The sequence below is a fragment of the Marmota monax genome, unplaced genomic scaffold (assembly GCF_021218885.2).
Source record: "Marmota monax isolate L192 unplaced genomic scaffold, Marmota_monax_Labrador192_F-V1.1 WCK01_AAM20220418_F8-fsc00238, whole genome shotgun sequence".
Lineage (NCBI taxonomy): Eukaryota > Metazoa > Chordata > Mammalia > Rodentia > Sciuridae > Marmota > Marmota monax.
Window position 1 is genome coordinate 1,075,366 of NW_026693175.1, and position 106,493 is coordinate 1,181,858.

The window sequence follows — 106,493 nt, forward strand, 5'->3', positions numbered from 1 at the left end:
TGCTCGACTAAGAACGGCACTGGTGGAAGTCAGACCACTGGAGATGGACCCCTGCCTTCCCCTCACCTCACGTCCTCCACCACCCTGAGGGTCTGTTTGCTTTGAGCCAAGGGCTGGAGGCCAGGGGGCTTGGTGCTCTGATCCTAGCTGGCCCTGTCCCCGGCACAGGGGACAGTGGTCCCAGGTGCACCTCTAGGAGAGAAGGTGGTATCTGACGGCAAGGTTTGCCAGGGCCTGGGCGGAGGGAAGAACCACCCAGTCACAGCCCTGCCCCCGACACAGGCTCCCTCCTCTGACATGCCCACTTAGACTGTGTCAGTCAGCCTGCCCCCGAGGTGACCAAACTTCAGAGAATCAACTGGAGGGAGGAAGATCTACTTTGGCCCACGGTTTCAAGGTCTCAGTCCCTGGTCAGTTGGCTCCATGGTCAGCTGGCTCCATGGCTCCTGGGCCATGTGAGGCAGAACCTTACGGTGTAGGACCAGGTGGCAGGGGCCACCCACCTCCTGGCAGCCAAGAGGCAGAGAGAGAACCAAGCCCAGGGACAGAACATGCCCTCCAGAGTCACCTGGAGACCCGCCTCTTCTGACTCATGGCTTGAGTTCTCTCCCACCTCCGATAGTGCCACCTTCTGGGGCCACGGCTTCAGCTTCGGGGGACATCGCAGATCCAAACCACGATGGATGGGGCTCCCCAGGAGACTGCAGCACCAGGGCCTGTCCCTGTGCACATGATTTCCCTGAGAGGGACACCAGAGGTGGGTGAGAGGAGGAGGGAGACTGGACAGGAGGCAGGAGAAAGGAGCCATAGAGGCACCCGTGGTGGCACCCGAGGCTCGGCAGGGACATCTCAGGGAGAGGCCAGGGGGGCGCCTCTGAGTTGTTCCCGAGGATGGGAGAGGGGCATTCACTGGCAGTGTCCCAGACTCGTGGCCCCAGGCAGAGGTCACAGCGCCCGCTGGAGAAGGTCCCTGTGTGCAGGGAGGGGTGCCAACTGCATCTGCTCCAGCGTCCCCTCAGCTAGGAGTGGTCACCCTGCTCTGACAAGCCAGAGCAGGCAGCCAACCCCAGTGGACGGGAGGTGGCGTGGTCCCACAGGGCATGTGCAGGCTCTGGCGTCACCATGGCAGGTCTCATGAGGCTCCTGCTGGGTCACCTGGGCAACTGCTGACTTCTCGGTGCTCTCCTCGTAGCCCAGAGAGACAAGTCCTGCTGGCTGGGCCTTGGACTCTCCCCTAACCCTCAGCTCACCCAGCGTCTCCTGCCCGCCCCTGCCCTGCAGGCCCCACCAGCGTGAGACCAGCTGCAAGAATTCCAGCTCCTGTCCACGCGGAAGTCTGGGCGGATGGTCCTGAGCTGGCCCTGGGAGGCAGGATGGGGCGGGGGCACCTGGGCACAGTGCCAGGCTCACCCCATCGGTGCCCAAGGTAGACATCCACTGTGAGCAGAAGAGGGGGTTCTGTCCAGTACCCCTGTGGCCATCTGTGTAGGACTTCTGTCCTGGCTTTTGTTGGTGCATGGTGGGGCCTAGGTGGGTGCAGGCTTGAGGATGTGTGCCCCCGAACGCCTTCTGGGTGTGACAGCAAAGGAGCTGGGAGAGGACGGCAGTAGAGGCCCCTTCCTGCTCGGATCTCCCTATGGCCTGCCCTGCTGGCCTCTACAGTCGGCAGAGGACCCCACCACTGCCCCTTACACACACAGCCCGAGAGGCCCTATCCCGCCCCTTGCTGCCTCGACTCCCTTTCCTGCCCCCACCTTCCCGGGGCCCCTGTTCCTGGCCACGTCTTCGCCATGCCCGCCCTGTGCCAAGCTGTGCCTGTCTTGATCTCACACGCCTGAGGGACAGCCCCAGTGGCACTGGGTCAAGACCCAGAGGGTCCACACCAGCTTCATGATGCAGGCTCAGCGTGGAATGGAAACGTGGCTCCCGTTCAGAAAGGCCGAGGGAGGCCCGTGTAGAGGAAGCTCTGGAGCTTCTCCGACCTGCTGTCCTGGACATGCTGCCCTCCATGACTCCACCAGATCCCCAGCCGCCTGGTCCCTCAGTGGGTCTTCCTGCGAGATGGCTGTGCCCTTCCTGTGGGCTGGTCCAGTCCCACCGTGCTGGACGTCCGATCCCCACGGGGACTGCAGCCCCTCGCTGGATCTGCAGGTACCTGGACCAGGAGGGCGAGAGCGCCTCCCGCCCATGGCCACCAAGACTGTCCTCAGCCTCCAGAGCCACAGCCCATAGCTACTCTCCGAGCGCCCGCCGCCTTCTCCTGCTTGGCCATCTCTGAGGACCACATTTTCCATTCACTTAATATTTTTTCTTTGGAGCAACCATGTTTCCCTTCAACAGAGTTTCTCTGAGAGCCTGAACGCACTGTGCAATAGAGACCGACGGTGGCCACGCTTCTCAGGTGGGCCCTGAAGTACACTGGCCTACAAAATGTTCAAAATGCCCTTCCACCCGCAGCTAGACGCTCCAGTGCACCAGCCCTGCTGTGAGCTGTCCCAGGGGAAACATGGTGGCACAGAAGAGGGTGTTGTCCACCACGGCCATCCCCAGGGCAGGACCGCCTCACGGAGGGTGAGGGGCCCTAAAGTGGAGGTCACTTCTGGAAGCGTCTCGGGGCTGCGTCTTTGTGTCTGTGGGTCTGATGGGACGGTGCGGCGGGTGCCCCCTTGCCCTGGCCAGCTGCAGGGACTGGCCTTGGGCAGCAAAGCCAGAAGCCAGAGTGGAGCGCAGGAGCCCAGGGCAGGCCGTGGTGAAGGCCGCGCAGGCCCTGGGGACTCCTGGGAGTCCTCTCCTGTGGTCTGCTGACTTAGCGTGGATCTGCTTTAGAGAAAAACGCTAAAGAAATGAGTCCCAAGCAGTGTGCAGATGGGCCCAGGACAACCTGCCCACACTGCCCGCCCTGGCCCTCCCTGGGCCTGCCAGGCACAGCAGGCTCCCAGCCACACAGCGGCCCAGCCTGGGCTCCCACTGGACAGAGCCATGTCCTCCAGCTGGGCACAGGGGACGCCGAAGCATGGGGACTAGAAACCAGCAGCCAAAGGCCTTGGAGGTCCAGGCCTGATGTTCACCCTCGAGGGTCATCACCCCTGAGAGAGTGTCTTCAGCTTCACCTTCTGGTCACCTGCCACTTCACCAAGGCAGTGGACCACTTGCTTTTCAGGACAGAGGCTGGGACATCACCCACGGCAACTCTAAGCAGGTCAAGAGTCCACAAAGCGGAGAAAGCGAGGACATATCCGCAATGGCCGTTGGCCATGTGCAGCCTAAGTGCACCCCATGGCCCTTCCTGCATCTGTGTGATGGGGGACCATCCCTGCAGGCCACCGAGCCTGCGGGAGTGCCTCCAGTCTCCTCACCGCTCTCGAGGGCTGCGTTCCCAAGTTCCGTGTGTGTTTTAAATAGGCTGGACTTTCAGCACCCAGCCCACAGGCCTGGGGACAATGCCCAGCTCATCAGAGGCCCAATGGCCACCGCTCCTGCATGTTCTCAGCATGGTGGGCACATGTGGGGTGTGTGTGTGTGTATGTGTGGTGTGTGTAATATGTGTGTGTGTGGTGTGGGTGTTGTGTGTGTGTGATGTGTGTGGTATATGTGATGTGTGTATGGTGTGGGTGTTGTGTGTTGTGTGTGTGTTGTGTGGTGTATGATGTGTGTGTTGTATGTTGTGTGTTGTGTGTGTTGTATGTTGTGTGTGTGTTGTGTTTGGTGTGTACGTGGTGTGTGTATGTGGTGTGTGTGTGGTGTGTGTTCCTGGCCTCCCTGCCTCCACTTCATGGGCGTCACGCAGTGGAGGACTGGGGACACCCTCTTCTCTGAGCTGCCTACCCTTGCTGCCCCCTTTCCCGCTGGGGCTGCAGAGGCCTGGCCGGCCACCGTGGGGCCAAAGGTGGACTTGCTGGCCCCTGGCTATTCTCCTCACAGCAAGTCTAACCTCCAGAGAAAAGTAACTGACTCAAAATCTGAAGAGAAACTGGGGGATGGACACAGATCCAGGTCTGGCTGAGTGCCCCACGGTGGACACCAGGTCAACTTCCTGAACTGACCCGGCCTGCTGGACCCTCCCTACACCAGCATGACCTGCCCAGGGAGGGCCGAGAAGGAAGGAGAAGAAAGGCCCTCGTGTCCTTGTGTTGCTATAGCAAAGCCACAGGAGCCATCTTCAGATCCGCTGGGACTTTAAAAACGCACCCCCACGGCAGCTGGCTGTCCCCATCTGAACTCGGCCATGCACATCTGACAGCCCTGCCCGTGTCCTGAAGGGGCACAGCCCTCCCATGAGCCCCCACAGCTGGGGTGACAACCATGTCCCAGCCTGGATGTCACCCGAGTTAGACACTGGACAGCAGCCAGCGCGGGGTAAGGGGCGGGCCTGCAGGTCCCATGCAGATGCCATGCCCGTGCCGGGGCCTGGAGCACCTGTGTCGGTGCCCATGGGTGCCAGAAGCAGTCTCCTCAAGGGTGCCAGGGCCGTCGCGGTGGCTTCTGTCGGGCGTGTTGGGGTGGGTCTTTCAAATCACGTGGGGACTGCCCTGGGCTGGCGTGGAGAGTGAGGCTGCGGAACCCCCTTGAACACACACCTCAGGACTCCAGCCAACCCGCTGAGGAGAGAGGGCGCCCACCCGACTTGAATAGGAAAATCTGCTGTGAAATCAAAAATGAGGAGACTGAGGAGCAGCCCGGAACCCTTCAAGAAGGCCCAGACTTACTCAGTCCCCAGACTTGACAGGTGTTTGATCTTGGGCTGGAAGTTCCGGAAGGAAAACCACAGATCACCATCGAATTCGGCAGACAGGTGGCACCGGCTGTCCAGAGGCTGAGGCTCTGCTCTGTGGGGTTCCGCTGTCACCAGTGCCCGCCGTGGTGTCTACCCACTTCCTTGGCTCAGAGAGTCTCGCCTCTAGTGTGCCCAGGGCAGTGGGACTTCACCCACCTGCTCTTGGAGTGGCTTCAGGGAGAGGCCTGGAGGTGGGCAGTACCCTTGTCCTGCTGAAGGGGAGCATGAAGCTGAGGAGCTGCGCAAGATGGGGGTCAGCCTGGCCAGCAGCAGGTGTCGTGAAGGTGTTTTCAATTACAAAGATCTAAGCCTTCCAAGTTGGGAATGGTTGTGCTGCCCGGCTCTGTGAAGGAAGGACTTGGGAAAACCAAGGTTGGATAGGAGCTGGCGGGGAGTCTGCCTTCCTGGGGTTTGGTGGAGGCCTGACGACACCCAGATGCCGAGAACAGAGAGAGGCAATTTACAACACTGGGCACAGCCTCTGGACGACGTGGGAGACTCTGAACACACCCGGAAACGCTCAGAGAGCTTGAATCTAGAGACTATTAACAAACCGAGGCCTGTGGAGGGAGCCCTGAGCCAGCAGCTCTAAAACGGCTCTTAAGAACCATGTTCAGGGGTGGGCACCGTGTCAGCGACTCAGGAGGCTGAGACAGGAGGATCTCAAGTTCAAAGCCAGCCTCAGCAACTCAGTGAGGACCTAAGCACCTTAGAGAGACAGGACAACAACAAAACAAAACAACAACATTCAAAGAAGAAAATGAATAATATTAAGCCGTTCTTGATTGGGCCGATAGCTTCTTTTAGGTAATTTTTTTTTTCTTTTAGCTTACCACATTTTTATAAATTTGGACCAAACTATGAGTCTCCAAAAGATGAGCAGAATAGGGGTGATGTGGGTGAACTCGTTCCAGTGTGGAAATCTTCCATGTGTAATAAAAAGTTGAAGCCAGGTGTAGTGGGGCACGCCTGTAATCCCAGTGGCTCAGGAGGCTGAGGCTGGAGGATTACAAGTTCAAAGCCAGCCTCAGCAACTTAGTGAGGCCCTGACTGAAAAAAAAATAAACAAAGACAAGTTGAAAGAATGAGAAGGACACATTGCATGGGTCCCCTGGGAATGTTGGAAGTTGTAGAGAGGGACAGAGTGGCTAACTCCACCCACCCACAAATTCTATGGGTTCTGGAGAAAAATATGCAGGGGCCCAAGCCACAGGGGCCTTTGGACATCCCATCCTGTGAGGTCAGCCCAGCCCAAGGGACCCGTGCACAGGCAGGATGCCCTGCTGTGGACTGGAGGCCAGGGTCACTCTAGGTTGAGAGGAAGCTCTTCATCTAAAACGGCCCCTGCATGGGGGAGGTTCTGGAACCCGGAGGCTCAGATGCGGAAATGAGAGCTGGCCCAGAGGAAAGCCCCAGCTCCGGGGTGTCTGCAGGCCCCTGGCCTCCGGCCTCTGGAGGAACTGGTTCCACTGCCACCAGAGCCTAGATCCCCCCACATGCAAACGACTTCGGGAGAAATCGCACTTCTCCTTTCTCTAATTAAAGGCCACATGTAAAAAGTAGGCGTCTTCGGAGTCCAGCTCAGGGGCCGTGCACGCATCCCCTGGGCTGGCACATGAGGTCCCCGTCCCTAGAAGGCCACTGCTGCCCCTCTGGCAGACACTCTGGTGCCTGGCCTCCTTGCTGAACGGTGCCCGTGAGGTCCCCCTGCTGCTAGGGACAAAGCCCTCTCTGGAGTTGGTAGTGAGGGACTCACTGTGCCAGGCATATCTGGGGCTGCCTGTCCATGGCCCTGTCCTGTAGGCAGGCCATCACCACCCACCTTCCTCTCTCTCAGCACAGCTCTGGAAATGGACGGAGGAAAACCCACAGTGTGAGTGCAGCGTGCCCCTGGGCACAGGGCTCCTGGTTCTCACTGTGTGGGTGCGGCCTGCCCCTGGGTGCAGGGCCCTTGGTTCTCACTGTGGGGATGTGGCGTGCCCCTGGGCATGGGGCTCCTGGCCTCCCTGCCTCCCACTCCTGGGTCTCTGCCCAGGAGCCTCCACCCCTCCAGGTGACCCTCACTGCTGGAGGGCAGGGCATGCCCCAAAAAGGGAGGCCATGGGGGGGGGGTTGCTGGGGATGAGGGCTCTCAGTCGGGGTGCACTTCAGTTCAACCCAGGCCTCTGCCCACAGGGCCCCGCTCCAGGCCAGGGCTCCCCACAGCCCAGGTCGGTGCCCAGTGCTCTGTTGTGTACCCACAACTGCACTTGCCATCCACTGCCCTGAGTCAAGGGTGAAAACAGTGGGGGGCAGCCTGGCCTCGGGGCTCAGTAGCCGGGCCTGGACCATAATTGGCCACTCCTGCAGTGAGTCCTCAGAGGGGGGTGATTTGTGGTTTAGGTTTGGGAGAAATGCATGAAAGAGTGGGTGTCATCCCTCCCCAGCAAGCACCCCTGAAGCTGGCCAGCCCGGACCTCCTAGTCCCACTTGGAGGGGAGGAGGGTGGCCGGTGGCTCCCCGGCCCCTGCATGCCATCCCATAGCCCGGTGCCAGGGGCCTTTGCAGGCCACAGGGGCAGGTCCTTCCCACCCCACTGTCCCCAGCCCAGGGAGAGGCAGGACTCACTGACTGTGGCCATGGACAGCTTCTGGCCGCTGTGGAAACCTCCGGTGTTGAGAGCCACAGCCAAAGGGGCCCCAGCAAACTTCCAGCTGCCAGCAAACTTCCAGCTGCTGGCTGATGATTGGCTCACAGCGGCCCCAGCAACATCTAGCTGATTGGCTCCTCGGCCCCAGCAACATCTAGCTGATTGGCTCCTCTGCGGTGATGCTCATTGGGCTGTTTCCCTGCCCTCTCAGACCACGGAGCTGCTCATTGGGGGACTTTTTTGGCTCCGCCCACGTGACCCAGCCAATCGGCCTCAAGAGCAGGAGGATTGTGGGAGGTGGAGAGAAGCTTGTGTGGGAGAGAGAGGCTTGTGGAAAGCCGGTGGTGGCAGTTGAGGCTCTGAGGGTTTTTCCTGAGAGGCTGTTTTGTTTGGCGTGTGTGGTTCTAAAAATAAAGTTAGTTTCTTTTGACAAGTGGCTCCTGATTGTGCCCAGCCAGACTGCGGCACTCCGGGAGGGAGCCCAGTCCTCCCACAATGAGCCCACTGTCCCCTGAGAGGGCCCCTCCCCGGGAGCCCCCTTAAGCACCTTCCTGAAGCTCCTCTCACTGGCCCAGGCTGAGGAGGCCAGGGTCTTGTCCACCAGAGGCAGGATCGCCCACCCAGACCCTGCCCACCTTGGCCCCTTCCCCCTCCTCGGGAAGCCAAAGTCAGCCCAGGAATGGGGCCAGGCCCTGGGAGGGGAGGGGCAGTATGCTGCTGTCCCCTGCGAGGCTGGAAAGCAGAGGCCCTGAGCAGGCCCTCCCCGCAGGAGGCCAGGCCCTGGGGACTGCTTGACCAAGGCTGAGCTGCGGAAGTGCCCAGTCCTCCTTCCACCCTGCCTACAGGGAAGCGGCTGAAGGGAGGTGCTGGCCAGGAGCCTGGGAGCAGCCCTCACTGGCAGGACTCCCCCCAGGGCCCTTCTCCCTGCTCCTGCTACCAGGAGCCTGGAGCCCAGTGGATCCCAAGGGCAGCCACAGCCAGGGTGGGAACCCTTAGCTCAACCCAAAGCAGGTATCATCAGCGAAAGGGAGGGCACAGCCCCCTCTCCCACCTGCAGCCAGCCCTGTCCCCAGATGCCACCTTCACAGATAGCCGCAGGGCCAGCAGGGCGCCTGCCTTGGAGCAAATGGGCCCTAAGCTCTGTGGCTCTGGGACACAGGGGCCCTGTGGGTGGACAGTCCAGCTGGGCATGGGACCAGAGCTGGGAGACCACAAGCCCCAGCTGGTGACCTGGACAAGCCGTGTCACCTCGGGACCTCACTGTGCCCCCTGTAGAGTGATGCCTATCTCCTCGCCTCACTGGGTGGTGGGGGATCGACTCTGAGCCTCTACATTAAAGGGTCTGGTGCCCCTGAGGCCCGCCGGTGGGTCCTGCTGAGGACGTCTGTGAAGTGGGTCAGTGCCCTGGCCACCCAGTGTGGAGCTGGTGGGGAGAAGGAGACAGCCAATGGGCAGAGGTGTGGCAGCCCTCCCCGACAAGGGCCCCTGACATTCCTGCGGGGCTTAGCCGGGTGGCCGGCTAGTTCCGGGAATGTCCAAGAAAAACAAGCTGGTTATTCCGAGGGAAGCTGCGGCCCAGCCCAGCGGCCATGGCTGCTTGAGATCAGACACGGCGTTTCTGAGATGTCTTCATCTTCCTGCCACTGAGGCTGGTGGGGACGGTACCTCGCCTCACCTTCCTGCTCTGAGGAGGGGAGGCCAACAGGGGCGGCCTGGAGCTGCGGTGCTGGGAGCTCGTGCCCCTGGGCTCCTGGTCCCTGCAGGGCTGGAGCAGTGGCTGTGGGGCAGTGCTGAGGCTACCCCATCCTTGGCCTTGGGCTTGACAACCCTGGATGGGGTTGCAGGTCCAAGGTGACCCCTCTTGTCCACTCTCCTCTGTGTGTGTGTCCCGCTGGGCAAGTGCCAAAGGGATGCTCCAGTGCCCACAGCTGGCCAGCTCCCTGCTGGGTGTCCTGGCTGGGAGTGGGGCTCCCCTCTGGTTCTGGAAGTTGCTTTGGCCAGCTCAGCCTGTGTGTGGAGTCCAGCCCAAGTGGGCGCAGCTCCCCATCAAGCCACCTGGTCCCGCTGGGTCCTCCGCTGGCTGGGGGAAGTGGCGCGACCTCTCAGGGCGGTCCCATGGATTCTGGGAACTCAGTGGGCTCCAGGCTCTGATCCCCCTGTTTCAAGTGATGTGCACCCAAGAAGGGGACTTCCTCCAGCTGTGGAAAAAGGCCACACACACACACGGGCCTCTTAGAAAACTGGAACCAGGAACCAGAGGGCCTGCAGCTCCCGCCTTTGCGGGGTCCCCTCCCCGTAGACCCTCCCCACCTGGAGCCAGACAGCGTGCAGCGGACTTGGAGCTGGAAGGCAGAGCTCAGGAGGGCCCTGCTGCTGTGTTTTAAGGACAAGGTCGGCAGGCTCCTGCTGCAGAGCCACCATGCTCTTTTCCACCTGGCCTGTCCCCAGGACCGGCTGTGGGGCTGTATCCATGGAGATCCTGCCCCCCCAGGGCTCTGGCTGACTTGGGCCACTGCGGGTGCCAGCAGGACTGGGAGGGCAGGGGCAGCAGCCAGGCCCCTTGCGCTGGCCCTCCCCGTGGAGGTAGCGGGGGTCTGGCCTTCTCGGTGGAGGTGGTGAGGTCTGGCCCTCCTGGTGGAGGTGGTGGGGGCCCAGCCCTCCGGGTGGAGGTGGCCCTCTTGGCGGAGGTGGTGAGGTCCGGCCCTCCTGGTGGAGGTGGCGGGGTTCAGGTGGTGGGGGTCTGGCCCTCGGGGAGCAGCACCCCTGCTCTGGCTGCCATTCTTGTTAGTTCCTGTTGGTCTCGCCGTGCTGCGGGTCACCCTGTCCTCCTAAGCCCTCCAGGAACTGGAGGGTGACTTTCTTGGCGGGTGGGGAGGGAGGATATCACTGGCGTTGAACTCGGGGTGCTCCGCTACTGAACTACACCCCAGTCCTTTGTATTTTTCATTTTGAGACAGGGCCTCACTAAGTTGCCCAGGCTGGCCTTGAACTTGCGATCCTCCTGCCTCAGCCTCCCAGGGATGAGATCTCAGGCCCAAGTCACTGCCTGGTGAGGGGTGACTGGTGCTGTTCCTCCGGCTCGCGCTGCAATAAGACCCCGGGAGGCGCCTTTGTCTCCCTGCCCTTCCCGCCCTGTGGAGGTGAGGGTTGGAAGCTCTGGGCTGGAGAGGAGCACTAGGAACTGAGCAGACTCCAGAACTCATCTGGAAGAGAAAGCCGTGGCCCTGCCCTGGAACAGCCTCTTCTCTAAGGACCTGACCCCTGAGGCAACGGCCTGCCTGTGTGAGTGTTCCAGACCCGGGCCTCTCTACTTCCCAGGGGAGAGGCTGCCAGACTCCTGTGTTCAGTCTGACCTTTGCGGGCTGGTTCCAGGACTCCCGAGCTCCCTGCCCTATCCCGTTGGCTCCTGCACCTCTCACTTGGCTGCATATGACTCTGGCCCAGGAGCCTGGCTCTGGTCTCTGGCCAGTCTGTTCCTGGGACCTCTGTCAGTTTGTCTTGGTGCCAGCCTGCCCGCCCACGCCAGTCCTGATCAAAGTATCCCAAGGCTTCCGGTCTGTCAAGGCCTCTGTCAGTCCCCGGCTCAGGACCCTCCTGCAGGAACTTCCCCCCTGGCAGCCCGGCCACCCTCCACTGCCCTGGCCTCACTCTCTCCACCTGCCACTCAGTGCCTGTCAGAACCTTACCCCCGGGGAGGAGACCCCTCCTGTTGAGCCCCCGCCACCCTGAGGAGCAGGCTTTTGGGGTGGAGGAGCCACCACAGCAGTCTGTGTTCCCCGGGGGCCCTCTGTGAGCACCCCCTTGTGAGCACCCCTCTGTGAGCTCCTCTCTGTGAGCACCCTTCTGTGAGCACCCCACTGTGAGCATCACCCTGTGAGAACCCCTCTGTGAGCACCCCACTGTGAGCTCCCCCCTGTGAGCACCCCTCTGTGAGCTCCCCTCTGTGAGTACCCCTCTGTGAGCACTCCTCTGTAAGCTCCCCACTGTGAGCACCCCTCTGTGAGCACCCCACTGTGAGCACCCCTCTGTGAGCAGCCCACTGCAATTTTGCCAAGTCTGTCCCCGAGGAGCTGCTGGCTCCTGCTGGTGTCAGACTGGGCCGCACCCTCACCAGGACCTTGTCACCTGGACTTGCTCCCTGGTCTCATCAAACCACTGTGCGGTCACCTCCCTCTTTACAGGCAAATCTGGGCCCCTCTTGTCTCAAGTGGCAGCTGGGATTGGAGGTCAGGTCAAAGTCTGCGGGATTCCTGGTGTCACCAGGTGATGCCTATGTGGCTCAGCTGCCATCTCAGGCGGCGAGCCCTGGCACTACCTGCATTTGCACACATGGGAAGCGCCAGTGCTCTGCTATTCTGAGGTGATTTCAACCATCGGATGGCTTCAGCCATCTGTGGTCACACACACACGCACACGCACATGCTGAGCTCTGAGTATTCACAATGCCTCCATCTGAGCTGCAACAGTCCCACATAACAAAGGCCCATCCCTGGACACTGCAGTGATAGATGTCATGCAATCAGGTTCTGGTGACCCATGAGACACACCTGAAGAGACCTGCACGTTTCTTTCTATCCCTGGGAAAACCCTAGAATGGTTGGTTGGTTGGTTACCCTGAGTACTTAGAAGAAAGTAGAAGGGTCATCGGAAACCAGAGTGCATTCACTCAGGGCTGGAGACAGCTGGGGGTGGAGGGCTCGCCGTGTGCACCCGTGCGGGGTCCCTGGTTCTGTCCCCAGCACTGACAAGAGTTCCCTAAGAATTCAGCTGCCCAAGGCCTTTCATTTTCCTTTCTTGGAGTCTGGGACTAGCTTTACTGAGGACATCGGTCCACGCCTGGGGACATCTCAAGTCTCCTGGAGGGCGGAGGCTTCATGGAGCCGGTATGCACCCAAGGGCCCGACGCGTTAGCAGTCTTGGCCAATGCGCTGGGTGGGAGGAGGCGCGGGGCTGAGGGAGCCAAGGCATCCCTCGTGCCCCCTCCTCCACACACATGGCCTCGGCCCCTCTGAGCCAACAATGGCCTTTGGAGACAAAGAGGCACTAAACAAAACCAGGAGCTTCCAGTGACCAGGGGTGGGCTGCTAGAGCCTGGCCCCAGAGCTGGGACCCAGGCTGGGGTCAGAGGTAGGAGGCAGCCAGCTTCGGGCCCAGGAAGGCTGGTGGGCAGAGGACAGAAGGTGAGCATGATGGCTGGGGCAGAGCAGCAGGAGACATAGACCAGGTCACGCAGAGCGTCACAGGCTGCTGTGGTTCACAGGGTGAACCCACAAGATTGGCCCCGTGTGAAGCCACTGGGATGGGGTGGGAACTTTGGGGAGGCCCTGGGGTCACTTGGGAACCGTGGATCCCAGCCCTCCTCGCACTCTTGGCCTCCTGGCATGAGGTGGCTGCTTTTGCTCCCCCTCGCCCTGGCAGCACATGGGCTATCTCCCCACAGGCCCAAAGTCATGGGCCGACTGATACCGAAGAGGACCTCGGAAACTGTGAGCTGAGACAAACCTTTTCCTTTGATAAGCAGATTCTCTCAGGTGTTGTGTTACAGGCACAGAAAGCTTGCTCACACAGAGGCCTGCATGGCAGGCAGTGTTCCTCCCCGTGGAGCCCCTCCCCTCGAGTGTAAGTGGACCTGTGAGAATGATGGGCTGTCACCCTGTTCTTAGGTTACATTCATGTCAAGGTAGAGGATTTTGCAGATGTAATTATGACCTAAGTTGACTCTAAGTTGATCAGGAGGGAGTCATGGTGGGCACGGTCACTAGGCCCAGATAGGTGAGCTCTTTAAGGAAGGGTCTATATGCCAGTCACAGAAGGGAAACCCCTGAGATTCCACTGAGGTGAGGTCCTGCAGAGACTGAGGTCACAGAGACAGAGAGCAAAAGGCTGGGTGCCCAGGGCTGGGGGAGGGGCACGGGAACTGGTATTCAGTGCTGCAGGGGTCCTTTCTCAGGATGGGGGGTCTGGAGGTCGATGGTGGTGACGGTCACACACCAGCCTGTGCTTGCTTAATGTTGCTGTACCCCTGAAAATGGCTGAGATGGTTGATTGTAAAACCAGGTGGACTTCCTCACAGTAAAGGCAGTCTAGAGGCAGAGACGGCAGTGGCAGGCGCTCTCTTCCTAGCCAACTGCCGCACTGGGAGAGGACCCCATGCCAGGAACATCAGGCGCCTGCAGGGGCCGAGGGTTGGTCCTGCACCTCAGGGACCTGCCAGAGGGGACCACAGCCCCAAGCGACTCCGCCAGCAGTCTGCAGGGCTCTGGAGCAGGCATGTTTGCTGCGGCTGCTCAGTCCGTCCTGATCTGTCACAGTAGGACATGGACACACCACAGGGCAGCTGAAGGGCCCCGGGGGAACCACGAGCAGCTTTCAGGCTCTGTGACAGCTGGCATCCCCCCACCCCTCAGCCTCCTGGGGTGGCAGGTGGCCTTGAAAGCTGTGACAGTGACTGTGGCACCACAACTCTCACAGCACCTGAGGCTCTTCTGGGTGTGACCGTGTCCTACTGCCATGTGACCAATCACCACAGACTGAGCAGCGGCAGACACAGATGAGTGTGGCCGGGAGGGTGGGGGGCAAAGCCCAGAGCAGGGGGCTGAACCTTTCTTCGAAGCGCATGAAGGGGGTCGATGACGTGCCCAGGCGCTAGGCAGGAGTAGCTGCGACAGGAGGTCCCACGAGAGCCCTGGAATCCTCAGGAGAAGTCCCTGTGCTGTGGGAAGTGCATTCAGCTGCAGGTGACAGGAACCCAGAGGAAGCTGTTGACCTGTTCCAGGCATCAGAGGCCTGGAGGGGGTGTTCCAAGTTCGCCCTGTCTTCTCAAGTTACGGAAGAGGAGCGTGCTGGCTCTCAGTGAGGGACATGGTAAAAGCCACAAGTGAGGCCAACATCCTGACTTTAAGATCTGATGCAGAATCCAAGTGGGCCCCAACAGGCTGACCATGCAGGAACGGAAGGATGTGTAAGAACGCGTTTTCCCAGATGTGGGGAGCAGTGACAGTGAATGGGAGACCAAGTGTCTGAGATTGGGGTTCTTGATGACTTCATGGCTGTGGCATGCGTGGTGCCTGGGAAAGTTTCTGTGCACAGATGCAAGTTGCTATGGTAAAGCCCTCCACGAGGGGGCTCTGTGCTGGAGTCTTGTCGGCCTCGACCTTGCTCTCAGGCCCACAGCTCCTGGGAAGGAGGGAAATCCCTGTTAGACCACCACAGCGTCTCCCCAGCTCTGCTGCTCTTGGACTCTCGAGAGCTGCACAAAGCTCCTAACACTGCACATTGCAACTGCAGAACGTAACTGGGGAAACAGTCGCATCCTGTTGCTGACTCTAACTTTCATGAAAGAATAATGCTTGCATAGTCTTCAATCTGATTTAGAGACATATATATATATAAAGATTGCTGGTGTGATTCCGGAGACCTGCTTCTCCACCAAAGCAGCACTCCACCAATCCCAGATGTTGTCTTCACAACCTGTCTCTATTTCTCTAACCTCCCATTGCCCCTCGCAGGAACCTGCTAGTTTGGCCATGCTAGTCGTGGCACCCGGAGGCTACCTGTGGGCCACTGGCCAGGGCTGGAGGGTCAGAGCAAAGATGCGGGGGCTGCTGGGATCATTGAGGGCCCATTATGGCCAGCCATGCTGTAGCCTGGTTGAGACTAGGCTTCTGTTGGCAAGAGAGGCAGCGTGGGCAGGAGGTCTGTATGGAGTGGGGTGATGCTTCCACGAGCTGCCTTGCTGTAGGTCCCTGGGGGGGGCCACTCAGCCCTGGTCCCCCTCCTGGAGCCCCCTGTTGACGATACATGACGGGCAGGAAGAGATGTGAAAAACCTCGTTGTTTATAATGCAGGAGACAGAAGAGACACCTGGGACCCTCAGAGGCCTGGCCACTTCCCAGACACCTCCCAGGGGGTGTCCCTGAGCACAGCACCTGGGCAGTGCCGAGGAAGGCTCGCCTACCTAGTCTGCACCTCCGCTCCTGGGCAGCTCTCTCCTGGCTGGCCAGGGGCTTTCAGGAAGACACAGGGAGTGCAGAGGCCAGCACCCTCCAGGTGATCTCCTGTGGGGAGTGATGGGATGTACTGAAGAAGTCCTTTGAGTCTGGTACAGCCACACCCAGGTCCTGAGACCCTGAATAACACCTAGTTGCCAAGCCTTGTGACATTCTCTCAAATCTCAAATGACACTTCTTCCCTGATTGTGGTTTTGGCCATAGCCTCAGGCTCCTCATTCCTCAAGGTGATAGTCACTGATTTCCCCTGGGAGCTGCCAGCCCCCACACCTCACCTGCAGCTCCCAGAGGCACTCCTGGGCCTGCCGGGATGCATGCAGGGCAGCCGCTGACCAGGACAGCAAAGGAGCAGGCCCAGGGAGACTGGAGCTGCCCGGGCCTGTGGCCTGGTCTTGGACCCGCACTCCATGGCACACTTGTGACTATGTTCTTGAGTGGCTGCTGCTGGGGAGGGACGACCTTGGCTGGGTCCCAAAGACAGGGTGAGTGGCAGCTGTCCAGCAGGTGTGGCAAGCTTCCAGTGAGGTATGTGACCCAGCTCAGCAGGAGGCAGAGCAGGCAGGGGTGGTGACATGGCTCCTGCCTTCTGGTCATCTTCCACTTTCCCAATGTCCTGTGGCACGCCTGAATACATCGTCACAAGGGCAGTCTTCTGTTAGTCCCTCAATGGGTAGTTTGCTATTTTGGCCTATCTCAGAAAATGAGATCACCTCAGAAAAATGCTTTAGCTGCCGTAATTCCAGTCTAAGGGTGACCACTGCTGGGGTGTTGGACAGGACCTTCCTTGTTTTGTTATTATTATTTTTGAGTCAGAGTCTTGCTAGGTTGCCTGAGCTCCTCCTGCCTCTGCCTCCCAAGCAGCGATACCACCGGCATGGCCCTCCATGCCAGCCCAGGGCCGGCCTCCCTCCTAAAGGCTGTACCACAGTGTGGTTCCGGGCCGAACTCTTCACGTGCATCATCTCACTCATTTCATGGTTTGAGAGAAACGTTTGTAATACAGATTAACAGAGATGGCTTTATCTACCAAAATAACAGGTCCTTAAAATTGACAGTAAGAGCAACAGGAACACTTTGGCGGAGAAATGGGCAGAGGATGTAAACAGGCAGTTCTCAGCAGTACAAATCAGAACCACCGACAGCATGAAGAGGCGCTGGGCTCCTTCACAGGACCGCAAGCAGCACCCAGGAGCGCTGATTAATAACTGAGTTGGCTGGGGTGCACACAGTCCAACGGGCACAAGAGACTACTTGTCCATGTGCACAGGGCAGGGGTCTCCTCTACACCTCTGTCACCGGGGCTGGATGACTGCTGTGTACACTGCCTGGGCACCGTAGGCTCAGCGGCATCCGCCGCAACTCACCAGAGGCCCACGGCACCTCCCTCCAGCTGTGATGGTCGAAATGTCAGCAGTCACTGCCAACATCCTCTGGAGCCAGGACAGCCCCAATTGAGAGCCACTTGGAATTAGGCCAACATTGGGCTGCATACAGCCTCACGAAGACTGTTTAATTGCCATTTCACATCAGGGAACAGAGGTGCAGAGGCCAGGTCACTTTCAGTGGGTCACACGGGAAGTCTAGCACCTGTGGCTCAGCCCACTGACCTGTTACAGCACAGCCTCACAGCTCCACTGTCTTGAGGGTGGGCTGGGCACACGGATGCAGAGGGGACAATGTGCTCATCTACCCTACACCTGGTCGTATGGAGTGCCTGTCACCCGACGCCTGCTGTACACCTCAACATCTGGCCCGACACCACAAGGCCCCTTTCCTCTTGGCTGTTTGGAACCCTGAGCCCCAAGCTGCAGGAGGGCAGGGTCTCATATCTGCCCAGGGAACACCAAGGTGGATGGATGTGGGCTGGGGCAACGTCTGGTGCAGAGGAATGCCTGCAATCTCTGGGTGGGAACAAATGGTGAACTGCCAATGAACACACAACCAGCTGTTCCTACACTTGCCCGAGGACAGTCACCTCAGCAGCCTGTCCTCCAGGCCTTGCCTTGGGGCACTGTGGGTCCTAGTAGGTCTGGCTCCCTCACAACCAGAGCCTGAGGACAAAGGTGCTGCCTAGAGACTGGGCCTGATTCCCACTGGTGAAGGTTCCGTTCCCAAGGTGCAAACTTCTCACGCTGCTGCTGTGGCTAGGTGTCCCCCTGGGTCCCTGGAGACTTCTAAGCCCAACTCCTGACCCAGGGCTGGGAGGCAGCCACTGGCTCCTTGCTGCCAGAGCTCTGCACCTGTCCATCCTGCCAGGGGCCCCTGACAGGCCTCCCGGGAGTCCCTTAGCAGGGCACCCACAGGGTACCTGTGTAGAGCTTTGCCAACCCCTGCCCAGTGCCCACAGTCCATGCTGTGTAGGTAGGGACCATCACTTAGGAGAGACTACCACACTGAAAGGTGATGAGGCTGCCATTTCCAGTTAGGCCTCAAGTCCAGGGCTAATCAATTGCACATAGGACCACCCTGGGACTGTGGGTTCCTAGGCCCAGCCAGGCCGATGACATCAGGACTTCTGGGTGTGGGCCTGGAACAGTCTTAAAGGCCCCTCCAATCTAAGTGGGCCTGGACACCAAGGGAGGGGGGTGGGTGGCCTGGGAACCTTGGCAGCTTTGGCCCTGCCTATTCTGGTGGCAGGCTAGAGGCAGCCGTGGGGGGTCAGCAGCTCTGCTGCCTAAGCTACTACCCCAGGGCCAGGACACTCTCTAACCAGCCCTCAAGGAGAGGCCTCTCCTACCTCAAGAGGACTTTATAGACTCCAACAGACAAGGCTCTGCTCAACTCTAAGCTCAAAAACTGAAGTCTGAGGCTTCCTACGTGGGTTCCTAAGCTCAGGTGGTCTGTGGGTGAAGGTCCACGGAAGGTCCCGACCCTTCATTGAAACAGCCCGGATCAGCCACAGAGGAGAAACCTCCTCACACCCACTAGAATGGCTACTGAAAACAGGCCCAACAAGACAGGGCCAGAGTACGAGTCCCACGCACGCTGGAGGGAAGAGTGGAGTGGCTGCTGTGGGAAGGTCTCATACCAGCATCTACTTCTGGGTGCATAGGATAGGGAGAAGAGTCCCTAAAGATACCAACCACCATGTCCACGGCAGGCTGCTCAATAGCCTGCTCTGGTCCAGCACCTGCAGAACTGTGGGCAGATCACCCTTGGCAGAGAGTGCCCGCCTGGGGGGTCCTGTCCCGCAACACAGAATGGACCCAGGAGAAGGAACGTTTCCAATTTGGGACGGGGACTGGGAAGGTGCCTCATGCATTCCTGTTAAGTCTCACATGACTGAGGATGGAAGGTCATGGGCACAGCTGCAGGGCTGCTGAGACTATTTTGTCACTGTCACCGAGAACCCAGAAAGGAGAGAGTAAGTGAAAATGAACTACTCTGAGAGAAAGTAGGTATAAACATGGCCATGCTCGAGGCAGGGCCAGAGGGTGCCAGGAACTGTGGCTGGCTGGCCCCATTCGTGGACGCCCTACAGTCTCCTGTTTCGGTTAGAACGACTCTGCAGCCTGATCCTCTTCCTTGGTCTTGGCGAAGCACCCCCAGGCCCAGGATGGCCCCTGCTGCTGACCAGCATCACCCACAGGCCACGATGGTCCTTGCCTCTGACCAGTACCACCTCCAGGGCCAGGAAGATCCCTGCCTCTGACCAGCACCACCCACAGGCCAGGATGGCCCCTGCTGCCGACCAGCACCACCCGCAGGGCAAGTGCACCCCAGGACGGCCCCATCTGCAGGGCGAGTGCACCCCAAGACGGCCCCTCATGCTGCCCGGCATCACTCACAGAACAAGCGCTGGATACAGGTGGTTCCCTAGGAACCAGGACCTCAGCAGAGTGGGGTGTGCTGAACCTCAGCCTGCTCCTGCACCTCATGCCCAGGGCCTGGGTGGGCTGACACCTGGCAACACTAGCTGTAAGATCACCTGGAGGTCTCCACCTAGCAGGCTGTCCCTCTTCAGGACAGGCCCCCACAGGGACCCCACTCCTGTGCCCAAGCCTTGCTGAGTCTGGAAAATCCCACCATGAGGTCCTGGTTTCCACTAGTTTTGCCTGTGTGGGCAGAGGCGGCACGGCTGGGTCCCACCACAGGTCGATGCCCCCTCTCCCTGGCAAGGCCTACCTTGAACCCCTGACCACAGCCTAACATACTTCCACACCTAGGCTGGCCTAGGTCCTCCCACACGCTGTCTGGCACTGGTCTGCAAGGGGCACTGTAGGGGCAGGCGGGAGAGGCAGTGGGCTAGATCTCCCAACACATTCCCAAACCAAAGCAGGAGGAAGGCCCTGAGGCCCAACTGCCAAGAAATTCCAACTTCAGACTTCTCAATTTCAAACGCAGAAACCATAAACAGGGGAAAAAATTCTAGAAACAATGTTTTTCCTTCCTCCCGACAGCTAGTCTGCGATGTTTATTATCAAGCCCGAGCTGGAACAACACCAGACAAAAGCAGAAACTGCCTCTGGTGCCACCAAGCGCCTGCACTGGTCCTCTCAGTGGCTCTGGTCTGAGAAGGGTGCCTGCTGTGGTGCTGGGGGCACAGCTGGCAGAGCCCAGCCCCAGTGGGGAACTTGGGCTTGGCGGGAGTGAGCTGCTGGGCCCTGGAGAGGTGCTCCCAGCAGTGGGGCCAGTCTGGTCTGGGCACAGCAGCAGGGCCAGGGTCCCACCCCAGGCACAAGGTGCCACGCTGCTCTCAGCCTGGAGTCCTGGGGCAGCAGTGTCCATGTTCCTGCTCCTCAGGAGACCCCAGAAATCTTGCCTGCAGTGACTGACCACTCGCAGCAAGGTCATCTTTCCTATTCTGGAAAACCCTTTCCAGGGAGTAACTGGGCTTGTCTGGGATTCTGCTGCCAGGTCTCCCGCAAGAAGAGGGAAGCCCTGGCCCCATGGGGACACAGGAGACATCAGGAACCTCGTTAGAAACCCCGAGATGGGTAGACAAGGATGAGTGCTGCTGGTGCCCAGCCCATGGCAAACTGCTTTCTCTGCCCTGGAGCTGGAGCTTCTGGTGCTCTAGGGTGAGGGCCAAGCCATGCCCATGAAGCCTCCTGGTGGGCAGCTGTGCAGCAGTGACCATTGCTACCTCAGGGGCTGCTTGAGCTCAAACAGGCCTGTTCCACCCTTGACGACCTTCCCGACCACGAGGCAGGCTGAAGGGGACCTCAGCTCGTCATGGGACCCTGCAAGAGACACGAAACCCATTTCAGAGGGCCAAGGGAAAGTTGGGGGTGAGATGAGGGCACTGGGGACTCCACGTGAGGTGGCGTGACTGGGCCCAGGACCTGAGTCCCTGAGGCTGAGGTCACGTGTGTGGGTCTGCTCCAGGGGGAGCTTCAGGAAGGCCGTCCCATCTGCTGCCACCCTCTACCCTGAGCCCGCCCTCGCATGCAAGGTGCAGTGGAAAGGTCCCCATGCGAGGGCCAGGAGGCAGGCCTGGCACCAGCCCTGCACTGACCCATCATGGTGGCCTGCTTCAGAAACTGGAAACTGGTCTCAAATGTCATCTGCTGGAGAGGGGAGGAGTTCGACTGGATGCCAAAGCGATTCAGGGGCTTGTAGACCCCCTCGAAGCACATGTAATCAGCAACCAGGGAGAGATGGCGAGGATCGACGGCAATGCCTGCGGTCAAGCAGAGACGGAGGACGCTGGCCAGACTGCCTCCAGGTCGGCACTGGGGCCTGGCCAACACTGGGCTCTCCTCAGCTCCCTGTCCCCTCCTGCCTCCCACTCCCCCGCAGCAGCGCAGGATGCGAGAACCAACCACAGTTCTCCCTGGGAAGGGAGCCCGGCGACAGGATAGGCCAAGCCCTGCAGGGAGCTCCCTGAAGAGATGGCAGACCAGACGCAGCCAGGGCCTCGGGTACCCACACCAGGTCTCCGCCGGGGTGGGGGCTGGCTGCCAGCGCTCTGAGGGGCTGCACCCTGATGGTCTCCCTAGGCGCTCGTACCATACACGGCAAATACGTCCTTGATCTCCTTCTCAATCACCCGCAGGGCGGCCTCGATGCCATACGCGCTGGCCATGGCGTGGATGTCGTTGGAGTAGAGGCGGCGCAGGTCCAGCACCTGAGGATAGAAGGAAGGAGTAGCACCCTGACCCCCAACCTCGGAGCTGGCGGCCGGGTGCAGCATGGCAGGAGTCAGGAGAGGCAGGCTGGCCATGCTCCAACTGCTCGCTGTCACGACCAGAGTGCGGAGGTTCAGGGCGGAGGGACCTCCTTCACTACTCCTCTAACACACCCTAGAGGAGGAGAGCCCCCTCAGCAGACGACTGGCACAGGCCTCCTCAGGGTGCACGGCAGACAGGTTGGCCACGGGGCTCTGCAAGGCCTTGCCAAGGCCTGTGGCTCCAAGCCTCCTGCAGGCACCCAGGCTGGAGGGGGCATGGCCTCAGCAGAAGCCACCGTCCACAGGAGCCAGGAAGGACAGGCACCTGCCTGGTCCTTGTTCAACACACCCTGCGAGGGAGCCGCGTGGAACCCCGAGGCTGGCTGGGGGAGTGCGGGCTCTTCCTGCTCAACCTAAGGCTCCTCAGACTTCGGAGAAACCCTGGTGCCCATGAGCAGGCTGGGGGTACCCAGGTGAGCAGGGCAGCAAAGTTTCTGACAAGTACTTTCAAAAGGTTGTAATTTCAAGAAATAAAATTGCACTCAGACAGGTCTGGGAAACTCGGTCTACTCAGCAGGCCGAGGAGGGGTGTGCCCAGGAACCCCAGAGGGGGGGAGGGCTCACACGGGGTCCGGCAGGGGCATAGTACCTCAGCATACTTGAACAGCTCTGGGAGGTTGATTCCCTCCGTGCTCAGCATGAGCTCCTTCCCGTTCCTACTGGAGGTCGTTTCACTCAGGAGGCACCGGGTGATGCCCCTGGTGGAGTAGACCACGGTGCTGCGGGCCAGGGACGCAAGCAGCGAGCCCATGTCAAAGTTGGCCTTCACCAGAGGCAGCTTCATGGTCACCTACAGCAAGAGCAGAGCTAGGTGGACGCTCGCAGCCCCAGGCGTGGCCAGGCAGGGGGATGGTGCCTGGCCACAGGGCGCTGAGCCCTCCCACCACGTTCCAGGCGGGACGCCAGAGGCGGACAAGACTTAGGGGCACTCAGCTGCACCCTGCTGCCTCTCAGTGGAACCTCTCAGCTGGACCCAAGGGAGGATAGGGACATCTGCAGAGGGGTGGTGGCCAGGGTCCCTGGGGGGAGCTGATGGGTCCTGCTGCTGGGGGGAAGCAAGCCTCAGTGTCTGGGGGACTGAGCAAGGCCCCATGTGTAGAAGACACTGTCCCTGAGCCACCAGAGGAACGTGTGTGGGCCGTGCTTTTGGGTAGAGGTCTGTGTCACTGCCAGGTTCTGGAAGGGCCCTGGGACGAGGCCTAGAGGCCACAGGCTCTCAGGACTGTGTGCAGGGGGAGCCCAACTGTGGGCTGGGCCCAGCTGGGCGCCACTGACCTGGCACCACAGGCTCTCCGCGGTGTCATACTGGTAGTCCTCTATGAAAGAGTGGGCCTCCCGCACAGCCTGCACTCGACGCTCCACAGCCTCGGTTCCCTGGGGCCCTGGGCAGAGGGGAGGGCTCGGGGGCATGTCCTCATTGGGGCCCGAGCCTGTGGTCTCATCTGGCTCACGGGCCTGGGGGCCACCTTCACCGTCGGCGTCCCCTTCCTCCTGTGCGTCCTCCTCCTCCTCTTCCTTCTCTTCCTCCTCCTCGCTCTCATAATCCACCTGGCGGAGATGACAGTGCACGGCTGCCACCAGGGCCCACCAGCCCTGCAGAGCTCATGCCCCCTGCTGCCCACACTCCCAGCTCCCTTGCCCTTCCCCAGGCCACACTCAGTCCTCTAGCCTGCCCTGTCCTGGCAGGGACTGTGACAGGGACTGGCTGGGGAAGGGGTGCGCCACACCTGCACCGTAAAACGGAGATAGCCTGACGTCTGCCCAAGCTTCTCTAGTTCTGGGGGTTTCCAGCACAACACAGGGTGAGGCCTGGGAGCTGGGAAGAGCCCTGGAGTGTTGGGAACAGGGCCTCATCATGCTCGCCTTAGCCAGAGCCTCACCTCCTCCTCCTGCTTCTGCTTGCGCTTGGCATCGGAGGCGTCAGCATCCCCCTCCTCGGCGTCAGCGTTCACGATGTCCCCTTCCTCCTCCTCCTCCCCTTCCTGCTCACCCTGCGGTTTGGGGCAAGGAGAGCAGTGATTGGCTCCAGTGCCCAGCACTCTGTGGATCCACAGCCTCCAGCCTCCGCCTACAGCTCCTCTGGGCACCTGCTGCCCTGGGGGCCAGCCTCCTCCCTCATCTTCACCTCCTCACGCACCAATTCAAAGACGTGCACTTCCCCCTTCTCATGGTCCTGGGGATTGAGCCTGGGGTGCTCGACCACTGAGCTGCACCCCAGCTCTTCTGCTCAGACAGGGTCTCGCTGAGCAGCCCAGGCTGGCTCCAAGTCAAAGGCAGAGCAAAAAGAGGCCAGAAGAAGGACTTCAAAGGCTCAGTGCAGGCCAACACTTAACGCCCACCCTCAGACTCCTTGAGAGCAGAGATGCGTGTCCCCAGGCCCCAACCTAGGGCTGGCTGGGACCATCACATCCGGGAATAAACGTGGCTTGCTGGTGCTCAGAGACCAGCAAAAGAATGCCAAGGACCAGCCTACCTGGGGAAGTGCCCGCAGAGCACTGAGCAGGGACGGCCCTTCCCAGAGAGGACTGCGAGCCCACCAGCGCCCAGCCCTGGGTCTGGCTGCGTGGCCCCACTCACCCGCCTCGTCTCCGACTCCCCTGCGCCTTCCAGGTCCTGCTGTGTGGCTCTCCGAGTGTTCACGCTTCTGAAGCTGGAGTCCTTACTGTGCTTCTTTCTGACGGACTCCATCAGGAGCCTGAAGAACCTGCGGTGAGAAGGCAGCCACACGCCTCCATCAGCACCAGCATGCCTGCCCTCCCCTGACTGCCAGGCAGGAGGTGAGTGATGCCCACAGGAACAGCACCCAGCAGAGCCAGCCTCTCCTGTCTGCTCACTCTGCCCTCATCTGAGTGGCACTCAGCATGTCAGGAAGCACCAGCCCCACGGCGATGGGCCTGCTCTGCAGAAGGTGCTGCTAGACCCAGTGTCACGGCTCTGAGGTGACACTCCGCAGGCTTTCACTTACTCCCTGCACACCTTTGCCAGGGGAGCCCCGGTGGCTTTCATCTAACCAGGATGCCAGAACTGGCCGTAGGTCAGGAACCCAGTGGCACCAGAACCTTCCCTGCCTCTCCCCGAGCAGCATCTCCAGAACCCGCTCCGACAAGAGGAGCTGCTCCTGACTGCGAGAAGGAAGGCCTGGGACAAGTGACAACCTGTTCTGTGGCAACCAACGATGTCTATAGGCTGGAAGCAAGTCAGTATGACCAAAGTCAACGGTCACCCAGAGGCTGGGGCCTTGCCTCCAGTCACCACTTAGAGGGTCCCTCAGGGCCTTGCCTATACTGTCCCCACAGGAGCTTTTCATCAGACCACTGAAGCACACCCAACTGGGGGACAAAGCCTGCACATCCAGCCAGGGGTCCACTTGAGCCCACCCTGAGTTGGCCCAGGGCAAGGCAGGGGTGGCAAGACGGGTTCCTGGCCTGCAAGGAGCTTCAGAGGCTGCTCTGCAGAGCAGCAGTCACTGCGCCATCTCTCAGGTGTCCCTGAACTGTCTCGACTGTGGTGGCCTCAGCTCTGAAGCCACCTCCCCAGAAGGCTGCTGGCCTCAGCCCCAGGTGTCCTGGGGCCTTGGCTCGCAGCCCACCTGCTGGAGGCACCACTCCTCAAGGCGAGGTGGGACTGCCAATGTAACTCCTAAGCAGCCTCCCTGGCCCCAGCCCAAGCTTAGCCTCCCTGACCTCCATCCCCGTCTCCAGCGACCAGGACTGGTTGAGGGAAGTGGACGGGCCACCGGGCAGCATGTGGAAGGCATGCTACAGGACGTTTTCCCGGTGTGCATAGGCTCTGCCTCTGTGACTGCCCAGAGCAAGGGAAGCGATGGCCCGTGGTGACAGCTTCCAAGGTCAGCTGTCAGTGAGCAACTGAAGGGAGCCTCCCACCCCACACGACTGACGACACACTGGGAACATGACCCTCGGCAGTGTCCACAGGGGCCTGGCTACGGCCAGCACTGCTGCTCGGAGAGTCAGACTTAGCAAAGACACCAGCTGGGACCAGAGGCCAGCGCCGACAGCTCTCTGCTTCACCCCTGGCCTGCCTTCCAGACAGTTCTCAGAGTCCCCAAGCAACAGGCACCCGCAGAAAGGGCCACTGCTCAGGCATCTCCCTCCAGGGATGCATCCCTGTCTTGGTCTTAGAGCTGGGAGGGGAGGGAGGAGGGGAGGGGAGAAGCCAAAGGAAAGGGGGAGAGGGAACAGGGAGGAAGTGGAGCGAGGAGGGCAGCCCCAGGGAGGCTGGATCTTCTGAGTGCACTCGTGGCCCCTGGGGTGTCCTGAAGGCTCTCTGAGGCGGTCATACGGCTGCATCCCTGCAAACCGCAGGCCAGACACAGCCTACTCCTTCTCTATCTTTGCCCGGGCGTTCAGAGCCCCTCTGCTGGAGTCACCAGGACTACTGCCCCTCAGAGTGCCCGCATTGGCCAGGTCCATCACAGCTTTTCAAGTGCACAAGCAAAACCCAACTTGGAGCTCAAAAAAATCCTTCACTTCTGAACAAAGCAGGGCCGTCACTTACAGGAAGAAATAAACACAAAAAACAAAGCGTGATTTACTCCACTTCCAAGAGGCACCACCAGCAGAAGGAGCTTAGTCTGTCCTGGGGAGGCCAAGGCCTCAGGAGAAGAGGGCCGGCCCGCCCACTCACCTTCGTGGACTATGCTACAAAGTCCCACTTCTCAGAAGAGGACTTCCAGGACAGAACAGAACTCGGCCATACCTGCTCCTCTGCCGATGGGCAAACTGGCAGGCTGGAGCCTGCATGAGGACTGCCTGGTGGAGTAAGCCTCCTGCCCGGGGAGGACGCTGCTGCAGGGGATGCCCAGCCAGGGACCATCCACAGGGCTGAGCGTACACCCAAGATGGTTATCCCCACAGCCCCTGCCCTGAATGCCACAGGGCCAGTGTACAGGGCCACCTCGTCTTTAGGGCACAGGGAGGTGGGGGCCAAGAGACAGAGAAGAGCGTGGGTGGAGGGCAGGGAGCGTGCTCCTTTGCTTGCCACTGTCTTGCACGTGAGAGCAGCTCTGGGAGCACCCAGGAGAGGTTGGGGCTAGAGGCAGTGGCCAGGGGCCAAGTCCTGCCAAGACAGGGGATCTGTGTAGGCCTAGCAGCCTTTGTAAAATGGGAATTAGTTGGTGGTATTTCTAAAAGCAAAAGCATGTGATCATATCACCAAGGAAAATTTAAAAAGGAGGAAGCCTTTTTTGTTTCAAAAATCAGAAAATCTGGCCACGTCTGGCCTGTACCTGCAAGGGATAGCCACTCACTAAGACAGCCTGCATGGGCCTCCCGCCTGTCCTGACACCAGCACCCTTGCATATGGCCTGTGCCCTTCTCTCCTTCATCTGATACAAATATGTACACGTGCCATTTAGTTTTGCAGTCCGAGAGATCCAGCCTACACCTTTCCAATGTCCAAGGAAGTTCATTCCCGTGACCATCAGTGGCCAGAGGCTCTCTGTGATACTGGTGGCAACCCTGGTTACAGAGGTGGGCTCCTGGGCAGCAAGGCACTGCTGGGTGCTCACCAGGCCTCGCTGCTGCGTGCACCCACAGCCCACCCAACACCAACACCACGCTGGCTCCTCCTCTCTGCCGGGCACAGTTCTACAGTGAGACGAACTGCTCCCGCCCCTTGGCACAGGACAGGACCTGGGTTCAGGGATTATAAGGGCCAACAAGGTCTTTGGGTCATCCCCACAAGCCAGACTGGACAAGGGTTCCAGATTAAGTGGCAGGGCCCGCTCTTTTCCTAAACACTTTCTTGCAGGGCTCAATGGACAAATGCACCCCACCCCTGGAGCTCTGGAACAGGATTGCTCTTGGGCCAAGGTCAGTTACAAGCATGGCCTGAGCCCTGAGCCCTGACCTTGTTTCCATGAAGTGCAGGATGTCCTCGGGCCTTAGGCACTTCTCCTGCTTGTAGTACTCGTGTGGCAGGAACTGGAACCGCAGCTGGTACACCCGGAATTTGTTCTGTTTTTCTCCCATACAGAAGGACTCCTGGACGTCAACTTTCTGCAACACCTAGAACCAGATGGACAGATGGACCTGACTTGTCCCAGCCCCAGTGACCACACTGCAAACAGGAAACCCAGTAGGTTCTGGGGGGGACAGCAGCTGGGCCACAGGCCAAAATTCTAAGGAAACTCCAGTGAGCTCTGCTAGCATGGATCCTTGGGGGTGGCGGGAGCGGATTCCAGCAGCTTCCAGAGGACGGCAGGGCCTCAAGGCCCGGGTTCCTGCAGGGCTGGTGAGCCGTTCTTGTGGGGACATGGGGTGCCCTAGAACTAATGGTTATCTCCAGAGCCTCCTGATTCACCCTGCTCAGCACCTGGTAGAGACAACATCTCTCCCACTGCTGGGACTACAGCCGAGGGCTGAGCAGCTGGGATGGTCTTTGATGCAGAGGGGACAATTCAGGATGGTGTCTCTACCCTGAGTGCAGCTGGACTGAGTCGGTTACCTCCTCTAAGCACACCCTGGTGAGCTGCTTCTTCAGGCTCCTCACTCTCCTTAGGGCTTTCTTGGTGTTGAACACGGGCACACTCATCATGGGTGTCTTGATGTTGGCGCTGGCCACCATGAGAATCTCCCTCAACCTGTCACAGAACAAGGGCCCAATTGCTCATGACAGGTAACCAGATTCCTTGTTTGCATGAAACTTTTTCTAGAAACATCAGTGGTGTGCTGGGATGGGAGTGGCCTTGCAATCTCATTGAGCAATATGCTGAACCAGACCCCAGCTCCTGCCTGCTGTGACGGTGAGGGACTGTCGAATCCCTCAAGGGTAGGGCTGAACCTAACTCTCCCAGGGTGACTGGGACGCAGGGCACTTAGCCAGCCTTCAGGCCCGTCTGGCATGTCCATCAGGCCTTGTTCACTCCACAGGCTGGAAGCCATCAACGAGAGTGTAGGATGGCGGACTGACTCATGCTTTCCCCTTGCCTGGTGGCTGTCTTACCACAGTGTGCACGCATGCACCTGGCAGGTCAGGGTCAGGGTCTATATGGGCGGTGTTCCTGGAGCTGGGCAGCAAAATGGCCCTGTGCAATTCCACAAGAAGGCCCAGAAACCTGAAACAGGACTGGCAGAGAAGCAGCGGCGATCCTCGAAGGCTGAGGTATCCGTCTGGCCACAGAAACCAGACCAGCTCCCCCAATTCCAGTGCTGACCTCCACTTTGACAAGACCCTGTCTGTCACATGCTCGCTCACTCTCACGAAGTAGCCTCTTCCGTAGAGGGCCAGCCCTACACCCTTGTGCCCGCACCTTGGGATACCCAGGGTGACGTTCATCTCGCCTCTGCCTGCAAAGTGGAAGGTGTTCAGGGTCATCTGCGTGGACGGCTCCCCGATGCTCTGGGCGGCCAGCAGGCCCACAGCCTCACCCGGGTCGCAGAGCGAGCGCTGCCATTTGAGATGCAGCAGGGTCCTCAACCTGGAGGTGGACAGGGCAGGCATGCAGTGGCCACAGTGCCAGAAGCCTCTTTCTAGGCTTCCTAGGTGAAAGATCCCATTAACCTCTGGGTCCTGGCTAGTGACCTTGCAATGTCCTAAAATTACACGATGACGTCTCCAGCTGGGGATGCAGCACCCGACATTCATGAGAACGTCACACATCCACCCAGACCAGTGACTGCAGGTCCCCTCGGCTCTGAGGACTTGTGGCTCATCCCTCATTCCTGTTTCCCACTGGCACAGTCTGGAGAGGGCCGAAGCCTCCTGGTCCAGACAGGAGAGATCAGGCAGGTTCACAAGGCACCAGGGGCAGGAGGAGCTCCATTACTCAAGTGGCTGCAGACCACACGAGGGTAGCCATGCTGTGCTTCTGCTGACCACGCCCAGGCAGGACGGGGCTCGACAGAGGCGGTATGAGCTGCTGCGGGTGAATGGGGGTGTGCGGTGGGCAGCAATAAAGCTGCACCTCCTGGTAAGTCCTTCCAGGCCCTTTCTGAGCTGCAGGGACAGCCCGGCTGGTGGCTGAGGTAACCATGTCACAGTCCATATGGAGAATCTGGTCCCCCCAAATCCTCCACTGCTCCCCACCTCCTGGCCAGTGTGAGCCCACTCCTGACCCCACCAGCCTGGGCATGTGCTTCACCAGGGAAGATGGCCTCAAGGTCCTCAGGAAGCTGGTGGGAACAACCAGGACCAACGTCTATTAGGCACTCCTGGGCCCTTCTGATGCAGTGACCCATCATGCTGGCTCACTCAGCCCATAGGCTGTCTCCCTTTCTGCAGAATTCCTGAGCTGAGGCCTCCCCTTAACCCCTTCATAGGCCGGAGATCCGCAGCTCAAAGGATCACTGCGGTCATGGGATCCACGTCCTCATGGAAAGCTGAGGACAGTATCCCTGGGCAGTGAGTGACTCACCCAGGGCCACAGAGTGCCCAGGAGCAGAACAGACTGACCCTGACTCTTAGCCATGTCTACCCTGCCAAACGGAGCATCATTTCTGCATACCTCTGTCCCAGCGGTGCCCCTTTCAGGTACTGGTCCAGATGAGAGGAGTGCTCTCTGCCCTGCTCTGGCCAGCCTCAGGGCATGCTTGATGCCCTTGCGGTCTCGCCTCCCTCCCTCCTGCTAGAGGCAACCTTGGAGGCGGCCCTCTTCCTAGGCTGGGTGGGGAAGGGCCTGAGAGGCAGAGCTCCTCCCATAGGCACCAGACAACAAAGCAAGGTCGTCACCTGTCCAGAGAAAGCTCCGATTTCTTGTAACTCTTTTCTGCTTCAAGTGCCCATTCTTGACTGTAGTCATCAATCTTTTTTTCAAAATGTTCTGACACAGACGCCAAGTAGATATCTGGGCGCCAGACAGACAGACTGGGGTCAGGACAAGGGGCCGCCTTCCTCTGGTACTTCTGCCGGCTCTTCTCATCTAATTCGTACCACATCTGCAACACCTGCAGGAGGGCAGGAAGGGTCTCAGCAGCGGGAGGGCTCTCTTGGGGTTCCAGTGGCATGGGGGCTCAAAGGCCCTGGTTCCAGGAGAGGGGAGGGCGAGAGGAGGATGAGCCTGCCTGTGTGAGGTCAGAAGCACCCTGACACTTAACACAAGACAGCCCTCTGTGCAGGGCCCGCTGCGTGACCATGACCAGAGACTCTTTGTCCTGGCTGCAGGCACAGGCAGACCGCCTCCAGCGTTTACTGCCCAACTGTGACTCCTCTATGAAGTCAGAAGGGCAGTGAGGGGCCCAGGAGAGGCCGAGACGGGCCTGCCCTGGTCCTCCCACACGGGTGTCCCCAAGGCAGAGAGCTGGCTTCTGGCTCCCAGCTGTGCTCTACCACAGGAGGATGCAGCAGCATAGGGAGAGAGCAGGGAGAGGCCCTGGGCACCACTGCTATCCCTCCCAGGGTCCCACCAGGGCCCGCCTCCAACATCTGCACCAGCCCAGGGGAACCCTGAGCCCCAAGACACCCTGTCAGAGACCCAACTTACTACCCAGTGCGTGCCACTTGGTCTTGGCCTTGTCACCTCACGGCCTCTCGGGAGCAGCCCCCACCCTCAGCCCTGATGGTGCCCAGAGCCTGGAAATGCTAGGCGCTGGGGACACAGCACCCTAGCGTCACCTGCTGGGCCTCTGGGCTGCGACCATTCCTGTTCTCGCCTTTCAGGTTCAGCGCCCTCACAGTGTCCTGGACCTTCTGGGAATAACTTAGGAAGGCTCCCCTTCTCAGCGGCCCGCTGGAACGCCTGCTGTGCCATTTTTTGATAGCTCTGAAGTGGCGGAGGGCCTTTTTGGGATCTGCTCTGGATAAGACTTCATGGAGGTGCTTGGATCTCATTATCACCTGATGACGAAGACAAAGGACACAGGTACCGTGAGGGATGAGGGGTGGCGGAGGGCCTGAGCACAGCCTCCTGGGGCCCCAGGGAGCCTTCAAAGTGCCCCCATGAAGACGAAACACCACTGCCAATCAGGGCCTCAGCGTGGCAGAGTCAGGAGCCGCGGGCATGCAGGAGGGACTGGCATGCTCAGGGCCCTCCAGGAACAGGGGGAGCCTCTGGGAAGAAAATGTGGTGACAGGGATGGCCCCAGAGAGGCAGGACTCTGCACCCAAGCACTCTCTCAACCCTGCTATCAGCCCAGCACTCTCAGAGGGCTTGGCTATTTCCACTCCCAGTCTGCACTATGGGATGCTGAGTCAAAGGCAATGGTCACTACTGGGCCACGTGGAAATGAGTGCTGGGGCCTGGGTTCAAAGGCTGCCTCTGCTGTAAGACCGGCAGGCTACTGTCTACCTTCCCAAGCCGTGGTGAGGCCGCCCCTGGACAGTGTCCACCGAGCACTGTAGCTCAGGACCTGGTATGCAGCACCTGCCTCCACCCCGCGGCTGTCGCACCTTCTCACGTGATCCAGGTCACAGGGTTCTGAGATCCTGCTTTACAGCCCTCCCACTGGACTCCAGAGGCCACACGGCCATGGCGGCACCCAGGGTGCTCAGGCCCTCAGACCCCGAGTGCAGCCAGGGCAGGCCCGCGCAGTGGGCCTGGCACTACCTCGTAGTTGCTGGCCAAGAAGGGGAACTGCTTGGGCTGCAGGAACTGCGTCTTGGGGATGTCCAGACCGTCCTCCCCATACAGGAACTGCACCACGCTGCCGTCGCTGTCCCGGACCGTCAGATCGTACTGGACCACCAGCCCCTCCAAGTGTTTGATGATGCACCTGTCAGGAGGCCACCTGAGGGCCAGCTCTGCAAGGGCTTGCCACACAGCCCTGCTGCTAGCATCCACCCTGCACCCCAACAGCCAGCCTGCCCGCACCCTCTCTGCTAGCAGTGCCCCCGCAGATGCCTGTGCCTGGCCTCCACGGCTCCTGCCCTTCTCTTCCAGCAGGGCCTGGTGCCTCCTGCCTGCACATGGAGCCAGGTAGGACCAGACTTGCCTGACCACTCATGTCCTGGTTTTCCTAGGTTTTTCTGAGTGGCTGGGGATGGAGGTAGAACTGCTGCTTAGGAAGGAGTGGCCGTGCGGCCAAGCCATGGAGTGTGGCCACCGAGCCTGGGTGCACCGAGCACTCCCCACTGGGCACTGCTGACTGCACGCAGATTCCTCCCTAAAGGCCACTTCAACTCTACTCTCCCCTGTAGCCTCTGGAGCCGGGGGAAAGTAGAAGGAAGGGCAGAGCTGGAGCCTGCAGGAACAGCCCCACCCTCCTGGCCAATGGGGGCTCTCTCAGGACCCAGCCTGAGCACTCTCCACTCCCAGCCCAGGTCCCAGCAGGGGGTTCTCTAGGCACAGAAGGTCCCCAAGGGAGGGTCCCTGGAAGGCAGGGCTCTGCCACCTGTCCTGCTGGCTCTTTGGAGTCAGGACTCCTCTGGACTTGATCTTCGACTCCTACATGCCCACCGTGGTGGGACGAGGACTGCCTATCCCCTTTCCAGGCAGGGGAAGACACCAAAGGGACACCTAGGCCCAAAGGGACACCAACTGCAGGCTCAGAGGCAGGCATAGCTCATTCCCATTCAAGACCCTTGCCGGCACCCATGTCCTCAGGGATGGCAGACCAGTAGGTGGGAAGGACACCTGCTGGTTTGTCTGGCCACCCTGGAGAAAAAAGTTGTCATGATCCCAAGAATCGTCCTCGAAGGTGGGAGCAAGGCCCTGGGATGCAGGCCCTGCCATAGGCACACGGTTCTCACCTCTGCAGATAGCCGGAACGGCTGGTCTTGACTGCTGTGTCCACCAGGCCCTCACGCCCCGCCATGCAGTGGAAGAAGAATTCCTGCGGGAGAATGGGACAAGAACACCACAGGTACTGAACGTGCGCTTGGGGACCCACGGCCTTTCCTGACGGGTGTCTCTCTCCTTCCCCAGTCTCCAGGGCTCTTGGCACTGGACAGCTCCAGTGGCCTCTGCCTCTTCCCACCCAGGGCAGGATCAAAAGCATCAGCTCCCATCCTCAGGACAGGACCCCACATCCCACTTGGCATTGTCTGCCCCACGCCCACTCTACCTTCCACCCCAACAGGCAAACAGAGTGGTGTGGCATGCTCCAAGCTTCTGGAAGCAGCCCACAGTCAGAGCTCATCACCGCTGTCCTCAGCCCACCCCGCAGGAGCTGGGGAAGGCAGTGGCTTCCTGACCCCCCTCCTACTCTGTCACATACAGCAATGCTGGCCGCCACCCACTAGGAGGACTCTGCAAGCGCTCGGGGTTGCAGCCTACGAGAGCCTCCAACATCCCTCACCAGAGACCACAATGGCCAGGAGAGCCTGGGGGCCGTAGCCTTGGATGACTGGCACTGGATGGCGGTCTGCCCTGGTGGCCTGACACACGGGGATTGAAAGGCACTAACACCCAAAGCTGCTCCACTGAGGTGGGGAGCAGAGGGAGCTTCCCTTCCAGAGGAGGACTGGGCATGTTCCCTGGACAGCACCTCCCACCGTGAAAGAACCCAGGGAGGGATGGGGGCTTTGTGCAACGGACCTGCATGTGGTTCCCTGTGGCAGCCCAGGCTCCTGGGAAGACAGAGGCCCCCTCCTCCAGCTCTTATGGCAGCCGAGAGGATTGGAGAGGCTGTGTGGCCATCCTGGGCACCTCCTTGTTATGGGCATGCCTCTACTGGGCTAAGTTCTGCCCCCCCCGAGGGTCGTGTCCTCTGGGCCCTCAGGTCTGGTGGGCAGGCAGCAAGTAGCCTGACATTGTCCTTGGCCACTCTCATGTAAAGCCATGGTTGGGGCCCGGGTCACTTGGCACTGAGTCTAGGAATAAGGAGATGGCACACGGGAAACCCACACATACGGAGGGCTGAATGCCGGTGAGGAACCTCCCAGTGACGAAGCCGCCAGCCCTGGGGGTGAACCTGTAGGGCTCGAAGCAGGGCAGCGACTTGCCAGACGCCATCAATGGGGGCCTCCGCCCCTCTAGCTCGATCTGTCCCAGCAGGCATGAGATCTGGGGAAGGAAACCAGGCAGACTCAGGACGAGGCGGGACACCCGGGAAGCTGCCGCCTCAAAACACGGCAGCTGAGTCCCCTTCTCCTGACTGAGGTAGACATCTGGGCTCACAGAAGGAGTAAGGCTGGGAAGGAAGCCGCCACCAGAATCACCACTGCATGTGGAGGGTCTGGGGTGCTGGTGGGAAGTGCAGGAAACAGCAGTGCACTATGACCCTCACCCTAGGTCCAGGGAACCTCAGGCGATGGAGGTGCTGGCTGAGGGCACGCGCCATGAGGGCACAGTGCTGGGGCTTCCCCACCGACTGGGCCTTCTGGAGGGCCCTTGGCCACTTCACCCTCCTGCTGCTCGCCACTCACCCAGGGACAGGGTGCTGCAGGACCCACTCAAGTTCGGGTTTTTGAAGGGGACTCAGCTTATGATCTGTCAGGAGTGGTGTGTTTGTGTGTGACGAGTCACTGCTCTGCACCTCACTCCTTCAGTCTCACCACGTTCTATGTGGAATGTGGAGCCGCCCACTGCCAGCAGCCCGCCCTCTGTGCCCACCTGCATCGTGTTCACGGTTGACCCTTTGGCCCCCGACTGCACCATCATCTGCAGGTTGTTCTCTGGGAACTGCCTGTGCAGACCAAGAGGCATACACGCCTGTGGAGGGAAGCGGGCGTGTCAGGGTTCCTCCACCTCCTGCCCCAGCCCCGGGGTCAGGTGGGCCCTGGAGCAGAGGCCATCTGCTGGAACACATGCCAGGCACAGGCCATGCCCTGCACAGGGCAGGGGAAGCCTCAGTGGGCTTCCACCCCCATGCTGCCCCCACCTCGGCCCTTGGCCGCCTCACATCCCCAGACAGGAGTGGCGGGCTCCATTCACTCGTCAAAGAGAAGCAGGAGGAGGTGCCATCAGTTGGTGGCTCTAAAAAGGTACTAGTTGGGCATAAAATCGAGGCGATGCCCTGCTAGGCCGACCCGGTCCTCACCACCAGGTAGACCACCAGTGTCACACTGTGTCCACATGAGCACCCAGTGGGGAGCCTGACTATGGCTCCAAGGCCAGCAGATGCTGGCAGATCCACAGGAGGGGACATGGGAAGATGCCAAGGGCACCTGAAACCCAGCCCAACATGGAGGGGCAGAGCCTGGGTGGGAAAAACAGGAAGGACAGGAGGTGGGGACAACAAGCCACCCAAGGCCACTTCTGACGATAAGTCCTCCAGCCCAGCCTTCTCAGTCAGGGAGCTGCGCCTCCTGGCCCTGGCCCTGCTGAAGGCGCCCAGAACACCACCTCTCATGTGCAGGGCCCCACAGACAAGGCTGGCGTGAGCTGGGGTAGGCCTCGTCTCTTCCTTGCTGCAGGGCCAGGGAGCCGGGCTACAGCCCGACTGCCAGGGGCCTGGTATGGCTTCCTGTGCACGAGCTCCTGCTCCTCATGTCCACTTCCAGGCCAGGCCCCAAGCAGACTGCCCCATATGCGCCTGTGGGCACATGTGAGCACTGAGCAGTAGGACCTGGAGCAGGCTTCTCTCTGGCGCTGCCGCACCCTGCACGTCCACCTGCCGTGGCCCACAGGAGAGCCCCCCTTAAGATCCCTTTGATGTCGTCACTCCATAAGAAATACTGCACAAGTCGGTCCCTCTCAACACCAGTCCAAGGCCTTCCCGGGCCTGCCAGGGAGGCAGGACATGGTCCTGGGCTCTTCAAACAATGGATTCGCCATCCCACCTCAAATCCTAACCAGTCACCTCTTAAACAGCCATCTGCCCCAAAGAATCCTGAGTGACAACCAAATGGAATTAAAAAAAAAAAAAAATAGCATTCAAACAAGTGGGGACAGTCCATGCACCTCCAGGCTGACCTTGTTAATCTCATTGCTGTAGCGGTTCACCTCCTCCTTGAACTTCAGATCGATCATGTTAAAATCCCTCTGGTCCTTGCCCAGATGGGCATCCTCCCACTTCCCTCGGACCTCATCACATGATGCGGCTTCTGGCAGGTTTAGTGCAGCCCGGACAGCCTAAAGGAAGTGAAGACGTGGCGGGGATGCAGTCAGATGAGGAGGTGTGGGTTTCATTCTGCAGGACTCTGGCCCATGGGCAGGCCATGGCCTCCCAGCCCACTTACCTGGGGCCCACAGTGGGTGGATTCCTCAATGATCCTACGTCTCTTCACATCTGCCTTTGGCCTAACCAAAATGTCTTCCACACCTGTGACATGAAACAGACATGCTCAGGGTGGACGAGCCCAGCCTCTCCCAGCCCGTGAACTGGGGGATGTTCTGGGCCAAGGCCAGACACAGGAGCGCTGGGCACATGGCATCTCAGATCGCCACTATCTCCGACCTTATCATCTTTTTCTCACGAGTGACAAAACAGGCTGAGACCTGAGTCCCCAACTTGTGCTTATAAACACCCACTCTTGTGCTATCACCCAGTAAGTCCCTGTTAGAAGGACATGAGGGGGTTTGGGATAGGAAGCTAGATTTAGGGGCAGAGGAAGGGTTGGGAATATCTCCATAAGGGCTCCCAGCAGCCTCATGTCCCAGGCCACCTGTATGGTGATTGTGGTGTGCAGGTACAGAGTGTCTAGCCTGAACCAGGCTCCCCCATCCCTGCCACAGCAGCCTTAGGAGGCCAAAGCTGGTGATTTCACTCAGGTCTACCCTAGGGCCCATGGGCTATACAGCTGCTCATACCGGTAGAGCTTGCTGCTCACTTTACCACATTTTGCCTCCACCTGTAAGTGCAGCAGGACCCCAGAGTCCCCCGGCCAACATCCGAACAGGAAGGCAAACACTGACCACTCAGAACTGGGCTCAGATGTCTGCAAAGTCTGATGTGATGGCCTGAGACCTGAGGACCTGAGACACATGGGCCAGAGACACAGGGGCCTGAGACCTGAGGACTTAAAGCACGGAGCCTGGAGACACAAAGCCTGAGACACGAGGGTGTGCAGAGAACCCGAGTGGGTGGGGAGGGACACATACTTCAAGAAGCCGTGACCAGGAGTGGGCCTGCTATGGGTTCTCCAGGCCACCCTGCCCAGGCGACAGCTGGCCCACCCACCCAGAGCCCTGTCCCCAATAGGTCTCTAGCATGTGTGGTCACCGCATAGCTGAGTTCTACGCCAAGCCAAACAGGGCTGCTGGCCTGGCCCTTGGCTGCAGCTTCCACCCGGAGAGCTCTTAATTCTCTGGCCAGCAGACAGTCCCACTTGTGCCAGGCCACTGGATGAAACGGGTTCCAAGGCTTCGCGCTGTACCTTCCTGGAGACCCTGGGGCCTCCAGTGTAGTTTCCAATGAGAAGAGGGTGACCAGCCCATCACAGGAACCAGGACGGGGACGGTGCCTCTCAGCTCAGGCAGACCAGCAATTTGCAATCCTCATTCTGATAGATCAACTGGACGTATGGGCCCAGACACCTGTCCCAGGGTCCTCATTACCACAATGGCCTGAAAACTCACACCAGCCTAAATGTATGGTAACAGGGATGGCATAATCACCCCACAGGACAGCCCAGCCTCTGAGTTCTGTGGCCTCCACCAGCTGCAACCACAAATATCTGAGAAAAAAATAATTACACCTATAGGAATAGCCACAGAGGCTTCCAAAGCAGCCTAACAGCTGTTCAGACGGCACTTATGCAGCAGGAGGTATCTGAACTCTAAGACGGTTTCAAGTCTAGGGGAGGATGCACATAGGTTATATGGAAACACCACACCACTGCACATGAGGAGCATCTGTGGATTTTGCTATGGGGGGCAGCAGCTTGGAACCAATATCCCTCAAATACTGAAAAACAAGTAAACATCCACACTAAAGGAATGACTTGTAGTCACTAGTCATGAGGGTGTGGATTGATAATAGTTGACCCCAAAGGTCATTTTAAAATATATTTGGAGTGGTGGTAGAGAGGGACTAGATTACAGGACAGTACGTAGTAAAGGGTTTCATTTCCTCTGAATATATCTGCACTGGAAAAAAGTCTAGGAAGATACACTTCAAGTTGATACTAATGTGTTTCCTTGCAAATGGAAGCGGGGTGTTGTGTTCCCACCTATGGACATTACACGTTTAAGCCGTTCCACGTGAAACACGTGACTGAAGAGTGAACTGGTGCTGCGCCGCCCCACTACAGGCCCAGGGCTCGGCCCCTGCAGCAGCCTGTGGAGCACATCTGCACTGAGCAAGCCTAGGAAGCAGAGCGCCTCCCTCTGCCACAGCGAAACCCATCACGGCATCCCCCGGCCCACTCAGATTCCACTCCAGAGACAGGATGGCAGTGCAGAGAAACAGCACACCTATTTCCTGTGTCAGAGCCAACTCCCTACGACAGTGCCTCTTGCTTCCAGGACACACTGGGCTCAGGGTCAGCAGACCCACCTACCTCAGTGGAGTTCCCAGGCACAGGCAACCACTAACAGGAAAGCCCTCAGCGCAGGGAGGGCCGAGGGAGTCCAGGAGGGTGTGAGGGCAGGAAAGGCCCAGGGGAGCGAGCTGCAGGGAGGGCCAGGGCAGAAGTGGCTGACCCGTCGTGGCTATGGGTGGGGGGCCAGGCTCACCCAGGGTGAAGCCTCGGTAGAGCTGCAGGTAGGCGGTGAAGAGCCGGGCCAGGCAGGTGAGGACCCTGCCGCTGGTCTCGCCCCCGTAGACCTCGTGGCAGCAGTGCACCAGGCCATAGGCGGAGCTCCCATAGTGCGCCTTGTCCAGCACTCCGCAGAGCAGCTCCCCGTCGCGGATTAGCACCTGTGGGAAGCACCAGGTTGCAGGGACATCTCCACGTGCCCTTCTGACAGCACTAGCCTCCCTCCAGCTGGGTGCCTCTTGGTGATCTGCCTCGAGTCCCTCAGGGAACAGGAGGCAAACACACCAGCAGTTGCTGAAGTTTTCTCAAGGGATCACACACACACACTTTCCAATGTGCTCAGTGTCCCTGCTCTCCCACCCTGTACTGAGGTCAAGCGCGTGGAAATGAGAACCAGAGCTGCTACGTGGCTGCTGGGAGCGGGGCTTAGGTATCCCTCCCTAGCACCTCCCTGGAACCCTTCGGGCAAGAACAAAATCCTTGGAGCATCCTCTCAACCCGAATCTGCACTCTCATGGAGCAGGGCTAAAGGGTTAGAAGCTAATTAAGAGAAAAAGAGTCCTAGCACCATGAAGCCCACCGGTGACACGCAGTGGCTGTGGGCATGTTCCACCGGCCTGCTCTCTTGAACCAGCATGGGGCACCCAGGTTTCACTGCCCTGGGAGGCCTGTTGACCCTGTCATGAGGCTTGCAGCTGGGGTGTTGGGACCTCAGAGCATTCAACTTTCTTAAGTGGTCTTGAGGGAAACCTGGGCTCTGTGTCTCCAAGCTTGGCTGGCTCACACTGCAGGCTAGATGGTAGAGACACTCTGGATCCTGCCCAAAGCAATGGTGGACAGCACCCTGGGCACAGCCCTCGGCTCCTGAGGAAGGCGGCAGTCCCATGAGCGTGCCTCCACTTCTGTCTCAGCCTTGGGGGGGCCATCTCCAACCTGCACCGAGGGCACCCTACCTGGGACTCGCACATGAAGTCAGGGTTAAAGCCAGGAACAGGCCGAGGAGTCTCCTTCACCCAGGCCTTCCCGCTGATTTTTGCCTTTCCGGACAAGTTCAGTGGGACGTAGTCCTCGGGGATTATGTTTATGAGCAGTGTTGACACGACCTGGAGGAAAAGGGGAAGGCTGAGGGTAGAAGAGGAGCTGGGCCCTGTAGGCCTGCAACCACAAAGTGCTGCTCTCAGGCAGGCGAGAGGCAGCTCCCCTCCAGGGCACAGGTCACCCCGGACTCGCCCAACAACACATGAGAGGAGATGAAACACCAAGCAGCCCCTGCACTTGAACCAGACTCCCGAGCAGGCCAAAGGAAGAAAGGGGAGAGCAAAGAGTGCGTGAGGGTAGAAGGAGGGCCCAGCAGGAGTGACACTGCCAATACAGTAGGTCACTAAACTCCAAAGAGGAACGAGAGGAAGAAATGAACAAAGAATATTCAGACAACCAGGAGAAAGTCAGCAATATATCAGGAACAAGTCAGCAATATATCAGGAACAAGGATATACCTTTCAGTAATAAATGAATGTAAGGGGTCTCAATTCTCCAATTTAAAAAGTTATATCACCTGAATGGATTAAAAAAATTCGGGGTTGGGGTTGTGGCTCAGCCATAGAGTTCTTGCTTAGCATGTACAAGGCCCTGGGTCAATTCTCAGAACCACATAAAAATAAATAAATAAAATAAAGGTAGTGTGTCTAATTACAACTAAAAAATAAATATTAAAAAAATTCAAGACTCAAGACATATATATATATAGATTGAAAAAGAAAGAATAGAAAATGATATTCCAAGCAAACAGAATCTGAAAACAAGCAGGTATACTTATACTTATATCTCATAAAAGAGACTTTAAGACAAAATCGGAAGAGACAAACAGTTGCTATACATTGTTCAGGTGAACAATTAATCCAGAAGATACAATTATAGTTTGTATGAACTGAATGTTGGACACCCAGTTTTATAAACAAACACAAAGAGACCTAATAGATAGAGACAGGCCCCAACACTGCAATTGCAGTGACTTCAACACCCCACTCTCACCAGGCAAAACCAAGAGAACAACAGAATAAGCAGAGTTAAATTACACTCTAGATCAAGTGGATTTAACAGACATCGACAGACTACCTCATCTGACAGCTGCAGAATTCACATGATCTCCGTCGGCACATGGGGCTCCGTCCAGAATAGACCACATATTAGTTCACAAAGCAAGTCTTACCGAATTCAAAGAAACTGAAAGCATACGCCACATCTCCTCTGATAACAATGGAATAAAATGAGAAATCAACAGCAAGAAAAATTCAGAAATCATACAAACACGTGGAGACTGATCAACATACTTTTGAACGAACAGAGGATCACTGAAGAAGTCAAAGGGGAAATTTAAAAATCCCTTGGATCAAATGAAAATGAAAGTACAACATACCAAAACCTATGGGATAGCGCAAAAAGCAAAACTAAGAAGAAGTTTAAAGTAATAAAAGCCTACATTAAAGAAAGAAAAAAAAAAAACAGAGAGATAGATCTCAAATAACCTAATGATGCTGCATCTTCAAGGTCTCTGAAAAACAAGAATGAACCAACCCCAAATCAGTAGAAGAACAGAAATAATGACAATCAGAACAGAAATAGTGAAACAGAAGCTAAAAACAAAACAAAAAACCAACAACAATAACAAAAGCATAAATGAAACAAAGAGTTGGTTCTCTGGAAAGACGAAACTGACAAGCCTTTAGCTAAAGTAACCAAAACAAAGATTCAAGTAAGTAAATTAGAGATGTCAAAGGAGACACTCTACCACAGAAATTCAAGATATATTGAAAAATAAGTGCCAATAAATTGGAAAAATCTAGAAGAAATGAACAAATTTCTGTACATGTAGGACCTATGAAATTGAACCAAGAGAGTATTAAAAACGCTCAGGAAGGCTGTGGCCCAGTGGTGAGCGCTTGCCTGGCACGTGTGGGGCACTGGGTTCAAGCCTCAGCACCACATAAATAAACAATCAAAATAAAGATATTATGTCTATCTACAACTAAAATCTATCTCTAAAAACCAACCAAACAAACAAACCTAAGTAGACCAACCAATAACAAATAATGAGATTGAATCAAAATAAAAAGTCTCTCAACAAAGAAAAGCCCAGGACCAGACCAGACAGCTTCTCTGCTGAATTTTAGCAAGTGTTTTTTTTTTTTTTTGAGGAAATAAAAACAGAAAGGGAATGAACCAGGGACTGGGATTGTGGTTCAGTGGCAGCCTAGCATGTGTGAGATACTGGGTGCAATCCTCAGCACCACATAAAAATAAAATAAAGGTATTGTGTCCACCTACAACTAAAAAATAAATATAAAAAAGAAAAAAGGGAAGGAACCAAGCTCACTCCATGATTACTCTGCTATTGAAACCAGACATGGACATGAAAAATGAAAACTATACACAAATATCCCTGATGAACACAGACTCAAAAATCCTCAATAAAATACATGCAAATTGGATTCAAGTGCACATTCAAAAGATCACATACCATGATGAAGTTGGTTTCATTCCAGGGATGCAAGGATTTTTAGGACTCAACATACGGAAATCAATAAATGTAACAGAGAACATTAAAAAAAAAAAAAAATCAAGGACAAAAATCACATGTTTATCAAAAAAAAAAGATGCAAAGAAATCACCTGGTAAAATTCAACATCCTCCATGACAAAGTTAGTAAGCAAGGTCACAGCTCCACGTGAGAAAGGCCATGGAGGACAAGTGCACAGACAGCACAGTGAAGGGGAAGCAGCCTTTCCCCCAAGCTCAGGAGCAAGGCCAGGCTCCACTCTGACCTGTCTTACTCGGCCAGAGCAATGAGTCAAGGCAGGGAAATAAAAGGTATTAAACAGGAAAAGAAGGAGTCAAGGTTCCCCTCTCTGCAGATAGGACTCTACACGTAGAGAACCCTAAAAACTCCACCACTACTAAAACTGGTAAGTTCAATAGAGTAGCAGGATATAAAATCAACATACAAAATCCAGTAGCTTATCTCTATGCCATTAATGAATTCACTGAGAAAGGAATCAAGAAAAGTAATCCCATTTGCAAAAGACACATACACAACTAGCAATAAACCTAAGGATGTGAAAGATCTTTAAAATCAAACTACAAAACACTGAAGAAAGAAACTGGACACCAAAAGGTGGAAAAGATTGGGAGAATCACTACTATATAGCTATACTATCCAAAACTACCTGGATTCAAAGCAATCCCCAAATTACCAATAATCCTAATAATACACATGGAAGCCCAAAAGATTCTAGATAGCCAATGCAATCCTGAGCAAAAAGAGCAAAGCTGGAGGCATCAAAATCCCTGATTTCAAGACATACCACAAAGCCACAGTTAACACAGCATGCTCTTGGCATAGAAACAGACACACAAACCAATCGAACAGAATAGAGGACCCATAAAGACATCCATGCATTTTCAGCCAACTGATTCCTCACAAAGATGCCAAGTATACACTTGGGAGAAACAACTATCTCATCAACAAATGGTGTTGGGCAAACTGGTTATCCACACTCTCTCTCTCACCCTGTACAGAAGGCAACCTGAATGGATCAAAGACCTTAATGCAGACCTGGAACTCTGAAAACTACTAGGGGAACACGGGGACACTCCAAGACAGCAGCACAGGCCACGCTGCCTGGGTAGGGCTCCAACAGCACAGGAAATAAAGCAAGAATTGACAAATGGGATCACAGCCAACTGTAAAGCTTCTGCACACAAAAGAAACGATCAAAAAAAAAGAGACAGCCTGCAGCACAGGAGGTGGCTGCCAATTATCTGATAAGGGTTCCCATCTAGAATATGCAAAAAAAAAAAAAAAAACCCCAAAATATTAAACCACACACACAACCAGCAATAAAACACAAGTAATCCAACCAAAAAATGACCTCAATACATACTTCTCAAAAGGAATAATACAAATGGCAAATAAATATGTGAAAATGTACTCCATATCTTCAGTCATCAGGGAAAAGCAAACCAAAACTACAATGAGATTCCATTTTACTCTAGTTACGTGGCTATTAACCAACCAATCAAAAATAACAAATGCAGGCGAGGATGCGGCGAGAAAGGAAACCCTTCTTACTAGATTTCACATCCAGCTAGAGCCATGAAGGTAGCGTAGCACAGTGAATGCAGCCGAGACCTGCGGAGCTGCAGGAGTCCGGCACTGACCCACACCACTGTCTGGTGCGTGACCAGGAGACACTGAGGAGCACTGCAGGACGTTTCAACAACAGCTGTCAAACGAACACGGGAGGGAGTGACCCCCCCACCCTGCCTCACTCCAGAGCCAGGCATGACAGGTGGACCCATGAGGCTATGGGCAACAGTGCAGGGGCAGGCAAACCGTCCCGCCACAGAGTGTAAGGTCCAGGGACTACGGAATGTTACAGAACCCACCATTAGAACTAGGGGAAAGGTAACCATTAAGTAGGCGCTTCCAATTCACGCATCTAGCAACGGACTGACACCAAAATACATGTTTTACAGCTCTTCCCTGGGCCTGGGAGACAGCTCAGTGGTAGGGTGCATGCTTAGCAAGGAGGAGGACCTTGGTGCAATCTCTAGCACCAAAGAACCCCACACAGACAGACCACAAGCCTTTTACCTACAATAAGACAATGACAGAATAGGGAACAGGCAGAAGACTCTAACAGGCCCTTCACAAAAGATGATATCCAAATGGCCACTAAGCACATGGAGAAACGAGAAGATGTCACTATGTCCCCATCCAGACGGCTAATCCAGTAGGCCCCAACCCCCAAGCCCCACCCAGCAGTAAAGCAGAGTTCTGCTGAGGATGGGGCAGCCAGAAGCTTCGTGCCCTGCTGGTGAGTCTCTCTCTGAAGCACTTTGGAAAAGTGAGATGGCCTCTGACCCGGCAGCTGTGTTCCCTGGTGTCTGCTTCTGAATGACACTTACCAACAAGACATGTGCTGGGGTTTCCGAGTAGCCCTGTGTGAAAGGCCAGCTGAAGACGGCCAGATGTCCACCCACCCAAGGAAGATGGACAAATGCAGGTGACACATGCACATGTGGGACACTACAAAGCAAGGACGACAGCCCACTGTGTGTGACCACACGAGTGGCATGGGTGGCTCAGAGGGAGGGCCAGCCATGCAACTCCACTCGCATCAGGTTCCAGACGCGGCCCCAGCTGCGCAGGGGCTAGAAGAAGGCTGGGGCTGGCCTGGGTGCTGGACACTTCCTCACGCAGTCAGGGGGAGGCTCACTCTGTGCCCTTCACGCAGCTGCCTGCTGGGAGCTGCGGAGACCCGCAGATGCTCTTTCTTCCTTCCTTCCTTTTTTGGCACTGGGAACTGAACCCAGTGCTCTGCCACCGAGCCACACCTACAGTCCTGTCCATTTGTTTGAGGCAGATTGCCCAGGCTGTCTTAAATCTGGGACCTTCCTGCTTCAGCTTCCCCAACAACTGATTACAGGGCTGCAGGCCACCACACCCACAAATGGGGCTGCAGAATAAACTCAGCTCTCCCTTCCTGACTTCAAGCCGGCCTTCTCTGCAGAACCCTTGGCCCCTGAAGGAATCCTCACCACGAAAGCGCTCCTGCCTTTCTCACCCACCTGCAAATAAACAGCCTGACATCCTCCCGGTGGTGGTGGTGGGGGGGCACTGAAACGGGGAAGCAAGCATGAGTCTGTATTCTAATTTTGTTTGTTTCAAGTAACCATCACAACCCAGAAATATTTAAAAAGAGAAAGAAGCTGTCCCTGACCCCCCAAGGCAGCCTGCTGGGCTCTTCTTCCCACAACGCTTTCCCTGTGTGCCCGTGCAGGCTGCAGCGGGTGCCAAGAGCCCTGCGGCACCACCCACAGCACTCAGAATTGCCTTCCTAGCAGCTGGCACCACAGCAGGGGGTGTGCGTACCGGGCAGCTCTGATGCTGGGCAAGCTGGCTTTCTGCTTCTCCCAAGCAGCCTGCCCACAGCCCGATGCTGTCTCAGGCTAGACTCCCAGTCACAGGGAAGGAATCATCTGTGGGTTTGGCTATATATTCCCTGTCCGCTGTTTGGTTCTATTTTGAACACACTACTTAATTTTTAAACAAAATACTATTAAATTCAAGACAATAATTACATACAAATCCACTGACTTCCAAGCTAATGCGATGGCTTATAAAATAAAGACAAATAAATAGGAATAATAGAGGGACAAACACAAATGGCAAACTAAGCCAGGAGTTGCAAACCATGGCCTCCAGGCCAGATGTGACCTACTGCACTACCTACTTCTGCAAATGAAGCTAAGCTGGGCCATGACCATGTCCTTCCATTTCCACACTGTCCTGGGCTGCTTTCCTGTTACAGTGGCAGACCTGAGTAGCTGCAGCCCAGAAAATGGACAGCAAAGCCAAAAATAAGTACTTCCTGGTCCTTACGGAAAACACTAATCCCCGAGAATGCTGATTTGTACAAAAATTTCAAACTGTAAAATTCCCCATCCAATCTGCTAACTCAATCTCTATGACTGGTCAGGATAGAGCATGTGACCTGATTTAGCCTCCCTCAGAACTAGCAGCAGCATGAATATGCACCGGTTTTCAAAACACTGGACACCGGGTGAGGAAGCACACAGTCAACAGGGACACAGCAAACTCAAACCACCTACCAGACAGACCATTTTCAACCCCTAACACAAGTCTCAATAAATTTAAAAGAATTAAAATCATCACAGGTATGGTCTCTGGCCACAAAGCAATCAAACTGGAACTCAGTATTGAGATACTGGGAAAATCCTTAAATATCTGAAAACAAAATATGGTACTTAAAAATAATTCACGGTCAAAAAAATCAAAAGTATTCTGAAGTAGACAAAGGTTTTAATATACCATGAGTTGTGAAATGCCTCTTAAGCAGAATATAAGTAGGAAACTTACTCACAAAATGTCTATATTTTAAAAGAAGATCTTAAAATCATTGACTTCAGTTTCAATCTGAAATAACTAGAAAAAGAGTAGAAACCCAAAGCCAAAATGAAAGTTAATAAAGATCAGAGAGAAATCAGTGAACCAGAAAACAGAGGCCAGAGATGTCAGTGGAACTAAAAACCGGTTCTTCTAAAGCAATAAAACTGATAAACCCTAGACAGACACATCAGGAACCGAGAAAGACACACCACCAATGTCAGAGTGAGAGAGATGGAAAAGGATGACAAAGAAACACCACGGACAACCTCATGCTGTGAGTTCAACAACTCAGACGGAGTCGCACAAATCCTTGAAAGCTCACTCAAGAAGAAACAGAAGCCCAAATAGCCACATATCTGTCCTGGTCCAGTCTGTGCTGCTGCAACACACCACAGGCAGGGGATTCATAAGGAACAGGAATGGATTTCCTTCCAGTTCTGGAGGCTGGGAAGAAGGCACATGCAGCCCAAACTCATCCTTTATAAAAACTGACTCCCATTGTTGGGTAGAAGGTGGGACAAGGGGAGGAGGCTCCCAGCTCCACCCAGAACCCTCCCAACAATCCACCTGAAGCCCTTTCCTGGGGTTAAAGTGAGGAAGTCAGATGACCAGAAGGGGACTTGACCTCTAGTCTTGGGCTTCCACAACACCCAAGGGACTGTCCAAGGGTTAACTTATTGCTAGTTAATGTATTATTAGCATTGCAGTTGGCTATCCTTCTGTGCCATTTTCTACAGGAAAAAGGAACTTATGCAGGGGTAGTAGAAATTACATAAAATTCAGCTGTCAATCAAGCTGCAAATCAACCCCAAGTGCACCAAGGGAAGCAGGTGGGGGGCACTAGTACAACCCAATAAAAGCAAACTCCACTGTGCAGGTGGGTCCTTGAGCCACTTCACAGCTCCACCCACTCTGCTCTTGCAGTGTTACCTTTACCTCTGGTAAACCTCTGCCCTGCCTGCCAGTTTCTGGCACCTTGCACGATTCTTTGCTCTGGATGCCAAGAAGCTGGACCTGAGCCCCTGGAGACCCCGTGGCCCCACGGCTGTTCCGTGGTGCTGCAGACAAAGCCAGGGCCTCTCTCACACAGGCCAGGCAGGCACCCACCACTGACGGACCCCAGGTCCCGCTTCCTGATCAGGAGTCCAATTCCCTGTACATGAACTTTTGCAGAAGTGTTCAAAACAGCAATTTATTAAAGAAACAGGAATTCAATAAAACATCCTTCCCACACCTAAGTCAAACAAACTTCTTTTCTTTTTAAAGTTAAAACCATCATACAAAGAAGCTCTAGGGCCAGATGCTGACGCCAGTGATTTTCAACAAGCATTTAAGGAAGAAATGACATCAATTTTACACAAATTCTTACAGAAAACGGAAGAGGGAACACATCCCAACTTATTCTCTGATACCCAACTCCAGATACCAAAACAGCACACTTAATAACAGACACTATTCTATGACGCCTAATACCGTGACTCCACAACCAGACAAAGATATGACGACTGTTGTCCAATAGCCTCAGGAACAGAGATGCAAACTCCATGCTGAACAAAACAGCAGCAAACTGAATCTAACAGAATCTCAAACAAGGACCAACAGAAGTGTATCCAGGATGAACCTCACCCACTGAGATCCCCCGGAAAGCAGGAAGGGCGGGAGAGACCACCCTCCTGACCCCTGGCTACAGAGGAGGAGCCAAGGCCCACAGTGAGGAGCAGGAGCTGCCGGGCGGGCAGCTGAAGGCGGAGGCCAGCCGAGAGTGGAAAACACACCTGTCTCACTCTAGTGTCACACACAATGACTCGGTCACCTCCAGAGAAGTATGGTGTGGCGCTCTGGAGTTGGGAAGTCCGGGATGAGTGTCTTTGGTCTCCCAAGTGTGAGATCACCACCTCCCTCCCGCAGACCACCAGCTGCAGGTTGGCCATGAGAGGTGAATCTGGTGAGGCATCTACTGAATTCAGCAAAGCTCTTGTCACGTCCAGCAAATGTCACCACTGCTGCCACCAACGTGGCTGTGACCAGCATGTTTGGGTTACAGTAGGTCAGAAACAGAGGACAGAAACCACTCAGATCTAGGGATCCCAAACGAACAGACAGACTGATTAAGGGTTTTGGTTTGTTGTGTTTTGCGGCCCTGAGGAAGGAACCCAGGGCCTCCTTCATGCTAGGCAAGCACTCTACGCTGAGCCACACCCCAGCCTCAGGCGTCTTCCCTGCCTCTGTTCTGGGAAGGTCACCTTTCTCACCCACACCGACTCTTTCCACTTACCTGCTTCCCGGTCCACAGTGGAAAGGGCTTCAGGATGGCAGGAGGAAGAAGCTTCACGCGCCCCGCTTTGTCTGTGAGTCCTCGGTACAGCAACTCCACGTACTGTTCCCGGGTGAAAAAGCAACCTCGAGTGGTCATGTTTGCACCTGAAACCATGTGATCCTGGATCAGCCCTGCCAATGGCTGTCCATCCTGTGAACCAAAACACGAGAAGATCAAGATGGACTCCAAGCCAACTCTAGTTCTTAATCACAGGCTCAGAAGCCACCTTCTAGATAGAAAGAGCCCACCCGTAGCTCCCATAACACCCTGCTCATGCCTGTACCAGGCTTCCCTAGCCGTGACCACTGATGATTCCTGCTCTGGCCAGTCGGCCACTGTCCTGTGTGAAAACCACTTAGAACTTGTTCAGCTCCCCAGGCCTTCAATGCCTAATACCATCTGGTTCTAGTTACTCCAGCACATTTTTGACATTTATGCATAAATCTGGTCTGGCTGTTGGTAGCTGCAAATTTGTTTTTTTACTTTGGTTTTGTTTTAGTATTTTCACACACTTCTGGCCTGGTTCTCCTACCTATCAATCATCCATTCAACAAGTATTTGCTGAGAGCCTACTGTACACATGGAGGCCCACGGGCCCACTCCATGGACCAAGCAAAACACAAGGAACAGCCAGGCGGGAAGCACACACTGACCAACACGTGTCCCATGGGCATGGGATGCAATCCCAGGACAGGCCATAATGTGGGTGGGTGGAAGGGTGGGTGGAAGGGGGCGCTGCCAGGAGGCTAGGGCCCAGGCAGGTCCTGGGTAGGGCACCAGAGGGCCTTCCAAAGTGCCGCATATGGCTCAGGGTGGGCCCTGCAGACCACAATCTAACAGAGGCCCAAACAGGGACCTCATCAAGCCCAAAGTCTGGTGGCACAACACTTGAGTGTTTGAGACCGCAGGCCCTGGGTTGCACCTGTCAGGCTCGCGTGCATGACAACAGAAGGCACACTCAAGCCAAAAAGTCACCATGCTCATCAGGAAGAGGCAGCTTTCAGACTTTCCCATGATTAAGGGAACTTAAGGAAACCTGAGCTTGGCTCTGAAGACCTCTCATCTGATTATTATTAAGTCATAGCCAATATTATGGCCAAGTTCCTAACGAAGGCGGAACTGCACCTACAGAGAAGCAACAGGAATCTGACTGCACATACCAACTGTCAAGGGATCTAAATAGGACAGGGATGGGTTCTAGAGAACCCAAAAGCCATGATTCCAGATGAGCTGAGAAGGAGCCGTGGGCGCAAGGGTGTAAGGCAAGATCAGGGCACACGGCCCTTCCAAAAAGGCTCCAAGTTCCTTCACTCCCGCACCAAAGACAGTCTTGTTGGGCTTGGGGGAAAATCCAGACCAACATTATGCATTTGACTTATCCACAGTCCTCGGGGGAAGACACAGACTTTGTTTTTCCTTGTAAAGAACATAATCAGGAGTTACACGTGAGAACATAACTATGGTGCCTTCTCTCAGTGCAGACTCACACATGACTGGAAAATTACTAAAAGGGTCTTCAATACAATAATCACAAGTTCTCAGGAGGAATGCAGATTAAAACTATTGCTAAAGATGTACATGTAATCCCATTTGGGATTAGCTGGTGTGTTAGTCAAGCCTGTAATCCCAGCAGTTTGTGAGGCTGAGGTAGAAAGATCACAAGTTCAAGACTGAACAACTGAGAGAGACCCTGTCTCAAAATAAAATTAAAGCTGGATGCAGGGGTGTACACATATAATCCCAGCAACTTGGGAGGCTTAAGCAGGAGGATTTCAAACCAAGGCCAGCCTCAGGAACTTGGTGAGGCCCTGTATCAAAATAAAAAGGGCTGAGGATGCAGCTCAGTGTGAGAGTTTGCCTTACACATGTGAACCCTGGCTTCCTGCCCAGCAGAGGGAAAAAACACCTGATTCAAAACCCAGAAAATTCTCAGCTATCTTGTTCCAAGACATCACAGCAAAATGACATTAAAATTAATGTCTCTGGTCAGAATGCTTAGATAACAGAATACTTTGTGTCTTGAATTTGCTAAGGAAAAGTCAGGAAGCTTTGTTTAAAAGCTTTCCACAGAATTGGGTGTGGTGGAGCATGCCTACAATCCCAGCATCTTGGGAGGCTGAGATAGGAGAATCAAAGCCAGCCTCAACAAACAGGAGAATCAAAGCCAGCCTCAGCAAATTATCGAGATCTTAATCAACTCAGTTGAGAACCTGTCTCAAAATAAAACATAAGAAGGGCCGGGGATGTGGCTCAGTAGTTAAGTGCTCCTGTGTTTAATCCCTGGTACTAAAACCAAACAAAATCCCCACATCTCCAGAGTGTTGACCCTCAAAAAGCACAACGAACAGAAGGGGGCAGTTTAATCTCAGAGAAATGACGGCATTTGCTGGTAAGTGGGTGAAAATGCCCGACACCAAGCTGTGTGACACAGGCCAGCCTGAGAAAGTCAAGAGCAACGTTCCCCTGTCTGTGGAAGGCAGAGCAACACCAGGGAAAGAGGTGGCAGGAGAAGATGGGGTATCAAAAGACATGGGGCGATCAGGAGAGCAGCAGAAGCAGAATGAGAGGGAGGAAGGGCAAGGGGCAGAAACTGGGAACTAAACAACAGCAGCTAATTCCATACAGGTGTGAAGGTACCAGAAGGAATTCCAGCTCTGGGTCTACGCAGAAAATGCCAATCCAGCTGGGAGCCGTGGCACACGCCTGTAGTCTCAGTGGCTTAGGAGGCTTAGGGAGGAACATTGAGAGTTCAAAGCCAGCCTCAGCAAAAGGGAGGTGCTGAGCAACTCAGTGAAACCTTGTCTCTAAATACAATAAAAAATAGGGCTGGGGGTGTGGCTCAGTGGTTGAGGGCCTGAGTTCAATCCCCAGTTATGACCCCCCCCCCCACCCGCAAAAAAATGAAAAAGAAAATGCCAATCAAACATAAATAAGGGAGTGAAAAAAAGATTAACACAGGAGAGGACAGAGAATGGGGAGGGAAAGGGGAGGGAAAGGGAAGGGGGGGTGGGGGTTGAAATCAAATTCCTTGCATGTATTATTTTGTCACAATGAACCCAAATACCGTGTATAATTATAATGCTCTTAAAAATAAATAAACGAAGTTTAGTTGTTTTCTTGGGAAAGAAACGGCTGACATCCCTTTTGCCTCACTTTTTAGTAAGTTGACACTATGAAACTCTACCTGATACACACAGCCAACAATAAAGTACCCTTTCATCTGGTTCTATGATCAGTTAAGGAAGAGAACTTCAAAACGGTAAAAGGGAAATTAAGACAACACCAACAAAATGACCAAAATACCTGGCACACGTGAGCCCTGAGTTTGATCCTGATATCACAAGAAGAAAAAGACCAGTTTAATCAAACTGACACTTGTCATCTCAGGACCCTGTCACCAAAGACATGTTGCATTTTCATAACCTTGAGCAAAAATAAGGGTTCCACTTCTTGGTATTTATGCTAACGACTGGATTTTATGGTCAAGCGTCAAAAAGCTTGTTTTCCGACAAAAGTGAAGAGAACTCTCAGGCCTAGGATGTGAGCTCACCCACCTGGGCTCCCGGGGCGCACAGACGACGGGCCCTGTGCTTGGCAGGAGACGGGGCGCGGGAGCCTCCTGCTACTCTGCACCCACTCACTTACATCAGGTGCAGAGCCCCACCTCACTGGCTCGGGACTGCAGAATGCCTCCAGTCCCCACACAGCCAATGGCCACAGGTTGCTCCCCAGCATCTGTTGCTTCCTGGGAGAGTCCCCGGGGGTGAAGTGGCCGTTTTGGAGGGGTCTGCTCCGTGCTCCCACCCACCCCTGCCACGACAGGGGCTAAGCTCATGTGCAGTGGCACACAGGAGCTGGATGGAGCCCTGGCCTCCACACGGGCTGGCGGGCTTCTCTCTTGGCGCTCCACCAAGGCCGTGGAGAGGTTTGGCAGGATAATGTCAGCGACGGGCCACCTTTGAGCTGCTACCACTGCTGCAGCTGCTCAACTGCGATCACTGATGGGAAAGGACCACAGGGCATTTCCTGTCAGCGCGTCTCTTTCTCCAGCTGCCCAGTGACCGAGTTGGCCTTCAGCACCGTCCTGCCTTCCCCTTTGGCTCCCACGAGAGCAGGACTCCTGGACACCTGGGAGGGACCACTCCAAGGGGGCATTTGCGGGTAGCCCAGGACCCCTGGGTCGAAGCCTGCCCATGGAGACCTGGGGGCACCCCATCAGGCCCCGCCCAGCGGAACAGCACCTGTGCTTCGAATCCCACGGCCAGTCCTGCCAATCTCCCCACAACCCAAGTCAATGACGCACAACTGGGAATTGTTGCGCCTGGCAGGGCCTCGGACCTCTGCGCAGGTGGAGCATCCTACCTGTTCTGTAACCCCGCCCAGCTCCAGTTCCTCCCTAAGCACTCCCGACCCTGGAGCAGGTCGGCCAGTGGCCCAGGCGAGGCTGCCTCCTTCCCCGTCTGTAGGGACAGCTGTGACCCCATGGACTGCCCCTGATGTGAAGCAAGAGATTCAAGGAGAGGATGCCCTCAAGTGCTGCAAGGGTCAAGTCGCCTTCTAAAACCCGGGCGAGTCACAACCCAGAGGACCAGAGTTGGCGATGGTCACCGCACTCAGATGCCAATGCTTGCCAGGGGCCAGTGAGCCATGGAATCCAAACCCAAGTCAGCACCAGACAAGCCCTGCTGTGCAGCTGCTGAGCTGGCTTCCCAGGACGGCCAGACGACGTCAGAAAGCCCAGCTGCTCTCCTACTGAGGCCCTTCCCTACCTGTAGGCCACTGCAGGGCTGAACACCCACCCGGAGGGACCCAGCCCTCTGTCCCGTGGGCCCTGCCCTGGAGTGGCCCAAGGGGCCCAGTGCAGAGTGCCCCATCCTGCTGGCAGTGCCTGTGGAGGCCGTGGGGCCTGGCCTACCTTGGGAACGAGGTACTGCTGGTCAGTGCAGGCCAGCACGCGGGCCTCGGCCCGGCCCAGCTCGCTCTGGGGGAAGTGGGCGTTCATCTCGTCGCCATCGAAGTCAGCGTTGTAGGCCTTGCAGTTGGCGTAGTGCAGCCGCAGGACCTTCTCCCCCGGCAGGACACGGGCGTGGTGGGCCTGGATGGAGGGCCTGTGCAGGGTGGGCTGTCTGTTCAGCAGGAGGATGTCCCCATTCTTCACATGCCGGCACACCTGGGGTAAGGCAGACAGCAGGTTGGCCAGGGGAAGTCAGTGTCCCTGCCCCTCAGGGGTCACCTGACCTCGGCTGAGTGGGCTCTACCTGCCATAGGCTCCAGCCAACTAAATACAAAGCCCTAGAAATCTGAGAAACGCTCTGGCTCCTGGCCCTGGCCCTGCAGAGCCCACGTTGGCTCTGTGCTCACAGGCCCCAGGAGCAGGTGAGGCCACAGTCTGTCTGATAACTGCCACTTCTTCAGGGACATGCAGCCTTTCCAGGGTCCTGCATTCCCGAGACCTCATCTTGAGAGTCATGGACATGAGTCCTGAAGGCCGAGGGCCTGTGTGGAGGCAAGGAACCCCCAGGTCTGAATGGGCCTGCGGTCCTTTCACCCCTCAGTCACATAATGTGTGATTCTACTGTGGTTCCTTCCACGTTTTAGAAGCAATGAGCCGACTTCACACGGCACGGCCAGGGCAGGAAGACAGGAGTCCGACTCCCAGGCGCACGCCCCCTGCACACGTTTTCTGCATTTGAAAAATCAGTAAGATGCCAGGCGTGGTAGCTCCGGCAGTCCCAGCCAGCTGGGAGGCAAGATAGGAGGGCCACTTGAACTCACGAGTTTAAGACCCCTCTGGGCAACGCAGTGAGGCCCTGCCTCCAAACAAATAAAACAAAAGGTATAAACTGTCTCAGTTGTGTGGGGACACTGTTTGAAAATAACGATCAGACCATTTGAACCGCATTTCCTCGGAGCCTTGCTGAGCAGAAACAGCGCCAGACTGAGCTGCAGACTCCATGCACATGGCAGCGCTCACAGCAGCAAGACTCAGAGTGCTGGGAGCCTGAGGAGGGGCAGGACATCATAGGGTGCATGCGCGCAGAGGCTCCTTCGACACACCAGCCTATAAATGGCGACAGGGACGTATGGCAGCCAGATCAAAGACCCAGGTGGACATGAGCAGCAGGACAGAACAATCCACACCTGCCTCCTGGCACACCTGGGCACACAGGAAGGACGAGGGCACAGGTCAGCACCTGACCCGACGCCTCAGGACGCCTCCTCTCATGTGCACGGGTGCCATTTCCATGCAATTTTTAAAAGACCTTCAGTTACTTTTGAAGAAAGCAAGAAACAGTGTACAAGCAGTGTTCTCATCATGGAGTGAAAACCAAAGGCAGACTGGAGAGAGCAAGAACCGCGTGTGATTTACCCTTGAAGACAACTTCCCAAGTCCACCAGTAGCTGGTCCCTCTGACAGCACCCAAGGCCTGCAGAGCCTTCTACCATCTCACGTTCACGACCAGGCTTCCCAAATAACACCCCACAACGACACCCAAAACAACTGCATAAAGCTGAACTCTAAAGCATTTAGAATTCATTTTTTTCTACTAGGAACTAAACCCAGTGGTGCTTTACCACTGAGCCACATCCCCAGCCCTTTTTATTTATTTTGAGACAGGGTCTCACTAAGTTGCTGAGGCTGGCCTTGAACTTGCAATCCTCCTGCCTCGGCCTCCTGAGTCACTAGGATTACAGGTGTGCACCACAGTGCCAAGGTCCACCTCAAGCATTTTGAAGGGCCCTCCTTAGCAGCCCATAGGAACTGGGTGATGGGCACTTGGTGATAACTACCCCTACCCTGAATCTCCTCCAGGTCACAGCAGACAACAGGCTAGGGGAAACAACAGATAGCTCAAGCCTAGTGTCCTCTCACGTTGCCCACGTTGATGAGGCTGCACTGGAGAGGCCAGAAGGTGCTTCGCCAGCCTCCTGCTTCCTGGCCTGCTGGCCTCAGGCTCCGGAAACGGAGAGAGCAAACCTTCACACACCAAGTCTGTCTTGTTACGGCTCCCAGAGGAATTTGAGCCTTCCCTTCCCCACAATTCCACAGAGATCTCAACCCAGGGTTCCCGTGGGCATGTGCCCAGGGCACTGGCTGCGTCAGATAGCCCAAAGTCATCTTCCTTCAGCCTCTCTAGGGAGCAGCTCCCAGACTTGTGGCTTAGGCCCAAAAGCCCAGGCAAAAGCCTAGGACCTGAGTCCAGCCAACTCCCTGCATCTGGGAAGGCCTGCGGGCCAGTCTGACAGACAGCAGCCAACCCAAACAGACACCGCAGAGGACAGGCACTCCCTTGCCAAGACAAACCCAAGGCCTTTCCTTTCTCTCATCTGTAAACAAATATTGTAGTGAAAATCAGCATGCCCTAGTGTCCAGGTCAGTCTCCAGGCAGGCCTAGGGCCAAGGCTGACCTCTGCAGTGCTGGGCAGGGAGTGAGCTAAGGCCATGCTGTCCATTCCCTCCTGCTTCGTGAGGCCCAGGAGAAAGGTCAGTTTCCTACCTCACAAAGGAATGGAGCCCAGCCTCTCTCCTTCTTACCTATCTGCTGTTCACTCTCACCAGACCTCAGTCTGTCCTGCCCAGACGCCTCCTGTCCTCAGCCCTGCCCTAATCTTTAGGTAACACAATAACCAAAGTCTTGAAGTGACCACCCAGAAGACTGGTGTTTAACTCCATGAAGCAGCAGCACCGGGGCATCATGGAGACGGCGGAATACGGAGCAGGCTGTCCTGAGTGCACAGGTCTTGATGGAACAGCCACTTCTTTTTTTCCCCAGTACTAGGAATTGAACCCAGGGGTGCTTGGCCTCTGAGCCACATCCCCAGCCCTTTTCATTTTGAGACAAGGTTTCACTGAGTTGTCCAGGTTGGCTTGAACTTGTGATCCTCCTGCCTCAGCCTCCTGAGCCCTGGGATTACAGGCATGTGCCCCCATGCCCAGCTCTGTTTTTCTTTTATAAAGTCCCTTCCTATCTTTGCCTCTGAGTCTGATAATCAGATCCAATGTGGTCCTCACACCTCAGAGCCTCCTACACCTCAAGCTGGATCTATATGCCACAAGGTGGTGTCCTAAGTGCCTCCTACACGCAAGGTGCTGGGGAGGGGGCGCAGAACACACCCTTCCCTGGAACTCCTGGGATGCAGCAACTCCAGGGAAAGGAGCTGGTGCGCAGGTGGTGAGGACAGAGCAGTGGAGAGATGAGGAGGGATGTGGGAGCGGCCAGCTGGCACCTGGTTTCATACATACACTTCTACCAGCAGAGACACCATTCACCTGCAGCCTATGTGGCCAATGAAGCTGGGAATCGTACTCTGATTAAGGGGGAAAAGGGGCTTTGCTGAGACCTGCACGTTCCACCAGAAGGCCAGGCACTCAGGAGGCAGAACAAGCCTACGAACCTGAACACAAATCTCACCTGACGCATCAAGAGAGAGCTGAGAGGTGACCTGGTATCTGTGTGCCGGGGAGAGTGTCACTCCACCTGAGCATAGCCATGAGACAGGAGAGCAGGAGGCTTAGCAGAGGCCTGCAGGCCAGCAGCCTTGGGGACAAGGCCAAGAGTATGTTACTACCTGTTCCTTCAGAGTCTCTACAAGGCCACTAGAAACTGGAGCACTTGAACCCACTGCCAAAAAGGAACCAACCAGTCAGCCACACCTAGTGCAGGCAGGCCCTAGGTTAACCCAAATCGAATCCACCTCGTCTAGCAACCTCTGCCTCTGTGGCCTGGCGAGGGCAAGTGGCCTCCCCTCCCAGCAGAAGGGTGCCTACCAGGCAGGCAGCCCTGAGGCCCCCAGCAGAACTGCTGTCACTCACACACTCTCCCCAGTGGGACACGACTGTGATAGCACCATGAGTGGGTATCACCACTGCCCCAAACTGAGGCACCACCTAAGACTCGTTGCCAGGAGTCTCCTTGGCGTAGAGCACTTCTTAAGGTGCAGCATGGAGACCTCTCTGGAAACCCCATAGAGCAAGGTGCCTGAGCCCTACCGCAAGCTCCTCACACAGCACAAGGAGTGCCCATTTCTCAGATACTCTGGGGATGCTGCCCCTGCTGATGTGACGCCACCCTCTGAGCAGCCCTAGGCGAAGGCAGCATGGGGGAGCCAGATAGGAGCTGTCTGGGCCCCTGACCAAACTTTCCCACTACTCACAATTTTCGTCCCCTGGGGCTTAGGTGCCCCTGTGGCTGGTGTCAGGAGCTGTTTGGCCACGGCTTCACGCTGGGTTATGTCCACGGCGCTCAGGGCTGTGCGACTGCCATCCTCATTGATGACCATGGAGGCTCCCGGGTGCACATTGGGACCATTGATGACTGCCTGTCTCAGTTCCTGGACATTCCAGGGGGTCACTGGCTGAGGGTAGGTCAGTTTTGTGGCAAACACCTAGAAACAAGGAGTAGGTACAGAAATTCAGGTCACAGGGTCTGCCCAAAATCTGCTTCCACAGTCTGTATGACATGCCCACTATATGGGGAGCAGTCTGCGTCGTCCAGAGAATCCTTTAGCCACCGAAGCAATATCCTGTCTGCACCTGCTCTCCTATGGGAATGCACTGGCCTCCTCCTCCAGCAGTCTAAGGAGCATGACAGAACGCTACAATTTACCCAGTAAAACATTTTTAGCACATCATTAAATTTTATCCTTCCGTCTTGTGCCAATGAGTTCAAAGCACCCACAGCAGGGTTTAAAGCAAGAGTCGCTTACAGGAGATGGGTGGCAGACACCTGCCTGGAATCCCACACACCCCTCCTGCCCGTAGACACCACAGGCTAAAAGCACAGACATGGCATCGGGAGCCCTGCCTTCAGCAGTTCCACCAGCCGCTGCAAGCAGGGAGGCGCTCGAGATGAGGCGGCTTTGCAACTCTGACTCATGAGAAGATGCGGGTGCCCCAGCGACACGAGGCTGTGAGACGCCCCAGGGAAGAAGGCGCTCCCTAGCCAAGTGAGGCCCCAGCTGCTGGACATAGTGCACGAATCCCTCCAGGACAGCAGAGGCAGCTCCTCCAGACTTTGCCAAGGTGCTCTGCTCCCTGCACTCTCCACCCTGACAGTGCTGACACAGCTGTGTGGCTACCACCTGCCTCCACCCTGGGAAACAGCTTTGAGAAGGAATGTGCCGTCTCCCCGTCTCCCTGCCCGAGCTCTGCCTCCGGCTCTGGACACCTACCAGCAGTGCTATGCAGGAGGGCTGTGCTGGGGGGGCCCACCTGCTCTTTCTAGCTACCCTTAGGAACGTTCCCAGGCCTCCGTGGCCCTGAGACGTGGAGCAGGTTGAAGGCACCCAGCGGGTAACCTCAGAGCCACTCCTCGGGGTACGAGCCATTATTACCACATGAACTCAGATGTAGAAGAGAGAAGCCCACCAAGAACCCTGTGGAGGAAGTGAGACCACACTGGAGGTCTCCCTAATGCCGGGGAGGCTCCAGGCACCGTGAGGTCAAAGCCAGCAGGGCAGCTTCCACTTCTGGCCACAGAGGGCGACCAATAGGCCTGAAGCCTCTCCTCCCTGGGCTGGGAGGCGTGGCTTTGTAGACTTTCCTTGCCCTGGCCCAGCCTCTGGATCAAGGACAGTGGCAGTGGGCGTAGGACTAAACCATCCCTGCCTCCTGACACATCACATCCTTGCCCAGGAAGCTTGTGTGTGTCCCAGAGACAGCTCAGCTGTGCTCATTACCAGCACCTCGAGAGGTTGGTGGGGGGGTGTGTGTGCGAGGAAACGTGACTGCCCAGAAGGAAGCAAACCACCTCCACCTGACTGACCTCAAGGTCCATCAAGGGGAAGTCGATCAAAGGGCTGCTGCTAATGAGCACACGCTCGGACTAGGGGGGAAGTGAGAAGAGGAAGCCTGCTCACCCAGGGGACACTAATGGGTGGGGGACAAGGCACTGACAGCAGGGGCAGCTGAGGGCAGGCAGCGCACAGGTCTACTCTGGGTTCTCTCCAGTCCCCGGCCAGGAAACAAGGGCATGTAAGCTGACGGGAAGGAAATCCCCTTTGCCCCCTTCCTCTCCTGTCACGCCCTCATTAAATGGGAGACTAGACAGAGACAGGGGAGCAGGGGCCTGTGATGTGGCAGGCGTGGGTCCCCTCGTGTGCAGGTGTCTGGAGGCCATCAGGCAGCCTCGAGTCCCCCCAAAGCACTTTTCCCACATGTGAAGAGATGGGCACCACCCCAGCTGAGCCACTGTGGCTTCCTGCACCGCCAGCAGCCCTCCTCGGCACCACTGCCTACAGCCCGCAGTTCCTAAAACACGCACCATGGGAATCCCGATCTCGTTGGTGTTGATGTACATGTCTGGGCAGATGACAGAGCGGGCCGCGTAGTCTACCCGTTTGCCCATCATGTGCTTTCGGAACAGGCCTTCTTTCTTCTCCAAGATCTGTATGGAGCGAAAGCCCACCGGAAACATCGTTTAAAAATTTCACTGTTTATTGCTTCCTTGTTTCAACATTATTCACCTCGTCAGCCAGTAATGGGAATCCAACCCATGCTCACCTGTCTGATGCCAGGGTACTTTTCCATCATGAGTTTGTCCATCTCACTGTCAAACACAATGTTGACGTGGCTCTGAAGGCGAATCCAAATGTTGTACAGCTTGTCTGTGAGAGTCTGGCCTGGAAGTGTACTTAAAAAGGACCGGTCCATAGCCACCAAAGAGTCTTTTTCCTGGGAAAAATAAGGCCAAGAAAACAGGGATGGTGGGGGAAAACCCAGGTTGGCTTCTTTTACTTTTCTTTCCTCTCCCAGTCCTGACAAACACGCCCTAAGCTGCCTCTGAACGGAGGGACGGGTGGGAGTGCTGAGGAGCCTGTCTTCCCAGTGTGCACCATGGGCTGCAGGCTCGTCACGCGCCCACCAGCTTCTCTGTGGGTAAGATGAGCTCAGTGTGGACACAGGCTTCCTTCTCAGGGCAGATGCTGAGCACCAAAAGCTGGTGCCCAAGGAAGGGGAACCCAACTTTTTCCCACATCCACACTTCTCTGGAAGCTGTTATCTTGCCACATAACTAAGTTGCATATGGAATTTCAGTTTTAATTATGGTTTCAGAAAAACTTAACCCGATGTACTTATAAAAAACGAAGGCAGAACAATTCCTGAAGAGGAATAATGTTTGCCTCAGTGTTCTACGCCATTATGATTAGGTCCCTAAATGGGCTAAGTTGCTGGCTAATTCCTAGGCCTCTGAGTGTTCAAGCAATGAGCACTTGAATATTTCCGGCTTTTTTTTTTTGGTACTGGGGATTGAATCCAGAGGTGCTTAATCACTGAGCCACATCCCCAGCCCCTTTTAAAATATTTTGTTACAGACGGGGTCTTACTGAGTTGTCGAGGCTGGCTTTGAACTCGTGACCCTCCTGCCTCAGCCTCTCAAGCAGCTGGGATTACAGGTATGGCCCCTGTGCCTGGCCAGAAAATTTGGATATTTCTGCCCTGGTTCTGTCTTTTCGTCTTTTCCCTCTACCAGCACAGGGGAGATAAATACACAGAGGCCACAAACTGCCCTATAGCACCACCTACTGCTGGTGGCTGGCTACCATCTGTTCCTCTCTGGCTGCACATGACCCAGGAGACAATCACCTGAGTCCTCCAGTATGGGTCACATGAGAGAAGAAATCTATGGGGGGGAGACTCCTATGGGAACCAGCAGTGAAGTGGGCTTGTCCCCAGAGGAGTCTTCAGTTACAGGGAAGGCAGTTATCTCTGCAGGCAGCATTCTGTCCCCTGCACAGGACGAGGTGGTCCCCCACCAGCCTGACCCACTGCTTAGGACATTCACTGGCTCAGGGCCCCAAGGTTACCGGTGAAGTGAGCAGGGCCTGTCCCACCATCAAGGCAATGGAACAAGGGAGCCAAAGGGAAGAAACAAGAACATGCCCACCAATCAGAGGGAAACTGACCTCGGAACTGGGAAGGATGCTGTTTCTGCAGAGACCAAGCCTTTTCTTCCCAAAAACGGTGTGCTCCAATTTTCAAGAGACACCAAGATGAAATTTCAGCCCTGGTCACTGGATCTCATTATCCTACAGTCTTCCCTCTCAAACTGGACTAGCCTGTAGCTGGCAGGTCTCTCTTACAGAGGGATGTGTTAAAATATTACAATGGCTGATCCAAGAAAGCTCCAAGAAGAATGCCTGGGCAACCCAGAGCACAAGGTCTAGGGAACAGTGGTATCACCCCATGACAGACCTGGTTGGCAGGCACCTGAGGGCCCTGTTATCCAAGGCTGGAGATGGCCATATCTATCTGCACCCAGAGAGCACCCTTGGGCTGGGAAGTCCTTGAGTGATCTCAGCAAGCTGAGTGTCCAATCCATCAACATACCCACTGAAGACTCAGTGCTGAGTGGGCTCAGGATCGGCAGCTGTGACAGTCCTACCCTGTAAAACTGCCATTTTAAACACTGGCTTCCGGATCCAGTGAGCCCAAAGCAGAGTTCCAGTAGTGTGACCCAGGAGGGAAGGGGACGTTTCTCCTGGAGCTGCCAGCACCTGGTGGCTCGGAACAGCTGAGGTGTGAATCCACCACAAACAGAATTAAAGGGACTTAACTAAAGGGTACCTGGTATGGCAGCCATGGGCAGAACGCAGACCACAGCCCGACCTTTCCAGGCTCGTGCATGTCCCCAAACCCACAGCCCCACCGAGGGTCCTGTCAGTGTCCTCCACAGCGTGTGGTCCTGACCTCATCTGTGCTGAGCGCTGCCACCCCACAGGGCAGCTGCTGTTCTTGTGCCATCAGTGCCAGAAGTTTCCGGATCAGAACGACATCCTTCATGACAGCCTGCAAGTTCACCGTCTGGCCATTGGTAAACATCTGGTCCCCCAGGCGATTGACAGGGCGATACCTGCGGGGACCACAGGGCGAGGAATGCCCAGTGTTAGAAGGGCCTGTCCTGCGGCCCCCACCCTGCCTGCTGTGGGCAGCACACACACCACACTCAACAGGGGCCACCCTCCCGCCCGGGCCTGCAGTCAGAGGCAAGGAGCCCACCACACAGCCTACAGAGGAGACTGCTGTGCGATGGTTAGCACATGACCCTCCCAGGGCCTCCCCAAGTCCGTATTCATGCCTCAGCCAAGCTTATCAGGTGACATAAGGAAACTGAAGGGCATTACCTGGAGGGAGGCACCACCACGAAATCTAAAAAGAACATACTCGGATTGAATCTGGATTCCATGCCAACATCGACCAGTCCCGAGAAAAGGTAATTCAGAAAGAATCCTGTGTTTGAAACAGAGAAACCAAGCAAACCACGTCAGTCTGTATGTGAGGACAGCCACGAAGCCACTGATGAGAGGAAAACTTGAATAGAGGACATCCACCCTCCCATGGTACCCTTTCTCCCAAAACCAAACCGGAGACAGCAAGACAGCAAATGCTGCTTCCCAGAGGCCGAGGGGGCAGGCCTGGGAAGCCTTCCCATTCACATGCCCTCCCCAAACCTGAAACTCCTATATGGTTAAGGATCTATTCCCCGGCATTTACAAAACATCCCACACAAAGGCCAGTCAAGAGGCTCTTCTGTGATCAGAGATGTATGAAGTTTCTAGTGATATAAAAAGTGCTCAGAGAAAATGAATCCAACGTGCCAGGGCTTGTCACAGGAACGTCAGTCCCTGGAGATTTTCCTGATGCCCTTTAGTGGGGCCATCATTCTGACACTGCTGCTGCTGTGTCAGGAGCGCCAGAGCCTGAACATGCTGCATACGCCCCGTTACAGACTCAGAGAGGAATGGGGTGTTCCTTGTTATAGGGAACTAAAATGTATAGACACCCTAATTTAAAAAAAAAAGTTCATTCTTAATTCTGAAAAGGAATCCCCAATCTTTTAAAAGGACTTTTACGAATGGGCACTTAGCATAAGGTGGAACACTCTGGACCTTCCAACACTTGTCAGTCTGCATTAAGTGAGGCCACTGCAGCTCTCACCTAATGACCAGGCTCAGTTACAATCAGGGCCGAGTTCTTAGTGCTGGGCCCCTGCTTCAAATTCAATGTACTCTGAAGCTTGTCCCAAACCCACAGGTCTACTTCAGGAGACAGCGATGACAAGGGCAGCCTTAAGAAAAACAGGACTAATAAGGCAGGTTAACAAGCGTGGAGATGACAGGGGCTGCCCGGCAAAGCACCTTCATTCTTCCAAATGGAGAAAAGATGTTCCCGGGCACTGCTGGGCGTCAAGTACCCTCGTTTTCCCATCTGAGCTTCCTCAATTCCTGCAGCAGAAGAGGGGAAATCAGAGCACTGTGAGTCAATACCAAGTCCTCCTTCAGTAATTGGATTTATCCATGTTTTTGGTAACCAGGGATTGAACTCGGGGGTGCTTATCCACTGAGCCTTATCCCCAGCCTTTATTTTGCTTTTTGAGACATGGCCTCACCCAGTTGCTTAGAGTCTTTCTAAGTTGCTGAGGCTGGCTTTGAACTTGGATTCTCCTGCTTCAGCTTCCCAACTACTGAGATTACAGGTATTCACCATCATGCCTGGCTGATTTTTTATCAATTCTTTGTCTTTATTCTGCAAAGCCTGCAACTTGTCAATCTTTAGGACAGGATATTCTCAGCCCTGGACTTCCCCCTTACTCTAATCTAAAGTAATGAGAACAATGTAGCTATCTTATAAAACCTGAAAAATTGAGCAAAAGAAAACAATATCTACTCTCCTATCAAATTCACAACCATTATTTTTTGGGCGGAGTGGGTGTTGCTGGGAATGGAACCCAGGGCCTGTGTACACTAGGTAAGCGCTCTACCGCTGAGCTACACCCCAGCCCTATCACTTTTATATGCTCTTTTCCAGCCCTCTGGTTTATATAAGAGCTCGATTAGCTGACTGACAAGGATAACTAAGCAGTGTCATTTTCTAGTGTCAAAACTATCAAACTTTTCTGAGATATATTCACTGAAATTGAGATTGCTCCACCTGATTGATCTTTGTGGAATAATCAGGGCAGGAACCATGCCTTGCCTGTGCTCCTAAGCCCTGACACAGCGTCTGGCTCACAGCAGATGTTAAAGAGCCACTGGTTTAAGCACGTTGCACCCGGAAGGTACCTATACTGGACACTCTACTCTTAGTCAGGTGCAATGGCCGCGCCTGCAATGCCAGTGATTCATTCTAGAAGCTGAGGCAGGAGGATCACAAGTTTAAGACCAGCGAGGGCAACTTAGCAAGATCCTGTCTCAAAATAAAATAAAATAGAAAAAGAACCAGGAATAAAGTGCCCTGGGTTCAATTCACCAGTACTACAACAAAAAGTGTGGGGGGAACACCCCATCCTCTTGCCTTTTTCTATACTTTAAGATCTTAGTTTCAGCAGCAGCTTGGGAGGCTGAGACAGGAGGATTGTGAGTTCAAAGCCAGCCTCAGCAACAGTGAGGTGCTAAGCTACTCAGTGAGACCCTGTCTTTAAATAAAATACAAAACAGGACCGGGGATGCAGGTCAGTGGTTGAGTGCCCCCCCCCCCCCCCCCCCGCGAGTTCAATCCCCAGTACCAAAATAAATAAATAAATAAATTTTAGTTTCATTCTATCTCTATTTCTCTCATTACTTTCTTTATAATCTGCAGAGGGTGTGTCATCAAAAGCTTTCAGAGAAATCTGTGGTTTGGACAACGATAAATGTATCATAATTTATTTAACTAGTCTCTATTAATGGGCCATTAAGTCGCGTCCTACTTTCCACTATTTAAACGTTGCTGTGGGTATTTTAATTTCTTAGGATAAAGTCATATAGAACTCCTGGGTCAAGGAGTTTGCACACTTGTTTTGACACCCATGAAACAAAACATTTCAATAGTGAACGCAAGTGAAGGAAGCACAGGCACAGGAAGAGGAGCAGCTCTGACCTCGGGAAAGCCACAGCCTTGGAAAGCTGAGCGTGCAGTGGGAAAATGGAGCCCATTCCTTTCAGAACAGCTCTGTGCTCCTTCTGGAAGTGAGCATCTGACTCTGCCCCCTGGACAGGCCAGAGGGCTCAGGAAGCCTGGTGGAATCTCCCCAGCTCCGCCCAGTCGTGTCTCCACTGCTGTGCAGGCCACCCTGAGGCAGACTGATGTGTCCAGCCACAAGAGGTCACCTCCTCACAAGGGCTCCTCACAAAGCACTCCCACCACTTGCGACAGTGCCGTCTGCCCAGCTGGACCTCAGAGAGCCTCCTGAGGGCTTCCTTTGCCTGCAACAGATGCTAAATGGGAAATGTCTGGAGGTCAGATAATCTGGGAAAGCCCAGGTCTCAGTGGGTGGGGCTTCTTGGGTGCCAGAGTCCTTATTAAGTGCTACTACGCTCGAGGATTTGGGGGCGCAGAGTGCTTCAAGCGCGGAGGGCACTCCATACGGCTCAGCGGTCTGGTGGGAACAGGCCTCACTTAGTGGCTTCCTGTGGTCTACAGAACACGTCCAGGCCATGGAAAGATACCAAACTGCTCCCTGAGCCACTGTCACCTGCAGCCTCCTCCAAGAGCAGAGGCCACATGGCCTAGTGTCCTTCTTAGAGCTGTGTCCCCCTTGGACCCCACAGTCCTGGGCATGATGCTGAGTGTCCAACAAGCAAATCTCTGTTAAATACAGCAATCTAACCCCAGAGCTGAGAGACTACTGCTTCATATTCCCAGGGCAGGGACCTCTGGCCGCACCACCCCTGCTCAGGGTGGCAGTGAAAGAAGACTTCAGAAGTCTCGTACAGCTGAAAGCACTGGAGACTAGTGCTAGAAATCGGCCCCCAAAACAGCCATCTTCCAGAATTCTGATCATCTCTGTTCTCGACCTATTAGCACTTTCTAAAGCATCCTAAGGGCCACAGCAGCAAATCCTACTGGTTTTAAGAAAAAGCTGTCTTATGGGCTATTTACGAGTAAGCGAAGGAAAACCCACTCTTGTGCTGCTGTTACCCACTAATCTAAGTTGGCTTTCTAAATGCAATGTGGTATCTGGACTGGTCCTTGAACACAAAAATGCCAATACTGAAAAAACTGTAGAACTTCAAATAAAGCCTGTAATTCATTCAACAGTATTGTGCCAGTATCAAGCTCTTAGTTCTGACAAATGCACACGGTGACCTGAAACATTAGGGCAAAGTGAATAAAGAGTACATAGGGACTCTATTTACCATGTTTTCTACTCCTCTGTAAGTCTCAAATGATTTTAAGTAAAAAGGCTATTACAAAATAACAGGCAGGTTTGTTATTTACTGCCTGCCTTGCCAGAATCTTCACTGTGAAAGACAAAACTCACATGTCCAGGAGAAGAACCATGTCCCTTCCCGCTCCACATACAGCCCTGGGAAAGGCACAGAGCATTTGCTGTGGACCTCTCTGTTCATGTGACTCCCTCCATCTGGGCCAGAGGTTTGTCATGGTCACTCCACGGAGCTGGAATCAAAGCTCCAAGAAGCAGCCATCACTGAGTCGCTCGCAGCACACAGCAGAGCCGAGCCAACTGCAGTCACAGATGTGCTTTCCTGCCCTGGCATGTTAGTCTTGACTAGAAACAGACACCCACAGCACATACACTGAGTGACAGGCACTAGTCTCAGTACTCCCAGGAATACTTTATGTAACCCTCACCATTTTAGAATAAATTAAGAAAAATATGAAGCCTACCACTACAGAAACAGAAGAGTGAACACCCTCGGTCAGTCCTAGTTAGTTCTCAACTACCCAAGGGCAGAACAGAGCTAGGAGACTGCCCACAGGGTCCTGGTGAGCAGCCACAGCAGCCTCTTTGGAGAACTTCAAATAAAGCCTGTAATTCACTCGATAGTATTGAACCAAACTGCGCTTTTTGTTAAATGCTTATAGTTGTTAAAATTATTTGCCCACATTTTACTCCAAAATAAACCTACATTTGTTTTATACTAAAATGTTTCAACATATTTGCAAGGTATATTCTGATATTTCTTATTCAAAAATCTTTCAGAAAAATAAGCACCGAGGCCAGAGGCACTGTGGGGCACTGACCCACTGGGTTTCTTGGGTGAGAGGCCTGGATGCCATTCCTCTGCTAGCCCTACAAACACATGGCAGAGGAGCATGTAGCAACAGGACCAGGTACTCCCAAGGTGTGGAACACACGATGGCCACACAGGAGCAAAATTGTCAAGGAGCCCCCTCCAGACCCCAGCAGCTTACCCAGGGGCTCGGCATCCGTCTGGCCAGACTTCCTGTGCACCACAGCTGGATATGTGATTGTCAGCTTGCTGTTGTGCTCCTTTCGAACAACTGACCGCCCAGTCCTGTGGGTAAGGACACAGTGGTGAAGGAAACACTGCCCCACAAGACACTCAGGAGTGCGGCGAGAGACCAGCCAGCACCTTTTATCCTAGGGAAGGGAAGGCAGGTGCCCAACACTCACTTGCAGTGGGGACATCGCTTAGCAGACATGTGTGCCTTCCAGAAGTAAGCAATGAGTTTGCTTCTGCTCTCACACACATTTTTCACCTGTCACAAAAAACCAGAGGACTTGGAGTGCCATTTTCATCTCATGGTTTCCACCATTTTTAACCACAGGAAATCACCCTTACTTTCTTAGATGAAAATCTCCCAAAGCTGCTGGGGGGCAGGGGTAGCTCCATGGTAAAGCATTTGTCTAGCATGAGCTAGGCCCTGGGTTCAATCCCCAGTACCACAAAAAGTACTCAACAAATGCCAGTTACTCTAATTTTTAAACCAAAGCTTTCTGGATGCAGCTGCTGTTTGTGCTGCTGCCACCTCAGGGGGCCTTGGGCTCTGAGGAAGGCACATCCACATGGTTCTGTGCCCAGTGCAAACAGGCCCGAGGAGCTTTGCAACCTACACATGGGCCCTACCCCAGACCAGTTAAATCAGAACCTCTGGTGGGAGGACTGTGCACAAGATGAACCAGGTCTCAAGATCAGTACTGCAGTCAACTGTCTACCCTATTCGTTCATTCAGTGACTAAATGGATGCTTACACAGTGCTGTGGAGAGGTGGCCAGGGCAGCAGTGGTTTAGAGAGGCACTGGAGGAGGGAGAGAAGGAAACAGCTATTTCCTAACTAGGACTGACTGAGGGTGTTCACTCTTCTGTTCATATTCTCAGAGTGGGTGCTGGTGGACACTATATCTGAATGACCTATGTCATCCCCTATCTTTGGTCCTGCAGCAGGCAGTAAAGATGGGAAAATGGGCATCTAGGGGCAGTTACATAACTTGCAAGGTCACAGGCCTCCAAAGAGTTAGAGCTGGAATTTAAATCCAGACCTACTTTGGATAGCCAATATTTGCAAATGAAAGTACAGAGGGAACCATGGTAATAACACCAAGAACCCGGTGTCACAGGAAGAGACACAGTGACAACTCACGTGTGCACCCTGAGTCCCCAGGAGGTTGTTCTGCAGAACCTTGGTTGTGTACTGTTCTAACTCTTCCTGAATTTCAAAGGCAGAAGGATCAGCATTTTCTTCCAGAAACTGAAAACAAAAAGAAAAACTGTATTATCAGAGCAAAGAAAGCATATGTCTGACGTGCAGCTCTGCCAGGGCGAAGAGCGAGCCTGGAGGAAGAGCAGCACATGATGCCACACTGCACCTCAGAGCAGGGAGGCGCTGTGACATCCCAAACACCTGCTTCCAGCACCGATGTGTTGGCTCCACAGAGCAAATCAGCATAAACCACGACTGCAAAGGACCAAGACAGATACGATGGCTTTGTAATCTTAACCCTCTGGGGTCCTGACAGGACAAACTGAAGGGAAAACAGAAATCTGGCAAGGTTACAGAGAACATGGGCGTGGCTGAGCACTCTGCCTCCAAGGAAGATATGGACATAGATGTCCACAAGGCTCCCTGGTGCTGTGATATGACAGCACTTTGCACATTTTCCAATTAGCAAATTCTGACACCCTCAAAAAGTGCAAGAGACAGCGATCAAAGCCTAGAGCCAATGCCAGGACAGAAATCTACAGGACATCGGCTGCGACACACAGTAAGAGAGGACCCAAGGGCCACCCCCTTAGGATCCCCAGCCCTCACACAATCACTCAGGTAGTCCAGGGAGCCTTAAGCTCTGAGCCTGAACTAGAACAGTACAGGTTGGCAGTGCAGCCAAACACACAGCAGAAGCAACCAGACGCCTCTCTGGAGGAAAGCAGCAGCATCCCAGGCCTCGAACTCTTTCCTGACAGATCTCTAAATACATCCAAAGTCAAAAATCACTGCAGAAGGACAGGGAAGAAGAGGGGGTTTCTGGATGTGGGCAATATCTTCATTTTGTAAACAATCACATTTTTATGTGCATATTTTTAAAAAGAATTTCAAAGACAGTAGATACCTCAAGTAATTTAGTGCATATAAATTTAAAACTTTAGATGAGATGAACAAATCCCTAGAAAAATGCTACTTACTTAGAGTAGTTTTAAGTAGAGTAAAGGTTTAAGAACCACCCCCCCTTGGACAAATTTGACCCTGGGTTACCTTTTTAGCTCTGTTCCCCTGGAAATGTGGCTAAATGTAGAAATGTAACTTGTGTTACTAGGCAATACTGCTGAGGGCAAAAATGACTCCAACTGGTTGGGACTGCATCTGGACTAGAAAGATGATGACCTAGAACAACATCCTCTAGCCTCCCTGACTAGCATGTCCTGGGGGGGAGGGGGGGGGTCCCCGGCAGCTCAGCCCACAGAACTCTAAAGACACTGCTTCCTCTTGGGGCATGGAGTTTCTAGTTCAGGTGGCTCCCAGAGCCACAGCTGGGGTCTTGTTTTGCTACTCTACAGTCAAGTGGAGATGACTGTCAGAACGTTGCCAAGGAGAAATGCCCAGCACCATCTTGCTGACACACGGTGTGTCCAATCTTCCACAAACTCTCCCAGAGCATTTTAGGGAGAGAGATTCCTTAACTCATTTTAAGGCTGAGAAAAATCTACATTTCCAAATTCAAAAGGCCAATATGTGAAAGCAAATTGACAAACCAATCTCACTCATGATTATTAATGCAAAAATCATAAAGAAAATATTAGGAAATCCAATCCAGTAATATATATAAAAAGAAATACATCAAGAACAAGTTGAGTTTATGCCAGGAATCCAAAGTCACCATTAGAAAGGAATCAAGTAATTTCACTATGTTACTTAGTTAAAAGAATAAGGAAGCAGACGGAGATACTATTGCCCATTTTCCTATAGAAATGGAATGGAGAAGTTGACTGTGGAAGTATAACTGTCTACTTTATGCTTTGAATGTAGCCCCTGCTGCTCTGCCACTGCAACTGACTTTTTAATGAATGTCAACTCCAACAGAGAGCACAGGGAATGTAGCCTTTGAGTCACCTCTTTAAAAGCCCCATGTTCCCACTAATGGGCAGAATCACATCCTTTGGGACAGAAGCCCCCTGTGTTTCTTCTTTCCTAGCAAAGTAATAAACCTTCTTTTCCTTTTTCTCAAAAAAAAAAAAAAAAAAAAAAATCACCAAAGCAAAAAAACTTGCAAATCAGTAAATTGAAATTAATAAAACACTACCACCTAATCCTCAGATACCATTCAAGTTTTGTCAGTTCACGCAATAGCATCCTTTTATAGCAAAAAGCATCCTGTTCTGGGCTGGGTTGTGGCTCAGTGACAGAGCACTTCCCTCACACATGTGAGGCACTGGGTTTGATCCTCAGTACCACATGAAAATAAACACACAAATAAAGATATTGTGTCCATGCATAACTAAAAAAAATTAAAGAAAAAAAAAGCATTCCGTTCTGAGCCACCTGTTATACTCCTTGTCACGTCTCGAATCTCTCCCTCTCAATAGCTCCTCAGTCTCTGAAGGCACTGAGGCTTCTTCTGCGCATTACAGGCAAGGTCCATGACTGTACTTCAATTCAGGTACAGGATATATCCTCAGGGTCAAGGTCAGCCAGGCCATCTTGGCAGAACACCCAGAAGCACCATCCTTCTCCCTGCAAGAGGGAGTGCCGACCTCCCCTACTGTGGAGCCCCTACTCCCCAGCCTCTGCTGTTACAAGATGATGGCGTGGTGCTTGAGTGTGTGAGGGCCCAGGACTTGCACTTTAGACACTCTTCCACTTACACCAGTGAGAACTCATGGGTTCCTATTCAATTCCATGTGTTGAAATCATTTACTATTGTCACTTATTTTTATGTTAGAATTGTCCCAGATTCAGCTAATGTGTGCCTTTGTGTTCTCCGATGTGTTCCCCTTACTCTCTGAGCACGATCGTGCTCTCTGGCACTTGCCGTCCCAGCCTCAGGATGGCCATCTCTTCAGAGGCCCTGTCAGCAGGGCATGGTCTCGTGCTACATGTGTGCGTGCGACCACACTCCAGACCTCTGAGGGGCAAACCACATAGCACCGGCAAGCACATGCACGCACGCACACGTCTGATCTCCACACTGCAGGACGGACTCTAGCTTCCTGCTCTCCCTGACAGGGGAAATGCAGCTGGCACTGTCCTTCACTTCCGATTGATCTGATCAACCCCTTTCCATGCACACGACCCTCTCCCATGGCTGCCACCACCCTCTTCTGTGTGGAACCCTCACATCCACGCCAATCCAACCCCTTAGCCGGCCTCTTCTTTACCCTCTTTGGGGTCACCACACAGGTACCTTTTCACTGACCTGGCCTTATATCACATGCTCACCCTTTATTGCAAATGAACATCCCTCACCCTGTCTGAGCACTGGCATTCCTTGCAGGGCTGCCCACACATGCAGGGACCCCTTCTAGCTCTGTAGGTCAATGCTTCTGCTAGATGCCCCCAGAGTATTTCCTCTCCTGCTGGAGGGCACACTTTCACTCTGGGCCCCGCCTCTGTGGAGGCCACTTTGTTCTGCCCTCCTAGAGTCTTCAGGACTTCAGTACTCAAGAGGAGTGCGAAGGAAAGGCCAGCGCCTTCTCTTTGTGAGAACAAACAAGATGAGGACGTCCCACTACCTCTTCAACCTGGTAACACAGACAGCCACCAGAGCAAGGTACACCAGATAAACAAAGCAGATTTTGCAGGTGATGTGACTGCACTTAAAATCTGAAAGCAGCTACAGGAAAAGTATTAAAATTGATAAAACAGTTCTGAAAGGTTTCTTCAAATGAAAATTAATAGTATTTTGGAATTCTAACACAGAAAGTGAAAATTTTAATAAGGTTTTTAAAATAGCACCAGAAAGCCTACACTAAATACTAATTATGAAAGGAAAAAAACACTCTTTGGAGCACAGAAACCCGGGGATCCCCACCTTATCCCGAAATAGCCACACAGCACAAGCATCAGTGGAATAACCTGACGCCATGCATCCCCCGAAACAACACAATACAAACTCTCCCCGGTCCTGGTGATTGCACTCTTACCAGAGGCCAATCTAATGAGGAATAATCTGACAAATCAGAGTGTTAGAAACGCTGTAGGACAGCTGCCCCAGAATCTTCAAAAAAATTCATCGTCACGAAAAAGAATTTCCTACATTAGAATGTTCTACAGCCCAAAGGGCTGTAATAATCAAAAGGCCTGGGTCCCTCCAGGATCCTGGGTCCCGGCAGGAGATGGCTGGCTCATGGACAGACCCGGGTCCGGGCAGGAGATTGCTCACTATACCGCCTCTCCCTGCTGTCCTCATCAACACTACTCTGACCACTGTAGAGCCTCGGTTCTTATGCCCAGCTCCTGCAACCCAGTTATAAAGATCACATATTCTGGGGACTAGCAGGGTGGCAATTAGGAACATCATACAAACATCTCAGTTCCCACCATCTGGCTTTCTGCATTCCCATGGCCACCACTTTCCACGTACCCTGCTCAGAATTCGCTCCAGCTCATAGACTGCTTGTAGGGCCCCAACTTCCAGAACTCTCAGCTGGCAGACCAAGAGGTGAACCACAGCCCGGGGACAAGTCAGCATGTGGCAGTTTAAACAGGAGCCTCGGAGGAGCAGGTAGAGTTTCTGAAAAGAGAGGATAAAAAGATACAAGACATTAAAAAGAGACAAGTGCTCACGGGATTCCCAGGGCACTCACAAGATTCCACTCCCTTAAGAATGCCACAGCAGCCTAGACATGTAGAAAGGCCTTTCTGATCCTAATTAAATGTTCTCCTCTCTTTTTTTAAGGTTTCATTTTAACCCATTAAAATTTGAAATTTACTTACTAAGATGTATAGCCTGAGGTTGGGAATTACTTTAACTCAACTACTTAGCAGAAACAACTTTTCTTAACAGATTAACAGACAAATCACATCCATGTACGCCACCACCTCAGCTTAAAAAACACTCCTGGAGGTTGGGTTAGCTGATGTAAAGAGCTAAACACGCACGAGCAGGGCCCTAGACAGTAGCTCCATTTTCATCTAACTCCTGGGCTTCCTGGGGCTTTGCTTCTCCTGCCACTGAACAAGACCCTAAGGACTCACCAGAAGGACTCAAAGGCCTTTCCACTCAAGTTCCCTGTTACTAGGAGGAGCCACGCAGGTTTTTGAAAGGCACAAAGGCCCTGTAACAAAAGTTGCAGAGGGTAAATCTGAACATTTTCCCCCTAAGTGAATAGAATCATGCTGTGGTTCTTCTCAATTGGAATCAAGCTGAAATTTCAGTTAGGGCTATAGGTAAAATGAAGCTAGAGACTAAGCATCCCTAATCCAAAAATCCCAACATGAGACCAGAAGGGGAAAATTCCATATTTGACCTCATGTAACAGGTCACAGTTAAAACACAGGCATTTTAGAAACACTTCATGAAATTGTCTTTAGGCTGTACATATAAGGTGCATGTAAAACATGAATGAACTTCATGTTTAGACTTGGAGGCCATCCCCAAGAGGTCTCAACACGTATGTGCAAATGTTCCAAAATCTGAGAGTAAAATTCACAGCACTTTTGGTCCCAAGAATTTTATAAAAAGGACCCCGATCTGTGTGGCATTTTGCTACTCAAGGTACTCCCTTTCTTTCTAGAGAACACTTGAACTCACAGTATAGGAATGCAACCTCCTCCCACACACCCTGCTGGGGAGACGCGGCCCTCACAATCCCATCAGCACACAATCCCAAGACCCGTGCGCCCTGGGCAGCACATACATCAAAGAGGAGCGGGTTGTACACTGTGAGTGGCAGTTCAATGTGGCCTAGGTGTCCGGAGCAGTTGTTGAAATCTTGCACACAGGTGGAGCACACCTCTTTAGAATCCGCAGGGCCCAAAGCTAAGTCATATAGGCCGTTTGCTGATGGGTTCCCCAAGCTGTCCAGGTACCGAGGGTTTGTGATAGATTTAACGCTTAATTTCCTAAGGAGATAAAAGAAATCAAAAAAAAAAAAAAAAAAAAAAAAACTCAGGCCACCAAGTGCTGAGCATAGCTCCTCTAGCCATTCACTCACACACTCAACAAGCACCTACTGGATGTTTACCATGGGCCAGATGTAGGTTTGGGTGCTGGGTAACAGACAAGAATGCCTGCTTGTAGGCCTTCCATTCTAATGGGGGGAAGAGACAGAAAATGCTGGAGAAAACAACGCAAGGGAGGGAAGACAAACAATGCAGGGGTATGCCAGTGGCCAGAAAAGCCCACGCCAAAGAAATACCTGGGCAAACGCCTGAAATAGATGAGGGAGCAAATGCGGTCACTGAGCAGAGAGGGCTTTATAGAAACAGCAGGAAAGTGCAGACATTCTGAAGTGGGTGCATGGTGGGATAGGAGGCCAGGGTACCTGGAAGAGAGGTGAGGTCAAGGACTAGAAGAGTAGAATGACCCTTCCAGGTAATTTTAAGGACTTGACATTTACCCTGATAGAAAGCTGCTAAAATATAACATGACGTGATTAGAATTTCTAGGGTAGCACATTATTATCATTGATACCTGTAGCTCAAGAGTTTATCTTTTTATTCAACCAGATTTAAGGATAAAAAATGAATAAGACTGAGATGGAAGGCTACAGAGCAAAACGTTGGTTGCCAAAAAGTAGAGGGAGAGGGGCATGAGGAGTGATTGTATAACAACTGTATTAGCTTTACATTCAACTCCAAATCCAAACATGTCTATGATCTTAGCAATGGATATAAATTTGCTCATGCTCTTCTCTGAAAACTCCACAAGTACCTTTTGAAGAATTCAAGCAACCTAAAACATTTTTGCTTTTGGATGAAATTGTACTAGAATTTCTGGGTGAGCATATGTTACTGACTGGACTGGTAGCTCAGGAGTTCATCCATGCATTCAACCAGACTGGAGGATAAAAGAAAGGAAGGAGACATACAGCAGGAAATTCAAGGATAGAGAAAAGAACCGAATATAAACATGCATGGAAAGTAGGCAGGACACACAGAAAGATCTCAGAAAACAAGGACACTAAACCAAGACCTTAGGCTTGGTGGGGACAGAGTGAAGTGAGTCCCTCTGGCTAAAAGGATGTTGCATGCAGAGGAAACAGCTTGAAGATGCTGAAATATGACAGCAGTTTCTGCAGTATCCAAGAGGTCCAGGAGGGCGAGAAAAGGGTCATGCCATAGCTAAAAATCAGCATTGGCCTAATCATAGGAGTCTAAGTGGGCTATGCTAAGAAAGTAACTTTTATCTGAGGGTAACAGAAAACATTTGGAGAGTTTTAAGGCTAACACTCTGAAAGACTAATTCTGTCTGTAACGTGAAGGGATTGGATAGGCATCAGGGTGAAGAGGAGAAGGTGGGAGAAAAAGAATTCAAATTCCTTAGAAAAGAATTCCTAATTTCTTAGTTTAGGAAAGGATCTAGTCTAAGGCAAAGGCAATGGGGGTGAAAAGAAGGATGAAAAATATGCAGGTCACACACTGCAAGAGTTCAGTAAGTAAACTACGCGTCAGGACAGAGGTATCACCATTTTGAAGATGCAGGTTTCCCTCAGCTGGAGGTGGGGAATGAATGTTGATTTTTTTGATGTATGAGTTTAAGATCTCTGTGAAATTCAAATATTTATTCAGAAACAGCTGAGTAAATGGGAAATCAGGTGACTTTTCAGGAAGATGTTTGCGCTGGAGATTTAAATTTGAGTCCCAGCAGCGAAAGTGTTGACACTGTATGGGGGGCAATATTTACAAAAAAAGAAAAGTGACCAGAAAAGGACCTCCGGGGACGCCAACATTCATTCCCCAGTGAGTGGTTCGCGCCGCGGTGCGCGACGAGCGCACGTGGACGCTGGGAAGCGTCAGTGGGCGGACAAGCTGAAAACGAAGCAGGGACAGCAGAGGTACTTCTCATGAAAGTTAAAGGAGGACGTGTTCAGAGAATAGTCGCGAGTTGGAATGCTACGGTCCCGACCTGGCGGCCAGGCGGGACACGCGGCGGGGTGCTGGCAAGGCGTGAGAGCCGGAGCCAGCCCCGCAGGGTGCCCTGACAGGGAACGGAGCCGACGCGAAGCCCACCGGCCGCCCGCCGGCCTACCTGAGCTCCTCGGCCGAATACATCCCGAAGGAAACGCCCTGCAGCCGCCGCCAGGGCGTGTGCCTGGAGCCCGACATCCTTGCCAGCGCAAGGCCCGGGGTACCTCAACGGACTCCCTCACAGCCTCAGGTCCGCAGCCATGCTGCGGTTCTTACTGCGCATGCGCGGACGCGCCCTCCGGAGCCCGCGCGGACGACACCACTCCCGCTGCGGGGGAGGACAAGCAGAATGGCTTCGGATTCCGACTCCCATTTTTACCTTGAAAACAGCCAAAAAGACGCGAGACGTTGAGGTACTACTTTAATAAATTCCTCGGAGGCCAGTGAGGCTCTCTGACTCCGCTCTGTAGACGGCCTCCCAGCCGAGCGTGCACGCGCCCCCCTTCCCGGTGGCGCTTCCTGCTTCCCAGGCCCGGGTCGGAGGCGCGCTTTCCCAGCACGCTCTGCGAGGCGGCGGAATGGCGGCGGCGGCGGCTTCTGCGCGCTGTCTGAGCGTCCGCGGCGCCCTTCGTCTGCCTCTGCGGGGTCGGTGGGCGGGTGTGTGTGAGCCGGGACACGGCTGCAGGTGAGAGCATTGCGGGGTATCCACGAGCGAGGCCTGGATCAAGCTGGCCCGGCTTCCCCGGGGGCTGCGGGGTCGGCGGCACTGATGGCGAGCGCATGCGCGAGCTCGGTGGCTCGCCGTCGGCTCTTTGCAATCCCGCGGCCAGCACCTGCGCGGAGCAGGGGACTGCTGGCGTGGATGGCCGCGCAGTGGGGGACTGCTGCCAGCCCCCGGAGTTAGGAAGTCGCCGCCCCGCCGCAGTTCAGCCGCGGCGCGAGAATCCCGAGCACTCGTAGACGTTCCCGAGTGAGGAAGCCGTCGGCGGCGACCACGTGCGCTGCACCGCCGCGGGACCTCGACGAGGAAATCATCCGCCTTTATAAAAACGGAAAAGCCCCAAATGCCTGATCACGTAACGTTTCGGTCCTGGAGCAGGGCTGAGACATGCCCCTGTCCACGTAACCGCTGAGCTCAGTACACAGGTGGCTTGTAGAAATGAGAGGCCGTCCCGAGGGGCGAGAACCCGAGGGAGGCCTGCTTGCTTTACCTGGTGGCTGATGCAAGGGATTGAATTAGGACCTCACGCTCGACCGCGGAGCTGCCCCACCCCAGCCCAAGAAAAGCCTGATGTTAGATTCGATATTTGCATTTTCCCAGGTTGGATAATAGACAGATTTTCTGATGAGTGGATTGTAACTAATTAGAACCATCGGAAAAAATTCTGCGGAATAAATGGGATTTGTAACTTACCATGTGTGTTTTACATGTCCTTTCCTCAATTACCCTCAAAAAGGAGGAGTCACCTCTACTGGTGTTGCAGAACCCTCCGCGATTCAATCCTAGCGCTTGTTTTCCTGCTCTTGCCTAGAGTTGACATTCTTATGTCTGTTTTCTTTGCCTGACACAGCACCTGCCTTTAGCATTGATGGTCAAGGCAATACTGATCTCTCGTTCAGAAACGGTGTGGTTGGGAAAAAAAAATAATCCTTTTCTGAAACATCCTTAGCATAGACAGGTAATATTTTAAAATGATGCCTGAGACAGACACTCAAAGAGGAAGTTTTTGTTTTTTTTTTAATATGTTATCCCAGCTTACTTATCTAGGTAGTTTGGATGCTGTTTAAGAAGGGAATATTCAAAGCTGGGCCACGTGGCACAAGCCTGCAGCACATGAGGCTGAGGCAGGGGGATCATGGTTTTGAGACCAGCATGGGCAACTTAAACCCTGTCTCAAAGTTTAAAACAAAATGAAAGGAGTCGAGTAGTAGCTCTGTGGTAGAGAGCCCTGGTTTCAATCCCCAGTATGAAAAAACCCACAGGATAATATCAGCTGTGCATACTGTCTATGTGGTGTTGATTAATTTCTTAGTATGTTAATAAAGTAGAAATATAGTTATCCCGAATGAGACATTTGAAAATTGAATCAAGCATCAGTGATTCTGTATTTGGGGTAAATAACAATTTCTGAGTCTCTGGGAAGCTGTCAGCAGTTCCAAGTCTAAATTATGTCTCATGTATTTAGTATGTTCTTGGTTGTTGAAGAAAGTGGGGTATAAGGTCATTGGTGATCTTAGCTTTGCCATGATAGATTGCTACAAAGAGGTAGGCCTGTTTATAAGGGCAAGATCACAAAATTGTTCCTCTTAACCTCAAAGTATTCTGAGTCCCCAGAGTTAAAGTACCTTGTATCTTAAACCAGCTGCTTAGATTGTTTAGTGCTATTAAAAATTTCTCTTTTCTAATTTTTTATGATGAAATTTCTTGGTTCAAAAATTCTGACTGTTTTGTGTCTGTATCTTGTACTCATTCTCTAGTAATAGTGCCACATGCTGATTAGGCCATGTCTTCTTGGCATACATTGACTTATACATAGAGTTATCCAGTCTGTTGGATCCATGGTAACTGGAAAATTTGGGCTCAAAATGCACATAAGTGAGGGTAAGCTGATTGATTGACGAGCATTAGCTTTCAGGTTTTTATTTGTTTGCAGATTTTATTCTGAGAGTGCAGCCCTACCAAAGGATGAAGGAACTGGTGTAACAGGTATGTTTAAGAAAACTATTGAAGTAGTTCCAATTTTTAATCCACATGTTGTATTTTGTTGTAGTTATAATAGTAGGAAACTGATTCATTTTTTTCTTCTCATTAAGGAATTGAACAAGTAGTCATTCCAAAGAAGAAAACTTGGTAAGTATTCAAATTGTTGTTCATTCCATAAGTGATTGTGTGCTTAGTGTGAGTGGATATGAGGGTCAGTTTAGGAGTGGTGATGTGGAGTGCTAAGGGAGTAGCCAGAGGGGAGAGACCTGGGAGTGTGAAGGTCAGACAGGAAGATGGGTGGAGAGCGAAGAATGAGATTGACTTAGACATTCAGAGACCTTCTGAACTGTCTGAGCTAGTGTGTACGGAGCAGTGGTTAATCAGGAGTTTCAATATTAGATCAATCTCTTTTTTTTTTAAGTGAGTTCTCTCTCACATGATTGGGAAACCAGACAGAAGTTAGCTCTTTTATTCACTGGGTAGATCCTTAAACAGATTGCCTTGTGTCGCTTACACAGCAATTGTTGAATATGTAAGAACTAAAACTTCTCAGTACTGCTTGTTGTAATATGATTTTGTTGAATACACTTAAAGGTCCCTCAAAAAGCCAAGTCTTAGAATTCTGATTGTAACTTAAAGACTCAGGTTCATTTAAAAAAAAAAAAAGGCTTTGTTAAATTACAAAAGCAAGCAAGGTCATGGTCAAAAGAGGAATGGAGTGAAAGCTCTAACATGCAAAAAGGAAACAGAATCACTGACAGTCCCACATCGCTCAACTTCCTGCCAGAGTGAAGTGTGAATAACCATAGTGCCCACCTAAGGGGTTAAAAGGGCATTGCAAACAGTGCCTGTTGCAGAGATGGCTGTTTCCAGTGTTGCAGTGTGGTCTTTTTTTATATAAGCTGAGCGTGTGACTTTAGAATTGAACTGTTAGATGTAATTTTTATACTCGGCCTTTAATTTTTAGCAGCCATGTAGTATTTCATCATACAGATACACTAAAGTTCAATTCTGTCTTCCCTGGACCGAAAATCAGAACCAAGAGAAGAATGTAGTTATCCACAAATGAGACAGTCCCCCGAGGGCATTAAAGTCCAAAGCCCTTGACCCATTTTACCTCTGGCCCGAGGAGTGACCTGCAGGAAGTCCAGAACAGGGAGCTTTCAGAGGGTGTGCTGCGACCTTGCTGAGTCACCTTCACATGTTTCACCCAGTAGTCCTGTCAGTGTGGAACATGCACACAGTTAGAGGGATGTGGAATGTGATATCCAGAGTGGGCATGTTGTGCTCATTGCTTTGGTTTCTTTTGACAATGTAGACATTTACCAGTGTCTTCGAATGGGTGGAGTCATCTTATTGGCATCAGAATCACCTAGGGATTTTGCTAAAAATGCATATTCCTGCCAGTAGTTCTTATGGATCATAAAGTATGTGGCCCACAGATACAGAGGCCAGCAAGGCAGGGGCATGTGATTGTGATGCACCTAGTGGTCGGAGTCCAGGCCAGCCTGGGGAGAAGGTGCCAATAGAACAGGGAAATGAGGAAGCTAATACTGGTCAGCAGACGAAGGCCAGGTTTTGTGTTTTCCAAGTTGGAAATGATTTTTATGTTTTCATACAGTTGGGAAAATCAAAAGAAGACAAGGTAACATAAAAATTACATGAGATTCAAATTCGTGTTACATGTTTTGGGCAGCACAATCTCACTTATTTACATATTGTCTGGCTGCTTTTATGCCACACTGGCAGAGCTGAGTAGTTTAGACAGTACCCTTTGGCTCCCAAAGCCCCAAATCTGTATTCTGTCGCTTTACCAAAAGAGTGCTTCGTCCCTGCTAGAGCCTCTGACTTCCAGGTCAGGACTCCATGTTTTTAGGACAAATTCCTGTTGCCTGATTGTAGAGATGAGGCATTTTAAGGCTCTGATTTCCCAGATAACAAAAGTGCCGAGAAGACTTTGATACATTGTTGAGAGTAATGGTGAGTGTTTGTATGTGAATATGATGCAATAAAGGCAGTGTTCTGAACGGGTTAATCTGAACTGGGCACTTACTTTAGAGAGAGTGGGAGCCAATTATGATCAGTGCATAGGCAACTGGACTCATTGAAGAAATGTAAATTAAAACCTATTAGATTAGCAAGGAGAGGATGTAGAGAGATGAGAGCTACATATATTTATTGACGGACCAGAAAATTGGAATGACTGGAGGGAAATTTTTTGAGTCAAAATTTTTAAATGTGAACACTGATTGGCAAGAAGTACACTTGCATATATACCCAGAGATGTGAGGGAACATATTCTCCATACCTGGGAATAGTAGCAAATGGAGACAACCTGCATGCCCATCAATGACTAAGTGAATAGTAAAAATGGTCATCATATAATGTGACATTTAAAGGAATTAATTAGATCTGTTATGCCGGGAATAGTACATTCGAACTTTTATAACGTGTAAAGTGACATGATTTTTCTTTTATGGATATATGTCTGTGTAAAAGTACCTATGAAAATCCTGGGATTATACCAGCCTCGTGGATGAGATCTTAAGGTGATACCAGGCACTTTAGGTTCTTGTAAACCTAGATTACTTTTCAAAGATAATATGTTCGTTGTGATGACTTCTAAAAACAACCCTTTTTAAAAAGAACTAGTGGTAATCCGTGAGTTTTTTCACTGCCATCTGTTAGTACGTTATGAAGAGACTCAGTTATGCCAGTGTAGGGTTTAGTTAAGGAATCCTGAGCGCTGAGAGAGTGTTTCTTTATCATGTGCTGGAATTATATACATGTGACTTAAAAATTGATAGAAAATTCAGTGGATGTTATGTGCATCAGGGGATTAATATAAATTTTTTATTTAGTACTAGGGATTGAATCCAAGGGCTCTTAACCACTGAGCCACATCCGCAGCCCTGTTTTGCATTTTATTTAGAGACAGGGTCTCACTAAGTTGCTTAAGTCCTCACTAAATTGCTGAGGCTGGTTTTGAACTTATGATCCTTCTGTCTCAGCCTCCCAGGCTACTGGGATTACAGGCGTGTGCCATCACACTTGGCTCTATTATTCTTTGGTCTCTGGTGACTTATGTTCTTATGAATGTTAGGTCAAACTTTAATTAGAAACAGTACTTCTGGTTTGTTAAATTTATTGTAATTCTCTTGGAAATGGACCACATTAAATCTAACACAGGAGTTAAAAATAGAATTGAAACCAAATTATGTCATTTGTCTTTGATGCCAGTTAAGCCTTTTCCAATAGCTGAGTGACAGGTGCCCAGGACGCTGTCCTGCAGTTCTCCTGTGGGGTTGTGTGTGGTGGAGAGCTGCCCCACGCTGGGAGGCACATTGGAGTCCTCTGGGAGTCCAGTGAGGAGGCACAGGCCATCCTCTGTGTATCTGGGGGCTGTGACTCCATAGCTGCAGGTGGAGCCTGTGGTTTCTTCTCGTGGCCTGAGGAAGAGCCACTGTTGGCAGTAAGACAAGGGTGTCCACACAGCTGCAACCCAGATGCACAGGGAGGGAGTAAGAGGAAGTCAGCAAGTGGTGTGAGGAGGCGAGAGTGCACATCGCTCGCTCTGGGTGGGTACAGACAGTGAGGAGGGCATGTGCTGACCACCTGCAGGCAGAACAAGAGGACCTGGCCCTGTCTTCTAGCTTGCAATCTTGAGCGGGAGGTACGGTCGCCAGGCCAGGCCTGAGCTGTTACAGGTAACTGCCTGATCGCTCCTTCCCATCGTGTCAGGAGTCCAACTAGGGTCAATCTGTGATTCTTTTCCTAGGGATAAAGTGGCTGTTCTTCAGGCGCTTGCATCCACAGTCAACAGGGTAAGTGGGACTTCTTGGTTTTAACGTGGCTGTTAACACATTTGATCTTCATTATTCAGAATTAAAGTATTGCAAATCCATGAAGTTTATTTAAAATTAATCCAGTCTTTTCATTTGAAAAGTGGGAAAACTTAAGGCCATTAAAGTGATTGGCCAGGCTGTTTCCTATGTTAAAATCTTCACTTAGCTCCACGCCCTTTGTTTCTGACTGTCGTGTTTTTCCATCATACCAAGGATTGTTTTAAGGTGCTGGGACTTGAACACAGGGCCTTGTGCATGCTGGGCAAGTATACTGCTGAACTGTACCTCCAGCTCCACACCAGTGGGTTAGAATCACTGGTCGACCTTGTTGAAATGCCTGTGTCTGAGGGATGGTGCCTTGGTGACCATAGATGTGGTCCCTGTGCCAGCTTGGAGAACTAGTGCCCCTGCCACGAGGCTGCAGCTTGGCAGTGAGTAGCAGAACCAGATGAAAGGAGCTTTGCTGAGGTGGGGCTTTCACAATGCTGCAGAAACCTAGTGCAGGAGGAGGAGAAAGAAACCTGCCTCCAGGTCCCAGGAAGAGCCCCTTCCCTTAAGGGCCTCAGGCCCTGGAGGCCCTTAGGCACAGAGGAGAGCTGCCAAATATAAATTGAGCTTTCACTGTGAACAGAGCCCTAAGGCCCCAGTAGGATGAGCCTAGGAGGACAGTAGAGGAGGGATTGTGCTGCTGTTTCTAAGTGGGGACCTTAGTGCTGGAGGGCAGCTTTGACAAGTATAGAGCCTTGGGACACTGCTGTGCACAGCTCAGAGGGCCCAGTGGTTTCTTGCATTTGGTGGAGGGAACTGTGCAGGAAATCGTGTTCCACAGAGTGGGTGCAGAACTTTGTAAAGCAGAGGATCCTTCAGTGGTCCCAGTGACAGTGCACTCGCACCTTAACAGTGGCCTGGGTTTGGGCCATTATCTGCGTTGAGGTGTGCATAATTTTACGCAACTCTTGCAGAGCCAATGGGACAGTATAGGTGTCGATGTGTGTGGCTTCTGTCTCTGGATGTGTGTATTTTAATGTGTACCCACGTGTATATGTTCCTGCATATGAGTATATATTAAGACTTCTTGTGCAGAACTTGTGATCACTGATGAGACCTCTCCCAACCCAGGGTGCTGTGCCACTGAGCTATACTCCTAGATCTGTTTAATTTTTGAGAGAGGCTCTCGCTCAGTTGCCCTGGCTGGTCTGGAACTTGCAGGCCTCCTGCCTCAGCTTCCTGAGTCCCTGGAATTACAAATGTGTGCCACAACACCCTGCTGGGAGGTCTTAACGGTCTAGCTGGAAGAGTGCCTGTGTCTTTTCCTCAGGACCCCACGGCCGTCCCCTACACATTTCAAGATGACCCTTACCTTATACCAACGTCCTCTGTGGAGTCGGTGAGTGTGTTCATGCAACTTTTCTGATGCCGTTTTTTTATTTTACTGGTTTGTGTATAAGAGTACATACATAATTCAGTTATAGAAACCTTTGAAAAGTTTGTAGATGCTGATAAATTGGTGGACTTTATAAATCTTTAACTACTTTTATCAAAAAGAATTTGATTTTTTTCTCTGGAGAGTTTTGGCTTGGTTTTTTATGTTAGGACTTTTTCACACGGAGCGGATGATTCGGTGAGGCTGTGTTGTTTTTGTACACGTCAAGATGTGCTGCACGGGGCCTGAAGTCGGGCCCACTCAGTAGAGTGTGGGAGGCCCTGCAATTGGGGTTCTCACTGGGAGTCCGTGTATTGTGGCTTCCTTTCTTGTGGAGGGAGAATAATTCTTGCTCAGAATTTACCTTTGAACTTATTTGAGTCTAAATTACATGCAAATTCCAATTTGTATCTAAATCTTTTTTTATACAGCGTTCATTTTTATTGGCGAAGAAGTCTGGGGAGAATGCAGCAAAGTTTATTATTAATTCACATCCCAAATATTTCCAGAAGGACATAGCTGAACCTCATATACTGGTAAGGAGGGTGGTGCCTTTTTCACGTAACACTATATAAATGTGACTTAGACCAAGTGTGGTGGCCAGTGACAGCTCTTGGTCCTCAATATGTGAGTGAAAGCTTTACTCACTGTTCAGTGCCTTTTGCATGCGTTTGCTCTTCATCCTGCTGTCTCTCTGTTTGGACTTCTGTGACGCCTCACTCTGGGGTCTTCCCTCTGTGCTGCTCCTCGGTCTCTGCACTGCTCAGGCATGGGTGTACCAGGCTCTGCGTGCTGGTCACCACCTCCTACCCATCTGCCCTGTGATGGTCGCCACCTCCCACCTGTCTGCCCTGCGTGATGGTCACCACCTCCCTCCTGTGTGCTCTGCTGCATCAGCAGCTCTTGCATTTCACTTGGCCTCTTGCACATCCAGCCCCGACCCCTGTGCTTGGAACTTCCTGTTTCCTACAGCCTCTCTGTCCTTTAGCCCCGTGGTGAGCGTTTATGCAGCGCCTGCTGTGTGCTGGGTCGTGTGCTCTGCATCAGCACATGGAGAGCAAAGCTGGTGCACCTTTCCGCGAGCGGAAAGCTAATCTGGAGAGTCATCTTGTCTCCTCTCACGTCACCCTGCTGCCCAGAACTCAGACCTAAGGATAGCCTGCCCATCTCATGCTGTGACTCCCAGTGACAGATTAGGAAGCCAGTGTGATTGTGAAAATGTTACAGTCCTGAGCTAGGACAGTGGCAGCCGTGGAGTGACCACTTGTTGGCCCGCCCTTTCCTCTTTGTCTTTGACTGACAGTTACTTTCCAGTTACTTAACTGACAGTTACTTTTCCTGTGACAGTTACTTGGTTCAGCTCTGGAGCCACTCTTGTGTGAAGCCTTCCAAGGGTCCCCTACTTGTGTGTGGTGGGCAGTAACATTCACATTATATTGTATTTTGTTTGTTTTTTTGCCAGTGCTGGGGATTGAACTAGGGCCTTGTGCAAACTTTCTGCCTCTGAGCTGCATCCTCGGCCCTGTCATGATTTCTGTATCTGCTTCCTTCATTAGACTGGGAGGGTAGAATGCCTTTCTTTCATCTCTGTGTCCATGAAGCCCACCTGAGTGTCTGGGATAAAGTAGTACCCATTCTACAGAACTGGAATCAATTAGTCAATAAGTGAAGCCAGTATTCCTTGGTTGTATTGAATGTGTAGAAGAAAAACCATTCAGGATGAAGGTTCTCTGCCTGAGGGAACTAGATGTCCTCTGACATCTTTAACCAAGCTTGGGCCTGGAGGAGGAAGAAGGTCTTGGCAGGGAAAATGTAGTCAGTCAGCCTGAAGCCGGGAGTTTAGTTGGAAGCAGGGGTCTTCCTGAACGGTTACATTAGGGTGTTTTTAAATCTTAGGGTAGGCCATGCTGAGTAGTCTGTTTTGGAGTGGAGAAAAGGTTTTGTGTCTGTCCTTGGTGGTTTCTAGTTGGGTTTCCTAGTGAGGCGTGCATGTTAGGAGCTGGCTGATATCTGGTGCAGGAAAGTGCATGGGGCTCTAAGGTTTTGCCTGTGGGTAGACATCTTGTGTGGCTGTCCTGTCCCGTTTGCCTCCTATTGTAATGTCCACCATCTTGTCTTCCCAGTGTTTAATGCCAGAGTACTTTGAGCCTCAGATCGAAGATGTAAGCGAAGCTGCCCTGAAGGAACGGATAAAGCTCAAGAAAGTGAAGGCGGCTGTGGACATGTTTGATCAGCTCTTGCAAGCAGGTGACGCAGTTGGGTTAAAGCTGCTCTGGGAACAGAGATTGCAGTGGCATGAGCCAGTTAATGTTGAGTGAAGGGTAGGGGCTCTGTGCCTTCTGTTGGATGGCTGTGTCGATTCCGTTTGCATAGTTAACAAACCATGTTTGACATTCTGCTCTGGCTGCACAGGAAGGTAGAGTTTCAGCCCTGTTGATTTGTTGTGCCCTTGTACTGTGGCACTGTGGAGAAGTGATATAGCCGTTCTTAGTGTCCACCTCTAACCTGAGATCCGAACGTACTGAATTGAGTTTTCCTGGACCCTTTGTATTTGGAAGGCAGGACCACACACAGTTGACAAATACTCCAAAAAGAAAGCACACTAAGCTGGGATTGGGGACTTTGATATTGGTGCTAGCTCTAACTGAATTATCTGTGACCTAGAAAAAGTCACTCATTTCCTCAGGGCCTCTAGGTTACAATCAATCCTGTGCACTCTTGAGTTAGATCTGATGGGCCTCCAGGAAGACACAACTGGAGAGCATGACTGAGGAGCTCTGCAAGTCATCCCCGTCAGCTGGCAAGAGTTATGGTTTTGGAATCTGAAGCATAAAAATCCAGTAAGCATGGAAGAGATGGAAAATGAGCTGAAATTAGCCAGTACACATTTGAACACAAGAAACATCTGCATAATGCTGTGTGCCAGTCTTATTGTGTGGCCTACTAACACCAGGTGTGCAGCAGACAGTGACTCTGTGAGCAGCACCTGCCAAGAGCCTGATCAGAGTTCTTGGTGTTAAGGCTCCTCTCTTTCTAGTTTCACCCCCACTGCATGGGTGTGTGCAGATATTCACTGAGCATCCTATAAAGACAGTTTGTCAGAACCATAGCTCAGTAATAGCCAGTGCATCAGGGAGGAACTGTAGAAAACTTTGTTATCAAACACTTAGTATGTGCCAGATATTCTGCTAGGCCTCCCACGTACCTAATCCTGTGGCACCTTGTGAGCTGGAGTGTCCTATGGTAACTTTATAAAGGAAACTGCCTCAAAAGCCATGTCCCAGGGTTTCATAGTGCTGAGACTGAGGGTCGCTCCGTAGCCTGCACCCGCCTCTTCTGCAGTTTGCATTTTTCAGTTTCCTAGTGGGCAGTTTTACAATTTTTAGTGTATTTTGTTAGAAGCTTGAGTTGCCTTTTTTTTTTTTTTTAAATAATTTGTGTTAGTTGTAGGTGGACACGATAACCTTTATTTTATTTTTATGTGGTGCTTAGAATCGAACCCACCACCTCATATGCTGAGCCACAACTTCGGCCCTTGAGTTGCTTTATTATCTCTCATCTTTTCTCTGTCCTTTCTCCCTTTTGGGGGGGGCGAGGAGGTAGGGGATGTACCAGGTATTGAACCCAGGGGCACTCCACCACTGAGCCACATCTCCAGCCTTGCTTTGTATTTTATTCAGAGACGTGGTCTCACTGAATTGCATAGCTCTTTGCTTTTGCTAAGGCTGGCTTTGAACTTGCGATCCTCCTGCCTCAGCCTCCCGAGTCGCTGGGATTACAGGTGTTCAGCACCACACCCAGTCTCTCCCTTTTTAATGAGTGCCAAAATAGGAGCATAACATTTTCACAAGTTTTTTTTTTTTAATGTTTATTTTTCTGTAGGACTTACTTATGGAAGATTAATTTTTTAAAAAATATTTATTTTTAAGCTTTAGGTGGACACAATATTTTTGCTTTACATTTATGTGGGTGCTGAGGATTGAACCCAGTGCCTTGTGCATGCTAGGTGAGCGCTCTACCACTGAGCCACAACCCTAGCCCTTCACAACAGTTTTTAAAAGACTGATCTAATTAGGCAGTTATGCTCGTATTTCTGGGCCAGTGGTTTGGTGGAGGGATGTGTGTGTGTGTGTGTTTTCACATGGGTCTGGGCCAGGGTAACTAGCAGTAATTGGCAGTGTTCTGTAGGAAATGATTGTTAAAGCCATGAGATAGCATCTCTAAGTATGTAAGTACATGAAGTAACTGGGCTCAAGCTAAGCCTTCCTCTTGTATTTTAATCTTTTATGTTAGACTTTGAGGGTAGTTGGGATTTTGTTGCTCTCTTATCAGTCTAGGTGTTTGAGTCCATGCATATTCAGAAATTGGTAAGGTGGGATATATTAAGTATGTATCCGAAAGCACACTAACAGAAATAAGAAGAGAGTTCTTTTTTTGTTGTTGTTTTTTGTTTGTTTGTTTTTTGTGGTGCTGAGGATTGAACCCAGGGCCTTATACATGTGAGGCAAGCACTCTACCAACTGAGCTATATCCCCAGCCCTAAGTAGAGAGTTCTAATGTGCGGGTTTCAGTTTTTGGGTGTCTGAAGGTTTCTTTCCCTTCTATTCTCCTACCCACAGGAACTACTGTATCCCTTGAAGCAACCAACAGTCTCTTGGATTTACTGTGTTACTATGGTGACCAAGAACCTCCAGCTGATTTTTATTTTCAACAAACTGAGAAGTCAGAAGAATTGGTAATGGCTTTTTGCCTTGTTTTTTATTCTTTTTAAAGTTCTTTCTTGAAATTAGATGGGTTCCCATGCCACGTGTAAGTGTGGTTGTACGAGGTTTGTACTGAGGCATGGCATGGTTTGGTATTTATCATAAAATGGCTTTGATACAAAGTGGAAGGAGAGCTGGGTGCTGTGGTGCACACTTGTAATTTCAGCTATTGAGGGCTGAGGCAAGAGGATCACAGTTGGAGGTCAGGCTCAGCAACTTTGCAGGCATTGTCTTAACACAGAATAAAAAGGGCTGGGGCTGTAGCTCAGTAGTAGAGCACTTTGTCCAGCTTGGGTAAGACCCTGGGTTTAGTTCCCAGTATGGTGGGAGGGGGCGTACGATTATTTTAACCCTAGCCACCTTCTTTGAAAATTTTGTGTTCACCTACTACATATTCAGGCAAAGCTCTGACCCGAAATGCCCTTCTGTCAGTTACGGTGCCAGCATGATGTCTGGTGGTCAGGGAAAGCCTGTGTGGCGCTGGCACCCTCCGGCATGCACGTGTGGAAGAGCAGGGAGAAAGGCACTGGGCCTGTGTGCAGGGTTGCTTGGGTGGATTTGTACGTAGCCTCTCAACCCACAGGTTTCTCTTCTGGAAGTCGATTCCAAGGAACCCTCTGTATCAAGTAAGCAGAAGCAAGGCTGGCCTTGTTCTTGTGGTCTTTATACCCATAATTGCTGAGGTACTGAACGTAATCCACATCCGTCCACTAGTGTGTGCTGAACTCTTTGAGGGGGTAGGTGGGTGTGAGTCATCTTAAGACCACTCATGCATGGCTGAGTGTGGATAGAGTCACTATCTAAGTGGGACAGTGTGTACAGCAAGGTACAGGCAAGCATCCCTAGTCTCAAATCCCTAACCCAAGTTTTTGAAGGCAAATGCTCCAAAATCTGAACTTTCTGAGTGCCACTAGTGGAAAATCCACACAGGACTACTTGGAGTCATCTCAGGTACTAGAAATAAATATTACATAAAATCACCTTCACTGTTTAGTGTCTAAGATGTGGATGAAACACAAATGAATTTCATGTTTAGACTTGGACCATTCCCAAGCTATCTCGTTATATACATGCACGTATTTCGAAATGCAAAAGATCTTAAATTTGAAGGACTTTTGGTCCCCAGGATCTTGAACAAAGGGATGTTCAACCTGTGTTTTTGTGAAAGTGCTTCTCTCTGAGCGCTGGGCTTGCCTGCAGTGGGCGTGGGTCATTCGTCAGCATAACTGTTCTGCAGTGCAGGACACAGGGTAGTGCGCGAGTCCTTCTGGCCTCCTAGTGTCCCCTTGTCCAGCCCAGGCAGCGCTGGGCAGTGTGGCGCCAGGAGGCATCGACATCTGTTGGCCCTGGTGCTGGGTTTGGGTCTGTGTCTTCGCTGGCTTGTGCCCTGATGGGGAACCAGGTGTGGCCTCTGAGACGCAGGCTGTGCTCTGGCGTGCGGTTCCAGCTCTGTCTTGTCTGGGCCCTTCAGGGCCTGGGCTTTTCCTCCTTCTCTGGAGCCAACTTGTTCTTCCTCTGTCCTCTGCTGATGCTTGTCTGGGCACAAGCATTTGGTGGGTTTCTCTTGCCTCCTCCTGGATCTGTTTTTCCTTTTTTTCCTGAGTCCCTGCTGCCTTTTCAGTGGTGAGCCTGGGAGAGTGCTTTCTGTGGTCTAACCTTTTATTTCTGTTGATGCTTCATTGCAGGAGCAGGCCACGGAGGAAAATAACAAAAGAGCCAGTGTGAAGGCTGCTCATCAGGCTGGAGTCACTTGGAAGTAGGTTACACAGAATTGGAACCCTGTATTGTAGCTTCTCTGGGTGGGTGGGATGTGCCCCAGCACCCCCAGGAGGATGTGATCTGCTGCCGCTGTGAGGTTCAGAGTCCTGTGCATGTGACAGAGACCCTTGTCTCTCCCAAGGGCGTTACCTTCAGCCTGCAGCACAGACCGTTCAGGCAGTGCTCATCGTCTTGGTTTCCCCATTTAGCTCAGTGTGGCCATCACCTACTTTGGTTCCTGTGGGGGTCTCATTACTAGTGCTACTTTGGATTAAGTATCCCTAATTCTGAAAGATTTGAAGCTTTTATTTACTAAAAATGCAGATGCTAGAATATGGTGCCAAATTAGGCCTTCCAACCAAGTAGTTGTGTCCACAGTTCTGAAGGACTGTGCGTAACACTTGACTGCATTTGAGAGCATACACAAACCTGGAGGTGTGGCCGTCTGGAAAGGGAAAGTGTGTTGACATCAGACTCCCTGCGGGAGGGATGAGTCTGGAAGAGGATGGGGCAGATTTCTTAGGTTGTGATGATTAGGAATGCTGAAGAGCATGGCGTTTGGGGTCTGGGCTCGCGTCCTGGGGTAATTTGTATTAAGTGCTCTCTCTCTTTCTAATAAAGGGAGAGGGGACGTGCATTTGCTAGACGATGACGGGATCTGAGCAGCTGTTGTCAGTGGTTCCCCTGGGAGTTTCTGGGGTGGGGGCTGCTGCACCACGCGCCCTGTTGCAGGCTGGCCTTTATGTCTGCAGAGCCCTGGGTGGCTTACTCAAGGTCCTTGAGACCAGGGCACCGTGTCTCCCACTCTGGGTGTTGGGACCATTTGATTTGAGACTGCGCCTGCGGTGCCTGGGCTTGTAGACCCGCAGTGCCTGCCGCAGCTGGGCATGGGCTGCCCTGCGCTCTGGCTCCTGTTTGTTTTCCTGTCTCTAGAGCCAGAAACAACGCCGAGAGGATCTTCGCGCTAATGCCGGAGAAGACTGCACGTTCCTACTGCACCATGATCCGAGGAATGGTGAAGGTACTTGGTTTTATTTATTTATGTTCCTTTGTAAAGTCCACTGGGTCGGGTTTCTTATCCTCAGAGCTACAGGTTGCTTATCCCTGTGCAGAGGGCTTGGGACCAGGAGTAAGCATTTGGAATGTTTGCATCTGTCCATGATGGCTGGGCTTTGCGGCTATTGAGGTTCCAGATGCAGTGCTCAGCCTGTGCTGATGTTTTGGGTCAGGTTGTCACGGGGGCTGTCCTCTGCTTCATGGGGTGTTTTAGCCTCTGCCCACTGGACATGGTGGTGTGATCCTCCCTCACCCTCAGACTTGACACCTCAGTCTCCAGGCAGAGCCTGGGGAAGGGGCTGCTCTGGTGCTCCCTGCTACACTGCCACCTGGAACAGTAGGGGGCGCAGGCCTCTGATGGAGCAGCTGATGACCCTTCTCCTTCCCTCCGCTTCCAGCACCGGGCATACACACAGGCATTGGACTTATACACCGAGTTACTGAACAGCAGGCTCCGAGGTGAGCTGGACAGCTCTTCCTGACCCTCTCCTCTCCTTCTCCTCTCCTAAGAGCCCTTGGGAAGTCCTTGGGTCTGGCCTCAGTCATGGGCCTGCCTTTTGCCTTCCTCTGTGGCTGTGGTCCAGAGGTCCAGTTATGTGGGTATGTAGATTAGCCCAGGGACACGCTGGAGACCACTGATGAGAGGAGAGCCTCAGCCCCAGGTGTTGTTTTTCTGGTTTTCTTTTCCAGCTGATGTTCACACCTTCAACGCGTTGATTGAAGCGAGAGCCTTGATGGCCAACGAGAAGTTTGAGGAGAAGTGGAACGGCATGCTGGTAAGGAGGGTGGGTCGCCTCGGCCCACACCACCCCGTGCTCGCTGCCCTCGGCTGACGTTCTGTACTAGAGCGTGCAGCAGGCGTTCAGGACACCCCTGTCACTGCCTCACGTCAGTATTGTTGCTGTTGTGTTGTGTGTTGTGAAGTTCCTGTCGGATGAGTTGCCTATGATCATTGGCCTGCTTCAGACACAGCCAGAACACTAAATTTCTCTCTCCTTTTGTCATTGACACCCTTTGTACGACGTTCATTACAAATTGTCCACCCAGGCTTAAGAACTACTTCATGCTTCTGATTCACCTAGGAGCTGCTGAAACACATGTCTGTGCAGAAAGTCAAACCAAACCTGCAGACTTTTAACACCCTTCTGAAATGCCTCCGGAGGTTTCATGCCTTCGGGAGAATGCCCGCCTTGCAGACCTTGCGTGAGATGAAGGCCATTGGAATAGGTGAGGGCGCGTTTGGAGTCCTCCCTGAGGGCCAGAGACTGAGCAGAGGCGATCTGTGCGTTCTGGTGCAGGCTGCGTGCTGTGAGGGGTTTCTTCCCAACCTGGGCGTACTCAGTTGGCCCTTCAGAGCCCTGGGGTCGAGGAGGCCTTGATCCTCTGAGGGTCTGGTTCTGGGGTTTGATCCTCTGGGCCATTTCCCCGTGGATTCTCAAGGACAACCAAAGTACTTTCATCTTGGTGTCCTTTAGAGCAAATTAAGGTACGGTTTTATAGCTCTCGGTTCTGAGGATAGTTGATTACTGTTGGTTAGCTTTAAATTGCATGACAGACATTTTCCTATGACAAGGGGTTGAACCTACATGCTGCTGGTGTGGCGTGTTCAGAAGGGGCTTGTGGAAGGGTGCTCGGGCATCACTTTGCACCATTTTGTCCTGCTACTCACGGGGAGTCTGCTTGGTGAGGTGTTAGAGAGGGGCTGCCGTCTCGGGTTTTTCCACCTCTGCGATACTGAGACAGCGGGCAGGGTCCCTCAGCATTCACATCCCTTCAGCATGCTGCAGTGAGCTATATTTTGAACAGCTGTGTTTTTACTTCCATTTCTTATTGTTTCCATCCACCTGGTGTTTTGAGAACCCTCGCTTGCAACATACCACCACATCATTCAGATGTTCTACCAACCAGGTATGTATGATAATCTTACGTTTGTGTGATTAGTTGTTGCAGATTACCTTCTGTACATGTGAAGTGAGATTAGAGAGTTCACAAATTAACCCCTGTAGCCTGAGCGAGAAGCTCTTCTTAAGGTGGTCACCTTGTTGTGATGTGAGATGTGAGCTCGGAGCTGGAGGGCAGGTTTACATTGTACTCGTGTTGTTGGAATGGAAAGAGGGTGGACAGAGGGTTTCAGTCTGGAGTTCCTTTTGGTCTCTAGAACTGTGTGTACAAAAGACAGTAGCCACATGTGGCTGGTTAATTAAAAGAAAGGAAAATTTAAAGTTTTGGTGCCAGAGGGCTCAGCAGTCCTGTGTACGCCATTCTCAGTGATTGTGTTTGTAGCCTTTGGGAGGACCTCATGCTCCCTTTGTCACCTGCATTAGGTCAGTTCCTATGGGAGCTGTGCGTGTGAGGCACTTGGAACACCAGGTTGAATTTCAGCTCTCTCATTTAGTTACCACCCCTGTAGAAAGGGACAGGGTGACAAGTGACAGCAAGAGGGTGGTGATGGTGTCTTGTCCCATGCTTCGAAGGCACATCGCAGGCACTGAGGAATCTTTAGGTTCTTACTCCCTTGTCCCCAGCCTGAGAAGGAGCCCTTGAGTTCAGAAGTGACAGCTGAAGCCATTCCTTCCTGTGGTAGGTCTTATGAAACAGCAGAAGGAACCTCGTTCTCTGCCTTGGAGGGCCAATTTTGCAAAGTGTTCACCCCCATCTATAGGCAAGGGGTTTTTTGTCTTTAAGAAAAAACCAAACATGGGGCTGAGGCTGGGGCTCAGTGGTACTGCGCTTGCCTAGCACATGTGAGGCACTGGGTTCAATCATCAGACCATGTAAAAATAAATAAATTAAAGGTATTTTGTCCATCTACCACTAAAAAGATAAAAACAAATATGCAGCTGGTTTATTTTGGTGACAGATGAAAGTTTCCATGATAACTGTGACCTCTAGAATTCTACTCAGCCCTGATCAGACCACTGTGAAGCCAGTGCTCTGAGCCCAAAGGCTGTTTCTCTTCTCTACCATCATGCACGACTTGGCCTGTTGCTCACCTGAGTCCAGGTTGTTTGTATTTCCTAAATGGACAGCTGTGGCCGTGGTGGGCGTGGGAGTATTGATTGGTCTTATATACATCAGTTGGCTTTCTGCATTAGTAATTCGTAGACTTACCCAAGGGAGAGAGCCCGAAGTAACAAGAAATACACTTAAAATGCAATACGTGTAACTAGTAGAAAGGAATGTTAGCAAATGGCCACATGCTTCAGGAAAACATAGCAAGATAGCCCTGCACTTATTACTGGTATTTTAATTAGGTGTGGAGAGGTAGGGAATGTAGGGAATTATCTGACCAGAAATGCTGTAGGTGAATTTTTTGACCTGTTAATAGTGAGCTCATGTGATCCATTTCTTGTGCAGTTGACCTTTTCTAAGCACTTTGGTTTGGTGAGGGGTATGTTATGCACAGGGATTTGCTCCCCTCCAATGAATATCCGAGCTGCTTGAGAAGAGGCTGAGACAGAAAGCCAAAGGCTAGGGCTGGAACTTGTGGACAAAGGCTGACTTGGGTCTTAGGAGCACTATGCTCTGTAGGGGCAGTGGTTGGTTCCTGTAGCAGGCGTTTGGCCAGGTCCGAGGCTCAGTGCAGGAAGGAGGCAGCCCTTTTGTACAGGCTGCTGTGAGCTGGGGGTGGTGCAGGAAGTGGATTTGGTGAACCTCTTCGCTTTCTTGTTCTGTAGGGAGCTCTGCAAAAGCACCGTCCCTCATCATCTATGACATAGTGAATGAATTAGCAGGAAAGGCTTTTTCTCCGAAGGACCTTGATGACGGTATGTATAGAAATCGCTGATTTTCCCTCTTGGCCGCTGGCAGCTCTTGATGCTGGTTGGCCTTGGCAAGGGCAGGGTTTGGGTGGTGACATCTGAGAAGGCCGGCTGTATACTTCCCATCATTTTTTTTCTGTTAACTTTACCTGGCACACAACCTACTTAGTTGTCAGAAGTTTTATTAATGTTACTGACTTGAAAATACATTTTATTCCTTGTAACCAAAGTTCCCGTGGACTTTTTCAGATATGTTCTTTCAGTCGGCCATGAGTGTCGTGAGTACCAGTCTTTGCTTAGCTTCATTTTCCCAGTTTTAACTGACCTAACTGGAGGGCGGGGCTCTCCCTGGCCAGACAGGTCTTGGCATGTCTTCACTTCTGTTTTTCCTCTTTCTCCAAAGTTTATACTTTAAGTCACATGGTGCCTCTGTTCATATGAGCTTTTGGAGTATTTTATGTTTGCCTCTGAGTTAACCTTTTAAGTTGGTAAAAATTGATTTTTATTTTGGTCTCATTTTGTCATGTTAATCAGGGGAAATTTCATGTGGCTTTAGTGTGAATGGGGTGCAGCCTGCTTCCCAGGGATGCTTGTGTTGCCGTTTAGTGGCTGTCCTGGTTTTGCCTCTGGGTGCTCAAGTGTGTGTGTGCTCACACCCTGTTCCCTGACGGTGTGTGTGTTGACAGTAGTGTTTCGCAGGAGAGAAGAGTTGTCACTCTCCTAGGTGGCTTTGGAGTTAGTTATTTTATGTGGGTTTTGCAAGTACAGTGGTGCTGGACTGAAGGCTCTCTGTGTTTCTTGTAGGATTTATTTCTAAAGGTAAATTGAATTATTTTAAATAAAATGCACAAAGCTTGGGATTTATTTTTCTCCCTATTTAACTTATTTGCTGTCAGTAAATTGATTCAATATAAGCATTTCTGAAGAGAGCTGTACTTTTCTTTCTGAGCCACTATTTGCCTTATAAAACATCAGTATTCTGCTTGCAAATTTTCAGTGCTCATCTCTCAAGGATCTAGAACTTGCTTATGAAGTACATGGCCTTTTAAATACGGGAGACAACCGGAAGTTCATTGGACCTGATCTTCGTCGGAATTTCTATTAGTAAGTGTAGGAAATGTGTTCTTTTTATTTATTTTTAATATTTATTTTTTTAGTTATATTTGGACACAGTACCTTTATTTTGTTTGTTTATTTTTATGTGGTGCTGAGGATCAAACCCAGGGCCTTGCACGTGCTAGGTGATCGCTCTACCTCTGAGCCACAATCCCAGACCGAGGAAATGGGTCCTTTAATTAGTAGATTTTGCAAGTGGGAGATTCTTGGCCCTGCATATCTCACCTCTGGTTTTAGGCAGCATGCCTATTATTTAATAGGTCGTGTTAATTGAGCACTTAGAAATTAAAGCAGTGCCTAAATTGCCAGATTTCAAAGTCTCAGGTGTGTATGCTTTGAGATTTTATTTTCTTTGTAACACTTTAAAATTTCTTCTCTTTTTCCTTAATGCCTTTTATATTTTTTAAAATTGTCGTAGTGGGAATTTCCTAAAGATTTCTTCCCAATACCTTGCTTTTATTTAAATTTCAAGATATTGAGGTTGGGGCTTAGTGGTAGAGTGCTTGCCTAGCATGTATGAAGCACTGGGTTCGATTCTCAACAACACATATAAATAAAGGTACTGGAGCTCAGAGAGCCTACATTATTGGGTTTGCTTTTAGGCAGATAAAAACATGAATTTAAGCCAGACATGGTGGACGCCTGCAATTCCAGCTACTCAGGAGGCCTAGGCAGGAGATGACAAGTTTGAGGCCAGCCTACACAACTTTGACATTGCTTCAGAGTAAAATTTAAAAGAAGAGCCGGGGATGGCCAGATGTGGCCCACGCCTGTGGTCCCTTCGGCTCGAGAGGCTGAGGCAGCGAGGTCACAGGGTCAAAGCCAGCCTCAGCAACTTCGCAAGGCACAAAGCAACTCAGCAAGACCTTGTCTTAAAAGGCCAGGATGTGGCTTAGTGATTAAGCACCTTTGGGTTTAATCCCTGGTACCAAAAATAAATAAATATATAAACAAGCAAGTGTGGGGATGCAGCTTGGTGTGCATGCTTGTCCACTGTCCGTGAGGCCCTGGGTTCAATCCCTATACCATTAAAAAATACCATCCCACAACTCTGGGGACGTGAACCTAAGGGGCAGCCTGCTGTCATGTGGGGACTGTTTTCTTGTGCCCAGACCCTCCACACACTGCTTTCAGTATCTGCTTGCCAAGACCTGGAGTGCATGGACAAGGCAGCTAGGAATGGCCAGGTGTTGACAGGGCAGCCGTGTGTCACACTGGTGTGCATGCTGAAAACTGCCCAGCCTTCATCGCGTAACTCTGCTCTGACTTCACTGATCATGACCTTGTGGTTAGATGTAGAGATTTTAGACTAAACATACTTCTTTTCTCCATTACAGTTCCAAGTTTTTCGGTCTGCTTTGTCTAATGGAACACATCGATGTCACCTTGAAGTGGTACAAGGACCTGGTACCTTCAGTAAGATGGCTTATCACTGTCCTGTCCTTGCAGATGGACCTGTGGGTGTCTCCACTGATCAGTGCTTTAAAATTGTATCTGTGTTCCTCTTCATTAGGTCTTCTTTCCCCATTCCCAAGTGCTGATAGGTCTTCTGCAAGCATTGGATGTGGCCAATCGGCTAGAAGTGATTCCTCAGATTTGGAAAGGTCAGTGTTGGCTTTGTGTCGAGGCGGTTCCTACTTCAGTGGCCTGTGTTTTGATTGAGATGCTAACATTATTGTTAGGGATAGAAACTTCCATTTTGGCTGAATCGAAAACATTCCTTGATGTCTGTTTCGAGGTCACCTGCTATGTTTCCTATCGTTTAAGGAAAGTGCAGCTGTGTTGAGTAGCCTATGTTCATCCCCTGGTGAGGGGAGCAGGCCCAGGCTTGTGTCACTGTTTTACTGTGACCTGGTGAGGGCCATGCTCTTCCCAGGCCGACTCTAAGTCCATGCCTGTCACTCTGGCTCCTCTGCGTCCCTGTCTCTCAGCCGTGTGTGTGAGCCTGATCTCCTCCCGTGCAAGTCAGCGGCAGGCTGAGACTGGGACATCCGTCCCTTTGCCTTGGGCGAGCACCATGTTAGTATGAAGCCGGTTTTTCTCTACCTTGGTTTTGTGTGAGAAACCGCGGCCGCAATCCTGCTCTGCTCCGCTCCTTCACTATGTCTGGGGGAGCCCTGGAGGTCCCCGGTGCTGTGGGACAGCAGCTCATGAGGTGCTGGTGGCACCAGGAGGGCATGGTTGCTGTGCTGAGCACTGGCTGAGACGTGGGGTTTGGCCCTCACTGCTCTTCTGGGGGCCACTCGGGTCTCTGGGACTCTAGGGGCCACTCTAGGACTCTGGGGTCACTCTGGTCTTCTGGGACTCTGGGGCCCACTCTGGGACTCTGGGGTAACTCTGGTCTTCTGGGACTTTGGGGCCACTCTGGTCTTGGGCCACTCTGAGGTCACTCTGGGATTCTGGGGGCCACTCTGATCTTGTGGGACTCTGGAGGCCACTCTGGTCTTCTGGGACTCTGGGGTCATTCTGGTTTTCTGGGACTCTGGGGTAAACCTGGAATAGGTGACGTCAGCAGCTTATTGTTTTTACCCCCACAGGATAAAAGTGGGAGCTGAAGGGGACAAAGGCCAGCCAGAAGCTGCTTGGGTGGTCACTCTCATGTTTCTTTCTGTTCTTAAGACAGTAAAGAATATGGCCACACTTACCGCAGCAACCTGAGAGAGGAGATCCTGATGCTCATGGCAAGGGATAAGCACCCTGCGGAGGTAAGTAGGACTCAGCTGCAGCTTCATCACCCTTACAGTACACGGGCACCAGCCGCCTTGACCTCTGTGCTGAGGTCCCTTGGGAGTGTTCTGCCACCCAAACCCAGGTTTGGGTTAAGATGCATGTAAATATACTGCTGTTAGTAGAGTCCCTTCCTGAAGTCACTGTCCCTTCTGGCCTATAGCATACAGTGGGGGTGTCTTGTCCATCAGTGTCCTGACAGTGAACAGCAGCCTGCTTTAGCGAGAGAATGCATGGTGGACTTTGAGCAATATGGTTGATCAAATGATTGAGGACAGGCTCTTTATCTTTTTACTGTCACTTCTTATGTGCCGTTCATGCAGCAAGGTCAGCTGATAGAACACATGGCTCAGAGACCTTTGGTGGTTCTCTGCTTTTCCTGAACTTAAATTCCCCGGGGGACCAGGTGGGCATTTCTGCTGACTCTCAGCCTTTCAGCTCCAGGCGGCATTTGCTGACTGCGCTGCCGACATCAGATCCACCTATGAGAGCCAGGAAGCCAGGCAGACTGCTCCCGAGTGGCCCGCCACTCCCCTCAACTGTGTGGCCATCCTCCTTTTACGGGCCAGGAGGACCCAGGAAGCCTGGTGAGTACCCAGCCTCGGGCGAGTGTGAAGAACACTTATCCTACCAGGCCAAACCTGAATGCGGGAGTTTGGGATGGGAACTTAGAGGTTCCAGGTTAAAAATCAGAGTTTTGGAACACCAACATGCACGGTGAATATTCGAGAAGAGGGCATGGTTCAGATGGGCCAAGAACTCTCTTTCCTACCTGGCTTTTCTGCTTTCTGGGTCTGTGGGCTTGGAAATGGAAAAAAGTGGTCAGATACGTTCATTTTGGAAAATGCCTTGGTCACTTGGGTTATTGACATATTACCTGCAAGCACTTTGCCTGCACTGTCCTCTACCTCAGCATGTGGGCTGTATGTGGGACTGGTGGGAAGGCATGTGCTGCGTGCCCTGGCCGTGTGTTTGTCAGCACCGCCTCATGCTGGCTCAGTGTCCAATGGTGTCCCTTCCTTCAGTAACAGGAAAGTCGGCAGAAGGCTCCACGTAGGGTAGCTACAGGCAGGCAGAGCTGCCAAGTTTGTGTTGGGTTCAGAGGTGGTCAGTTCTCAGGTTCAGGAAGCAAGGGTGGCCCCTGTGCCTGCCTCCTGACTTGAACATGGAACCGCCATTCCAGAGTATGGTGGTTACCTGTGTGACTCAGATGGGTGGCTTCTCTGCCACACGCCTGTCTCTGGGGATGGAGACGTGCGTTTCCTATGTTGGCTGGTGCGGCAAGCTGCAGGCTGTGATGATTGGCGCAGGGGTACGGACCTCAGCTGAGTCATGGGAGCTGAGTGTGTGTGTCTGCCTCCATCCTGCACGTGGCAGGCTGGTGGCGGCACCTACACGAGACTGCGCGATCTGAGCCTGCTCTGCACCACCCTGGAGGAAAGCTGTTCTCTGCAGAAGGACGTGGCACCAGCAGTTTCTGACACCGGTCACGTCCAGACCTCCTGAGGAACTGACCATGTGGAGTGTGGGTTGGGGCGGTTCTGAAAGATGGGCAGGGCAGGCGCTGGCCCTCTGCCTCCTGCTGCTCTGCTGGTCACAGTGTCTGGTCTCTTTTTGCACAGGAGGATGCTGGGGCTTTTCAGGAAACACAATAAGATCCCTAGGTGAGTGGACGGGCAGGCCTGGCTGACCTGAGCTAGAGCCAGCCATGCGGGCTTGGCTGGGGCCAGTCGTGGGGCCCACAATTTGGGCGCTGGGCACGTGGAGGGCGTGACCCTGGAGGGCGCTGCGCCTTCATGCCTCAGAAAGCCTCCATCCCTGAGTTCAGTACCTAGCACTGCAGGGTCAGCGGTCATGTGTGTGTCTTGTTTGCCTTCATAGAAACGAGCTGCTGCGTGAGTTCATGGACAGTGCGAAAGAGTCCAGCAGCCCTGCCCAGGCCCTCGAGGTCGTGAAGCTGGCGAGTGCCTTCAGCCTGCCCATCTGTGAGGAGCTCACCCAGAGGTTGATGGCAGACTTTGCAATCAGCGCAGAACAGAAGTGAGTGGGGCCTGAGGGAGCAGCCCTTGTCCTCTGCGTGGAGAGGGCACAGCTCCCTCTTTCCTGAGGTCAGGGAGGCCTGCAGGCAGGGCTGGGCTTCTCCTACCCCGTGGTGTGCACTGAGGGGCAACTGCAGGTGCCTGCTGACTGGGACCGTGGAATCCACCGGGCGCCCGTCACAGGTACACTGCAGCAGCACCTCGCCTCTCCCCACAGGGAAGCCCTGGGCCGCCTGGCTGCTCTGAGCAGCGACAGCGACGGTGACAGCAGTGACAGTGACAGCAGCGACAGGGACAGCAGTGATGGTGACAGTAGCAAGGGCAGGTGAAAGTGAGTTGGCCTTGGCCACGCTGCCAGAGCGTTCACAGTGGCCCGAGAAAGCAGGATGTGGACGTGCGGCGCGGTTGACATGCTGCTGCACTGGCTGAAGGAGTGACCCCCAGCTGCCACCCTCCCAGCTCCCTCAATGCCAAACCTGACCCCTGCGCTCCGGATGCTGGGACTTCCTGGGTCTCGGGGATAGTCTGGAGCTTTGCATGCAGTACGTCACGTCATTTTGGCTTCGTTAACCTGGAAATGACCATTTTAGGTTGTGCAGTGGTGTGCATATCTGTCATCCCAGCTGCTGGGGAGACTGAGGCGGGAAGAGCGGGTCGAGCACCCCTGGGTTCAGTCCCCCAGCACGAGGGCAGGCAATTTTGGGGGGGGGGGGCAAAGTAAACCCAGCGATTGGTATGCGTGTCTTGTGTGTGTGTCCTTTAAAAAACCCACGACAGTTTTCGCCATAGGCTGCCCACTGGAGCAAGCCGGGCTGGGAGCGGGGCTCGTGGTGGAGCCCAGGGCTGTCCCCAGCACCACAGAGGACGGTGTCTCGGCTCTCCTGTTCACTGGCCTGTGTGCTGCACTTACAGTTTGAGCGCAGGCCCGTCAGGGCAGGTGGTGCCCTCTTGAAGGGGTTGGTGCTGCTTGTTGGGCTGCTCAGGAGCAACCGCCCCACCAGGACTTCCTCCCTCACAAGCTGCTCTGGGTGTGTGCCCCATGCGCTGCCCTGGACCTGTGCGGTGTCTGTCCTATGACACAGCCACCCTGCCATCCCCCCTAGGCCAGGACCCACACATCCTGAGAACCTGGTTCCCGTTTCCCCTGGAAGCGTCTTAATGGAGCACACAGGGTGGGCATTCCAGTGTGGTAATCACTTAGAAGTGGACTGGGGACGGGCAGAAGGCGTGGTGCTGAGTGGGACCTAAGGGAGAGGCTGGTGGCCTGGAAGCCTGCCAGCAGGACTAGCCCTCATCTGGCTCCTTGGCACCTGTGGGTGGCCAGCTGGCAGTGTGCCAGGGTCCTTGGCTGTGTGGCCTGCCTTTCTGGTGGCTCTCCATCTGCTCTGCAGCCCAGCTTCACGCTGCTCTCCTGAAAGACACTTGTTTTAAAATAAGGGCGTCTTGGTGCTACAGGACCCCCACCCCCTTTTTTTTTTTATGATTTTTTAGTTGTTGATGGACAAAGTACCTTTATTTTATGTGGTGATGAGGGTCGATCCCAGGCCCTCACACGGGGACAAGCACTCCACTGCTAAACCCCAACCGAAGCCCCAGACCCCTCCTCTTCAAAGACCCACTCCAGCGGAACAGGACCACAAACATTCCTCAGCTGACCCTTACCCAAGGAGAGTTTGTGTTTACAAGTTTAGACATATGGAGAATTTTAAGCTGTGATTCAGATCCAGCTAGAACCAGACTTGAGTTCAGAAAAATCTCAGTAATTAAAGGAGATAAACTACGCTGCTCTTGGTGGGTGACCACAGAGCTGAGGGGCACATAAGCAGCCATGGCAAAACCCAGGAAGCCTTCAGCCTTTCCTAAAGCTGGGACAGGCACAGAGAAGCAGCTTCTGCAAGAGCAGCAAGTGAATCCAGAGGAAGAGAGCCAAGGGGGGGCAAGGCTTCCCTGGACGGGAGGGAGGGGTGGGGTCTGAGGAGGGAGTGGGCCTTGGCGCTACCTCAGAAGGACACCATCAGTGGGTGCGAGCTACGAACTTGCGGGTGCCTGGCTCAGTAGGACATTTTGAGGACTGCTGTCTTACCACATCTCTCAGTGTGCAGGCAGGAGATCCCAATGGTAGTAAAAGCCAACTCCAGTCAGCCCTGGAGTCTTAGTAAGTGCTGAACGTCACCCTTGGCAGAAGATTCACTGATCGCAGCCACTGTACGGACACTACCATGTATGAGGCCAGGAAAAGTGAGTGTAGGGCCCAGGCTGTGTGCCCATGTTCTACACAGGACAGTTGTCCTACAGGACCTGAACTCGGCTTTGGTGGGGATGACCAGACCATCAGTGGAGGAGGAAGGCGTGGTGCTGAGTGGGACCTAAGGGAGAGAGGCTGGTGGCCTCCAAGTCCCTCATGGGCAGTTGGGAGGTGCCTGTGATGTTCCACTGCAGCAGAGATGAGCACACAGGGATCTACTTGTGTAGGGCCACAAGGTTGAAATCTCAACGACTTGTGGTCGTGATCAGTGGGATCTAGGAGCCTAGGTGGGCAGGGCCATCTCAGACTTTGTGCAAGGGAAAGGTATATTGGCTGGTGTCCAGCCACATGCTAGGACATGGAATAGTCAAAGGAATAGTACCCATGGTCTGTGCAGCAAGCACCTACAGCCTGCTGGTTCACGGTGGAGTCCATCACAAAGTGCTGTCCAGCTGGACCTGCCCAGCTGTGGACACTACTGAGGAAGTACTGCTAGGGGTCAAGCCCAGGAATGCTTTCCAGAGCTCAGCAAAATTCAGGATTTTTACAGATGAATGTCCAAGAGCAGTTAATTTCAAACTTCACCACTGGTACCAATGGAGTCTCGCCACTCTTCCAAAACCAACACACTGGGCAGGGTGGCACGTGCCTATAATCCCAGTGACTCAGGAGACCGGAAAGTCATCCCCAGCAATTCAGCAAGACCCTGTTCTCAGTAAGGGACGTGGATATAGCCCAGTGGAATCCCTGGGCTCATTCCCCAGTACAACCCCAAGAAATCTTCCCCCCCCCCAGAAAGCTAGAGGAGCCAGCACCCCTCACACACTGGCAGGGGACCCCCTTTTCTCCATGTCTAGATCCATCAAGCAGAAGGAAGCACAGACCTGTGGTCAGGTGAAGGGTGACCCCTGGACCTGGGAAGATAAGTGGCCTGTGGTTTTCCTTTGTGTTAACTCAATGTTCTTGTTGTACATCCTTTGGGGCTTGGAGACTATTCTCTCCAGAACCATTTAGAGAAAGCAGAGGGTGTAAGTCAAGGAATACAGAAGTAGTTTTTAAAAAGCCTAAAGTTACACATTCCTCTAAATCACTGGTTCAGAGGCCTGAGTGACTTTCAGTGTTAAGTTGGGAAGTTTGCATTGAGAAGTATTCACACCATCCTGCACCAGTCAGGCCCAGGGCAGCAGATCAGATTGGGGCTGAGGCACATGGGCAGAGTGGGAGTTTCCTCTGAGTGGCCTTCAGCTAGCAGTGACACCAGCAGTTCAGACTGCTGCAGTGCAGCCAACCTGTATGCCCAGCCCTGCCCAGGCCAAGCAGCCTCCTCTTCTCAGCCACACCTACCTCCTACCTCAGCTGGGGTGGTGGGGAGCTGAGACTGAAGTCAGTGGTTTTATGTGGAGATCCAGCCTCACTCCTCAGTGCTGCCTGCTTCTGGTCAGCTCAGATAAAT

At 52.9% G+C, this 106,493-nt stretch overlaps 2 protein-coding genes, 1 long non-coding RNA gene and 1 other non-coding gene across 6 annotated transcripts in view; 2 read left to right on the top strand and 2 right to left on the bottom strand.

Annotated features, from left to right (window-relative positions):
• The window catches only part of LOC124100451 (uncharacterized), a 9,145-nt gene extending 1,627 nt beyond the window's left edge, over positions 1-7,518 (bottom strand). The window contains exons 1-4 of one of the 2 annotated variants that reach the window (XR_009227942.1): positions 7,386-7,518; positions 6,531-6,618; positions 5,608-5,824; positions 1-5,482 (exon numbers count right to left, since the gene is read on the bottom strand). The exon at positions 1-5,482 is cut by the window's left edge and continues 1,627 nt beyond it. This is a non-coding gene — a long non-coding RNA (uncharacterized LOC124100451). Of the gene's footprint in view, positions 5,483-5,607; positions 5,825-6,530; positions 6,619-7,381 lie in introns of both variants that reach the window. The other variant, XR_009227941.1, reaches the window with a different exon arrangement.
• An 8,898-nt stretch (positions 7,519-16,416) lies between these two features.
• Polr1a (RNA polymerase I subunit A) lies at positions 16,417-77,882 on the bottom strand. Of its 2 annotated transcripts, XM_046455988.2 has the most exons (34): positions 77,725-77,882; positions 75,392-75,596; positions 74,116-74,265; positions 69,681-69,788; positions 68,713-68,798; positions 68,490-68,593; positions 64,490-64,576; positions 63,476-63,581; positions 63,042-63,204; positions 60,855-61,025; positions 60,616-60,738; positions 58,508-58,738; positions 54,267-54,521; positions 49,310-49,501; positions 40,016-40,165; positions 39,040-39,223; positions 36,603-36,685; positions 36,337-36,495; positions 35,035-35,133; positions 34,333-34,485; positions 33,231-33,313; positions 32,089-32,254; positions 31,158-31,379; positions 30,276-30,490; positions 28,858-29,025; positions 28,053-28,188; positions 27,456-27,613; positions 24,162-24,288; positions 23,465-23,575; positions 22,860-23,132; positions 22,174-22,374; positions 21,365-21,482; positions 20,871-21,035; positions 16,417-20,595 (listed from the first exon to the last, which is right to left on the bottom strand). In XM_046455988.2, exons 1-34 carry the CDS (start codon positions 77,799-77,801, stop codon positions 20,495-20,497), a joined length of 5,130 nt encoding a protein of 1,709 aa, XP_046311944.1. In that variant the 5' UTR covers positions 77,802-77,882; the 3' UTR covers positions 16,417-20,494. The 2 variants fall into 2 exon arrangements, with proteins under 2 accessions (XP_046311944.1, XP_058439008.1); XM_058583025.1 differs by lacking the exon at positions 75,392-75,596 and having other exon boundaries at positions 77,725-77,870.
• Positions 77,883-78,146: 264 nt separating this feature from the next.
• On the top strand, positions 78,147-103,531 carry Ptcd3 (pentatricopeptide repeat domain 3). The gene is made up of 24 exons (XM_046455989.2): positions 78,147-78,288; positions 80,258-80,310; positions 80,418-80,454; positions 84,086-84,131; positions 85,471-85,539; positions 86,007-86,111; positions 87,699-87,822; positions 90,195-90,310; positions 92,024-92,094; positions 93,030-93,117; positions 93,551-93,611; positions 93,843-93,928; positions 94,235-94,379; positions 95,010-95,060; positions 96,830-96,919; positions 97,163-97,191; positions 97,911-98,017; positions 99,367-99,445; positions 99,543-99,633; positions 100,649-100,734; positions 101,195-101,343; positions 102,379-102,420; positions 102,638-102,796; positions 103,013-103,531. The coding sequence occupies exons 1-24, from the start codon at positions 78,182-78,184 to the stop codon at positions 103,122-103,124; spliced, it is 2,103 nt and encodes a 700-aa protein (XP_046311945.1). The 5' UTR covers positions 78,147-78,181; the 3' UTR covers positions 103,125-103,531.
• On the top strand, positions 102,045-102,175 carry LOC124100464 (small nucleolar RNA SNORD94). The gene has a single exon (XR_006854304.1). It is a non-coding gene; the product is annotated as a small nucleolar RNA SNORD94 (small nucleolar RNA).
• Positions 103,532-106,493: the final 2,962 nt, after the last annotated feature.

Excerpts from the sequence above, each read along its gene's own strand:
- Ptcd3 (XM_046455989.2), top strand. The coding sequence starts at position 78,182 with ATGGCGGCGGCGGCGGCTTCTGCGCGCTGTCTGAGCGTCCGCGGCGCC. Across the intron at positions 90,311-92,023 it reads CTGAGAAGTCAGAAGAATTG|GAGCAGGCCACGGAGGAAAA; the intron begins GTAATGGCTTTT and ends GCTTCATTGCAG. Across the intron at positions 101,344-102,378 it reads AGGAGGACCCAGGAAGCCTG|GAGGATGCTGGGGCTTTTCA; the intron begins GTGAGTACCCAG and ends CTTTTTGCACAG.
- Polr1a (XM_046455988.2), bottom strand. The coding sequence starts at position 77,801 with ATGTCGGGCTCCAGGCACACGCCCTGGCGGCGGCTGCAGGGCGTTTCC. Across the intron at positions 64,577-68,489 it reads GACGGATGCCGAGCCCCTGG|GAATTGAGGAAGCTCAGATG; the intron begins GTAAGCTGCTGG and ends CTTCTGCTGCAG. Across the intron at positions 27,614-28,052 it reads CCAGGGTGTGCTTAGAGGAG|GTGTTGCAGAAAGTTGACGT; the intron begins GTAACCGACTCA and ends ATCTGGTTCTAG.